General features: G+C 39.5%; 3 protein-coding genes across 7 annotated transcripts; 2 read left to right on the forward strand and 1 right to left on the reverse strand.

Moving 5' to 3' along the window:
* The first annotated feature begins 2,200 nt into the window (after positions 1-2,200).
* RGPD4 (RANBP2 like and GRIP domain containing 4) lies at positions 2,201-36,800 on the forward strand. Of its 4 annotated transcripts, XM_062487933.1 has the most exons (29): positions 2,224-2,335; positions 4,841-4,908; positions 5,421-5,532; positions 6,410-6,562; positions 7,402-7,632; positions 8,067-8,212; positions 9,631-9,823; positions 10,511-10,601; positions 11,471-11,680; positions 12,217-12,395; positions 12,483-12,658; positions 12,969-13,092; positions 13,424-13,585; positions 13,901-14,038; positions 14,126-14,272; positions 14,672-14,854; positions 14,934-15,017; positions 15,521-15,656; positions 15,829-15,926; positions 16,443-20,790; positions 27,739-27,906; positions 29,202-29,294; positions 30,129-30,322; positions 30,715-30,943; positions 31,422-31,520; positions 31,689-31,831; positions 33,372-33,645; positions 33,746-34,080; positions 36,311-36,800. In XM_062487933.1, the coding sequence occupies exons 1-29, from the start codon at positions 2,261-2,263 to the stop codon at positions 36,614-36,616; spliced, it is 8,895 nt and encodes a 2,964-aa protein (XP_062343917.1). In that variant the 5' UTR covers positions 2,224-2,260; the 3' UTR covers positions 36,617-36,800. The 4 variants fall into 4 exon arrangements, 3 of the variants coding, with proteins under 3 accessions (XP_062343918.1, XP_062343917.1, XP_062343920.1); XM_062487934.1 differs by having other exon boundaries at positions 2,201-2,335; positions 12,217-12,658; XR_009932982.1 differs by lacking the exons at positions 29,202-29,294; positions 30,129-30,322; positions 30,715-30,943; ... (3 more) ...; positions 33,746-34,080; positions 36,311-36,800 and adding an exon at positions 24,365-24,564 and having other exon boundaries at positions 12,217-12,658; positions 27,739-27,760.
* A 5,556-nt stretch (positions 36,801-42,356) lies between these two features.
* CCDC138 (coiled-coil domain containing 138) lies at positions 42,357-71,016 on the forward strand. Its single transcript, XM_062515070.1, has 11 exons — positions 42,357-42,551; positions 43,542-43,700; positions 44,847-44,966; positions 46,341-46,418; positions 46,495-46,605; positions 48,776-48,940; positions 49,668-49,784; positions 50,811-51,003; positions 53,274-53,450; positions 68,618-68,756; positions 69,869-71,016. Exons 1-11 carry the CDS (start codon positions 42,357-42,359, stop codon positions 70,038-70,040), a joined length of 1,626 nt encoding a protein of 541 aa, XP_062371054.1. The 3' UTR covers positions 70,041-71,016.
* Positions 71,017-78,247: 7,231 nt separating this feature from the next.
* Positions 78,248-102,765, reverse strand: EDAR (ectodysplasin A receptor). Of its 2 annotated transcripts, none has more exons than XM_062515072.1 (11): positions 102,703-102,765; positions 101,490-101,612; positions 100,193-100,374; positions 95,281-95,366; positions 85,492-85,578; positions 84,243-84,371; positions 84,080-84,154; positions 83,704-83,776; positions 82,810-82,969; positions 79,922-79,982; positions 78,248-78,567 (listed from the first exon to the last, which is right to left on the reverse strand). In XM_062515072.1, the coding sequence occupies exons 1-11, from the start codon at positions 102,751-102,753 to the stop codon at positions 78,248-78,250; spliced, it is 1,347 nt and encodes a 448-aa protein (XP_062371056.1). In that variant the 5' UTR covers positions 102,754-102,765. The 2 variants fall into 2 exon arrangements, with proteins under 2 accessions (XP_062371056.1, XP_062371055.1); XM_062515071.1 differs by having other exon boundaries at positions 84,243-84,368; positions 102,703-102,753.
* Positions 102,766-141,364: the final 38,599 nt, after the last annotated feature.

Here is a 141,364-nt window from a genome sequence, read left to right on the forward strand (position 1 = left end):
CTGTAAGGTCTGTCAAGGAATCGGTGAGCCTGGAATTTGGGAATGGATGCCTCAGAAGCTTTGTCCCTTTCTGCTGCATGGATCAATTATGCATGGACAAGAGAGGTTCCTTTAGAAAGCCTGGTTAGGCTGACAGTAGGGAGCACTCCAGAAAGCCCAGGGGCTGTCGCTGTAGCTGGAAGAGCTGAGCCTAAAGCCTTTGTGCTGCTGGTAGTGGCATGTCCTGTGCTCAGTTCCAGTGGATAGGCAGCGAGCCGTGCTGAGCACAGTCAGGCTGCAGGGACAGCTCTCCAGTCAATGCTGTCCTGCCCACTGCTGTGACCACCAGGGACAGCATAGGGGCTGCCACTTCCACAGCAATGGGGGAGACAGTGACCAGTGCCAGAGTACTAGACCTGGTCTGTATGAAGGCAATTTCCCATGCCTCTCCATCAGCTGAAGTGCAGTAATACTCGCCAGTGAGTCAAGTAAACTCAGATGTTCTCCTCTGCAGAAGCACCAACACTGCTATTACCTAGCCTGGCAAGTGCAGATAGTAAATTGTTTGATAATCCCAGCTTCAGGCACACCATTAAAAAGTACAGAGAAAAAAAAAAGTTTGTTTTTTCTTTTGTGGAGTTAAATCCAATATCTAAATATATCATCAATGCAGAAGAAAGAATAAAAGAGAGGATTAATTCTTTCAGTCAGGTTCTTACATGGATGTTGCTAGTCTTAAAGAAAAAGTTGGCTGTTTCTTTATTTTTCCTGCAAAGAGGGTAAAGAGCTGTGGAGCTGTCAGTATATTTTAGGTCTGGCAAGAACCCTGTGACTGTCAATGGGTTGTTTGAGATTGAGAACTGGAGAAATTTTTAATTACACTTCTTCAGAGACATGGCCCAGTGGCCTCATTTTGACTAAAGCATCTGAACTGGCAGGAAACATGGCTAATTCCAGTGAGTAGAATCTGAGGCTTCCTGCTGGGAATTTCACCACAGGCCTCATCCTCGAGCCACCAAACCTGTAAAACTACAACTTGCAAATCTGTCCTGCCTTGAGGGTTGCTGGTCCATCTTTTAGTCCATGTTCCCAGCTGTGTTTCAGAGCTTAATTGTTTAATTATACTATCCACAGTGCCTGGAAAAAAGTTTCTCACCAGAGCTGCTACAATATTTGGAGGCTCATTTTCTAGAGCATTGGATCTCAGTAAGAAGAAGGCCCTTACACTTACAGATTAAATTCATAGTTGCTCTGAACCATGAAGTATAGAATCACAGAATATTACAGGTTGGAAGAGACCTTAAAGATCTAGTCCCAGCTTCTGCCATGGGGGACATTTCCCACTAGGGCAGATTGCTCAGAGCCCCATCCAACCTAGCCTTGAAAGCTGCCTGGGATGGGGTGCCCACAAGCTCTCTGGGCAACCTGTGCCAGTGCTTCACGACCATCACAGTGAAGAATTTCTTCCTCGCATCCAACCTCTTTTAATTGCACCCATCACTCCTTGTCCTATCACTACAGCTCCAGCCAGAGTGCCTCTCCTGCTTCCCTGTACGCCCCTCAGATACCTCAGGGAAGGTTGCTGTGAGGTCTCCATGGAACCTTCCCTTCTCCAGGCTGCACAGCCCCAACTTCCTCACCCTGTCTTCATAGGGGAGGTGCTCCCGTCCTCCTACCTCCTATCAGCTCTGTGCCTCTCCTCTGGACTTGCTCCAACAGTTCCACGTCCTCTTTATGGTGAGGGCGCCAGAACTGTTAATTAGCTTTAGGTAAAAATTAGTTCTCTAAATAAATAAATAAATACATATACCCATAGTATATTTTTAAGGTGATAAATATATTATCACCATATATATATATATTTATATACTACTGAGATAAGCTAAGTGTAGTTTTAGTTGAGAAAATCCTAAAACTTCGTTTCTGACAATATTCCACAACAGATTTCCCCCTCCCCCCCCCCGACTTGCCTCTCTCCTCGCGCCCCCCGCCCCCGCCCCGTGCGCATGCGTAGACCCTGGCCAGGCCCCGCCCCCGGGCCGTTGATACGGGGGCGACTGCCGAGCGCGCCGGGGCTGCGCGCGCCGCACGGCTGAGCGGGAACTTGCGTAACGCGCGGCGGGCGCGTCGCTCCGGAGCTTCCTTCCTTCCTTCCTCCTTTCCCCCGCCTTCCCTCCTCCTTCCCCTCCGCAGGCGCCGGGCCAAGACCGCCGGGCCGCCCGGGAAGGCGCGTTCCGCCGCGACAGAGGCCGGGCGCGGCCCCTGCCGCCGCGGCGGCGCCATGATGCGGCGGACGAAGCCTGAGGTGGAGCGCTACGTCGCCTCCTTGCAGGCCGCGGCTCCGTCCCCCAGAGAGGTGAGCGCGGCGCGGTCTCGCCTTGCTCGCCGGGCCCGGGGGCGGCTGCGGCCTCTCCGTGCGGCCGGTACGGGGCCCCTTCCACCGCGTGGGGCGGTGGCGGCCCTGCCGCGCGTCCTGAGGGACCGCCGCCCCCGCGCCGCGGGGAGGCCTCGCTGCCGCCGGGCTGGGGGCGGTTGCGCTCGCCGCCCCTGCGCTGCTGGGCTGGGGGGTGGCTGCTCTCTGCGGGCTCCCCGCGCCGATCCCGGCGCCTCGGTGTTGGGGCTTGGTCTGCTTGGCCTGTCCTCGTCCTTGGCGGTAAGAGGAAAAAGGGATCCCTTTCTAGAGGGGCGTTTTTCTGGATACAGTCAGACCACGCCTGGACCGCCCCTGTGTCACCTGCCCATGGTGACTGAGCCATGGCGGGGTGTTGGGCTAGATGATCTCCAGATCTTCCATTCCTGACTATTTTCGTATTCTGTGAGTTACGGTGTCTTTCGGGTAATTTCTGAGCGTGTGATTACTCAGGGTCTCTGAGTAATCGAGTAAATCAAGTGAGGTAGGGGAACCTGAGGAAGGGCCAAGGGGTTTCGCGTACTTGAGGTGCTTGCCCTGCCTGGGAGCAGTAGTTTACTAGAGCTGTGCACCTGTATTTTACAACCGGTAAGCCCTAGTGTAGTTTCAAAGAATCCCCCAGTTCTCCTGAGTACGGACTTCTTCAGTTTACTGAGAGTTTAGTTCCTGTGTTTCCCGAGTTTAGTTTCTCGGAAAGATTCACAAGCTTTATTTTTTTCAGAAGAATCTAAGCAAGGAACTAATCAAGCACTTTCGGTTTTCTTTTATGTCTTATGTCATTAGTATTCTTGCCTTTGTGGCAGTATTAGGCGAGGAGGAACTGGGGATAAGTAATCTTTCTGTTGTTTTTTAGTAACTGGCCAGAAGGATGAGGATCTCTAGATAACTTGCTACCGTTTTTCATTATATCTGGAAAAGGATCACAATGAACAGTCTGATGCAATTCATGGGAGCTATTTAATCCTGAAAGATCCTGTTCTAGTGCTCTTGAATTGTGTTTTTGGGTTTTTTTAAAGTTAGAATATTCAGCACTGTGTTGTATAGTGTGAATACATCCATGTTTACCATTATGCAGTAGGGCCTTTATGCAGGCCTTGTGTACATCATCAGTATTGGTATCTCTTTCCCAACAGCAGCGAAGTTGTTGTGTGGCTTAATTGATTTATGTGCTGTTCAGAGCAGCCAGTGTCGAGGGCATGACTCTCAGAATCACAGGTGTGCTTCAATTTTTCTTATATTGCTACTGAAGTCAACAACTAAATAAATCCTCTTCTGTTGTACTTAAGACCAGCTGGTGCATATTGATTTGATTTTTTTAATAAGTAATGCTTACAACTAACTGTATAAGCACAATACATGGTGGAAAATGTTACTGATTTTCCTGTTGCGTTGATTTAAGGATAAGGGTTGCTTATAAGGCTGCAAAGCATTTATTTTGAGGTTTCTTTTCATCCATGTTTAAAAGAAGAAGCCAAATGCAGCTCCACTCTGACATACTCCAGTGTTTTCCTTCCAAAGGCTTAAAAAACACAGTCTAGCTACTTGAGGTATCCTAGGAGGCCTGCTTTCATTTTTAACAGCTTCTTAAAATTTTGCATTAATAACAGTGGTGAGAGAGGGAGGGAGACTTTCAATTCAAGTGAATTCCAAATGTGGACATTTGTTTGGAATCATAGATGTAACTAACTTCAGTATTTCTTGGTTCAAAAGCAAAATTTTTTTTGAACTGGTATTGAGAAAAGCTTTGAATTTGTCTGATTTACTTCTACCTTTTTCCTTGTAACTTTGCCAGTTCTTTAACTCACTCCTTTTACTTTTCCTCCTGATCATGCTTCTGCCACCTTGGCTTCTTTATTACTTCCTTGTTCTACTTCCCAAAAAAATACCATTGGAGATGTTTCAGCTCTTGCTCATAGGGTGTGTGTGTTAAAGTTATTTTAGTCAGAAATAAACTACTGCATAAATGCATTTCTTACCCAAACTGAGAATAACTTAAGCAAAAGTTTTTCCTCAAGTATACTTAAACAGTAGTGTCTAATGACAGCACACTACAGTAGGGCTCAATGGCATATCTCCCTTGACTTGTAGAATATCTTTTTTCCTTGATGCGTAGCGAAGGAATAAACTGAATGTAGGTGACCCTATTCTTCCACTCTCTAGTGAGTGATGTATGAAATTTCATGGGTATAAAGGCTTGCTCTTTTCTTCACTTATAATTTTTAGCTTCCTAGTAGCCTTTTTATAGCAAAAACTTTTATTCTTTTAATTCTTAAACCTACATCTTTCAGAACCAAACCCTTATATATGATGAGTATACTTGAGCTGATAACAAATCATCAAATTCAGTCGCTTGAGTACTGGGCATTGCTGAAAAGAAAGGCCACTCGTTAGGGAATTACTTTTGAAGTACTGAATGTCTAAAGTGTGTTTGTCATGGTTTTTCTTCTTCAGAAATCGATGAAAGGATTCCTCTTTGCTAAGCTGTATTTTGAAATAAAAGAATATGAACTTGCTAAAAGGTAACATGCATTGATGGACATTTGTTTTTTTGTTCTCTAAAGTGTAAAAGAAAAGCTATGTTTATATGAAGTAGACCAGAGAAACCAAGATAAATATCATGCTGCTTTAAGCTAGCAGTCAGTGTGGACATTGAGTGGTATTTAGATCTTTGTAAAACAACGTAAAAGAAGATTATGTGGTACTGAAAAAATGTACCTGGCTGAATTGGCTTTTACCATTCTTACCATTTCTACAGACTCCTGGTTTTGTTTTTTTTAATCAACAGACATATTGGCTGGTGAGTAAGTAGCATTTATACAGGTATAAACCATGTTGCTGCTTACTTAAAGGTCCTAACAAAGTGACTGGAACAAAACATGTCTATGCTTCTGTGGTCTGGCCAAAGCATCTAGAACAAAATACGTCTGTGTGTCCTGTATGGCAGATAAAGTTGCCATTAGAGCTTGGGTGAGAGAGGGGGAGTGTTAGTGAAAAATACTGGTCAAGTAACTGACTTTTTTTCTCTTCATAGATATATATCTACATACCTCAATGTACAAGAGAGAGATCCCAAAGCACACAGATTTCTTGGACAAATTTATGAAGCTGAGGATAACATAGAAAAAGCTTTTGGGTGCTACAAGGTAAGTACTACATTCACCCCTAATATTCTACTTTATTCCTTTATAAATGGACTTCTAAAACCGTTCTGTGCTGAACATTCTCAAACCCATAGTAGAAAACACGCTCCTGGGAAAGCTCTGTCATCACATTTGACAATGGAAAGCAAATAAAGCACTGCGGAGGGGATTCTTCACTTGATATCACTTGATTCTGTAATATATTTTGAAGTTGCTTCTTCCTTTTTTCTTCTGGACTTGATCTTTATGCTACCTGCTGTTAAATTCTCCCCAAGTCAGGCATTGCCTCTTGTACTACTGTTGTAGAGTCCTGTAATGCAAACTGTGATGACAGGTGGAGTTTAGTTGCTACTAGAAGACTGTAGGCTTACTGTGTTTTTGTTTGGTTGGTTTTGAAGAGGGCAGGTGCAGAAGGGAGGGATAAATCTAATTTTGGTTAGGCAAGCATATAAATGTCAGACTTCCAGTTGGGTTGCCTTTGTTCTGGTTTTGGAGAGAAAGATGTGCTCAGAAGTCTGGCAAATGCAACTCTCTGTATGAAGTGCTATCACACTTCTTAAACTGTGTCTTAATTTTTTAAAAATTTTTTATGCCTGGCTAGACTAGAGGTTCTTGTAGTTCTGCTGTCCACGTGTAGCACTAGCTAGTGATAGATGCAGGGGAAATAGTGTTTGCTCTTTTCTGAATGTCAGCCGTTCTGTTTGGGTACTGTGAACTGGTGGTGGCACGTAGAAAAGCTTGGCTTATATATTCTGTATTTTTAGATTTAACTAATTTGAATAGCTGGGTATGTTTGTGTCCTGTTCTACATGGATCATAAGTTAAAGTTGCCTTTGTTTTTGGTTTTTTTTGACTCCTGTGTCTGCATGGGGAAAAACAGCGTTCTGTGGAGTTGAACCCAACACAGAAAGATCTCGTGTTGAAGATTGCAGAGTTACTATGCAATAATGACATTACTGATGGAAGAGCAAAATACTGGGTTGACAGAGCTGCTAAGCTCTTTCCTGGGAGCCCTGCTATTTACAGGTTGAAGGTAAGTTCAAAATTACCTCTGTTCAATGCCTCGAACAAACTTTCAGCACCTTTCTGGGAGTGCCTTTTGCATGTCACCTCAAGCAAAACTTCTTGGCTAAATTATTTGAGCATCTTTTAATATTAAAGCTATTGGATGTTACACTATTTCTAGTCTGACATTTTTGTCCAGTTTTAAGGGAAACTGCAGCTGCATGCTTTCATGCCCTTTCTACTGTTTCAAGTTTAATCCTCTTCCAAAACTCTATGAAATTGATATTTATCACAGTCAAGAAGTTAGACTAGACAGGTATCACTTGTTCTCTGTTGTGTCACTGGCAGGAAGGTAGCTGATCTGTGAACTCAAACTTTCTTTATACGTCTTTTTTTTTGTTTTGTTTTTAAATCTGTATTATGATCATTTCTGCAGAATGTGAGAAATGCTATAATTCTCAAATACCATATGAATACTTTGAGCCATGCAATGTCACTTTTACACAGGTAATTTTGTGTAGCTGGACAGCAGCCACATTGAAGTCTCAAGGTGTCTGGGTTTTTTTTAAAGCAGAGTAGTCTATAGCATGGTCTGCTGTCACTGAACCAAATGTTTTGAGAAGCATTTCTTACTCTTGGTAAGAGGCAAATTCTCCTGAGGATTTTTCTTCTGTGATAGTCATGTGTGTTTTTAAATATTTGAGTATTTTATCAAACTTCCTGTAATACCTGAAAGCTATTAAGAGTACTCTAGCTAGAGTGATGTAGTGTATGTAATGGAGGAAAGAATGTTGTCTAGTATTGTAGTTGATAAAAAGACTGATGTGGGAAATGAAATACTAACATGTTACTTTCATGTTTCAATAGGAGCAGTTACTGGATTGTAAAGGTGAAGATGGGTGGAATCAGCTCTTTGACTTGATTCAAGCAGAACTTTATGCAAGACCAGATGATGTCTACATAAACATCAGACTAGTTGCACTCTATCGTTCAAATAACAGATTAAAGGATGCCGTGCTCCATTGTCAGGAGGCAGAGAAGAGAATACCTTTGCAGTCAAGCTTGGAATGGTGTTCCTGTGTTGTAGAGACATTTGAGGTGTTTAATCGTGTTTTGATCCTGTGGTAGTCTTCCGTATCTTTTTACCTGGTCTATTTTCTCTTAGTGTCCTTATTCTGACAGCTATTGCTCAAGGGATTTAACTCCTTCAAATGCGAGTCTACTGAAACCAGTGGAATTACAAAATACTTCTTGTGGTTTTTTTTAAATTGCAATTTTCTCCCTAAAATTAGGCTTTATAGAACTATTGAGTTTCTAGCTTCAAAAGCTGAGTTAAACACAGCAGTTCCATTAGGGATAAAATTGCTCAAGCAAATAGTTCCCTGGAACTTTGCTGCTGAAGAATATGTTAAAGTCCTACCTGTGAAACTGGATTATGCAATAAATGCTGCTTGTGTGTTTTGGAGAAGTACTGCCCTTGTCTTCATGGGAGGATGACTGTTCCTTATCCTCTGATGAACTTTCTTCTTTAGGAATATCTGGAATCTTTACAAGACTTGGAGTCTGATAAAAATAACTGGAGAACTATCAAGAAAGATCATCTGCTGGCCTATTCCAGCTTTGTCAAACTGACACTTTCCTCTAGAGATGTTCAGGAATGCAGAGAGGCACTTGAAAGGTACTGTTTAAACTTTTTGGTAGTAAGCAAAGACCCTCTAAGAGTTGTTTGGGGTCACATAACATCCACCAAGCTTCTGTTTCACAACTAATCTTGTTTTTGGATAGGAGAGGAGATTCTCTGTGCTGACTGGCAAGAGTGGTTCTTACTGGATGTGAACCCCAAGCTGTCTTCTGACAGATGTCTGCATGGTCAGCACACATGGAGAAGACTCATTTATATCCTGGGTCTTTGTACCTCCTTTTCTTTCAATTGGAAAAGTTGTCTGTAGTCTACCAATTGACTAACCCAGATTTCCAAGTCAATTGGGGAAAAAAAAACGGCCCAGAAAATTCCAATTCAAATAAAGCAACAAAAAAAAAAAGACAAACTGAAAACCCACAACTACCTCTTTTGTGTATCAACTTTGTCCTAGTCACTCTGTTTTTAAATAACACAGCACGTTTGAGTAATTAGGAACTTTGTCTATACAGTGTAATTGGGAGGGAGGAAAGCCCCTGAAGCAAGAATAGCTTCCTTCAGAGAAAGCTGGTGGTGTTACAGCTGACTTAGAGGCTTACCATTTGTGGTGCACCTATAGTAGTACAAAATATTGTTTGTAGTCAAATAATTTGATTAAGATCTGTCTTTTTCTTGCCATCATCTTTCTTTGTTACTGATTTTTGCTAACTTAATCTTTGTTCCTCAGTAGTGTAATGGCTATTATATTGCATTTTGTAAAAATATTCTTAGTCTGTTACTCTTGAATGAGTATTTGAAGCAGTACAGACTGGATGAGCAATATTTAATACTCAAGTATGTTTTATTTTATTTCTCTCCTCTAACGTTGACCATGTTGGGTTTTCTGCTTCTGATTTATTAAGAGCTTTTTGAGATGCTCACATCTGAAGCACTTCCAGATCATGGCAGTACTAATGGCCGTTATAGTCTTGTTCAGTAGTTGAAAAATTGTTTTAACTGTTGTGTGGAAACCCTCTCATGAGTGGGGATTGTATAGTAATCTACAGGTACTAGAATTTCTGTAGTACCTTCTGTTTTTGGAGAGCTCATTAAACAGTATTTTGGACCTTTCTGATAATGAAAAGAAAGAGTCAGTAATACCTAGTGTATGTCTCTAACTCTGCAATAATGAACAGGTTTATTCATGTAGTTCAGGATAATAGTTTTAAAAGTAGCTATGCAAAAATGTGATTTAAAATACTAAGTATCTAGGTAATATTTATTTACTTCAATAAACTTGAGAGCTGTGGGAGTTTGAGGTGATTGTACTTTCTAGTAACTTGGGTTTAAGCAATAGAAACAGTACTTACCATTTACTCATGAAGTTACTTAATTCACAGTTAAGTAGCACAAACCAAAATCAGGTGCTATAGCTTTTACCAGGACTCTGTTTAGAATGAGCCTTCTCTGCATTGTAGTTTTGATCGTGCGCTTCAGTCGGTAAAACCATATGTGAATGTGGCTGATGAGTTGTCTCGTACATATGTGGAAATGAAAGGACAGCTGTACATGCATGCTGGAGCTTTGCTGCTGAAAATGGCCCAAGACAATGAGGCACAGTGGAGAGCTATGTGTGAACTAGCAGCATTGTGTTATCTCCTGAGTTTCCAGGTAAATGATTTTTCAGTCTAAGCCTTTAGTTGGTGCTTTTCTTGAAATTTTCTAGCTGTGCATGTGTTGAATTCCTGTATTCCTGAGAGGAACTAGTGTTTGTGTATCTAAAGGTGAACTGTCTTCACCTGCCAAACCCCCCTGCTTAACAATTCTTTAAAAGTTCCAAATGACACAAATAAGGTAAAAGTATACCTTCAACTGTTCCCCTTGCCAGAGTAACTGATTTTTAAGCGTTAGTGCATTTATTTCCTGCAGGTTATTTCCTTTTTCACAATACAATAAATAAACATGTTGAGTATTACTCCTATAGGGAGGGAAGGAGAGTGTTTGAATAGTTCCCATTTACTTGTTGGATAGACAATCAAATTTTAAAAAATCATGGTTCTTTGCCTTATAAGTTCTTTGCCTTGACTCTCCTTTCTACACCATTGCTTGCCTTGCAGGTATTGTTTGCTCTTTGTATACTCTTAATGTTACTTTTAATAGCTATACTTGCATGTCTGTGTGCTTTAGGTGGGTTCTCTGCTCTTTGCCCATCCCACACAGAACCACAACCCAGTATATGTACCTTCAGAATGAATCCCTATTTTCCTATAGGTTCCTAATGATAAAAAGAAGCTTGTTTTCTAAGATTGATTTCCGTGCCCTGTTCTTACTGTAACAATTTTCTCCTTACTTCACCAGGTTCCTAAACCAAAGTCAAAACTCATAAAGGGGGATCAAACTGGACAAGATATGCTAGAAGTGTTGGCCTGTGATCGAAAAAGCCAGTCTGGTAATAAAAAACAGCTGCATAGTTCCATTTTAGTGCTGCACATTTACTGTAAAGGCTGAGATTTGTTAAAGAGCACATATGTGTATCTTGTAACATTATCACTCAAATAAAATAGTAAAATATTATAGATTCTGACTGCATATGTAAGACAAAACAGTAATTTGGTTTTGACACCTAAAGTTATTTTCTCTTCTTAAGCATGCTGGTAGGATGTGTTCTTTTTGTTTTGATAGGGGTTGGATTTTTTCCTCCTTTTTTGACTGTCTAGCACGCTAAGATAGAACTTAGCTTTTATTGTCTGTTAAGTCTACTAGAAATGGCTTCTTCCTGCTGATGCTATTTTGCGGGTATTGTTAGCCCCAAGAGGGAAAGAAAATAATAGATTCTTTCCCTGATCTTTTCATCCCTTCACTTGTTCATCAGCTTTGTTCTTTTTGCTGCCAAGTATAGGCAGTGCTTTAATCTACAAAATTCTTGGAGGGCCTAGATGAAAACAGATGAACCTGTTAGACATCAGGTTTATTTACTTCAGAATGGATTACATTATGCAGACTTCTGCTTGTATTATAGCTATTTATTTTAAGGTCATTTACAATGCCCTTAGGATAGCCATGGTAGGAAGGCTTTGTTTTCCTAAAGAACTGGATTTACGAATTCTTTGGGATTGTTGTCACTGAAAGCTTGGAAAGCCTATGTGCTGAAACACTGACCTAATTACAGGGAGAACATACCTGAACAGTCTGTCGGTTTCATAAGGTGAAATCCTGGTTCCCGTCCAGCCTTCAGTAACAGAGAGCAGTCCAGCATAGCAAATGCTACTTTCCTTGTTTGCTGCTTTATTTATGTGAAGTGATATTTTTGTTTTCTAGGCCATATGCTGCTGAACTTAAGTCATGGCAAGCAAGACTTCTTTAAAGAGATTGTGGAGTCATTTGCAAACAAGAGTGGCTCATTTGCCTTGTTTGATAGTCTGTTTGAGAGTGGAGCTTCTAAGGAGAGGTCTTTTATCGGCACAGATGATATTGGAAATGTCTGTACACAAGCACCATTGCAGGTGGAACTCCACAAATATGATATTGGTAAGCAGTGTTACTTTCTGAAACTCAACACAGCTTTGTGTACCAGAAACCTCTTCTACAAATACCTGTTGGAAGTGTTACTGCTACACAAATACTTGTACTGCAACAAAAGACAATTACCTGGAATAGCTGTCCAAAGTTGCTTTAATGTCATAGGAAAGACGTACACTTTATTGCAGTGTAAGGAAGTGCTTCTTCAGCAATTCCTTAAGGATTTTTGGAAAAGTAAATAGGTTTGCTAAAGGTAGTTATCTATTGGACTGAATAAGGTGAGAATGGAAATGAGTCATCCCCTCAAAAGCTTAAGCAGCTTATGGCTTTGAGCACTTAGATGAACTTGGTATGTTCGGCTGTACTGAAGTTTGTAACCCTTCATAAGTGAAACCTGGAATCTTGATGCTCGTTGGTCAGTGAAGTATATTTGGCTGCTTTGACAGAGGGAAATGTGAAACCGACCTTTGATCAGATAATATTGAGGGCTTGCAGGAAGCTGACATTTGCATCCAATTTTTTTTTTTTTTTTTTTTTTTGCATAGGTGCCATTCGATTGCACAATGGCAGTCTCCAGCACCTCGTGTGGCTTGGTTTGCAGTGGAACTCTCTGTCAGTCTTACCTCCTGTGCGCAAATGGTTAAAACAGCTTTTTCACTTGCCCCAAGAAACATCAAGACTTGAGACAGATGCTCCTGAATCTATTTGCCTGTTGGACCTTGAAGTAAGTGAACGTTCAAGTTCTTTAAGGTACGATACAAAAAATCTAGTTTTTTTGGTAATTAATAACTTTATTTTTTTTAAAAAACAGGTATTCCTACTTGGAGTGGTATTCACTAGCAATTTACAGTTGCAAGAGAAGTTTAATTCTCACTACAGTGCACATCAGCCTCAGTTCTTACCGTTGCCAATATGCAAACAACTCTATACTGAAAAGCAAAGATCCTGGTGGGATGCTGTCCGTACTCTTCTTCAGAGAAAATCAATGTAAGGCTTTTTCAATTTGGAAATATTTGCTCAAGCCTTTAGGGCGCATCTGTTACAGCAGCTTGGATTGTACCCATAGCTTCTTGTAAAATTATCTTTTTTGACATTTTTCACATTGAAGCTTTGTTGTCGTAGGGACTTGATATGCTCAAAAGATTTCCATAAATGGAATTTTAATTTCCAACAGTGCATTTCTATACCTAGAGGCAAGTTAGGACTTAAGCTGGAGGCTGTATTTATCAAGTGAATGGTATGTGAACAGATGAAAACCAGCAAATACTAATCAAGGAATGTTTCTTCTGATATTCAGACCAGGAACAGCAGCAAAACTGAGGCTTATTGTACAGCATGGCATAAGTACTCTGCGAACACTGGAGAAGCATGGCCTTCAACCTGCCTTAATCATACACTGGGCAAAAAGCTTGCAGAAAACAGTAAGATGAGATTATTCTTAAATACATGGAAGCCGAAGTGTTTTTCTTTATTTTCTAAATTATGAACAGACTTGGGGGATGTGGGATCTGATGTATGAATGTATATTATTAAGAACAGCTGGTTATTTTATCAGGCAAATTTGTTGTTCTAGTTGCTTTATAAACTATTCTTGTCTTTAAACTGTAGCATTATTTTCTGCATTTACATAGCTACTCTTAGTGTCAGAGAAGGACTTAGGAACTCTTAAAGAAAATAGAAGGATATGGAGGAATAGCATTTTGACTTGAATTTGTTGATAGAACATATGTGTCTGTTCCCTTTTTTCACCAGGGAATTAACCTTAACTCCTTCTATGACCAGAAGGAATATATTGGACGAAGTGTCTACTACTGGAGGAAAGTTCTTCCTATGCTGGAAACTATCAAAAAGAAGAGGAGTATTTCTGAACCTACTGATCCTCTCTTCAAACACTTCCATAGTGTAGACATTCAGGTACAGATTGATTGAGCCAAGGCTGAAGAGAAGGGTCTGTGTCAGAAACCTACATAGCTGTTGGGATTTTTGTCTACATTGTACTAGTCTATGTTGCTACTACTGTGAAACTCTTAAATTAAAGGTGTGATTTGGTAATAGTGTTTTATAAAGGGAGAAATTCTCTCCTTATAACTTTGGTCTTGCCTTGTAAATGCTCTTTATGATTTGAAGGCACTGAACACCCTAAGTACCAACTTTCTTGAAAAAGGATTCCCCCCTGTATTATAGGAAAAAATGTTCCATTGTTAAGTATAAGTTTTCCTTTATTTGTAGGTCTTTCAGGTTGCAGCTTATGAAGAAGAGGCACAGATAGCATTTGCTATGTTGGATGCAGTTGATGGCAAAACTGACGATGCTTTATCAGCATTTGAAGCTATTGAGAATGTGGTGTCTTACTGGAATCTTGCCGTGGTAAGTTTGTAAGTTGCATTAACCCAGAAATGCTTCTCTACTCAGTTTCCTTCTGACTAATACTATTCACTCTGCATCCCACTCTAGATTTTTCAAAGAAAAGCAGAAGAGATTGAAAATGATGTCATGCTGCCAGAAGAACATGAGGAGCATAAAACTTATCTTCTTAAAGCCAAGTACTATCTAATGAAAATTATTGCAGAAAGCTCCTCAGATATGTCAGTTACTGAGAAAGTAAGTAATTTTTGCTTTAAAACTTGTTCCAAGGAACACACTAGCTTAGGTTACTGTTTGAAAAAATAAATCCTTTGCATTCAAGTTAGTTTTTTTTTAGATCAGACTTTGTATTAAGGCAAGTTAAATCCTGGGTAACTTCTGTAATCCACCAGATCATGTGGTATCCTGGCTACCCTGTGGACAATTAGGTTTTGCCACTCTTCTGGTTTGATAGTCTGAAAAAATCGTTTGTGCAAGTCGTTTTCTTATGTGAATCCTAACAAGAGCTTTGCTGAAAAACAAACAGTATTTATGTAATGAAAGACTTGTGAATTGCTCAGCCAGAACTCTGAATGTAGTTTGTCTTGCTCTGAGGGAGAATTGCAGTCATGACTCATGTTTGAAAAAACTTTGTAGTTGCCAGTGTCTCTTGAAACTGTGAGAGAAGTGTTAGATACAGTGATCCAGGAACTTGGTGAGAATGGTGAAGAGGGAAGTCTTTCCTTCAGAAACGGTCTGACACGAACTGTAGATTCAGCAATGAAACATTCCACTCCATCACCAAACAAGTTCTCTCTTTCACCGACTAAGACTTACAAGGTATGTTAGCCAGCTATTATTTCGGGAAATTATTTTGTAAGAAAAATTCAAGTACATCCATTGACTTTTCTTTTCGTAGTTTTCTCCGAAAACTCCCCCTCAGTGGGCAGAAGACCATAAATCTATACTTCAAATGATTTGCCAGCAAGTGGAAGCTTTAAAGGTAAAAATTGTCACCAAATTTGTTAAAGAACTGTTGGCCTTTTAGTTATGGTAAGGATCTAGTGATAAGAGCATGGGCTTAACTCACAGTTCCTAGAATTACTTTCTGTAAATAGTTACCTAAAATGAATACCTAGAGTAAGTCCTTTTGCTTAAAAGCTCCTCTTTGGGACTTGGACAGGAGTACTGAGGCAACCCATCTAAGGGACTCTATGTAGAAAGCATCCTGCTTTTATCAGCTTGGTTCTCATCCGCTTGGTTCTGGGTTTTTTTACTGTCTTGTTCTGGCTTCAGAACACACTGGAAATACTTGGTACTCCATGGGCATGTCTTGCATGATCTGGCAGGTACTTCTTGGTTTTTAATTTTTTTTAATTGCTCCCACCCCCTCAATTGAACATGTTCTTGAATAGCAAAATAGTGGGGATCATGCTTTATATTTTCTTGAACAAATATCCGTACAGTAGATAACTTATGCTCTTGCTTGGCGCCCTGTCTCGACAGAATGAAATGCAGGAAATGAAACTTAATAATTCCAACACAAATGCATCTCATCGGTGGCCTGCTGAAAACTATGGAACTGATGCAATGCCAGACAGTTACCAGAGAGGACAAAATCTTCATGAAGCCCCATTAACAGGCAAGTTGCTGCAGAATTTTTATCTAAATGCTTAGCTAAATCAAATAAGACTTTTGAAAATAATGCTGAAATGTTTTAATGATTCACAGTTAATAACTGATTGATGGGGAGAGTATGTAGAAAACAAGAAGAAAAGATAAGTGTTAATTGTTTTCCTGGTGTTCCTTTTTAGTTGCTACCACTGGCCCATCTGTGTTCTACAGCCAGTCACCTGCCTATAACTCTCAGTATCTTCTGGGAACTGCTGCAACCAATGTAACACCAGCAAAGGTGAGAATAAATTTATTTCTCTAAATTGCTTCCAATGATCTCCTGAAAATGACCGACTGGTTTTGATTCTGTACATAGCTAGATGTAATTGCAGTTCCTTATCCAAAGTTTGGTGAACTTAAACTGCCAGGGATAAAATGACCAATTTGTCTCCTTGCTTTGAGGAATATGGAGTTTGGAGGGAAAAGCTAGAAAAATGTATTTTCTATGTGTGTACACTTCTCCTACAGGTTTGTATGGTATCACTTAACTATTTCCCTCCTTAATTGTGTGGCAAAAGAAAATGGGGTTTTCAAAGCTTTTTTTGCATTAAAACCCCACTCAAACTCACCCCTTTTTCAGTGCTTGTTCTCTAATGTCCTTCAAGTTTTAAACTAAGGTGAAACTAGTTTAGGTTTAAACTTGAAAGCATGCCTTTCTTTTAAGACCACAGGTTACATGGGCTTCTGCTCAGTAGGATTTTGTCCTCTTTACTGTCATAGTAAGCAGAGCACTTGTTTTCTGCTTTTTCTTTAGCCTCCTGTCTATGGCATGAACCGACTTACGCCTCAGCCACATATATATTCCTATCAACCACCACCCATGCATACACCACCTCTGCAAAACACTTCTGGTTGTATGTTTTCCCAAGAAATGTATGGTCCACCTCTGCGTTTTGATTCTTCTAGTACTGCACTCATTTCTCCTCGTACAGCTGATGAGTATTACAACTACAGTGTTCCACAGGCAAGCACCAATCCAACACTGCCTAAACCAGGGTATTTCACAAACCGTTCAGCTACGCCGCCTACTTTAAAGCCTGCAGATCCAAAAGCAATGCCTAAATTTGGACAGCCGGGAACAGCAGAAGGATCAAAAACGGCTCTGCCAACACCAGCACAGCCAAGTCAGCCAACAACTTTTAAATTTAAACCTAATTTCAAGTCTAACGATGGGGACTTCACTTTTTCTTCTCCTCCTCAAGTTGCACCACAGCCCCTTAATGCACCTTTTAATAGTAGAGAAAGCCTCTTGGATCTTCTAACATCTGATAAACCTTTACAGGGTGATAGGTACATTGAACAAAAGCCAGTCAATGATCCCACAAACAGTTCAAGAAATATCTTCAGTTTTAGCAATAAACATATTCCAGGCATCTCTCTTCGAGAAAACACAGGACAAAACGCACACAAAAACCTGGGTTTTGAGAAGAATGATACGTTCAGTGTTCAAGAACCAAGCAAGCCTGTATTTATGGCTTCAAGTTCAGATTTGGCCAACAGAAGTCATGAAACAGAAGGAGGAAGCACCCATGGTGGAGATGAGGATGATGATGGTCCTCACTTTGATCCTGTGGTGCCACTTCCTGATAAGATTGAAGTAAAGACAGGTGAGGAAGATGAAGAAGAATTCTTCTGCAACCGAGCCAAACTCTTTCGTTTTGATGCAGAATCTAAAGAATGGAAAGAAAGGGGTATTGGAAATGTGAAAATACTGAAACATAAAGTATCTGGCAAATTTCGTCTCTTAATGAGACGGGATCAAGTGCTGAAAATCTGTGCAAATCACTACATAAATATTGATATGAAATTAACTCCAAATGCTGCATCAGATAAGTCATTTGTATGGCATGCTTTGGACTATGCAGATGAATTGCCAAAACCAGAACAGCTTGCAATTAGATTTAAAACACCTGAAGAAGCAATGCTTTTCAAAAAAAAGTTTGAGGAGGCACAGAATATTTTAAAATCCTTGGGATCAAATGCTTGCACATCTGTGTCTCAGAGCAGTGGGACTGCAAAAGAAACAGCAAATCAGGACATCAAGGAGCCCAGCAGAGCCACTTCTGGGACCATGAACTTGGGTTTTCAGTTTCCAAAAGAGGGAGCAAGCAGTGAACTGGACAGCAAAGGCACCTTTACAGGTACATCCACTGTACCTAGCACTACTGCTTCATTTGGAAAGGATCCTCAGCAATCCTCCGGTGGGTTTGGGCAGCATCTCTTGAAGAAGGATCAGTGGGAGTGTCAAGTATGTTTGGTTCCAAATGAAGCAACTGTAAAGAATTGTGTATCATGTCAAAGTCCAAATCCAAGTTTGTGGGAAACACATGGCACCCCATTAACAGGCTCTACAAGTTTGAAAACGAGTAGTAACACAGTGCAGGACAAGTTTGTATCTGCTTTTGCTAAGAAGGAAGGTCAGTGGGACTGCTCTGTATGCCTATGCCAAAATGAAGCAAAAGATGTCAACTGCTGTTCCTGTCAGAGTCCAAAACCTCAAAATCAACCAAATACATCCACACCTTCTGTTCAGGCATCTGATGCTCTGGGCTTTGATTCCATTGCTGATAAAAGTAAGCCACAGAAAAATGGGTTTGAAGGGCTTTTTGCTAAAAAGGAAGGTCAGTGGGACTGTAGTGTTTGTCTTGTGAGGAATGAAGGTTCTTCACTAGCCTGCATTGCCTGCGAAACACCAAATCCATCTGGTAAGCCGGCTGGTGATACTTTGCCAACACCTGCTTTTGGCTTGAAAAATAAATTACCTGAACTTGGTGGAGGACAGTTGGGAACGGGCTTCAAGTTTGGTCTTGAGCAAGGCAAGACACCACCGTTTACGTTTCAGATTTCTTCTGATACTGATAAGTCTGCAAAAGAAGGATTTAGCTTTTCAATGCAAATGCCTGCAGGTGGATTTAAATTTGGGATACAGGAGTCTAGTAAAACCACCGCTAAGAAAGATGAGCCATCCAAAGAGCATACAACTAGTTTCTTAAAAAGTATTGATGAAAAAGACAAAAAGGAATTGCCTTCAGACACTGGAACTGGATTCCAGTTTCAAGAAGCAGCAGACAAGGAGAAAACTGACTTTGTTTTTGGGCAAAATAGCAGCACTTCCACTTTTGCTGAGCTTGCGAAAAGTCCTCCTAAGGAAGGCTTTCAATTTGGGAAAAAGGACCCTAACTTCAAAGGCTTTTCAGGTGCAGGTGAAAAATTGTTTTCTTCACAAAATTCTAAAACAGATCAGAAAGCAAACACTTCTGCTGACCTTGGTGAGAAGGATGATGATGTGTATAAGACAGAGGACAGTGATGATATCCATTTTGAACCTATAGTTCAGATGCCTGAAAAAGTAGAACCATTTACAGGAGAAGAAGATGAGAAAGTGTTATACTCCCAGAGAGTAAAGCTGTTCAGGTTTGATCCAGAAACAAGCCAGTGGAAAGAACGTGGGGTGGGCAATCTGAAGATTCTTAAAAATGAAGTTAATGGCAAAGTAAGAATATTGATGCGGCGTGAGCAGGTACTGAAGGTGTGTGCGAATCACTGGATAACGACAACAATGAACTTGAAACAGCTGTCTGGCTCAGACAAAGCCTGGATGTGGATGGCCAATGACTTTTCTGATGGTGATGCAAAGTTGGAACACCTGGCAGCAAAATTCAAAACACCAGAGCAGGCTGAGGAGTTCAAACAGAAGTTTGAGGAATGCCAGAGGCTACTACTAGATATACCATTGCAGACACCCCATAAACTTGTTGATACAGGTAGGACAGCTCAGCTTATACAGAGAGCAGAAGAAATGAAGTGTGACTTAAAAGATCTCAAAACTTTTCTGACAGATGACAAAACTAAACTGTCAGAAGAGGAAAATGTGAGCTCTGTTTGTACCAGCAGTACTTCTGATTTGGTTATAAAGCCACATGCTGAAAGTACAGGCCCTACTCTGGAGTGGGATAACTATGACTTGCGTGAAGAAGCACTGGATGATAGTGTAAGTAGTTCTGTATACGCATCACCTCTTGCAAGTAGCCCTGTAAGGAAAAATCTGTTTAGGTTTGGAGAGTCTACCACTGGTTTTAGTTTTAGCTTTAAGTCTGCTTTGAGTCCATCCAAATCTCCTGCCAAACAGAATCAGAGTAGAACATCAGTGGGCACAGATGAAGATTCTGATGTTACTCAAGAAGAGGAAAGAGATGGACAGTACTTTGAACCTGTGGTACCTCTGCCCGATCTTGTGGAAGTGACCAGTGGTGAGGAAAATGAGCAAGTTGTCTTCAGTCACAGAGCCAAACTCTACAGATATGACAAAGATGCAAATCAGTGGAAAGAGAGAGGGATTGGGGATATCAAGATATTGCAGAACTATGACAACAAACAAGTTCGTATAGTAATGAGAAGGGACCAGGTACTAAAACTGTGTGCCAATCACAGGATAACACCAGATATGAATATTCAACAAATGAAAGGATCTGATAGAGCCTGGGTATGGACTGCATGTGACTTTGCAGATGGGGAAAGAAAAGTAGAACTTCTGGCTGTGCGATTCAAGCTGCAAGATGTTGCAGACTCATTTAAGCAAATCTTTGATGAAGCAAAGCATGCCCAGGAGAGGGAGACACTGATAACACCTCTTTCTTCTCGTGCCAATACACCAAAGGAATCTCCATGTGGTAAAAATGCTGTAGCTGTGCTAGAAGAAACAACCAGAGAAAGAACTGATGTCAGCCATGGTGATGATACTTCTGATGGAACTGTAGAGGCTGCAGAGGTGTCAAATACTTCTGAAACACCAACAAAAACAGTGGTTTCTCCTCCAAAGTTTGTATTTGGATCTGAATCTGTCAAGAGCATTTTCAGTAATGAAAAGTCAAAGACGTTCACATTTGGAAATACTTCAGCCACTGGTTCTCTCTTTGGCTTCAGTTTTAATCCCCCAAGAAGGAGTGAAGGCCATATTCCAGCATCCCAGAACACAGCAAAGAAAGAACTGGAAGTCTCTGAACCACCGAAAGTCTCAAATGCTACTCCGAAGCCGGTAGACAACTTGCCTGCTTCAACACAAGATGGACCCTCTAACTTCTCATTTAAAATTCTGGAAAAAGGTGAGTGTCAGTTTTGCTAGTAATTTATTCAAGTATGTAACTTAGTAAGTGGTCAGCTCTGTGCTACTCATTATTACTTATTCTGTTGAGAGTAGGTAGTTTCTTTCAGTTTTGATGTAGGTATTCACATGTTCTCCAGAGTTTCAACTAAAGAGAATTTTAAGTCATAATTATTGTCAAATAAAAATGACAATGTATGATGCAGGATGGAAATCTATTTACTGAGAACAGGGTTTTCAGGTAGAGAGCTTAAACTCTGAAGTGCTGCATCTGAATCTTGGATTTAAATGCTCAAACAGTTTGTGGATTTGCTTATGGGGCTTAAATAGGTAGTTGATGTTGTATGTACCTGGGCCTTTGCTCTAAGTGGCAAAGTGTGAGAACAGCAGATGTATGCTTCAGCTGAAATTTGCATTATCCCCATAGTTAAGTAGATGGGTATTGTGGAACTAGTCTGTACTTCTGTTTCACTCATTAAATACTGGCCTCTGCAATTTTGGTTGTGTAGCTTAACATCAGATGTTAGCCTTAGCCTGAAAAGAGATTGTGATGGCATACTCAATTGTATGGTTTCTGTCATAGTCTGAGGAAGATGCACGGGCAGAAGCTGTGGCTGTGACAGGGCCACTGTCATGTGCTGAAGTGTCTTTGTGAGAAGGATGGGATGTCTCAGAATTACGAACACATCCTGTCTATTAGCTAGAGAGCAGTGAAGTGGCATGGCAGAAGATGATAGCTGCAGTCCCTTCACATGGGTTGGATAAGTTTGTGTAGAATTAACAGATGAAATTTCCTGGTGTGAAATATGTCTATGGAGTAGTTGCAGAACATAGAGAAGTCTGTTCTATCTTTTTAAAGTTCCAGGTAAACACTTATATGCCAACAATTTATTTTTTAGGATTTAATTTTAGCCTCTTTAAATCTAATCCCATGGCCTTTTGGACAAGCACATCTTCCTTGCAACCTGATAGTAAAGGTATTTACATACTGCACTGAATGTGTGATAAAAACACTATCAGGCATGGACAATAACCCAGCTGTGTCAAAGCAGTTGGCTCAGTAATCCGTATAATTAACATGCATGCTGAAGGAGAGTACTTGAAATTGTGTGTCTGACTACTGTGTTTGTCCTGTTAAAGAATGTCGCTAGCCCTTAGTATGTTTACATGAGCCAGCACAATGGATTTGCCTTGTTTAAGCTTTTGGTTTCTGTTTGCCTTATTTTTTGAGGATATGTGCCGTGCACTTCTTCTGTCACAGTTTTCCTACATGTGCGCACTGGATCTCTTAAATTCCTTTTTTTTTCCTAGAGAAATTACATTATTTTCAGAGACTGTCTTTTGTGGTGCCTGACGTGGTTTTACTCTGTCAATGAAATTTGCCTGAAGATCTTGAGACAGCTTATCTATTGAGACAGCTGGAATGTTATTTAGCCTTTGTGGAAATGTTCTCTTCAGTTTCCTGATTATCAGTGTTAATTGCTGCACTTCTAAAAATACAGTGCACAGAAGTGAGAGCACCTTCATGTATAATCTGAAGTCCACTGGAGCTGGTTAGAAAACTTCTGGCAATTTGTAAACAGTTTGTTTGCATTCAGACCATGTAAAGAAAACTGCTACAGCTTATAGTTTGGTTCTGTTGCTACTAGTGCTGCTTACAAGTATGCTTGCTGTAAGCATGCTCAACTTACACAGTTTTAAAAGTATTTTAATTTTAAATAGCCAATTTGTAGTTTGCGTGAGACAGTCTTCCAATATTAGTGTCTTTAATTGTTCAGAAGTGTCAAAATGTCACTGTTCTTGACAAAAAAGCTGATTGTACTTGAACACTGAATTCCTGTATACATAACCTAAAGTCACTTGCTCTGTGTTTTCAAGCATCCCTGCGGATGGAGTTTATTAACAATTCAGTTCTATTTTCATAATACAGTGTCCATAATGTGGAGTGATTAATCACTCTGTGCTAATGCACACATGCAAGAACCTTTCCTACCACCAGTTGATGGTGGTTTTATATTGGGGGCATAGGGCAGGGGGGGTTGTATTTAAAGATACAAAATAAGCCTTTCTGGTACTTATGACTGTTCTTCACTTCTACTTTTCCAATAATTAGGTTATGATTATAGTGATTTGTTTACCATTAATATTTGTCTTCAGTGTAACTTTTTAGTCTTTGAGCTCTGACTTAATAGTGAAGGATTTTGAGAAGTCCTTTCTAAATTAATTTTTCAAGCCTATCCAATACAAATATAATACGAAGTTTTCTCATGGGGAACTTCTTTTGGGAATTGGCTTCTGAGTTGTACTGGAACAGCATTCAAAAGAAATTTAACCTCATAGTAGATCTGCACCTCCATTCATTTATGTTTTTCTCAGGTCCGGTCATAAACTTCTTATAAGTTCTTGTTCTGGTTTTGGCTGGGATGAAGTTAATTTTTTTTTTCAGTAGCTGGTACAGTGCTGGATTTTGGATTCAGTGTGAGAACAATGCTGATTACACTGATGTTTTGGTTGCTGCTAAGCAGTGCTTACTGTAAGTCAAGGCTGCACTTTTTGTTTGTTCATTTGTGTTTGGGTTTTTATTTTGTTTGTTTTGTTTTGGTTTTTTTTGGTCTCATGCTGTGCCGTTGAAGAGGTATACAAATAAAAGCTAGGAGGGAGCTTTGCTGGGACAGGTGTCTCAAAGTGGCCGAACGGATATTCCATACCATAGAATATCCTGCCCAGTTTATAAACTGTGGTAGAGTTACCTCTTTATAAATACATTCTGGAAGAGGGACCAATAGGAGTGTGGGAATGGAGTCGGGCATTGGTCAGTAGGTGATGAACAGCTATATTGTGCATCACTTACTTCCCCTAGTTTTATTTTTACCTTTTAATATTGTTATTTGTTATATGTCACTTCTGTTTCAATTACTAAAGTGTTAATCTCCACCTGCAAATTTTCCATGTGCTTCTCCTCCCTGTTCCACCAGCTTACAGCATGTGAGCCAGCAGTTCTGTGGTGGGTAATTGCTAGTGGGACTTAAACTTGTGAAGTACTGGTGTGGTTTGACTCATGTCAATTGCAGGCTATGGTACCTGTTACATGCATTAGGGTTTTAACTGGTGCTTTCCTCTTATATTCAAAAGCTCATTGATCAATGCATGAGAGGAAATAGCAGTATTGTGACTAGCCAGAGAGATTTAGGCCTACCTAAACGTCAGTTCAAACAAAACTGAAAATACATTACAGCATTGAACTGTTCTGCTTGATGTTGTCCTGAATTTTGTTTCTTCTGTGTACAAACAATGTTCTGTGTGGATTGTTCGCTCAGAGTAGAAAGTTCTATTATCATAAAACCAAGTCTTTTCAGAATACATTGTATGTATGCGTGGCTTTTTGTTTCATGGCTGCCTGTGAAGATATGTTTGAGGTGTTTGCAACAGTAATCTCTGTTGTTGAAGTATTTTATAATTTTGAGTAGATGTTTGGAACACTAGAATATTATTCCAGTGCTTGATAGATCAGTTCCATGGGGAAATTTACCTACTGGCTAATCTGAAGTGACATTAAATGTATTTCTCTTATTCAGCTATTTTGCCCAAAGGGTACTGCATGATAACTCGTTTAAAATGCTGTCAAACCTGATGAGCAATGAGGGTGATAAAACGCTGGAGCAGTGTATTTGTTGCTGCGGCTTCCAGTTAGATTTCTACTGCTCAAATTAAAGGAAGCACGTGCTTTTACTGTCTACCTGACTGATTTGAAATAAGTGTTTTGTTACATTTCAAGGTAGGTTTTTGAAAATTTTCTTATCCTAAGGAAAGCTGTTTTATTTGGTGTGGGACTAAATGCTCCACATTTAAATGTCACGTTCAAACTTAGTCCAATTAAGACACTTGCTTAACTAACTGGAAAAAATAAAACACATGGTAATATGCAGGATATCTGCATATCTTCTTAACACACTTTTAGATGTACTTCTAATCCTTAAATCAGCTAGGGTGAGTGAGTTTTTTGGCTAAGATTCTGGGGAGATGTATGAAAACATCTTTATCCTGTAGTCGTGATATGAACTTAGAAATTTGCTGCTCAAGAATTTTATCCTACACCTACTTTCTGCAGGCTTAGAGGATGCAGAGATCTAAGAATCTGAACAAAAATAATTCCTCTACAAGAATGTGTTGGTTATGGGTTTGAGTTACTTTGTAGCTCTAATGAATAAATGCCTGAAATTAGCAACTTGTAAGCAAAGGTGGGGCAAAGACTGCAGAGGTAATACATTGAAAAAAATATGCAAGTTTGAATCAGTACTTGGGATTTTGCTGTTATTTTATACTGCTCTTAATCTACTGGATGATTAAGTAAAAAGTAATGAGAACTGCTTTTAAAAAGCAGACTTTAGTGTGTTAGTTGTGTCAGAGGATCATAGGACATGTCTGTAAACATCTCTGTCCTTTTTTCTTCTTGCAGTAAGTTAAATTGTATTATCAGAAAAATCAGTGTCTTAACGGAGCTGGGTACTAGTTTGGTTTCTAGTTGGATATTTAGGTTTCCTCTGATTACAGTATGCCACAGATTTCCAAAAATTTTTTTTAATGAAAAGCACAGCAAGCTTTTGAGACCACCCTTCAGGTTCTAATGAACTTAAATCTGGAAGACAGATAATAGCTTGTTAGCAAATAGGCTGAGGTACTAAAGCAATCCTTTTGTTCTTAGAAACAGTTGTTGTGGCTATTGATCTGCTTATGGGGTAATTCTTAGAAAAGAGTTCACAAATTTATTTCTTACACCTTTATCCCCAAACTCCCCTTCTCAAAACACTTTAACCTAAACAAGCAGAACCCCAACCAAACCATACCTGATGTTTGCATTGCTGTATCCTCCCTCTTTGATTCCATTCTCTCATAATAAACTCACATATTTATTTCCAAAGCTGTCTTGCAGCCATGTGTTCTATCTGCAGCTTGCTCTAGGCTTTACTTTCAGCTTTAACCTTTGCACTTATCATGTGCTGTTCTCAATACTGGTGGAAGGAATAATTTAATGTTGAAGGCAGGAAGACAAAAAGCTAAATAATAAAACTCATGGTGGTATTTCCTTACTGCAAAAGGCATAAATAGGTGGAAAGCAATACTTTTGTTGTTGTTTGATAGTGGACCTAAGAATTTAGTTTTGTAACAAAGTTTCAGCAACAGCTGTTATGGTAAATTGAGATTACTTCTGGGATAGCTGAGCTTTCTTATTAGCTAATCTGAAGTTAGTTCTATTCAGTAGCTTGGACAAGTTGTTGTATACAGCTTCACTTCTTTGAGGCTTGAAGTTAGTTTGTTTGTGCTGGTTTTGTTGCTGTTCTGCTTTAATCAGCATTTAGAAGAGGACATGCACGGAAGTTTTCTCCTTGAGAACTTATGCTGTGAGTTGATGGGATCAGTTGGAGGCAGCTTTGGTTGTTAACAGCCTGGGAAACCAATTGGAGAATTTGGTCCGCCTCCGTAAATCACATTTTGGGGTGAGCAAACTCCGGGAAAGGTCCCTTTTTTCTTCTGGCAGGAGTGCAGGTGACAGGGCCCGGGCCTGGCAGGGGCAGGACCAGGCCCCCCTGCCTGGGAAGCAGGCATGTCCCAGCAGGAGGAGGGGCAGCTGTCGCACAGGGTGCTGCTGCTGAGCCCAGGGAGGCTGACTGAGACCCCAGCCATCCCCCTTGCCCTTTCCAGCATGTCCTGAGATCCTGGCACAGCTCCAGCATGGCCTGCCTGCAGCTTCTGCATCTTCCCTGTGAGATTTTAACCCTTCTAATGCTCAGATAAGACTTGCAGGCCTTCAATCTTCCTTTGAGTGAGAGGAAAAAAAAGCAGAGGATACACGGAAGTCGGTGAAGCAGGAGACAGATCCTAGATGGAAGGAAATTGAGGAGACGCTGTGAATTTTGGGCTGCAAATCCTTTTGTAAGCTGTAGGAATGAACTGGACTACACTAAAGACTCCTATAAACCATGAAGAAAGATGTGGGGGGTTGGAGTGTTCAACTTGTAAATTTTGAGCAAAAGCACCTGTGTTGAGGACCCTTTGCCCTGAGGGAAGAAGGGGATCTTTGTTCTTGGGGATGAAGCATAAGCAGAGAGAAGGAGATGAAGAAAACCTTTGCTTTTGAACAGTTTATTTTTAGAAGTTAATACCTCATGAATTTAACATGGTCCATAAGCACAGTGTCTAGGCAGGCTGTGAAGATGAGGCGTTTACACGATTGCTGATTCCTGGGCAGCTGTTACTTGTGCGAAGTGAAGCCATGAGAGAACTCTTTTTTTTTTTTTTTTTTCTTCTTGTAGAGAAGTCCCTATAGCCTAACAAGGGGGAGACTCCTCTCCCTAAAATGAACTGAAAAAGATTAAGTTAGTAACTGACTGAAGTGTTTCTGTATGTTCTTCTGAAGAAAGAGAAGAAGGGGTGGGAGAAGAGAGGAGGGAGGTCTGAAGGTTTTATTCAGAATTTATAATTTCTTTATATTGTTAATAAAGTTTTCTTTATACCCTTTAAGTTTTAGGCCTGCCTTGCTTTTGCTCCTAATCTTATCTCACAGCAGAAAATGAGTATATTAAAATCAGAAAATCTAAACCCCTGCATTAAATTGGTATTTCCACCCAGTTGTAAACTGAAACCAAGATATTTGTTTACCTCTGTTTGACAGCTCTGTCACTCTTCTCCCTAGCTGTCTCTTATTTGATGTGAGGACTTAATTAATCCTTCTAATAATATAAAGGTGCAGCCATGTTTTGTTTTAATGCTTGAATTCCAAAAGCAGTAGAGCAGCGTGTAAGTTTTGCTGTTCACATCCTGTAAATTTGATTTTTGTTTCTGGTCTATCGTAGGCCCTTGGAATTTAGTTCTGTAATAATGTGAGGTTAATGTTATTTTTCTGTTCTACAATTACTCAGTTTTAATGGTTTGTTTAATTTTTGTAAAAAAGCTGAGAAGACCACAGTGCCAGAGGATGATGTTCCATCTGATGAGGTTGAAATAGTTTACGAGTTAACACCTACCCCTGAACAGAGAGCCCTTGCTGACTTCCTCAAGCTCCCTTCAACATTCTTCTGTTACAAGAATAAGCCTGGATATGTGAGTGACGAGGATGATGGTAAGGAATGCAGAAATTTGTTTGTACCCTATTTTTGAGGGAGAGGTGTGTAATACACTGCACTGGTGCAGCCCCACCTTGAATGCTATGTGCAGTTTTGGGTGCCTCTGTGTAAGAAGAACATAAAACTGTTGGAGGGTGACCAAAGTGAACAGCCTTGAGTGCCAGACTCAGGAGGAGTGGCTGAGGTCACTTGGTTTGCTCAGCTGGGAGAAGACAAGGCTGAGGGATGACCTCATCACAGTCCAAAACTTCTACAAGGGCATCAGCAGAGGAGGTACTGATCTCTTCTCTGTGCTGTGCAACTATAGGACAAAAGGAAGTGGAATAAAGCTGTTGGGGAAGTTCATATTAGGAAAAGACTCTTCTCTGAGAGGGTGGTCAGGCCCTGGAACAGGCTCCCCAGGACAGTAGCTAGAGCAACATCTGGGTGATGCACTTAGTCATATGACCGGGTTTTAGATAGTCTTGCAAGGAGCAGGGAGCTACAGTTGGTCCCTTCCAATTTGAGGTACTCAATTAACACTGTTAGAACCATTAGGCACTGAAATATTTTTGTTTGGGCTAACGGCAAGTAATCCTGTCCATGCCCGTATGGCCAAACTTTTACACTCCAGTCTTCAAAACAGGATAGTATGGCAGAGGCCCAGGAATGACTAAAGGGTATTTGTTTGGTGTATTATGGGTGTTGACATCTTTACCAAAGGCGGTTGGTTAGGTAAGAGGTATTTAGCAAGAGACATACTTTAAATATTTTGAGACAAATGCAAAGCATTTTTAATAAAAAACAATCTCAGGTTCCCTAAATGCTATATTAATGAGTTATTTTTCTTCAAAAGCAAATTCCTAATACTGTTAGTGAAGCTATATCAAACCTTACTGCATATAACTAAGGCAGCAAATAGTTTAACTGCAAGTTCTGAAACATCGTATTCAACAGAAAATCGGAGAAGACAAGCCCCCTCCCACCTGAGGTTGCAAGTTTTTATGTAAAACATCTTCAGTCTTTTTTCCCAAACATGTTTAGTGGTAGTCAAAATCGCTCAGTAAGAAATGTGTTTACTGAGAACAAAACCTGTGCCGCATACCTGTAGCAATTGAGGCTGAGAAAAAGTGTTAACAGCACTCTGGAGCATGTGTAAGCAGACCTAGAAGTGAAATCTTACTTGTTGACTTGTGTAACTCTTACAAGCAGAAGTTACCTATGCTTTCTAGCCTTGTGAGTTAGAAGGACTCAGCAGGCTTTTCTGACCTAGAGTGAGCCTGAGAACTTACTCTTGTTTCCTGTGTTTAAGATGAAGACTATGAAACAGCAGTTAAGAAACTTAATGGAAGACTCTATCACAGTGATTCAGAAAAGAAAAAGAAAGGTCAAGGTCCTGTAAAAGGTATGTCTTAAGAAATTTTAATTGTTGTGCTTCATGTAACATGAACTTTGAATCTGAAGGTCATGTGGGCAGAGGTTAATTTATGTTTCCTGGGATGTTTTTTAGAAGCAGAAATGCTGGGTGCAGAAAATCTGCATCTCAGAGTTAAGCTTGGTATGTAAACTGTTAGCTAGCAGTAAAGGGGTACCTGAGGGAGAAATGTACATTCCAGGTGATTTCTAAACAAGAGCATTAAGGTCTCTTCCTATCTAGAGCTTCTTCTGAATATGAAAAATTCAGCATGGAATGATACTGCTCAAGAGATAGTTGTCTACATCTTTCAATACTTGCTACTTCTGCAGTTCCTCAGTTGAAGCTTGTGAATTAATGTTCAGTCTAAGAAAAAAAATCTATACTAAAAATGCAGGTGTAGATGACTTGCTTATGTGTGTGTTTCAGACTTCAGCGTTGCGTAACTTGAAGTCTGGGTAGGTACTTCTAGAAGTAAAGTTTAGGGTTTTTTTGAGGGTATGTGCTAGAAAGATTGAGCCATCTGAAATATGAGGAGATAAGGAAGTTAGTAGTGGCAGCTGCATGATGAAACTCTTCATCATTGCATGGAAATTCCCTGATTGCAGTGAAACCCACAGATGATGTATTTTCAATTCTAGTCAACCTAGGTTAGGTTACTTAGTCTTCACTTCTGCTATTTAAACAGTAATGTTGTCTGAGAAACTAATGAAGTGTCTTCAAGTTGATCTGGCTATTACAAGGTTAATTTGTAATGTTGAGGCTAAAAATTATTTCGGTTTTTAGCTGCCTTCACAGCTATTTTCCATTAATTCTTTACATCAGGCCTTACAGGAAAAAGTGAATTCAACAATGAAAGACAGTGTGCTGCTACTTGGGAAAAGAAATCAGCTCCTGAGGGGAAGGATGAAACAAAAGCTCTGCAGGTTCCTGTTACATCTGTTTGTGGTGTCAGTACTGATACTGAAGGCAACAGTCTAGAAGACGTAAAGTCAGAAGCTAAAATTCAAGAAAAGAAAGTAAGAGCTGGTTTTTTACTGAACTTGTTATTAAATTTGTACAATTACGTCATATGTGTGTGAGAGAGTACAGTTTTAGAATAAAACATCCAGTGGGGAAAATTTTTTGAGTTTTTTGGTTAGCTGTACCTCCAATATCTGCCAACGTAGATCTGATTTCAGGGAATAATGGTATTTTTTTGAAAATAGACTACTTCAAAGATATTTCAGTCTCTTGTCAAGTTAACATCCTTACGTGTTAATTATAATGAAAAATTTCAGAAAGCTGACAACTTTTCCTGTTATTGTTTATTTTTCTGTAAGGACTGTTCTTAGACTTCTGGGGAGGAGGTTTGAATCCTAAGGTCTTCTAACTTATTTATCTATTATGTTACTTTTCTGATTAATTGCAGGAGAATGAAGTTGCAAGCTCAAGTGACGTAGTCTGTACCAGTAAGGAAGAAACACCTGCTCCATTAAAAGATGAGGTGACAGTATGTGTCCAGTCAGGTACCAGCAATGAAGGATCACATTCCACCACAGAAACTGTGCAAGTATCACAGACCTTTTCAAGAGCTGAAGACAAACCTGTAGATTTGTCAGCTAAAAAGAGTGAATCGGATGGTTCAGAGTCAGCACAAGGTAAGGTCTGGGGTATGCTGAGGTTCTTTTATAGGAAACTGTGCTTTTCTGTGGATCAGTTTATCTAGTTTAGTTGCTGTCTTGGGAAGAAATAGTACCAGTACTGAATTAGACACATAGGTACCAGTCTGGCAAGAATGTGTATATATCAAGTTTTGAGTTCAATTTTGCTGCAACAAAACAATGATAATGTCTTATTTTGTAGTTTACATATGATGTACATTCATTAGTCTGCTGTTAAATACCACATGAGCTCTGTAGGTGTGCATCTAAGTAGTCTGCTGAAGCACTAACAGTCTTGGGCCCTTTTTTAAAACCATAATAGATGGTCATTATGACAAGTGTCATTCAAACTTTAAATTTATTGGGAGGAAAAAATGCTGCAGACAGTACTCCAGTTTGTTCTTGTGACTACATAAATGCATTTTCTTACGGAAAGTAGAGAAAAATCTTTTACTTTCCCCTTTTTCTTTCATAGAAAACAGAATCATCTCATTTGGTTTTGGCAATACTGCAGGCCTGTCATTTGCAGATTTGGCATCCAAAAGTTCTGAAGACTTTGCTTTTGGCTCAAAAGGTGAGTTCAGCTAGTCTGAGACAGACCTCAGTTGGACTTCTGCTTCATACAGTATGTCTTTTGTGCACAAAATTTCTGCTGATCATTAGAAACAACGATTTTTTACGAGTTTTTGTGAGGAAGGAAAAAAACTACAGAAAGTTTAAAATGTTGCTCTCTTAATTGCAGATAAAAACTTCAAATGGGCAAATACAGGAGCAACTGTGTTTGGAGATGCCACCCGTAAAGCAGATGAAGATGAAGGTGGTAGTGATGATGAGGTAGTACATAATGATGATATCCACTTTGAGCCAATTGTGTCCTTACCAGAGGTAAGATAACTTCTGGAATATAAAACATTAAGATAAGCACTTCTGCTAACACAGCAAGCTTAAAATATGTTTTGCTTAAATAACTGTGTTTTCTGTGGTGTTGTTTTCGTTCTTCAGGTTTTACACTATGTTGAAGCATCTGTTGCTTTAAATCCTAGTACAGCATAGCTCTGGGGAGGTGTCTGGTGCCCCAGTTAAAATCTTCAACAGTGATTGCTTTATAACTTGATTGAGAGTTGATTAGGATGCAGGTTTGTGCACATAGCTTGTGAAAGCAAAACCATTTATATAACACAGCTGAAAATCAGAAAGGAGAACTGAATAACTGCTAGTGCTTATACAACTCAGCTATGGCTTTGTGTCAGTGACTTGTAGATTCAGTTCTGTGAAAGCCATGCCAGCTAGGAATTTTTACTCTAAGCTAGGTGAGAGATTTCTAAATCACTAAGCAAAAAGATGTACAGTTAAGATCACCTGAAGGCTAAGGGAACTTTTTAGTTTGGAAATAAATGGTTTTCCAAGAAGTAGGAGGATCTTCAACTTTGCAGGTAGCCTTTTAACTTAGTGAGTGAGACTTCACACAATTATTCATGTCTTGATTTGCTTTTTAGTCCAGTTACCATTTCAGACTCAATATTGTTATAGTCATATTGCCTGTTCTTTCTGTAAATAATAAAATTCAACTACAGATGAGTGAAATTAGTGAGCAAGGCAGGTAGAGAACAAAGGAACAGTATATGATGAACAGCTTATCTGATCTATTTTGTAACATGCCTTCAACTTTGTTCTTTAAAATTTGGTGACCCTTTGCTCATCTGTGTGTCAGATTATGACTTCTATGATTCTTTTCTTCTCTGCTTCCCATTTTCAGTTTCACAAACAGTATTTTGTCACGTTTCTCCAGTTCTCTCAAGTGCTCCATATCTTTGCAGAAGTGCTGACTAAAGGAGATTAGAGGATAGTAAATGCATACATAAAGTGAGGTGGAGATATAGCTGTCAGGCTGAAGATTGTGTACTTTGTGTTTATTCTGTTCAAATGCAAATATCAAATTCTTTAACAGTGTGCTAAGGGACACTCCTGGAATTGTAACAGTACTTTGTATTCACTTCTCAGTGTGCACTTTATTCAGCCTGGAACTTGGGAAACTTGCCAGAACACTTTATCAAGTCTTAGGGTTTTGTTAAAAGAAAATAAAATTCACTCAAAGAAAATCCCACCAAAACCCAACCAACCAAACCACTCCCAAAGCAAAACCAACAGACACCTACCAGAACTACAGGGAGCATGGTGAAGGGGAATTGCAGTGCTGTAATCAGTCTCAAATTATGGAATTTGTTGGGCTCTTAAATTCTGAATATGCTTTACCCATTTTGGTGTGATCATGGGATGTTAGAGAAAAGAACACACTGAATAATTTTCCAGTGTGTAATATGTCAGTCTTCAGAAGTATATGTAATAACTATTTAATATCTCTGTAGGAAATCACAGGTACTTAGGTATTCAGTGTACTGTGCTGGGTTTTTTTTTTTTTTTTTAGGTGGAGGTAAAATCTGGAGAAGAAGACGAAGAAATTCTCTTCAAGGAGAGGGCAAAACTTTACAGATGGGACAGGGATGTTATTCAGTGGAAGGAGCGTGGTGTTGGAGAGATCAAAATACTCTTCCATACACAGAAGAAATACTATAGAGTCCTAATGAGAAGAGACCAAGTTCTTAAAGTCTGTGCAAACCATGTTATCACCAAAGAAATGAATTTAGTGCCCTCTGACACATCAAACAATGCTTTCATTTGGACAGCCACAGATTATGCTGGTGAGTTTTTTTCTAGGTGGTCTGTAATTTCTGTGTTCTCTTTTTCCCTGGAGGTTATTACAAGATGAAACTAAACAGACCTTCTTGGATTTATTTTCAGATGGTGAAGTAAAAGTAGAGCAATTTGCAGTCAGATTTAAAAGCCAGGAAATGGCCAATTCTTTCAAGAAGATGTTTGAAGAATGCCAGCGAAGCTTGTCAGAACTACAGAAGGGGCACTTGTCTCTGGCAGCAGGACTGTCAAAGGACACCAACCCTGTTGTCTATTTTGAAGTTTCTGCTGATGATGAACCTTTAGGACATATAACCATGGAGCTGTTTGCAAATATTGTACCTCGAACTGCTGAAAATTTCAGAGCCCTGTGCACAGGAGAGAAAGGATTTGGATTCAAGAACTCCCACTTCCACAGAGTTGTCACAGACTTTGTGTGTCAGGTAAGCATAAAAGGAAGACTCTTCACTGAGAGAATGAGATGCATCATGACTAACAATGGCACTTCAAAAAATGACTTATACAGAATAGCACGTTCTTGTTGGCAGTATGGATCCACTGTGCAGGATAGTTTCATCTGTCCTTTCCCTACAAGGAGATGAGAAATGGTGCAAGCAGCACATGCTACCCTAAGACACTTTTCACCTGTGCCTGCCAGTGGCCTCGTGCCTCAGTGTTTCCTAGTACTATTATGTCAGGGTGGAAGAAAAAAAATGGAGGGACATGGAGTCCTCTTAAAATAGACAAGGGGCCTGTTGCTGAACAGGAACATCTAAGAAAGTAGGTGTTCCCAGAACTACCTTTCATCCTTCTCTCTCTCCAGAGAAGAACTTCTGTATGCTCACCTGTTAAGAAGACTTAGTTTCCAGGCTTCTCTTGGACTTTAAAGTCCATTTTGTATTTCAGATAACTTTAAAACTGATAGTCCAAGTGTCATAGGTGTTAGGTTTCAATCTAAAACGAGTCTTCTAGATCCAGTTACGATGCTGTGGCCTGTTTGCTAAAACACCAAGTTTTGTGGTGGGAGCAGCAGCCTGCAGTACACCTTTACCCCAGGTAGACAGTGTTGGTTTTGAACCTCTGAATGCATTCAGTAGCACTGGCAAGTTCTTCATAAATGCTGAAGGCTTAGGAGATTGATCATAGTTTAGATAGACCTTTCTTAAAATTGTAATCAATACTTCATTGAATTTTAGTAACTTGAAACAGGCAAAATGAACCAACATCAGTATTATGCTACGCTAATGGTCTGCATGTCACTACATCCCCAAAGATGAGTAATGTAGATGACTTTGTACAAGGCCAGAGGTATACAGTAATATAGGAAAATAATAGGCAAAAATAATAGCAAATACATCAGCCTGTTGGAGTGAGTCCAGAGGAGAGCCAAGATTTAAGAAGGTTGGAGCACTGGTCCTATGAAGAAAGGCTAAGAGAACTGAATTTGTTCAACCTGGAAAAGAGAAACTTAGGGGTGACATAATGGGTGTAATTCCAGAGCCTGAAGGAAGCCTCCAAGAAAGATGGAGGGAAACATTTTACAGGAGCATGTAGTCACAGAACATGGGGGGAATGGCTTCTAGGTAAAAGAGTAGGTTTAGACTAGATATTAGGAGAAAGTTGTTTGCTGTGAGGGTGGTGACATGCTGGAACAAGTTGCCCAAAGAAGTTGTAGAAGCCCTAACCCTGTCAGTGGTCTAGGCCAGGCTGGATGGAGCTCTGAGAAGCCTGGTCCTAGTTCTATGTGTCCCTGTCCATGGCAGAGGAGTTGGAACTAGATGATCTTAAAGGTCCTTTCCAACATAAACCATTCTGTGATAGTATGTGAGTGGCTTGTCACCAGAATAAAATAATAGCCTGTCTTTTGATTAGTTCTACAGGTCTGAAGTATGCACTTCTTGGCTCTTGTGTTAAACCTTTGTGCCTTTCTGATAAACTCATTTACAATTTAAGCTTATTTCAGGGTATTCCACACTCTTTAAAGGCACAGACTTTATTTTAAAACAGTTAACTGCACCATGTGTGCCTTGACAAAGTGAGCTTTTATCACACTGAGTGATATTTTAAGTTTGCTCTGTTTTGCCTGAACTTTCTTGAGGTAAAATGAACTCTATAATGAGAACTAAGGCTGTAGAGATAAGTTTACACTATCACCTTTATACTCATTGTCAAGAACCAGAAGTTTGCTACCTTCCAGGAAGATAAGACACACCATGCACTCAACCAGTTATGTGGCAAAGCTGTATGGAATTACTGGTCACTGCTATGTTAACATTTTCAGATTAATTCTGTGCCTGCAGGGAATAAGCCCTTAATGAGAATGCAGGTCCAGGCAGGTTCCAGGGCCAAGCTATGCAGGCAGTAGGAATGGCAGTTCTAGAGGAATGTCACCATGGGGAGCAGGAAGAGAAAACGCTGTATTCAAACTATACAAGGGATAAACCTTCTACTGCTGCTTCCCTTACCATGAACAAATCTGCTGAAACTGGGAAACTCTACATCTAAGCAGATATTAATACTTGTGAAAAGGAAAAATTAGTTCTTCCAAAACAAAGTCTTTACTGTTGAAAGGAAATACAATTTTGGCGTTACGTTTTGGGACTTGTCAGTTAATGCTGTGTCTGTTTTTCTTTTTTTCTTTTTTTTTTTTTTTGGTTTGTTTGTTTGTTTTAGGGAGGAGATATAACTAACCATGATGGTACAGGTGGACGGTCAATTTATGGAACAGCATTTGAAGATGAGAACTTCATAGTGAAACACACTGGTCCTGGACTGTTGTCAATGGCAAATAAGGGCAGGGATACAAATAATTCTCAGTTCTTCATAACACTTAAAAAAGCAGAACACTTGGACTTCAAACATGTGGTATTTGGGTTTGTGAAAGATGGAATGGATGTTGTGAAAAAGATCGAATCCTTTGGTTCTCCTAAAGGGCTAGTAAATGGAAGAATTGTCATTACAGACTGTGGGCAAATATAGAATTATATGAGTATACAAATGTTTTAGCAGTATAAATCAGTACTTAGATGTTATTGACTAATTATTTCAACTTCTTAAAATGGACACTTCTGATGTATAAATGTAAAATTACAGGTTATAGTTGAATTTTTTTATGTGTTAATTGATTTTTTTGCATGGTAAATAAAGTTCAGGCACTGGCATATTTCAGGTGTATTTGTGTTATCCTGACATATTTGTATTAAGTGTCAAATTTTAAAAATTAAATCCTAGTCTTGTTAAAATAAATGTCTTCTCTTCACTTTGGTTTGTTTAAAAGAAAATAACCTGCATAACTTGGTTCTTGCTCTCCTGAAGGTCTTTTGAATGTGCAGACCGTAGATGCAAATTGCTGGACAGTACATTGCAGGTGTTGGAAAGTTAACAGGTATTCCAGGTTGAGCCAGGTGGATGTTGGTTTGTTCTGTCTGCATAGTTTTTTGAATGGTTGATCAATGTTTTGCTAGAGCAATATGCCAACTTTTGCTTTTTGTACTTCAGCTATTTCTAAAAAACTTGGCTTAATGAGAAACATCTACTTTACATTGGGCTTTTACCTGACATACTTTAAGTGTAACCCTCTGACTCAGTGTTTATTAGCTGCAGCCAACTTCTCTGACCTTGCTGCAGGCTCTAGCCTTGTGTATTCTAGCATGCTTGTACCTTTTACAACATTGCCTCTCAAGAGTGAGTATGCATGGGTAAACGCGGGGTTTGCTTACAGTGATACTCTACAGCGCTGTACTGGCAACATGCATTTAGTTTAGCTTTATCTGGGGGGTTATTTATTTATTTTAAAGGATGGCAGTCTTCAGGGGTCCTCAGGGCCCTTACCGCTCTCTGCAGCCACTCAAAGGAGCCAGGAGTTAGGGCTGGTTCAGCCTCTTCTCCCAGGCAACCCGAGGACGTAGACTTAGACTGTGCGAAGGAGGCCCGGTTTAGGTAGGGGACAACAGGAGGAATTTCTTCCCGGAAAGGCTGATAGGGCAGTGGCACGGGTTGGAATCGCCGTCGGTGGAGGTGTTTAAGGAGGTGGCGCTGGGTGTTCCAGTTGCCACGGTATTCAGTGGACGCCGTCAGGCCGCGCTCTGCCGGGGGTGCAGAGGAGCGGTGGTGGTTGTTTTTGTTGATGATGTTGATGTGCGCCCGCCCCGCCAGGCCCGGAGCGGCAGCTCCCCCTGCCCAGCCGTGCCCGCCCGGGCCGGCGCTGCCCGCGGCCCCGAGTGCGCCTGCGCGGCCCGTGGCGGTTGGTTCGAGCGTGGCGGTGCCGCCATGGCGGGCCCGGGGCCCGGCCTCGGCCGCGGCCCCTCCGCCCAGGGGCTGCGGCCGTGCTGCCCGCGGGGACCGGCGGGGGTGAGACGGGGCAGGGGCGGGCGGCCTGCGGGGAGGCGGAGGCGCAGAAAAGCCATTTCTTCCTCGGAGCGTCCCTGAAGTGTTTGGAGGAGACGGAGGGTGGGGGGCCCGTCCGCTCCCTCGGGGCTCATTGTGAGCGCCGTGCAATTGCGCACCCGGGCCGTGGGAGACGAAACAGACTTTAAACAGACTCGAGGAGGTTACGTGCTGTTGCTGCTCCTGTCCCTGACCCCGCGTTCCGATTGCCTTAGAGTTTAAGTGCTGAAGAGTCATCCTTGTCTGAGCAGGAAAGTTCCCTGGAAATTGCAATTGCAGATTCTGTGCGGTACTAAGACACAGTTTAGCATGTAGTTTTTGCCTAAGACCTGCTGCCTGCCAGTTGAGTGAGAAAATATGTGAATTCTCTTAGGAGCCTGTTAAGCTTGTATGAAGTACATATAATAGGGTAACTCATTTTCCTTGTCTTTTTTTTTTTTTTGCCACAGTAATTAACAGCCTTACTTAAAATGCATTAGGCGTGTTTGTAATTTTTTTTTTGCTAAAGCTTAGTGATGAGCTCTGTACCAGTCAGAGAACAGGAAATTGTTCCGTATCTAGTCAGTCAGGAATCAACCCTATGGTTCATTAGAGACTGCTACAGTGACCAGACAATTAATTAGGATGGGTATAATTCCTTTGCCAAGGTATGGCAGTGTTATTTTACACCAGAGAAGGTCGGGTTCTTTGCACTCAGATGAATCAAGGAGTTGTATTGTGGTTCCTCTCTTTCTCAAAGAGAGTCAAAATCTCTTTTGACTAGTGCTGACAGGTCAAAACTGATCTGCCTAAAAAATCAGCATCAAAGACCTTTCCCCCATGCTGCTATTTTAAAAGTCTTTGATACTTAGTAGGAGGAGTACTGGCTGGCCAAGCACCATATTTTGCTTGAATTTTTTGTCTTTCAGTGAAACAAATTTTTGTGGTTGTTTTCGTGCGTCTGTATTCACTTGGTCAAATCCTTCCTGTGTGTCCGGGGGATAACAGGCATTAAGTGCTCAGACTCATGCTGTAGGGGAAGTCATATGGTGGAAAAATATACGTGAGCAACCAAAGATTGGAAGAGATTGGAAGTGGGTTTGAGTTAGGTGCATTGTTGGGTTGGGAGACTGAGTTAGTCCTGGGAGTCATCAAATTAACTCAAAGCCCAACCTTTCTTTTCTTAGGAAAAGGAGCTTGCCGTGTTAGAATCAGGAACTATCCTAAATGTGATGTGAAGATTTGGAGGTTTTTAGCGACTAAAATCAGGCTGCATGTGCCCTTAGTTCCTGCAGAATGATTTGCAACTTGAATAGCATTTGATGGTGTTCTAGATTCTGTGGGGAATTTTTCTTGGGGGAATGTTCTGCTTTGAATTATAGAACTGTACTTAAAAGTAATTTTAAAAACTTACCTTTAAAAGACTGTTACTGAGACTTTAATGCTTGCAAGGAAGAAAATGTTACATGTGTTTGTGTGCTTTGTTATTTCATTAAGAAGTGGTTATTCAAGGGCAGGAAAATACAGCAGTTGATCATTTGATTTAGAGCATAGCAGAGAGATGCAGTGAAACAAGTAAGATCGTGAGAGCTGCCTTGAGTCTGGTATTTTGTTAATGTGCATTTAATTGATTTTGCTTGTAGCCTAAAATTTCTGTCAATCACTTTTTTTAGTACATACTTAAAAATTAGTAAGAAAAAATAGAGCAGGAAACTTTGGCATAAAAAGTCTAGGTGTGAAAGTAGATGGCACTGTTTCCATGATTATCTAATTCTACTTTTATGCCTTTATTTTATGCTACCATCTTCATAGTGCTTTATAGTTTCTCAAATATTCTAGCGCATAACACTACAAGTATATTGTTATTAGACTCTAGAGAATATATCTGCATCTTCATATTATTATGAGGATCATTTGTATTTATGTATTTAAACAAAACCCCACCCCCCTTTTCAAAGCCGGTAGTTTGTAGTAAGAATTCTGTCACGAGGTGTGACAGTTGAACTGTTAAACCTGTAAGTTGTAACATAGTTTTTCCATGAAAATTCTGACTAGAATGCAGTGGTTTTGTGCTTTCTTGTAGGATTGCCTCTCAGGAGCATTGCATACCAAATGTAAAAGCAGAAGCTCCCTGGTTTACAAAGGTAATATAAAGCAATGGTGCTTTGATATCTTTTACAGGGAAAACATATACTAAAGATGTTCCTAAATTTATTTAGTTTTGTACTTTCTCATTTTAAATAGATAGGTAATCTTGTTCAGGGTGTTGTGGTATCTGGGAGTCAGCCTGGGAATGTTAACAAGGAAAGAGTGCAAACAATGTTTTGGAGCAATGGTTCACAGCCTGTTTAAGTCCTGCTTGAATTAGTTGGTAGCAGTCCACTTCACAGTGCATGTATTTAGCTTTAATTTAAAGATACATAAATATAATACTTAGAATACTTTTGGTGTCTTTCAGAAAAGGGTGCATGGGGACAGCAGGCTAAATTAATGTATTTGTCAGACTTCAGTTGCACAAAAATTTCTATGGGCAGACAAGCTCTAAAATTCCAGAAAGACAAATCTGATGTGTAAGCTAAATAATTCTTCCTATGGCTTAAGCTGTTATAATTAACTTCATAATTCATCAGGCTGCATAAGTGGTGGTTTTGGTTCTTAAACCTACATGGCTACCTGGCAAGTACTTCTGATGAGTCCGTATTGATTTCTTAATGTCACCTTCTCAAATGCGAAATAAAATTGTTGCGATTTTATGTATTTCAGGTGACACAGCTCACTGAAAAATTAAACTATTTCTTTATCAAATTGTTCTATAGAGTCGGAATTTACAGAAACTGGAAGAGAGAAGAGCATCAAATCTAATGATTCCCAAAAAAGTTTGAAAAACTGGGATTGGTAGGAGGTGTTTTTATTTCTCCTTTTTTTGTTTTTCTCTCATAAAACTGCAAATAAAACAGATGTATTTGAACTGTGCAGAACTTGTTTTACATTTCTTGTTTTCTTAAGTAAAGGATTGTTTGTAGTTAATTTATGCAATAATGTGGATTCTGATTTTGATGAGGAATATTGTTTCACTTTTTAATCTAATCTATGTATGTTGGAATTGCTAAGGGGATACAGGAACAACATAATCTTAACTAGGTGATAAAAAAATTAACTAGGAAAAAAGCAAATAGCCCAGACTGATAAATTTATGTTTATTATTTAGAGATAATTCAATTCCAAATGCCAAGACATTTCTTTTAAGGGGTATTTTACACCAAACAGGAAAAATATAATTTAAAAAGGGGAAGGTTGTATTTTTAGTTCTCCAGGAATGTGGTGGTTTGTGGTGGGAGAAGAGAGTTAGTTTTACATATGCTTACAGAATGAAAAGTCTAGTTATTGTAACAACTTTTAAGTCAGCAACATGTGATTTCTGTGGTTGAGGTTTGTGAGTAATAAAACCTTTCACCCAAATGATTTAACTCTGCTATTTGTTATCAGTAAAATTTCGAAGTCTTACATTAAGCAATGTTTGCCTCTTTATGCAGACTTCTTTGAGTCTCTGTTGTGTATGATGTTAGAAAGGAATTGAACAATTTTAAGGTAGTGCTTTTTTGTACTTTTAGTTTTGATGATGAGCAAGATTATTTTTGTGCTTCAAGTGGTGTAGAAGTAGAAGAAAACAGCATTATTTGCTCTGAAACTGATGCAATTCAAAATACAGCTATATACCTGGGAACAGGTAATAAAGATTTAATTTTATACGTTCTTACAACTCTGTGAAGTATAACATAGAACTTTAAAAAATTCCTAGTAAATGCATTTCTGTTTGGTTCAGAAATACACTAGTCACCTGAAATGTTATTTCACTGTGGGGATTTTACCTTTCACATGGGTACTTGCTTTAGAATTATTTTAGGGGGTTCAGACATACTTGAAGCAATACTAATGTTATTTTCTCATGTGGCATCCAGTAGATTCTTAAGTCTTGTCCTGTTTACTTAGATGTCACCCTAAGGTCTAATCAGCAGCAAATCACTTGCCTGAAGCCCTTACAAAAATAATAGGAGATTTTGCTGACATGTTTAAATCTGTGCATAGATTTCATACAGATATCTCTGGGAATTCTGTATTGCAGTGGAGGGCACAGTTTTACTTATGAAACTTGATTCTTGATCAATTTGAATAAATCATGGAACAAGAACTTTGATTAAATCTCTGTAATTCTTTAGATTACTTTCACATTTTGATACATCTCACTTTATTCTTGTAACTCTGAATTCCTAGAGCACATTTTTGCTGGTTTTGTACAATTGTATCAATATTTAGCTAGGACTAATTATTTTTTAATGTAAAACACATTTTTTCCATGTCCACAGGCCTCACTTTACCATCTCATTTGGCTGCAAATAATCAAGAAAATAGGGACCAAATTATCAACCATGGTTTGTTAAAGAAAATTGTTCATGGAACTGGTGCTCAAGCATGCAATAGGCAAGGTTTAATACCACCTCACATTAGTCAAATTTATGATGAATTATTTGTCATACATCAGAAGCTGCAGGTAGGAATTAGAATAAAATGAAATTTTTTGTTGAATAATGCTATGAAGACTCTCACTTTTGAAAAATAAATCTGAAATTACTTCTGTAGTAAAACTTGTATATTAAAACTTATTTTTTACTGTTACTTTATACTGATCACAGTTAATTATATACCAAATTTGTATCTTCATCTGTGTCTTCCCCTAGGTTAATTCAGTGATTCAGTAATGATGCTTTGACTTAAATTTTGGGTAGACTGGGTAGATGGGTAGGTGGGCAGATTCAGCTTGAGACAGTTGGAACACAGTGTGTCTACATCCAAGACTGTCTTATGACACACTGTTTGTGTAGAGGGAATCCCTCACAACCATTGCTTCTCTTGAGAGCATCTGTTCTTCTGACTCTAGGCAATCCAAAGCACTTGCCTTGATGGCCTCCTCCAAAATCCCTCTATTCATCCCACCAGTTCATCTCCAGCAGGTTTAGGCTACTAATAGAAGAACCTCCTATATGGATTTACTCTCTAATTGTTCCTAAGCTTCTTTTGGATTCCCTGTTTAATTGTCTTTTACGACATAAGAGATAAAAATAATTTTGTATCTCTTTTTTCTTCACCACTTTTTCAGCTATGTATCTCACTAGTTGAAGAAACAATATGATTAATCTAGTGGTCATCATAGACAGTCACATCAGTTTCTGTCTGTCTTACAGTTAATACCATTATCCAAATACTTTGGAAGCAAAAGCCAAAGTTTAATTTTCTAGAGCAACAATGTAGAGTTGAATTTTGGGAGGCTGAGCCATTCCAATGCATATGTAGGTCTTTTGGGTTAATGTGGGAAGAAACTGAATGGAGGTGGTGGTCCGGATACTTTGTATTAGTAAGCTCTTTTGTAACTGTAATTTCACAAAGAGCTAAACCTGTCTCTGGGACAAAATTTTAAATTAAGCATAATTTGGGAAAACTTCACTTGGATTTTTAAAGTAGTTTAACTTTTGTCTTGATGCAGAGAGAAAGTTCAGCACAGAAGGAGTATGCTCTGCAACTGCAGAAACGAGAGTGTTGTCTAACAGAACAAGAGGCATTATTTTTTCAACACGAAGGAGCTTTGGCTAAAATAAGAGGTGTTGAGGAAGAAGTTCACACAAAAATTGCAGCTATAAAAGAGGTGAAATAATGTATTTAATGATAGGTATTGCTCTGTATGCCCTTTAACTCATTTGTAGTTATCTTAAGCCACCACGTTTGTTGGGAATTCTGCTTATTTCTTGAAATCCCCAAAGGAAAGATGTAAATAAAAAGTACTGAACAATGTTGCTAGAGTTTCTGTATGACTTCTGTTTCAGAATGGTGCGTTTACTTGTCTGATGTGTAGTACATTTTACAGTGACAAGTTAGAAAAAGGCAGGTTTTTTTGTAAAATAGTGAAAGCTATGTGACTAATATTAGAGAAGAAAATGTGGTCTATATGTTTTTGTGTGTAAGTTAAATGAGTATCTATGCATTAGCTGTAGTTGCAGTGGATTTCCTTTGGAATGCTTTAAGACACGTTGAGATCTTGTGACATAACACCTATTGCAGAGAGTACTCGCAAACAAAGGCTCAATGTTTGGAGGAAGACCAACCTAACTTTGGGGGTTTGGGAAGAAAGAGTAGTGTGAAGAAGGGTGAATTTATGGAAGGGGAGAAATGGAAGCTAGAATATTTTCTGTAAAACAAAACCTTCCTGTTTTACCAAATCTGAGATTGTTAAATCTAAGGTCCAGAGAAGATGAAATACAAAACAAATTTCAGGGGTAAGAGGTGAATAGCAGTGGATATGAAAGTTGTGTTTAATAATTCATATGCTTGTGTTGTCAAGCAGAGCCCCAGTCTCTGCAAGGCATGGGATTAGTTTCTCACTCTGCATGATTCAGAGTAAGCAAAGCCAGAAACATGAGTTGAAACCTCAAAACATAGTCACAACATTTTGTAAATATTTGTAAGAGTAAGCTGTAAGTAAAAGCTTTGTCATTGATTTTAGTTCACAAAGGTGTATCCCACATCTCAATTGTTTGAGAAATATACATATATAGTATATAGTTGGTCTGGGTAGAATAGGCAGCAATAGGAGCTATAGGCTGTGCATGTTACTATCAGTTTCTGTGTAGATCCTTAATAGGCAGTACAGATCTTGTTTTTCTCACTGTTGACCATGCAAATTTGGACATGAACTTCATATTAGAGTTTGTCTGACTCTCTTAACGCTTAACTGGAACTTGTTGTTTCTAGAATAGTCTCTTTTAAAACGTTCTTAAATTTGATATTTCTGCAGCAACATGAGGGAGAAGTTAAGCAACTGACAGAAGCCTTGAGAGAAATAACTAAAGAAAATAGGAGGCTGAAATCATCATTTGACAGCTTGAAGGAAGTGAATGACTCTTTAAGAAAACAGGTAAAATTATTTCCTGTTTTAAATAATTCTGCAAGTTACAGTCAACTATTTTAAATATTTGAGCAGCCTGAGTTTGCAAAATTGCTCATCTTTTGTTTCTCTAAGACAAGAATTGTATGGAAGTACTTTTCTCACCTGTTTCTAGTACTTGAAATTTACCCTTTCTCACCTTTTACAATATAAAAGAAGTAGGATTTATTCCACTGATACACTAGCAACAGCTAATTGTTAGAAAGGGATAATCCATTGAGAGTGGATGGAGAGAAAGTATTTTATGGCAGAATGGAATCCACCCTGCGCAGATTTGCTGTGCCAAATTGCTATGCTGACTCTGTTAAATAAAAAGTTGTTCTACTTTTCTAACTTCATGTTTGATCAGTATTTTCAGTTATTGTTGCAAATTTTAATGAAGGCAGTATTTTCTCGGTTTGTAAACTAGAATGGTATGTTTCATAGTAATGTACAGAGAGTAGGGATTTGTCTGACTTGACTGTTAAATCTATCTAAAATGGTGATATACAAGTTATCTAAATTATTTCAGCATTGTTTATTCATTGAACTAATTAATGTTCTGATAATCTGAATACAGATTCAGAATCTATAGCAGATCCTTATTCTTTCCCTTAGGAAGGTCAGACATAACTCCTAGAATGTTGATGGTTCTGATGCAGCCCATTTGTCTTATTTCCTCTCACTAGGAAATCTTTGAATTTCTGTGCAAACTGAGGGTCTCTGTGATGATCATGCTGTTTACTGTTGTATGGATAGAGCATGGGGTTTTTTATTGTTTAAATGGAGATTGCAGTTTTCCTGATCTCACTGAGCAAACTGGTTTTTTTTTTTAGCATGGTCAGTAACTACCTTCCCCATTAACAAGACTGTGATAACATTTTTAAATTTTTATGTCATTTCTTCATGAAAAGTAATCAAATGTGAAATGCCTGTATATCTGGCGTGTCACTGTAGTGCTTATTCTTCCCCTGCACTCTGAAAGGTTGAGCTGAAGGTCAACAAGGAGATACTTCTGCTGTCTTATTTATCCTGGAGCAGGTTGGCCACAGAGGTGACAAGAGTGTCACACCTTGGAACTGTTCAAAAACTGTCTGGACATAGCAGCCAGTTCTTCCTGGCTCAAAGCTGGGGGTTGGACCATATGTCTTCCAGAGTTGCTCTCAAATCTCAGCCAGTCTATGATCCCGTAAGTTGTTGAGGGAGGTGGATGATCATTTTGTTTCTATCACTTTTCATGCTAATAAGAAAAAACTTGAACTTAAATAATTTAGCTGTTCAACAACATTAAGCTACTTCAGTGTAATAATTAAGTCAAGGTGTGAGTTTTGAATTTACAGATAGTTAACTATTTTCTTTTTGCAGTTATGTGATGTAACCGAGTTGAACAAGAAGTTGGAAGATCAAGCACGAAGAGTACAAGCTCGTTTGGAGAATCTACAAGTAAGGTTTTCTCTTAAATGTACCTGTTTTTATAGGTAACCAGTGAAATATAATTCACTGTTTTATTTTGTTGTAGAGGAAGTATGAATTTTCAGTGGTACGGAAATCTAATGTTTTATGTCAAGTGATGAAAGAAAGCAAACCTGTGAAACAGGAAAAAGTGATGGCAACATCAAAAACTGCTACGGTAAGAATTAAGCAGAAGTCTTGAATCTTTCCATTCAAAAGACATTAGGCAGTGTAACATTCTATGTACATCTGCTAGAAATTGCAAAATGTAACTTCTAATTTTATGAGTTACACTAAGATGAGAAACAGATTATATTGGGGAAAACCCACACTTAACAAAGAATTAAGTTTGTTGCTAAAAATGTCTTGGATTTCATATTGCTTGTGTGTATGTATATGTGTATATTGTTATTAATATGTAAAGTTTTCCTCCTCATATAACGTTGTCCTTCATCTGCCACTTAAAATTATAACCTGTGTCCACTGTCACAGGTTTCTTTTGCTGTGTCAGAACAAGTCTTAGGCTCATTCTGGTTATTGCTGCAGTACACCACTATCCTTATGAATAACACCAGGTGAAAAGTAGTCTTTTAGAAGTATCCAATAAAGAACCTTAATCTTCTAAACCAAAAGTGGTATACTACTATTATTTTTTTGAGAAATAATCTTTAGTGAAAGACAGATTAAATGCAGTGTTCATTCACAGTTCCAAAACAATCACCTTATTTCCTTTAAAAAACCTTCTTATATCACTTAAGGAAATTCTTTCTGTCTCCATGTAGTTCCATTTATGGTATTACTCTGCCAACATCTCCCAGCTGGTTATGCTTTTTTTTTTTTTATTTTTTGGCTAGAGGTAAACTGTGAGGTGAGAAAGATATTCATACCACCCTATCTAACTGGTCTACAATGAATGCATTAAAACTGTCCTGTCTATATATAGCCAACAAATTCTCTTTATATGGGTTTTAGCATATTTTGATTGCACGTGAAATCCAAATAGTATCAGTAGGTACAGTTCTGAGGGAGGAGAAGAGTTATCTGAAGGTACATAGAAGAAAACTTTTGAGGCCTTTAGGGAACTGTTTATGCATCCTGTTTTCAGGTATCTCTGGATTTCTTTTGTAGAATATTTCATTGTGGTGTAGTAGAGCCCAGATGAAAGTTTCATGAAGTCTTTGTTCTTGTTTTAAACAATACTAGTTAGCTAGTTAAATTCATCAACAGTGGATTACATAAAATGAAACAAAGTAGGTCTAGTGCATTGAAATAAGAATTTCCCCATATGAAAGACATTAAAGACTTGTTTTTTCCTGTAATTCATTTGTCTAAAATTATAAAGTGTAATGATTCTGTATGTGAATTTTTTTCCAAGTTGTTTTACTACCATTTGACCAAATACAAAATAAATTATGGGTAGATGTTTTTCACACCCAGAATCCATCACAGTAGTGTTTGTTTAGCACTGGGGAGTGAGTTGTGAGTGATAGAGAAAGAAACACTGCAGGATTCCTTCTGGATCTTTGTAAGAAAGGCCTGACAACAAATGGCTTGATTAAATGGCTATTTTAATAAGACAGACTAAGAGGAGGAATATAGAGAGTGAGTAAGTGTTGTGTCCCTTTAGATGCTGGCACTGTTGTGTTTGTGCAGCATCAAAATGGAGCCTGGACTTTTCCCAATGAATGCTGAACAGAGCCTGTCCATTGAGAGAAGCCCCTCCTTTTCAGCTACTAAACATATTATGTAATGTTCTTGCAAGAAAACAACTCTGTTCATAAAGGACATTCTTGAGGGGAGAACTTGTTGCCCTTTAAGACAAGGCCGAGGCCAGGCAGGATCAGCAGTACCAAGAGGGAACTGCCTGACTTTATCCTGCAGGATAAACTGTGCACTTGGTTGGTTTGTGCAGCACAGGACACATTACACCTGCTCAAGGTAACTGTGGTGTGGATCTCTGACTCCTTGGTGTTCGCTGGTCTCCCAGTCAAGACTGCCTCCTTCCAAGCTTTGATCCCTTTCCCAGAAATGTTGTAAGTTACAATTACATTAATGTTATACAGGCTTCTGTTATAATGTTATATAGGCTTCTCAAACCTCAGGTACAAAGCCCAGCAGAGCACACATGGTCTCTGCAAGATCACTGTCTCCTTGAATTCATTTTCCACAGGCTCACGTTACAGTACCTCACCTCTCTGATTTTACCAGTCACAAAATTCTTGTCCTTTCTATTGTGCATAATATTTCATAGCTAATGTGCTCTCATGTTTTTTAGTCTGTTACTGTTTTAGCTTAGGAAAAACATTAAATTGAAAGCTGAAATATCTGATATTGTGAATATATTGCAGCTGCCATTGAATTCACAAGTCTATGAGCTCTTAACTTATCTTATGGATTGGATCTCTGACCAGCATCTTAGCAAAATAAAAACACAAGAAGAGAGAGAGGACAGTCATAAACCTATGGTTACCCAGAGCTCAAAGAACTCCTGTACTCAGGAAAAGTGTATGAAGGTAAAGGGGTTTGGGTTGTTTGTTTGTGTTAATGTTTTCAGATTTCAGTGTGTTTTTAATGTGTTTTCAGTGTGTTTTCTGAGAGTTAGTGAGCCAATATTCATTCCAGCAGTGACATATAGTAAATAATTTGTCCTTTGTAAAACGTACAGATAATTTGTAATAAAAAGTATGGTGTTCTGTCTCAAACTAAGAGTTTCAGCATTTTATTTCAAGTGACTTCTGTGAGGTGATAGCTTGCCTTGTGTTTTATGTATGATACATTGTTTTAAGGACATCAACAGGTCAAATTTAAAGTAGTTTTATGCCTATTTATATACTAAAATATCAATTTATCAATAAAATTAATTTATCAGTAAAAAGTGATGTTACGCTGTATTTCAACACCTCTATTTTTTTCTAACGATACCAAGATTTAGACATCGGTGAGGTGTTCAGAAAAATCACGTTGTTGTATTCATTCATTATATAAAAGATTTGTAACTGCTGTGTTTGGATTTACTGAGATTGAGTTCACATACATCTCCACTCCCACATGTAAACCTACATAAAATTTAAAACCTGTGTATGTATATAAATCTGTTAGCTGTACTGGATCTGCCCAGAGAATATTTGCATATGTAATCTGATAAACTCCAAAAGAAAGTTAAGAGTTTGTTTGTTTTTCACTTACCTTGTAGAATAATTCATATACTGCATGTAATTCTGTTTTTGTTTATTTTTGCAGGTTTTGCCTATAGCTGCTGAGCAGCTCCAGTGGATGCCATATGTGAATTCTAAACTGCATGTGCCTGTGATTAAATTCATTTACTGGTCTATAAGACAGTTAGACACTGATATGCAGGTAAGACAAGTAGTCCTCATGCAGTATGTTTTTTAAAAAAATCACAGAAAATATTAATGGATTTTCCATATTAAATGCATATGAAAAATGGATGTTTTCAGGTAGCATATAGAAAAGAAACTGCTGTCTTTGTAAAACATAAATATATAGTATTCACCACAGACAGGTGGAAAATGAAAAATGAATTCTTTTTCAAGTTAATGCATTGTATATCTAAATGTAGTCTTCTTATGTATGTGATCTCTCTTGTGATGTCTAAGCACATCTGAAGCTATATTTTTGCATATCCATTAACAAACCTTGCACTAAAGAAGGCAGTTATTTTATGGTGTATTTTATGAATGAGATATGTTGAAAGTGATGGAAGTGAGTGGCAAAGCACTGAAGATATTTCAGTTTTGTTGTCCTTTGCTTGGTGTCTAACCACAAGGAATACCTTTCTTTTCTTGACTAGGCTGCCATAAAAAAATATTTAGCAATATAATAAAGAATGACAGCACTATGCTGGGTCTACAAAGTAAAACTAGTTTATGTTCATTTACTAAATCAAATCCTAGAAACTTTGTAAATATCCTGAGTTTAAATTCAATGCAATAGGAAGATGTTTGGTTTAGTACTACTAAGTAACTATATTTTAAACAAGCATATTGTGAATTTTGGTTCTGTGAAAATATTTCTGTAGAGTTTGTGATGAAAATCTAATAGATGTTACCTGTACAGTATTCTTAAGCTTCATATTTACACCTTGATTCTGTAAATGGTTTTGAAGGATATAACTTCAGGCAGACTTAAAAAATTCAGTGAAACAGCTTTTTCTGGAACCAGAGGTAAAGTCAGAGTATTCAGGACCCTCACTAATTAGTCCCTTGCTGAAGTGTGTGTTAATAAGGCACCATGTTAATATTGTTCAACTGCTTTTGGAACACAAAGCAGTGTCTCCTATACTGATTATTTAATATTTAATTGCATGGAGAACACATGTATGTCAGATTTTAACATTTGCACTATGTGCACTGTTTGAAGCAGCATGCAACAATGAGATCAACCATGAGGAGACTTGGTGAAGACATTTTCAAAGGCGTAGTGACTAAGGGAAATGCACACGGTTCTTCTGAACAGTCTACAGAGAGTAAATCAAAGTCAGTGGCTTTCTTTAAGAGTTTCTGTATGCCTCTGAGGTTTCTGTCAACTTTGATTGTGCTTAAAACAGTGAGACAAGGTAAGTCAAGATTTTTTTTAACATTAATTTATCTATTTCAGTCATGTGCCTGGACAAAAAGCATGTTAATTATACTGTAGAGTCTCTTATACTTTTTTAGTGAAAAGTGATTTTACTTGGGTATTATGAAGCAAAATAGACAAGTGTGAATCTTGCTATTATTCATTTTATGTTAGTATTTATGTGTTTTTTTAATGCAATGACTTGTCAGAAAAGTCAGCATTTCTGAAGAGGGAGGAGAAGATAAAGGTTTCAAAGACTGTGAGATTACAAGAATCATATTGTGTCTGGACAGTGTGAGAAAAGATGTGGAAAGTACAATTCAATAAGATAACCCTTATCTCACCTGATTTGTTTGTTAACTGCTACTTTCAGTAATCAAGTCTTCTCTTTCTTCAAGAGAAACAGAGAACAAGGTGTTGCAGATCCTTTTTTATGGAAGTGAGGCAGAAAAGTAATTCTGTATCATTAAAAGCAGGTGTAATATGTGATTGCTGCTTACCTGCAGCAACTTAGCAATACTGTGTGTCTGCATAACTGGGATTTTCTGCAAGAATAAATTTTACAAGGACAGCGTAAGAAGGAACATCTCTGTAACCCTTTTTCCAACACTTTGTGGTACTAACCACTTATTTTTCACTTTTCAAAGACATTTAAAAAGCATGGATTATTATGAGAGCAAGTAATTTTCAGTGGGGTTACAACTGAGCAATCTAACCTCAGAGATGGTCCTGCTTTTGACAGGAAGGTCGGACTAGATTCCAACCTAAATTATTCCATTGTCGCTACCATTTTTTCTCAAAGGGTTTGTATTGTAAAATTCTTTACAAGTAACATGTTTCTTTTGTCAATTACGTGAAGAGGTTGATACAGGTTACAGTGATGTTAATTTTCAAAGTACTCCTGAAATACCATGCCAAAATGTCAAAATCAGATGCCTGCTTAGCCATCTGACTTTTTTTTTAGTCTCTTCCATGAAATATGTTAAATTTTGGGGCATTTCTTAGACAGCAGAGATCCATGTCACAAAATTGCTATGATCTGTGGCAACCCTGATTGACATGAAACAGGAATGTCAAAGATTTTAAATGCATAAATAATGAATAGAGTTTTTATTCAGGGAAGTTGTGCTTCTGGGTTAGATGTTTGAACAATTAGTATGTCTTTATGCTTAATGATCTGTGCAGTATTTATGGTAAACACGGGATTAATACATAGTAAAAGACCATTCTGACATCATTCATGAACTATCACAGAGTTCAGTTGTTGGAAGAAACTATTTCAGTCAACATATTTTGGTGAAGCATGATAAGCAGTCTCAAATTGAGACTCACATTCTTGGAATGTTTGATATAAGCAATGCAAGAACAATTGAAATAAAAAACTAGTCATTGCAGATACTGATGTAGATAAGGCTAAGTAGATAGGCTAAGTAGATGAGCCCTCTTGATTAGAATGAATCAGTTTAGCTTCTCGTGGTTGCTTTTTACTGCTGAGTTCTGTAACACAGAAAATATGATCTGTTGTTAAACATATGTCACATATCACCGTGTATGAATTTTGATCACTCTGACCACGTGGTACTAATAATCTGGTGATAAAGTAGAGATTTGGTTTGAACATAATTCTCATTCCTTCAAAATGTCAGTTTCCAGCAGATGGCACCCTAGTTAAACTTATGCGGTAGGATAAATTGTTTCCTTCCACTTAATTTTCTGTGCTCCAGATGATCAATGCAATTCCAAGATACTGAGGAAGATTTGATGGCAGGAAGTTAAGAAAATAGATTGATTCACTTAATCTACATCCTTTGTATAATTTCTCACAATGGATGAGAATATAAAATGTTTATACTGAAACTACAGCTTTTTATAGAAGGAATGGGACCAGTTGCTCTCATGAAAATAATTGCTCTCACTCAGACAAATCAGACACTGACTCCCTTAATAGAGGTTTCCCAGATGTTGAAACCAACATTGTCTCAAACTGTGAATTTGTTTTTTCTTTCCTCTTTAACAAAATATTTGTAGGACTTTACATTTGTAAGTATATTTTCTTAAACATATGAATTGTAGGTAGTCTTTTTCTCCACTCACAATAAATTAATGAATAAAAATAGGCAGATGTTGTCTTTAAATAAACAGTAAATTTTGTATTTTCATCTAGTTAACTTTTAAGTGTGTATCTGCCATGGTGACTGTCAGTTTTTCTGGTGGCTTAATGAAACAATGATTATAGATGTTTTGTTGCCTGTATTCTGATATTTTCAGTGGATTACCTGGCTCAGGCATTTGAGTCCCTTCGTGTAGACTTGAAGACAGAGGAAGGGAAGGCCTTATTTTTGGAATACCAATGTGTGCCTGTCATATTAAGTCACCTAAAAGTATCCAGTGCAAGTCTGCTTTCCAGTGCTCTTGATGGATTACTTCAGATGACCATGGAATCTGGTAAATTTGGGTAATTACAAAAAAAAAAATCATGATGAAAACAGGTGAGGAAAGTATAAAACCAGTGTAAAAGCAGTATATAAATGCAGTGTAAAAACTGTTTAAATAGTCTGATTTACTATTAGCAATTCTTTGTATCATGTACTTTCAGTAAAGACATAAAATGTGTTTTCAAATTGTCTGCCTTTTTCTGAGTCATCTTGTGCTTCTTTTCCATCTCAGCCGCTATGTTTTGTATTTAGTCCTGGTTACTTTCGTATTTCTTGCTGTGAGTTTTTGTTGCTATTTTTTGTTTGGATTTTCAGTTTATTCTACTGTATTACCTTGCTGATCTTGTTCTTTGAAGTCAGGCTGTGCCAGGGAAGCTAAATCATGAAAACCTGCCAGAAGGTGGAGATGATAAATAGGTTCTATTTTAATTCTTCTCCTAGTTTGAATGACCAGCTTATCCCCAGTCATTTTTCAGTTTCTAGTGTTTGAAAATGGTATTTCTAGACAAAATGGTTATGTTTTGCTGAATTTTACTGTGCCAAGATGATTGTTTTGCTGAATTTTACTGTGCTTTGGGCCTAGAAAAGCACTAGTAATCTGATTTGTCACAGTATTTTTCCAGGTAATGCAGGTAAGGATCAATTGATAACCACCTGGATGAGCATGAAGGTAGTAACACATTCCAATGCCATGTTGAATAAACCTTGTGAGTGTTTTGGGTATTTTTTTAAGATAAAATCATTTGCTGCCTTTAAGAACAGAAATGTGTATTGTTTTGGAACTATTTTGTTATTATGCATTGAACTAGTTAAATAGAAAGCATGTTTGACTTGGGATGGTAGAGCATTGATAAAAAACACTTTAGTAGCAATCTAAATTCATAAATATCTGACTAAAATTCTATTCTTCGTTGCAGTCTTTTTCTGACCAGGTAATAAATGCAGTCTTGCACTATTCTTCCTAATAGTCATAACTGTGATTGGGAAAGAATTAACTGAATGCACGAAGGTAACAGTCTAAGCAAGATGGACAGTGTTTGGTATTTATCTGGGTAATGTACATCTTCTGTTACCTAGCAGTAGTCAGTCATTCTGATACACTGGGTGCCTGCAGTTTGAAGAATAATGAAGATAAATTGTGAGACTCAAATTTTGCTTTTTTGCTTCTCAGAGAAGTTTTATCTGTATGAAATCAGGGAAGGAAGAGTACTGTTTAATTGACGTTTGATTGACAATTATTTCTTGACAACTGGAAATTACTAAAGTCTTATTTAGAGCCTTACTCTTTGGTAGAATAAATTGCCAATACACAAATTAGGCATGTTCTGTTCTTTTCCAATACATAGTGTTTTGCAAGAAATTTTTAACAATGAGAAACAGTGTTGCTGATGGGAAATGGTGTTTTCAATCCTTTGTAAGTTTCCAATTAAAAAGTCATGAAAAAACAAACTGTGGAAGGTGGCAGTGACTATTCAGAAGAGAACTGTGTTAGACAGGATCTCATACTCAGTTTTAAAGCTGTATTCATGTGCAGCCCTAAATACAAAGACATAAGTAGTGGCTGTGCACTAAAATATGGAGTCAAATTACCCAGGAAGAGAGCATCCAATCAACAGGAAGCAAATCTAGACTTCTGTTTTTTTATGTACTTCATACCATCCTAGGCATTCCCTCAATTCATTGCAGTAATTTTCTGGCTCTGCACAGGAGTGTTAATGTTCTTGCTCAAAAATAATACCTTTAGAAATGAGTGTTAGAAATTAAATTGTAAAAATGGCCAATAGAATTTTTTCCAGCATATAGTTTTCTATATTTTTAAGTTGTTTTTTTTATTAGGTATTTTTACAGATTTTAATCTCAGTTGTACAGGCTGAAAAATGTGAATCAGATATTAAATAACTTCTGTGTTGCAGTACTACTCCCTGTAACTGCATGTATCTTTTTTTTATATACTAAGCAATGAATGTTCATGTTTCTATGCAGTCCAGGCTTATCTGAGGTCCTTAGGTAGGTTCTCACCCCTCTAAGAAATTTTCTCATGTTCCAGAAATGAAGCCTAGGTTTCCCTTATATATTAAGAATAGTTACTTAAGCTGCATATGAAGAATCACAGAATGTGCTGAGTCGGAAGGGACCCATCAGGATTATCAAGTCCAGTGCCTGGCCCTGTGCTGGACACCCCAAGAGTCACACCCTGTGCTCATGAGCATTGTGCACATGTTTCTTGAATTCAGACAGGCTTGGTGCTGTGACCACTTTGCTGAGGAGCCTGTTCAGTGTTCAACCACCCTTTCCAAGGATATCCAACCTAAAGCTCCCCTGCCTCAGCTTTGTGCCATTTCCTCGATTGGTCATGAGAGTGAGGAGATCAGTGTCTGCCCCTCCTCTTCCCTGTATGAAAATATTGAAGACTGCAGTGAGGTCTCCCCTCAGTCTTCTCCAGGCTGAACAGACCAAGTGACCTCAGCCCCTCCTCATAAGGCTTCTTCTTCAGACTCTTCACCATCCTCATGGCTTTGCTTTGACCACTCTCTCATGCCTTAATGTCTTTTTTATATCATGGCACCCAGAACTGTCCCCAGCACTCGAGATGACTGTCCTAGCTCAGAGCAGAGCAGGACAATCCCCTCCCTTGCCCTTCTGGTGGTGCCGTGCCTGATGTCCCCAGGACAGGGTTGGTTCTCCTGGCTGCCAGGGCACCGCTGACTCATGTTCAGTTTTCTGCTGATCAGGACACCCAGGTCCCTTTCCTCAGCGCTGCTCTCCAGCCTCTCATTTCTCAGTCTGTCTGTACATGCAGGGTTGCCCCATCTTAAGTGCAGAATCTAGCACTTGACAGTGTTAAACTTCATATGGTTAGTGATTGCCCAGCTCTCTGACGTCTTGAGGTCTCTCTGAAGGCACCTACTAGTTTAAGACAGATATTTCTCTTGATGGAAACTAGAATGAGAGTCTGTAGTATTGCTTAAGCAGATTTGGGATTGGTATGGATGTTCTTAGATTTTGGATCAGTATCATTGCTTTTGGCTTTATTGTATGTCTAGTACAGTGGGTTCAGAATCCAGGTTACCATTGCAAGTTCACACAACATTGACAGTTTCAGCAAGTGCTTCACTTACTGAAGACATGATGCCAAATGCAACAGCTGAGGCATTAGTATCATCTTTTTTCTATCTATGTACAAGACTTTAACGGCAAATTTAAATTAATAAGTCTCACTGCCGTTAAGATCCACAGCAGTGAGACTTTCATGCTGTCCATCTCTCTTCGGGAGTTTAGCATCAGTAATCTCTGAGTCCTGACACCAACATGTTGATGGGAAATGATAGAGGACTGAAAGGTGGCATTCCTCAGTACTTTATTCCTCTGTCTACATCTCCTCTGTACAAAGGTACATAACATTAGTGTACCTGTCCAGCAAGGCTACTTGTGGAATTCTGTGAAGAAATGATTAAGACTCTTGGTACCCCTGGGAAGCTAATTTGTATGTGTTTCTTGAAACTTAGTTGCATCAAGTTTAGCTGCACTGCTGTCTCAGGCATGTGTGAGTCTCCTTGCAATTGTATAATTCTGAAAAAAATAATCCCACTCTTTTGTCCCAGTATAATGGGATGGCCCAGGATGAACCCCAGGTGCCCACCAAACCACTCCCCTCTTCAGCAGAACAGGGGAAAGAAAGTAAGATTGAAGAAATTAGTTGTGGGTCAAGATAAAGACTGTTTATTAAAGCAAAAGCAAAGTCCACACATGGAACCAAAGGATACCAAAAGATCCTGTCAGTAAGTAGTGTCTGGCCACTTCCTGGGAGGTGGGGCTTCAGCATGCATAGAGTTTGCTCCAGAAGGCATGTCACAAATGAGTGCCCCCTTCCCATCTCACACTGCTTTTCTCCTCCTCTTTTCTCTTGGCTTGTATTGCTGAGCAAATACCATGTGGTACGAGAGTCACTTTGGGCCTGCTGTTGTGCCTGTGTTCCCTCTGAGGATCTTGCCCAACCCCGGCCTGCTGGTGAGGGGGAATTCTAGAGACTTAGTGTTGACACTGTGCTGGCATTGCTTAGCAGTAGCCAAGGACTGGTGTGTTACCAGCACCTTTCTACCTATCAATACAAAGCACAGTACTTTGAGGGCTGCTGTGAAGAAAATTAACTCTATTAACTCAGCCAGACCCAGTACGCCCAATAATTAACATATTTGGAATTGTAACTGTAATTTGTAATTGTAAAGTGTGCCTGATATACAGAATATATAGATGTATGTGGTATAAATATATATATATAAATACATATATACACACACATATATTTATGCCAATCTTGTTTGCCTCACCTCTTTGACAAAAATCATAAGGCCTAAGGAGGAGGTAAAAATGTTCTACTGATCGTTGTTCTTGTCATGTACAAACTCATTCATAGTTGGACCAAAGGCTGACTTTTAAATGTCAGGGGTGAAAAAAGTTGAGGTTAGTATGATCCTCAGGGCTCGAGAGTGAGAGGAACTGCTAAAGATGTTATGCAGTAATTTCAGACAGTTTACTTTGTGTCAAAAGAACTTCAGTTTCAGTTTACTTTTATGCTCTCATAGTGCTGGGACTTTTTCCATATCCCAGTACTTTTGTGGATTCTGTTCATTTCTTTTACTGTTAGTAGATTTGAGGAACAAAATTTTACAGCTGTGTGGGTCCTTATCTAACCACTTGCATTCTGTTAGCAAATTGCTTAGTTTAACCTATGCTAGAAACTTAATAAGCAATTGAAACAAAATTGTAAGTAATTCTCAGGATAAACTTTATAATTCTAAATAATTTATGCAGTATTTAATGTTGTTTATATGATTAAGTCTTTTTTTTTTTTTTTTCAGATGAGTTCAGTGGCCTAAGTTGCAGTCCAGTTGGTTTAGTCAGCTCTCTTCAGGGGAAGTAATAGGTTGCTTTAAATTCCACAGCTGTAAGAGTTAACAGCTTGTTGTGAACCTGACAGTAGAAAATCAACTCCACAAAGATATTTTATCTCTTTTCTCTTATTACATTCTGCTACTATTTTTTGCTTAAAAGTACACGTAATAGTGTATAAATTGGTACAGCTGTATTTTTACTGTAGCTTTCTCATTGGTTCCTGTCTTGTTCCATGGTCGGATAGGAGGACTGTCGGTTCAGTTATATCCTTTCCAATTTCTTTTTTGCACTCTGTACCCACTACCAGTATTTCAATCCATATTTGTTTTCTGGAGGATGCCCATCTTTCCCTTACTGCAAAGATTGACAGATAAAAGCAGAGTCAAGGGAACAAGTCCTGCAGTGTTATTTTAGTCATGGTGCTCTTTTCCTTGAATCTGAGGCTTCAGATGAGTGCTATAGCATTCAACTTGATCCTTCTTTTGGTCTTTGAATCTAGTGAGTGATCTATAAAGGCATATTTCTTGCTTCTCATTGAGGAAAAGGGTAAGACATGTATTCATGCTCATTTAATAGGGAAGAAAGATTTCAGTACCACAGCTTTTGAAGGCTTCCTTACTTCAGTTAAGGAAAGCAGGCTTCCAGGCCATGGTGTTTGGTTTTTAGTTCCATCTCTAAGCTATGACCCTTCTGAATACAGATCTAAAACCAAAACCTTCTCTGATAGAATTGTCATAGAAAGTAGGTTTAGTATCTCGTTAAAATGCTGAATGGCTTGTGATAGATTTCTACAAATGCGGAGTGTTCTGACTGCCTTTGAAATTTTGAGAGCAAAACATTAACTGCTACATGCTGATATTTCAGTTTAGTTAAATGGTATACAATGTATTTATTGCTTAACAAAGCTCTTACCATTTCCCATGAAAATTACTATTAAAAATTAATGTTTGATAATTAAAGTAGTAGTTACTTCTAATCATCCAGATTGTTATAGTATGAAGCAGTAGCTTCCAGAGTATCTTCATACCCCAAAGCTCCTTCCCTAAGACTACAGATTTCTTTTCTTGGCAGATCTTGTTTCTAGGACAGCAGTTGCAGCACACTCTTTAAGAGAATTCCTGGATACCAGACTTGAAACATTCTCTGGAAACAATCTAGTAATAAGTAGCATGACCTCGTCAAGAAAATTTGTTCTGTGGGTATTGAAGAACATCACATCATTGTAGTTGAATACTTGTCATATGCAATCTGGTTCAATAGTGTTCTTTCTGTCTTCTCACATGCTTTACTGTTTCTTTTAACTTGTGAATCAGTTAAAAGGGTTTTAAATGATGTAGTGAGTTTATATTCACCTATCAAAAATAACCATTGTTAACTGCTGTCTGGTTCATGCCTGATTTGAAATCTGTTGGCAGAGAGCTCCCTGCCTCAGTTTCACCTTTTGCACTTTAAAGACATCTTATATCTTAAACTCCTCCTGTAGTGATATCTGACTGCTGTCAGGTAGATTAGTAGGTTCCCCTTTCTCAACCTTAAGTTCATTCAATGAAATCAAAACTTATCTGCTCACTGGACATTACAAAACACTGGCATTTGCTTTAAATAAAACTTAAATGTACTTTGTCTTCAAGCTTATTTCTGCTTTGCAGAGAGTATGTTTTTATATTAGTGTGTACTTATTCTCAAATCAAAATGAGAGCACATTTAAAAAAAAATCTGAGTGATGCTCTCGAGTTTACTGTAAGTTGTGGCACTCTCTGGTAGAGCTTTAGTGTGATTTCTTAACCATATTGACATAACTGAAGAACTTTAACTGCAAAAACGAGCTGTATTTATACATTCACTGAACCTTACTTTTAATTTTAACTTTTTTTTTTTTGGAAGAAAATATTATGGTCGTGGATAACCAAGTCTGTGTTCAGATGCACTCGTCTCATAGGGAAGTTAATGAAGCCAGTGAAGATAAAAGGATTTTCTCCATAGTAAGAAGCTGTGCTTATTTACATGTAAACTGAAGTCTTCTTACATTGACTATCTATAGGACACTTCTCTTTTCCTTTTTGCTGGAATGCTTTCTTAACTGATGCTAGGAATTCTACAACGTGCACTGTTCTGTGGGTACTTCTAAAAAGTCAATAGCCAGAATTTGCCAAAAAACCTCAAACCTGCCATTTAATGTTTCCTCTTGAGTCTTAGCATTTTGAGACTTTGCATACTACAAGTAGTGAAGGCATGGAGTATAAAATGCCAGTATGCTTAAACAGGTTAAAATTCAACATTTTCCAGAATAGTATCTTGACTGGTAACCTTGCAGGATTGCAGCTTTATAAGTGAATTTATTCTGCACTACTGAAAGGATAAAAATGTCAAGTTTGTGAATACTGTATTAAGGTCGGATTTTCCTCACCTGTGTGAAAAGCAGATATGAAATTGTCTTGAGGACTCGTGTTTTGGAGCTATAGTGATAGAAATGATTTACCACTTATGTGGCATGAATGCTGAAATACAAACCATTTTAAAGGAAATCTTTCCTCTATTATCCTATCTTACCTTTGTAATTTTTATTCGTTCGTCTGAAAACAGTGGATAATTGTTGGATTAGTAAAAGCTTCAGTTTAATACTTTAACCACAGAAAAGGATCTCTGTTAAATGCAGTCTAGGTAATGCTAGGACCCACCTATATGTGCTGAAATCAAGCAAGTACACCAAGACTTGCACACACTTTTGTTAATCAATTTAGAATTTAGTTTGAATACTTTGATTCTGATTACATTAATTTAGTATGAAGTATCCTTCTCTAATAACAAATAACATCTGTGTCGTTATTTTCTCCCTCTTCTAATAACAGTCATGTAATGCTTAGCCATTCTGATAATTGGACCCCTGTCTCATCCACTCCAAAGGAATAAATAGAAGGAACCACTAAATATAAAGTTATGTAGAGCCAAGTAGCCATTTTGGAAGTAAAGCTTCACTGTTCATTTAGGGTAATAATGTGGTTCTTAAGCAGCATATAATTTTGAAGGTAGATGTGAATGCTAACTTTTAAAAAGTATTTGATGTTAAAAAGAGTTGTTTATATCAGTATTTGGATATACACATCCCCTTTCCAGTCAATTTAAGTTATGAAATCTTTAAAACATTAAAGTTTTTTCAAGTAAGATCTTGTTTGCTCTTATTTAATAAATTTGCATGTTTTTAATTTAAAAATTGAAGTTTTAGTTTTCCATAAAATAATCTGAGTAGTAAAAATATTTTTATACTCATTTTGTATCTGACTATCAGAACTAGTGTATTTTTTAGCCAGCTTTTTTCTGAGCAATGCCAAAATTGAAATAATTCCATAAAGAAAGACTTGCCTTGGAAGTGGAAAATAAAAATTGTTGTTTGAGTAACATCTATGCATTGTCACAGCTCAGACTTTATATACCTGCTTACTTGTAGTCTAATGTTACAGAGCTACAGGTGATGATGCCAAGTGATGCTTGTTTATGTTAAGGTTTTCTTAGAGTTTGTCATTGTGTTTGGAGCAAAGCCCCTTCAGGTGTGTGCTGAGAGAGTTGTGATTCTTTCTGTGATTCTGGTATTTCATTGGGCCTTTTCTGGCTTCTTGAACAAGTAATCCATAGTAGTGTACAACTTCAATTTAAAATGCTACCTGGGTTATTTGTAAAATGTTTTTTTCTCTCTGTCAGGCCTCATTAGAATCAGTCTTTAATGGTAAGACCATGTTGATTGCTCATTTACAAACTGAGTTCAGTCAGCACAGCAAAAGCTTTCATCCTCTGATGATCAAATCTCTCCTTTGATCTACTGATAATCAGTGATTTTCCAGGAAAAATGTAGGTTGATTTTTAGTATATCAACTTTATGCTTCTGCTATTCTAGCAAATAAGTTAATTCTGATTTCCATGTATTTTATACCTGCTGCATTCTAAGTAGGCAGTTCCATCATGGAACTTCATTAGACTATTCCTACCTTTATGCCATTGTCATTGATTAGTACCCCAGATAAGCACAATTGCAAGAACTGGTGTTTAAAACTGAAGTTCATTTTAGTGAATTCCTTACACAACACACCTTCCAGCCATTTTACTAACCCCCATTTTCTGCAATATAATATTACGTGTTACTTTCTTAAATGGTATTGAAGTCTAGATTAGTTATAACTGCTGTGGCATATATTTACCAAACAGAAATATCTGACTATTCTGTCTCAACAACTGTAGTTCCTATACACATACTTGCAGATAAAACTATAGTACGTTTTATTTTCTTTTTTATTTCTCTCCTTTAGTTCCTGAAAATACCTTTAGATTTTTACTGCAGGGCACATATGTTCAGTTTTCCATTTTTTGGTCTAAATCCAACAAATACATTTCATTGACTGTTCTCTCTTTGCAAAGTGCTGCTTCCTCACTTTTTTTTTTTTTTCTGCCAGTTTGGGGATTTATTTGGTTTTTTACACACCAATGCAGTCTTCCACACTTTGAGCAGCCATGTTTTTTCAGGAGCATGCTGTGGGAAACAGTGTCAAAGGTTTTACTGAAGTCCAGGTAAACAATATCCACAGTCATCCAATATCCTCATCCACCAAGCAGGTTACTTTGCTGTAGATGGAGATCAGGTTGGTCAAGCAGGACCTGCCTTTCATAAACCCATGTTTGTACTGTTTGATCCCTGCCCATGTGGTGACACTCAGAATGACCTGCTCCATGACCTTCCCTGGCACTAAGGTTGGGCTGATAGGCCTCTAGCTCCCTGAATTGTCCTTCTGGCCCTTCTTGTAGATGAGTGCCACATTTGCCAGCCTCCGGGTACTTCCCCATTAACCAGAACTGCAGGGAAATGATGGAATGTGGCTTGATGAGCATTTCCCACTGGTTTCCTTGATACTCTTTGGTGGATCCCATCTGGTCCAGTAAGTTTGTTTGTTTGTCTAAGTGGCGTATCAGGTCGCTTATCATTTCCCCTTGGATTATGGGAGCTTTGTTCTGCTCTCTGTCCCTGTGTTCCAGCTCAGGAGGCTGGGTACCTGGAAAATAACTGGTCCAAATAAAGACTGAGGCAGTGAAGGCATTAGATAGTCTTCCTCATCCTTTGTCACTATGTTTCCACCTCGCATCCAGTAAAGGATAGTCATAATCCTTAGCCCTCCTTTTGTTGTTAGTGTATTCATAGGAACATTTTGGTCTATTACACCAATAGCCAGACTAAGTTCTACTTGGGCTTTGGCCTTTGGATTTTCTCTCTCCATAACTTCACAACACCCTTGCAGTCCTCCTGAGTTGCCTGCTGCTTCTTCCAAAGGCCATAAACTTTTTTGCCCCTTGTGTTCTAACCAAACCTCTTTGTTCATCCAGGCCAGTCAGCTTCCCCACCAGCTTGTCTTTTGGCATATGGGGACAGCCTGCTCCTGGGCCTTAAGATTTCTTTCTGAAGAATATCCAGGCTTCCTGGACTCCTTTGCCCCTCAGGAATGACTCCCAAGGGACTCCCTCCACCAGTCTCCTAAACAGGCTAAAGTCTGCCCGTCTGGAAGTCCTAGTTTGTAGTCCTGCAGGCTTCATTCCTTACTTCTCCAAGAATAAAAAGCTCTTACCGTTTTGTGATCTCTGTGTGCAAGACAGCCTCTAGCCATCACATCACCCTAAGTCCTTCTCTGTTCACAAACAGCAGAACCCATGGGGAGACTTCCCTGACTGGCTCCCTCACCAGCTGTGTCAGGTAGTTCTCTTCCACATGCTCCAGAAACTTCCTGGACTGTTTTCTCTCTACTGTGTTGTATTTCCAGCAGGCATCAGGTAAGTTGAATTCCCCTTTTAGAACAATTAGGAATTATGAGACATCTCCCTGACTTTCATGGACTAGTTCATCTGCCTTTTCAATCTGGTTGGGTGGCCTATAACAGACTCCCATCAGGATGTCTGCCTTGGCCTTTCCCGTGATTCTTAGCCCCAAACACTTAACCCCTGTCATTACCTTCATCAAGCTCTAGACAGTCAAAAACCACCATAAAAATGCAGGGCTATCACAATTTTTTTCTGGATGTAATCTCCAGTTGCAATATGAGAATGAAATTGGTTTCCTATACATCCTGTCCCATGTCTGTTTGAATGTCTTGCACATCCTAGGAAACTGAAGAGCAGTTCAGATCTTACTGAGGTCAGCACATTGTGGTGACCAGCTGAAATTGCCACATGAGCTCTGTTAACTCAGTGTCACCTGTGCAGGCACCTACACTGTGCTTGGTTCACTGACACTGAACAGTCCTGGCTACTGATTACAGGAGAAAATGTTAAATTCAGCAAATGATTCAAATCTTGTAGGTGACTCTTAGAGGCAGTTGGCTATAAGCAAGTGATGTTGCTGTTGCCTTTGAAGTATTTCTGCTGTGGTGCACAGTTAACTTTAGTGTTTGATGAATTCTCCACACTAGTGGACACTACTGCATAATTCACTTGCATTGCTGAGATGTGTTCTCCTTTCTCCGGGCTCATTCTCTCTCAGAAAATGAGGCAAAACTGTAATCATTAATTTGTTAAAACGTTAACTTAGAGTTGTCATTTTGTATCCTGAAGTAACATAGTTTTATGAATGAAAAATAATCATCTGGGTAACTATAGCTGGTGAGACTATGCTGTGTGTGAGGGTAAATTTCATATGAATTCTGTCAACAGTGATAAGTTCCTTATTGTTTGTTACAGTCTACCAATCAAGCTAAATTAATGCAAGTATAGCATGCTCCAATTTTTTAAGTATACCACTGGAGGCTTTTGCAGATTATTTTAAATTGTGACAAAGTCCTATCAGAATAAATTCTAATTGTTTTTTTTCTAAAATAGTTAAATAAAGCAGAATCTAGGCCACCAAAATATTTAAAAAATGTGAAGCTTATCTTATATTAATCAGCTAGAGATGCATTTGAAATGTATATCTGTTTTGTTCATTTTCTGATCACTCAGAATATAATCTTTAAAAGCTTATCTGACTTGAATATGTAAACAGTGTACAAAAAGTCCATTTAAACATGTGCTTTTTGCAGTTGGGTTTCACATGATTAACTTTGCAAACTTTTAGACATTATTTACCACCTTTTCTGTTTTACAGGAAAAATCATCTGTCTTAAAAGTAATGTTGTCTTTTATGTTTATTTATAAACTTCAAAGTCACAACATTCTTACAGCATGTATGTGTGGGTGTGCATTGCTTTATTAAAGTATTATTTTTAAGGAACCAGTAAGAGCAGGGCAGCAAATAAATATTCAGGTCAGCTAAATGTGGTATTTGTTTACTCTGCAGAAAAGTAATTAAAAGCTTTTTATGGCTATTTAAGGGTATTTATAGGAATAAATTGTAGGATTGCGCTGTTCATACAAGCAGTCTTTGTTGCCTTCAGATCTTTCATGAATCAGAGGTCAGATGAGCCAGAAGTCATGCTAAATGAGTTTTTTAAAGCTATTTGTTGTCTTAACAGACAATAGAAAGAAAAGCCTTTCTCAGTTTGCTTCTTGAAGGTCAATGTTCTCATACATTTATTTTTTCTTTTCTTCCCTTCCTGATAAGCATCTTTGCTAAGTAAGAGATGTTTCAAGTTGTTGTTGTTAAAACACATTTCATCAGTGGCCCAGTGCAGGTGGTAGGACCGACCATTTCTGTTTCTTGGCAATAGGCAGTCATTTGTGGGAACACCAGCAAGTGTTGGAAAAATTTCTATAAATTTGTAGCTCTATAGAATTACCTTATATAAAGCTATTACTTATATAATACTACATACATAAAGTTATAGACTACATAAGGCCTTGATTGTCACCCTTGATTTTCATTGCTTTAGAGAAGGTTATCTCTTCCTGCTGTTGTACAGAAATTTTACTTCAAACACTCTTCAGTGATAAAAATACTTGGTCAAGAAGCACTTTTAGGATGGTAGTTTGTGTTCATTGGGTTTTGCTTATGTGCTCTTTCTGTTCATAGTTTTGTCACCACTTCTCATGGATTTTAACAGGTTAAACTCACTAGGGCATTACAGCATCATACCAGAAGTGAGATTTTAGTTAATTATTTTTCCAGGTTTAAGATTCTGCTGTATGTACTTAATAACCTCAGAGTTCTGTCACAGAGAGCAGTGGCTCAATAAAGAGCACCAAGTCTTGAGTGTATGTCAGTCACGTATCACTAAATGTAGCACATGTGGTGAACTCCTCTAAGGATTTTCTGTTTGCTGTAATTGACAGATAGCCCTGAGGATTTTTTATATGACAGTTTTGGAAAAAAATAATACCTCCTGCAGAGAAAGTACAGAAATACTGAAAAAATATTACAAGTGGTATGCCTTGAAGACCATAAGCTGAAATAAAATGAGAAATAGTGTATTTGCTTATATTTTTTTTCACTGATTACTGCTTTATTTCTACTTTGCTTTCATTCTGGTTTTACATTTATTACTGTTACCATTAAGAGACAGTAAATTGTAACTGGAAGTAGTACTAAAATTGAGAGGACAATGTGCATAAAACCATAGGTGTATTGAACATGGTAGAAAGAATGCAAGAAACACAGAAGTAGATGTAAGCAAAAGCAGTTAATTTATAGTGATTTATTGTCTTGGTAATGCATATCTCTGAATAATTGTTGTTTTGCATTGCTTTGGGTGAAGAACAGAGGATACTTTTCAGCTGTGCAAACCATGAAACATCTGCCTGCCTTTTCCAAACTTTATAGAACATCAGTTGTTATTGCTGCAAGGTTGGCCTCTTGCTACCAAACTCTGTTATTATCCTGCATCTGTATGATTTCCATCCACACATTCCGTTATGTATGTTGTGGATCCCACCTGTTGAATCCAGCATTTTAAATCAGTTTGCCAAAGCACCTCTTCCAAAAAGAGAGGAAAGATTATGTGTAGCCATAGTTTTTCTGATCTGTGGTAAGGCATTTGCTGTTTCTCAGTCTCTTCATTTGAGGGTATGAACCAGCAATGGCCTACAAGTCTCATGAATTTCCTGTACATCAAGGAGGTGGCACTTGGTCATTTGTTGGAATAGGAATAACTGGGTCCTTGCTGAATATTCAGAAAAAATGCCCAGCTCAGGAAATTAGTTATCTAGGCCCTCGAGCTGACTTCAGATGACAAGTTGATTTATCTTTAAAGCCCTATTTCAGACAGCTTTCTGTAGCATTTCTTCAGATTTTTTATCAGTAAACCTTCTGAAATAAATTAAAACCTTGAATTCACTCCAAGGCTACTTGTTACATGTAATAAGTTGTATGTCCTTGCTTGAGGAAAGGGAAAATTTTTACCAAAACATACATCCAGTCCTCTTTGTACTGATAAAAATATCTTGATATGCTATTTATAAATTACAGTATTCAGGATATGATTTTTTCTTAATGTCTTGTTTGTTGGTGATGCTGTTATTTGCATATTGCAGTTTCTTATTAAGTGGAACACATTAAATATTTTAACATTATGTGATTATTTTCCTTATGTGTATATTCTGATAATGCAAAGACCCTGTGGTATATGAAAGTCTGTTATTTTAAGAAAAAACAAATTTTTCTTTCTTTTCTTTATATTTTTGCTATAAATTAATCTGTAATATCAGAACCAAGAATGAGATAACCAGGGAACAGATTTAACCTTATTTTGAAGTTACTAGATTTTGGGGAAACAGGGTAGAGGGAAATGTTTTTCAGTGTGACATAAAAACTCATCCACTATTTTAAGGGAGAGGTTTAATTGTTGTACAGATCTTACTTTTGCCTCTTAATTATTGTGTTTCCTCTCTTGAAACTGAGTACAGGGACAGTATAATGATAATGAAAGACTCTCAGGTCTCACACAGTCTCTTATATTTACTATCCCGGTCCATGTGATTTGCAGCCGCTTAAAATATTTCTTTCTGAGTCTTTTTGCTCTGTTCAATGTTCCCCTTCCATGGTCTAAAGGAAAGATCCATCATAAATGAGCATTGCATAAACATTTTCAATGTAAGAATTTTTATTTGAGTTTAAAATGGTTCTGTTTCTTGTTTTCCTTTGTTCCCAAGAGAATAGACAGTTTTAATCCAGGGACCAGTAGTGTCAGAATTCTTAGGACCCCACATTTTTTCAGTTTTTGTTTTACCTGACTTTTGCAACACATGTTCAAAAGAACTGAAATATTTGGTTGTTCTAATCATTGCGCAACACGAAGCATTTAAGGTCTTCTAAAGATATCAATAGCAGTTATTTTTTCTGCCTTGAACTCTGTAATACAATTTTGAAATTATTTCCTTTTCCAGGTTCCTTACAGCCTTTCCTGGAAGCCTGCAGTAATGAATCCTTCTTCCGGACTTGCTCTGTATTGCTTCAAAGTTCTAAGCTAGATATTGCAGTTCTGGAAAAGCTCAGTGTTATACTGCAAAAGCTCTCCAGAATAAAGTAATCCTTTATTACCATTATTCTGTTACCTATTATTAGGTTAATGAACTTGGAGACCGTTATTTGTTTTTTTCCAAAAACTCTTCTATGTTTTCCTGTTTATTCCCTCCACCATATACAATGCTCAGCTTTTAATGTTAGCAGTTAAATTTGATAATAGCTGTTAAATAGCTGTTTCTGTCGTTGAGATTTAAGACAAGCCTCTCAATTAGCACATAAATCTAGTTCAATTTGCAGAGTACAAACTAGAAAAAAGCCTCACAGTGCAGACTTAAAGAGGAATTATTCCTTATGTCTGCAGATGACAAAAATGCCTAGAATTCTTAGAAGAGAATCCTAGACTTTCTGCTTTACTCAGATGCTTAGTAGTAAGCTCCTTTGAAAATTTAGTCTTGTCTTTGACTTGCATTCAAGCTTCATCAGTTTTCATTTCCTTCAAAAAATTAAGATTTTGAGCCAATTAAGCCCTTTTGGGAATGTTCATTTAAAACAGCATTCCCACTGCTTACTGATTATTGTTTCATTGTAATAAAGGTCATCATATCAATAGTAATGAGCTATTGAGCTTCAGTGGGACATTGCTCAGTGGGGTTGTTTCATTTGTGTAAGTGGATGTCTAAACGGAGTAATTTTTTACATTGGACTTAAAGCTGTTGACAAAACTGAGGTTTTCATTTCTTGTAAGGAATAAAATTGAACTCTATGAAAGAAGTTTTCCTATAAAACAGTCTAATAGAATTTATAAATGGCATTTACTAGTAAATTCCTAGTAAAAAAAAGTAAAATAGGTTTATAAATCCTAATTTTTTAAAATTTTTCTCTGAAATCTTACTTCACATGAGTGAAAAGCCTTTCCTTGAGCTGTCATTATACTATGTGAACATATCACTTACTCAAGAAAAATGATGGTTTTTTGTTAATTTTTGCCAATTTTTTTTCTCACCATGCATTGATAACCTTATGCTTAGAAACATATGTAAAGAATTACATGAAATACTCAAAATAATGCACATTTACTTCATTAAAAGTACTTTTTTCTGTAGCATCTTTAGTGCTTATGGGAAACTTCTCAATTTTCAATTGAAAATTATTTTATTCAAAATCTTTTGCAGAAGCAATAAGAAGATGTTTAAATTGTTTGGTCTTCATCAGATGTTCCAAGAACTGCGTAGAACTATTGATCCAGATCACACCTTCCTCTGTATAAACCTCAACTCAATTCTGCTGAATTTGGAATTCTTGAGGAGTAGCTCTCTTTCCCCCAGTCTAAGCGCAAGTGACTAGCACTAGCTTTCAATCTAATTATTGTTCTGTCTAATTTATACCAACTGCCTGTGTTACTTGAAATTTGGAGTTGGTTTTCTTACTGATTTGTATAAATGCATTAAGCAGCACCTCAGTACTGTGTAATTCACTGTGTATCGTGTGGATTCTCACATTTTACTCATTCATAAAAAGGAAAATGAAAAACTTTGTAATATGCTAGATGGCTTTCTTCAATATTTTCTAGAGAAGTGAAATAATGTTGCTGTTAGGAATGATTTGTGCAATGTAAGCAGCTGAATCCTTAGAGTAAGCAGATCAGAAATAGCAGTCTTTCCTTACAGGTATGAATTTTAGTTACTTTTGACTCTTCAGAGAGTTTTATAAATTCTTTAATTTATTTTATGATTGATAAGTAGCAGACAGGTATCTTCTGATAATCCTGCAAACCACATTGTAATTTAACATAAGGAGATGTATTGAATGTATTGGTTTCAGAATTTCTTAGTTTGATCTTTTCCTGTATTTATGTAACATTTAGTATTTTATCCTGCCTTGTGCAGTGCAGCTTTGGATGGTAATATCTTTGCAAATGTAAATGAAAGCATTTCTTAAAATATCTGGCAATAGTAATCTGTAACATAAAATTACTGTATTTTACTGCTTCTGCTGTATTTTATCAATTTGCAATGCCATCTTCACAGTACCCACGTTTGTTTTCTGAATATGAATATGAAACCAATTCTAGGTAATTTTTAAATAACACTAATCACTGCTAAATGCATTTTCTGACAATCAATTACATTTTGAAAGTGTTGAAGTGTTTCATCATCAGTGGTTTTGGGTTTCTGTCAAATTTACAAACAGTGCAAAAACTTGCATATATCTTTAGCTGGAGACAAAATCCTATTATTAGGGAAGAATATTCCCAGTCTTCATGTGCTTGTCCATCTACTACCATTTAAAAATACTACAAAATCAATAAATGGAAAAACCTGTAGACAGTTCCTAGCTTTCTTATCTCCACAGAAATGTTGATTGTGCTCTTAGTTTTCAGCCTTCATTGCTGTAGTTTGTTAATCTACTAATCTTCCTTGGGATCCCAATTTAACATAAAGTGATCATCCAGTAATGGCAAAGGTAATGCATTTAAAAGAGCCCATAGAGTATGGTGTAGCTTTTAATACTGGTCCCTTGTGGTTTACATACAGTATTGCTCTGGAAAGTTGAATCACAGCTAATTTCAAGTTTTCATGATCTAAATGTTAGGTTTCTGTAAAAATGCAAAATAAAAGGGGTTTTCATTCTGTTAAATATCGATGCATTATATTGATGACCTAAGGATTAGACTAATCATTTTGATCTTATGCAGATTTTTCAAGGCCAGGTTAGATGGGGCATTGAGACACCTGGTCTAGTAAGAGGCACCCCTACCTTGAACATCTGCCTTTTGAGCCAGCCCACCCCAGCCCTTGTCATGGCCTTGCTCAAACATCCCCATCCTGTTATCATTCCCCTGAGTGACCTTGGCAGTCTCTGTGGGGAAGGGGAATAGAGGAAGCCAGTTGCATTCCCCGCTGTCATTTGTGCATTTGTTTTGGCTTTTGGAAATGATAGATTCCTGTCAAGTTTACCACACTTTGGGCATCTCTTTACATTGTCTTTCTCTAACAGACAATCTAGAATTTTCTGGGTTTTTTTCTGCTTTTGTGGCATTTAGATACTATGAGTATCTAAATTTCTTCTACTTTACCTTTCTTCCAGAAAACTGTCTACAAGAAGAGCCATTTGAAAGAGTTAACTGGCTCTAGCTATTTCCTGCAGCTCCCTATTCCCTAAGGAAACATGGTGTATGTGATCGCAGTTTTCTGGTTTCCTGCAGAGGAATATGATATTTTAAATATGCCAAACACCTCTGTGTTCAGAGGTGTGCTCTGATGTTAACTCTGTATTCTCCATCCAGAGAATATAATTTTTCAACCATTTTTTGTGAGAGAATTTGAGGGGGAGGGAGAGATGGGATGACCACTTGCCATTAAAAGAAAGGCAGGAGCTCTCACTTTTTGTGAGCTGATCAGTCAGAACACAGAGCTTCAAACTGCCTACAGTCTGCCTTGTCTTATTTGTGTGTAGGTCTCCAGAACTACCATCACTGGCATGAGATAAAGAAAATTTCTTGTAGTCACAGCCTACTACTTTAAGGAAAGATAAAGAATTAACATACAATTTTGACTTGTTGGGGTTTTTTAACAGCTGTGAGAGTCCCCTTGTTGAGGAAGTCAACAAGAATATTGCATCTCTTCATGTTGAGACAGTTTTCATACCAGAACAGACTACCAGATATGAAGAAAAATATTTATCATTTTTTTCTTACAAGCCTGAATACTGTAGAATTGTAATCACCCTTGCTGTTTACCAAAGGTATCCTAGTGATAAATTTTTCAGACCTCATCCACAATGCCTAGACTTAACAAATCTGTAAGACAGATTGTTCCCTGAGCACAGGATAGTTGTATTTGCAGAGTTTGGCACAGCTAAATAAAGTAGGGTGGCATTACCTAACCTGCAGAATTGTGCTCTGTTTCTTCATATTTGTGACTTTCAGCAGCTGAAATCCCACTTCCAGACATTTTATCTTCCCATTCTCCTGAGTATGACTGGCTTGCATCTCCTTCTAATGTTATATAACTGAATTTGAGATATATATATATATATATATAATAGGGACATATTTCTTGTAGCAGATAAATTCACTTGGAAGATGAAGGTATGCTGAAGGCAACATATTTTGAAGAACTTCTATTCATGGTCAGCATCGATGTCTAAAATATATGATTTAACTTACCAGACCAGATTTAAAAGGAGCTGTAAGTAGAGCTCATAATTCAGAGCTGTTACCCTGGATCCTTAATTATATACTGAATTTTTCAGCTAAAACTTTTATGGCTTTGGAGATTGATGATCAGATAAAAAGCATTTATCTTCAGGATAATGTATTTAAATGTAGTACAGAAAGTTGGAAATTTTGCTCTGTGAAGGAATTTGGTAATCTTCCACTTTCAAAATGGTTAAAGGGACTACAGTGGCAGAGCAGTGACCCCTTGTGTTCCTCTGAATGATGTAATGCTCACATGTTTTTAAAACTCACAGAAATTATTGCAAAAGTAACGGAGCTGTGCAGCATTGAGATCCTCCTGCCTTTTACACACCCCTGAAAAACACTGTGATGGGCAAAGGCACCTTTATGTGTTATACTGACTCTCTTGTAGTGGGTTGTGCCAAAACCACTGCTATTCATCTTGTCTTTTGGGCTGATGAAACCCTTGAATGCCATCTTCTGACCATGGTTAGGAGTATCCTTGTTTATTAGACTTCTGTTTTTTAACTTAAGTTTGAAAGCAGGTCTGTCTATGACTATGTTATTGCTACTAGAAGAGATAGCTTTGAACAAAATTACTTTTACTTGCTTGTAGGGTTTTTTTTTTTTTGAGTGATCCCAAGTTGAAATTTAACAAGATGTTCTGATCTGTAAAGTCACCCAGAGAGAATTAACTGAGGTAGAGATCTGAGAAGCCATATATATTTTTTTCCCCCAGAAACCAATTCTCTTTGTGCCCATTACTCAACATATTTGACTGGACCCAAAGAATATTTCCCTGAATATAACACATCTCTCTGATCACTGCAGCTTAGTGGTAAGTAACTGCTCTGATAGGTGTACCCAATCTACTGCAAATCCAGTGGCCAGAATACTGCTAACAACAGTTGAAGTCAGCACAAAAACCATTCCTACTAATAAGATTACTTTAAGATCATCTTCAGGTCCATAAAATGGCATCCTTAGTACAGTTAATTATGGAGAAAAATAAGTAAAAGTAATCTATCCAGTCTCAGGGGGAAAGAAAGTATCATACGGTAGAGTTTCAAACAGGACCATAATATCCCACCCACACATCAGCTTTTTGGAAAAGTAATAGGCTTTTGAAGAAGCTTGGAGATAACTGCTGTTGCTAGACTGGGTTTTTTTTCGCTTCAGAAGAAGCAATATTCTAGTGTGTGGCTTCAAGATTTATTTATATAAGAAATGCAATTAAACATAATTTCTCAGTTCATGATCCTTTGAAACCACAAAGTAGCAGTTGGATATCTGCTTGATTTGTCCTCCTCACTGAAGTGTGAGGATGTTTTTTCACAGCAGTCTTGTGCACTAAGGCTGATTTTCAACATTTCAGAAGCAGATGCTGAGCTCTGTTTCCTCCCTGATTCTGTTGTCTTTTTACTAATCATTCTTCAGCACTATCTCCTCCTGATTTTTTGTTTACTTTTATGTTGTAGATTAAATTGGAAAATAATTCCTGAATTACCTTGCTATACTAACTTGAATCCTAATACAAGCTTGTTTCTACAGCAGCCTCAATTATAAAAAAAATTCTTTATTAAAGCAGATGTACAACAGAGATGCCTGTGCATGCCCTGTGTAACAGCTTATCACTGATGCCTTCTGCAGCAGTACATACAAAGGTTTTTACCATTCTACCCTAAGTATTCAGACAGTCCAGTTTCACAGGGCAGTGGCAAAAAGGAATCAACATTTGTCCTTGAAGATTAGCTGATAGTGAGAAATTAATGCCTGAGGTAACAGGTGCTATGCATTATAAATCACATCACAATAAATAATCAAAATAGCTTATTTGGGTGTGGGGGTAGAATATATGTGCAATATTATGCGTCTAAAACTAGATATAGCCTGAGACAGTCCATCCTTGCCCTGTTTATATTAATATATTCAGTGAAATGTGCACTAGGAAGCCTTTCCCATACATAATGAGGACATCGGCTCAATTTCCTTTTCATTATCAAGACAAGTATAGAGCCTGCTTGCAGAAGAGTGACTTCTGCATACAGGAATCATTGTTGTGCCTCTGGGTCATGGTTTTCACCTGCAACAGTAAGAATTTTTCTCTTAATTACACCTTCCTTAAAGCAGGACTGCTGAACTGTCTGAAGCTTAGAGTTTGACAGGGAGAAATGGAACTGGCATGCCTTTTCAGCTCATTCTCCAACCCATGCTGCTGGGCATTGCTGTGCATTATTCTTTGTTCATGAATAATGTGAATATTATGAATTATCCCAAATTATGGAGTACAAAGGCATTCAGCTGTTGTTGCTTTATACTGCAAAGCTGGCACCTACCCTTTTCAGCCCATCTTATTTATGCCATCTCTCTTATTTATGCCATCAGTCCAGGACTATCAATTACTGAGCACTGTAGAGGACAGTCCCTGACTGCAATCTGAAATCAAAGAAGGTCTGCAAAACCCAGCAAGTTTCTGTAAGGAAAAAATTGGGACAGTATTGGTCAGGTTAGGAAGCTGGGATTAGGTGAGGAAAGTCTTACTAAGTAGTTAGTAGTTCTGTCTGGGGAAAATCCAACTTGGTGCTCTGTTTTTTTTTGTTGTTGTTGTTTTTTTGGTTTTTTGGGGTTTTTTTTGTTTTTTTTTTTAACAGAAGCTAGCAGTTCTTCTGGTGGTTCCACCTGTGCAGCCTAAGACTGCATGAACACAATTATACTGTCAAGAAGTGAAAGCTTCCAGTTAGGATTTCTGGCAATGTTGTGAAGTACTGCTAATTTAGAAATGCAGAGTGAAGACATGCTAATAAGAGTACTGTTACTGTGACATTACTCACCAGTCTCTCAGTCTGCAGAGTTCTCAGTAAACAGATAAAAACTTACAGATTCTCTGAGGAATTGCAAGGGGCTTGGCATTTCCACATTACATTCAAGGTGAAATCCTGAATACAAATTCTCTTGACAAAATGTTTTATGCTTCAAGTTTCCTAAGTGATGCAGAGAAGTGATATCCTACAGGAATGCAAAGATTGTACCATATGTTACCAAGGCAGTCCCATACCACAGGAATGTGCCTACCAGCCCTTGGCTAACCTATTTATTTGCAGGTTTATAAGGCAATGTGCTATTTAATCAAAGAAATGGCTAATACAACTGTGTTTGTCCTGTTTCTTTTATTAGTATATTTTATGTTCATATTTTACAATATAATAAGTTATATATACAGTATTAAACAAAGTTATTAGAAAGTAAGCTTTGGCAAGACCTACAGGATTATTTTTTCAATCCCGTACATCTCTTGTACAACAATAAAAATACTGTGTACTAAATAAAATAATGATAAATAGTCTGTGTTTGCATTGGCGCCATCGGTTTCAAAACCCTAACTTTTCATGGTCCAATAAACATAAAAAAAAGAAGATTCCTGTATCTTCTTTATCTTCTTTTTAACAAATAAGTGATGTGCAGTTTTAAATGGCGCATAAAACATAGGAGGCAGTCCACTGAATAACACTGTAGTTACACACTGGCACAAGAAAAATTGAATCTTGATGGTTTTTTTTTCTTTCTTTATTTCTTTCTTTCCCTTTTGTATTCTAGTAGCAATAGTAAAAAAACCTGCACATTCCTGGTCTTGAAAATCATGTTGAAGATTGCTGAGCTAGCAGATATAGAAAGCAGATCTAGAAATCTTATTGAAGCCTCTAGAAATCTGTATGAATTTGTCATGTGTTTCAAGACAACAAGAATTTCACATCTAAATTCAATATCAGTCAGCTAGTTAAATTTCAAATAAGGCTAGCTTGCTGCATTGTTGAAAGAAGAACTAAAGTCTCATCAAATTTGGCATATGCAGATTAATGAAGAATGTGTTATGATGTCAAAGAAAGGGTGGAAAAAGAATAGTGAGAGGGATAAGGGTTTATGGTGCAGTATGTACTTCCCATGATACACAAATTAAGTGTTGGAATGATACTAAATATAGATTTTTAAGGGTGATGCTAAATGTTTTGCACAATTATGATCCTATCATATATAAGATCTAGTTACTAAGTGATGGAGTGGTGGTTGTGAAATTCTGGGTAATAGTAAGTATTTTTAATAGCATTTTGTTCAGTTGTGTGTTTTGGAATTTAAGAAGTACTGCTTTGTAATTGACACATCTCTTAATTTAGTGGTTGCACTTGGTGAAATCCATCATCACTGTTTTAGGCAAATGGGTTTGGTAATAGACACTGACCTGTGGTCTGAATGAGTTTTAGATAAATTTTAACTGCAAAAATCAGACATTAATTTAAAGAGAACCCAATCAGATCAATTTTTATACTTCACAAACTCACAATAATGCATTACCTTCCAGATGAGTTTAATGTCAGATTCTGTGCTCATGGTCTGGGCTTACGGCATTAAAAAACCTTTTTCCTCCTCATTTCAAGTGTCTCTAAAGAAATCTTCTCTTTTAGCTCTTTATATCACATGTGCACCACTGTTCCCTGGAATTACTCTGGTTAGAATATAATTTGATATATAGATGTCACTATTGGGAAAATATTTTTTTAATGGTAGTGGACTATCTGGTTTTGGTTTTGCTTTTTTCTTAACAGTAAAGAAAAGAAGATTTTGCTCTCAGCTTGCAAGGAGTAACTGGCCACTTTTACTGCCCACTTGCTAACCAGCTTGTCCTCAGCAAGTCAGCAGTTTGAATTTATAATTTCTGAAGTGTCAGTATGGACAAAGAATGCATTTACTTGCATTATGTAGATTGCTTTGAAGCACTTTCAGTCTGTAAATTATGTTGATTCTTTTCCCATGTAGCATAGTTATGTGCATATACACCTATGCACATACTTCTAGATTCAACAAACCCATAATAAGTGTAGAAAATGAAACTGGTTGGAGCAGATGTACGTGCCTAATGTGTATTAATTGACACTATAGCTGTGGTACTGCTTCTGACTCTAGTTGTTGAACCATTGAATGCAGCCCTAAGAGACACGAATATTTTCCAAGCTATTCAATGCTTTTCCTGAAGGCCAGGCAGGAAGGGTATCAGAAGGGTTATTTACCCTTCTACTCATGCACAGACTGCAAAATGGATGTTTGTGTCTCTGCTTATAATCGGTAACTTTTTAACGTGATCATTTTGCTTAATGACATGTTCCATGTCAAGCTTCTTGGGAAATTTCTGCTCTTGTTTTGGTACATGTGTTGGTACATGTGTTACTTCACTTTCAGAAATCAAAGAGAAGAGCTTCCCATTGGTTATTGTGAACAGTTATGTAGAAGAAGCATCAATGGTCTTTAGTCTAAAGTCTTTGATGCAGTGCTTACTGGAATCACACTTCTGATGTGGAAGTGCAGGCCCCAGGCAGGCATGTCAGGATGTCCCTGCTGGTTCAGGAGCTGGCATTGCTTGTGCCCACTCCAGAATGTCTGCACACAAGGATTCAACAGCATCCAGTCGCTCGATTTGCACCAGTTTGGTGAGCAGTTCTGGGATGCTGTAGCCTGCCGTGCTGATGCGGTCAAACAGCTGCATGCCATCTGTCATCCCTCCAATCTCATCCCTCTTGAGCCCAAAGCTCTCGGCCAGGTGACGCCACGTTTTCACTATGGCTTTCTCTGTGTTGTAGGTCGAGCTGAGCATTCGGCTGGTCTTCTCCAGGCAGTCAAATGGCAGCTCTGTAGGGCTCAGACCTGCAAAGGGACAGGTGGATTGTCAGATGGCTCTGGGTACAACTCTTGACATTTATTGAAGTACAACAGATTACACTGTTAGCAATGAATGCAGCTAAAATCTTTATGTGATAGTTCATGATACATGTCTAGGTCCAAAGTTACTACTGCATATTACCAAATTAATTCTTCATAATCACAGTAGGACATCATAATTAGGGTAAAAAGTTGCCTGGAAAAGAAGTAATAGATGGATTGTGTGAATTCCCATGGCTCTGCCCTTTCCTTGAAAAATTTACTAGCTGTTAGAAAAAGTATATTGCAACTGTGTCCCTAGTGAGCAGCCCCGTTAATACACCTCTGCACGTCAGGCTCCAGAGACAGCTTTGACCCTTCCCTGAGACTGTCACCAGCAGCTGCTGAAACATATCTGTAATTGAAAGTTGCCCTTGCAGGAAAGTGAGAAGTGAGGTGAGGCAATGATGCCAGATGCAAGCATAAAAGTCCCGGCAAGGGCCTAACTTCCATTACTATCGTGAATCTCTAGGGAGGATTTAACATTCATCCTATGGGGAAAAGTCTATTTTCTCCTGGACATATTTTCTATGTATTCATGTTCAGTAAACAGAGGCAAGAACCAGCTACAGCATTTTTCCCAAACCAGACTTTTGCTTCTGTAGTTTTCCTGCTTCTTACTCATAAGCAATATTTTGATGGGAGAGAGAACTCTCTGAATTACAGAATACTCATGCATATGCACACGAAGTGTGTGTGGTGGGAAGCAACTGCAGTCACATCTCCTGTTCTGCAGGGAATTTAGTTCATGTTTCCTGCTAAAACAGTTCAGGTAGTCAAGTGTTAAAGAGAGTCAAGATACAGCCTGGAAATTCCACATTTTGTTGTGAGATGTGGGACAGAATTTAGAGAAGCAGAGAAGATTGAGACTTGTATCTTACCCTCAAACCTGACCCTCTCCAAATCACACTTTCATATTTGGAACTATTTTTTATCTGTTATCTAAAGAAATAAGACCAACAGGTTTCCTCTAGATGGGGAATGCAAAACTGCTTTTCTGCATCTTGGTCTGGTTTTGTGTCCCAAAACAGCCCACAACAACTCTTCCTACTTTCCACAGGAAGGAAGCCCATGCACGTGCCAGAGAGGATCTGTGGCTCACTCCAGCCCAAGCCCAGCCTGGACACCTCTGTAGTCAGGGCATCACAGGGTTCCTGGCCAGTGAATACAATCTGCCTACAGAGTGTCTTCTCTGGTTTGGGACTATTTTCCATAGATAGCCAGAGGCCTTTCCTACTTTATAGCAAATGCTTGTGATCTAATTTCATGCTTTTAACATAGGTGCAAATTGTACACTCACCTTCTGCAACGTCACATACGTTAGCATACACGTCGAGTATCTTTTTCCTTCGACTTTGAATCTAAATGAGAAGAGTTTTATTTCATTAATTTTTTCAGTTACAAGATTAAACAATTAGCAGGCAGGAGTGGAAAGTCTGTGGGACATCTCCATTGCATGGGGTTATCACATAATGTCCTCAAGGGTCCCTTTCGAAGACTCAAAGAAAAATGACACAACTACTATTCCATGAAGCATAAACATATTTCTGATTTCACTTGCCACTGCTAGAGAGCTTTCATTACAATTTCTAGGCTTTTTTTGAGAGCAAATACTTTTCTGCTCCAAGTATTTGTTTATTTTATTTCTCTTTCAGACTGAGGCCAGCTCCTGAGAATGAGGAGAAATCCAGTACCATATATGCAACAATTAATGTAGGGATGTCTAGGTAAACCAGGTCAGGACTGGATACAGGGAATTAAATTCAGACTGAAATTGCCTTTTTCCAATAATCTAAGAGGATTGTGGAGGAGGGGTTCTTCCTTTCTGTTTCTTGATGTGGACCTGCTTAGTGCATTACTAATTAACTGAAATATTTTGCAGATAGATTAAAAAAAAGTCGACGAATTTTGGAGAGGAAACATCTGAGGTCGAGAGGGATGTAGTCATTTTTGACAAGAAAGAAACAAGACTGAAAACCTGACATCTTTCAAGCTAAAAATGGACAGTTTTATATAGTTTCATTTAGCAAAATATTCTCAAGTTTTTGCTTTGGATTCAATGTGGAGTGAAAACAAATGTCAAAACGTCATGAGCTCTCAGGGCCTGAAATTTTCTTCCCCGTGCCAGCTTTCATTAGAACTGAGCTTTCTGAAAAGCTGTCTTTTTGATAGGACTCCAGCATTATCTCCACAGATTTGTCACTTCTCAATGCAAACGAGACTTGAATAAAAGTCTGCTTTCATTACTTTACTTTGTGGAAAGATTTTCCTCATTTTATGTGGGCTGTAGAGGGCAAGGCACATCAATGACATGGATTAATGGACTTGCAGCTGGAGAGCACCAAGTGGCTGCTCCTCCTGAAGCGAGTGCGTCGTACTGCAGGTCAACGCAATGCAGACGTAGAGTGATGTTCACATCCTCCTCCTGCAATTTATGTGTGCTTACTCAGTCATGTTGCTACTGTAGGCTTGGATTATCTGTTTTAGAGCCCTGAAAACAGGACATTTTCTTTTAATGGGGTTTATTAAAACTCCTATGAAAACTACTGGAAGCTTATTTTCATTCTCCCTCTACTTTTAGGGTAAAGAAGCAGGTTAAGTAATTCCATGAAGAATTATGCTGGATGCTCTTTTTACCAGAGCCAGAAGATGGGGGATTTTTAAACCTTAAGCTGAAAGCAAACAGGAAATGTTTAGCCTGATGATCTTCTGTGTGGCAGCTCATTGCAAATGGGTTTTGTTATAGCTAGGAAGAAGAAGACTTGGTTAATAGCAAGCCTCTAATTTTCTTTATCCTTGTACAAATACTCTGAATACTCTTTCCTGTGCTAGTAATGCTACCTAATTCCCAAACTGAAGAAAATTACTGATTTTCTAACTTCTGGCAACTGGCTTGTTTGTGACATCCTAGGTATGGAGTGGAGAATCTTGATGCAATCTGCACATTCATTGAAAAGATTGTCTCCAGCTTTGTCAGCAGTCTTTAATCCATGAGGATGTGTGCTAGAACAGGTCTGGAAGAAATAGTTCCTGCTTTAGTTGCATTTATGAGCTATCTATCCAAAAGAATCTGGAGAATGTATCTATGATATATGATCTTTCAAAGGTAACCTGCTTCTTATGAAATACTCTGATTTCATGACTACCCAAGGTGTATCATCCTATTTCAAGCCAGTGTTTACAGAAGTACCATAAAGTTGGCTATTTAGAGACACCTCAAAAACCTGAACTTTAAAATGTGAGCACTGGAATAGTAAATTATTTTCAGAGGGTCATAAATGTCTACAACTACAAAACCATTTAACTTGTGTTGAGATTTTGTGTGTCTGATCTTGGCTGAAAAGTGATGTGTTTTAGAAATGTTGAGCTGATCCTCCCAACAATTTAAAACACACAAACCTGAAAAGATGCATTCTCAAATCTATTTTTTCTTAAACAATATCTGATGTTTGATATTAATGATGTGATTTTGACCTAGCTGTAGTAATTTTAAAATTAATTTGAAATACTAAAAAAAAAATCTGAGCAGACACCTTTTTCTTAAGGATGTTAACACAAACTAAAAGGCTCTGTGGGTAAGGTGTGGCCTTAACTGTGCCTTAAAATACTCAAAGTGAGATAAAAAGCCCTGAGCAGTACAGACTCAGCAGGAATAAGCAAAGGCCTTCCACAGCAAAACATCAGATTACAGTGTCCTTCAAAGCACAGGAGTGACCTTCAAACCATGTGTGTGTTTTTCAAAATTCCACGTGGAAATCGAGCACGACACTGGATGTTGTTGAGAGGTTTGTACCATGGAAATACCAGTGCAGCTGGGTCAAGGTACTCAGATGTTCTGCTATTAGCCAAATCCAGCCCACTTCATTATTTTACTGTCTTAGCATTAGCTGTGACAGAGGACTGCTTTTATATGGGGGTTTTCTTTCTTGAAACTATAAAATATCATACTCAAAAAAAGCAAATTAATTAGTCTTGTAGAGTATTAGATTTTTATCCCATAACACTATACATATGCATATATGTCATTATGCAAAGGAGATTCTATAACAAATATGTCTGGAGAAATTCTTGTAAATCAATCTGATCTACCCTACAATGCAATTTTGGGGGTTGATAGTTATATATATTTTTTTCCTTTATAAAAAGTAGTAAAATGTTCTCGATTTTAAAATCTCAATGTAGCCTTACCCCAGTTGATTTATTGCTTGTAGAAGATTTATCTCTGGCCAGATGCACTAAAGATAACAAGCATCTCTCTGGAGTCCCTTGCTTGTCAACTGCAGCTTCTTCATCACTGTCCATACTCCGGCTTAAAAGTCGTTCATTCTCAGAAGATGCATCATTTTCACTGTAAAATTGAGGATATGGTTATTTTAATGAAGCCTTTCATGGGTTGACCCCAGTCATCTTATTTTGTCTGTCTGGGAGTAGTGAAATAAAAGTGTTTTCCATTTTTTAAAATACTTTTCCTCTGAAATCCTGTGGATGTAAGGGCCTTCACCAGCCCAGTGTGTATGTGCAGTGCCCAGCAAGTCACACAGTCACAAGTAGCTTGCAGTAATCCTTTTATAGAGGGATTTTCCAACTGAGGACAGTGTTTAGCCCACCTCAATCATGTTACTCAGACAGGTCTTGCTGCTGGGCAGAGACAAGATGAGGAAAACCACCACACTATGCCATCCAGATGATGCTAGGGACACAGGGTTTCCTTAAGTCCAGTAGCAGCTATTTTTACTCTTCCTGCCTAGAAGGGAGGGGGAACCTCAGTAAAGCCATGTAAGTGAAAGCTGCACTCAGATCCCTGAAATTAACCTCTCAAATGAGGAAATGGAGTCCCAAGAGTTGATGAACTGGTCACAGAAGGAATGGGGAGGACACAGGAGTCTCTTCATGATGTCTGTTACCATCTCTTAGAAACAAGAGGAAGAAATGCCCACTAAGGCATCTGGTCTTTGCCCAGCTGCAACAACTTGCCAGCATATCGCTCAAATTTTTTCATGTGTTCCACTGTATCAGGATGAATTATGACCATGTGCCTCCCCCATTTCACTGAAACTGGCAGTATAGTTATCTTTTACCCACCTTTTGACAGCCTTAGCTGGAGTTGCTGTAAGTTTTTCAAACTCTTCTTTCTCAGAGAATATCACAACATTGTCTGTAGAACAGCAATTAGAGAAGTTTAAATTGGCAATAAGTTTCCAAACCAGTGCTTTGTGTCAGGAGCTAGTTCTTCTGGCAGCCTTACTGACAAAATAAATCTCTCTGCTATATTTTTAATTGCTATCAGAGGATTATGTGACATTCTGGAAGTACAAAAAAACTAGTATAGACAATTCTTTAGTAAACTGATGAGGGTTTTATATACTCCAAAGGAGGAACTGTAATTAAGATAAAAGTATTAAGAATATTTAAGCCCAGTGTTGCTTGATAGAAAGAGCAAAACTAAAACAACTTGTACCTTGCACTTCTTTCTTCTCTTCTTGTGTGTTAGCCTGAGCTTCGACATTTTTTACTGAGTGGCTCTTGCAACAGGCTAGAATATACAAATATAACACAAATTATTCTCAGAAGCTTTCTAAAAATAGCATTTGCGACCAAAATTTTACCTGCTGAACAGTTACCTTGAGCAGATGGCTTTGTTTTTACAATGTAAAACATGATGATGAGGACAATGGCAATGGCCATTATGAAGATAGTAGACATAGCAATTATAAGAGCTGTAGCCAGATGTCCTTGTCCTGAAAGATCTGCTGAAATAAAAAAAATAAATGAAGCAGCAACTCTTAGGATCAGAGAATAGTTAACAGTTTGCAGTCTGCTCTACACATAGTTTGTGTGATCCTTTATTTGATCTCCGTCTTGCTTACTTGTTAAGCATTCAAAAACTTAGATCTCAAAGGCTAGTTAATTAAAAATTTCTCAAAATTTTGATATTTATGCATAAAAAAGTTAGTAATATTCATTAAAATATTTGATGGTATGATCCATCAGATACAAAGATGTAGGAAATTGTATTTTAATATGGGAAGTTGTACATAACCAAAAGTAGAAGCTTTTGTAGCACTGCATTCTGAGAATCAGCATTGACAAGATGAAACCCAGTAAATACACAAAGTGAATAAGAGCTAAAATGACTGTTGATAACTGTGGCTGCCTCAAAAGCTCTAAGTTAAAAGAAGGACACAATGCACACATAGAATAACAGATGTTTTTCTAACAAATACTTAAAAAGCAGCATGGATTGAAGTGAATTTAAAATAAGCTATGTGAAAAGATATTCAGAAAGAAAACTTAGATGCAAAAGGCTAGAATTGAAAAGGCATGAAAGGCTGCAGAAAATTATAGATATGTTAAAAGACGTGAAAGCCTTAATTTCTCTGAAAATGTGATCCTAAGAGTCATGTTTTCAGACAATACCAAGAACAGCATTGTCAGTACCTCATTAACTGCACCTTTCCCGTTTTGCCTTCTTAGGTTCAAAAATTTTAAAAGCCTAATAATTGTGCTGGAAAACTGTTTATGTTAGCTCAAGAAGAGACTCACCATATTTGTGCATGAAGTTATTTTCCCCATTCTAAGCTAAGCTTTGCTGAGGCAGAGTGCTATTTCCATAAAGCTACAAATAATGAGCTAAATTTATAGCTGGCATCACTGGGTACAGCACAAGTCCTTTTTACGTTCTGCTGACAAATGGCAGTGATCATTAACTGAGAAACAAAAATGAATTCTGAATTATTTCTAATAGCAGTTTTAGAAATCTGGAAATAGTGACAATGAAAATAGCAGCAGATATTTTCAGTGTGGTTGCTCTTTGTTGATGCCCTTTTCAAAACAAAAGCTACTAAATTAACCCTGTGAGTGCATTCTTACCTTTGTGAGCATGCTGGTAAGGTGAGAAAGTGCTTGTGCCAGAGGTGCTTGGGAAAATGGCTGAAATGCCAGAGTTAGTGCCTGCACCTGCAATATAGAAAAAAAAAATGCTACAAAATTCCATGGTTACTTTGTCCAGTCAAAGGAATAGGTTGCCTCAAGGAAAGAGAGGTTTTACTTGGCTTGGTTGCATTTCCGTTTATTAACAAAGGACCCAAGAACTCTTTGAAATGTCCCTAATCCCGAAATGTTTTACTGGTACACTGAAAGTTGGGTGGCAGACCATGTGTTTGCACACTGTCCAGAGGGAGCGAAAGTCAAACTCCTGAACAGATATGAACTCAGAAGAAAAAGTCAACTATTGCACATAGATTCCCATGTTATGGATCTGTCCTGGATAGCAGAAAGTTTTCCAGGGTCCAGCTGATTGCTCGAACAGTTTACAACCCACTCCAGTATTTGCAACTGCAGACTGAGACTCAGCAGGTAGATTCATCAAACAAGGGCCTCTCACAAGCAACCTTCACTAGCAGCATCACTCTGAAGCTGTGGTGGTATGCAAACCCTCATGACTCCACAGGAAAACCTGGGGAAGGTGACAAATAATGGTGCCAAATGCATTTCTGTTCCGTGGAGCTGTACTGTCATAAAAGGGAATTTTAGAATTTCCTGTAATGTAACTGGGCAGTATGTTTCTTATGATTTCTTGTGAGTCCAAATCTATATTCTGGGGGGAGTGAAAATTCACTGAAGCAGTAAATGAAGAAGTTACAGGAAAACTTAATCCTGTCAGAGGGTGAGGCTGACCAATAGGGGTCTCCAGGTCTAAATTCTACACTCAGAGTTAAAGTTAGTCTTTCAGCTGGTGACATGCACCAAGCTTTCAAAGCATTAAACCAAGTCATAAAATATTTTGACAATAGCACACAATAGTGCATATTGTTTGGAATAAAGCTGTTTTTGGAAATGCTTTTATATAGGAGGGTGTTTGCATGGTATTCCAAAACAGAACAAAATCTTTAGGGATGAGAGTAAACATTATCTTCCTTCTTGAATGAACTTTAATGCCATTGGTAAACATGTAATGTGAACAGCTACTATCAACAGACACTGAAAATCATTTTCTGTCTTGGAGGCAGTATGAAATTCCTTCTGCTTTGTATTAGTTATCTGTGGAAAAAGTCCAGTAATAATTAAATTCAGCAGACCTAAAGGCAAAAATCTATCCGAGTCATCTGGTAAGGTATGCACAGCACATGGCTCCACAGGCTGGTTTGGCAACTGGAGCAGATGAGAGCTCACTGTGCCTTTCTTTTGACCAAGTAAATATTCAAAGAAATCACCAGGTAAACTTGACAAGAAATCAAGTGGTCTGGAATGGTCTGAGAAATGTTCTGTGGATAAGAACAAAGCAATATGCACATTCTTCAAATGAAATGTCTTCTTAAAAAGAAAAAAAAGTACTATCTAAAATAAAACATGTCTGCATGTTGTGAATGAGAAATGTACACCTAAAGAGGCTGCAAAGTATGAGTTAGAGATGTCTTCAAAATAAATTTTCTTTAACAATCATAAAACTTCTCTCAAACATCATTTGTTGGAAGGAAATGGATTAACTCATTATAACTGGAATTTTTTCAAACTGAATAAGGGTTCTCATAAGGTTTTAAATATACTAATTTATTAATTCAGATGCATTTAATATTTTGCAAATGAAGGCTAGATTGCCTAAGTCTTGCCTCTGGTCCTTTCTCTGTGGCAGATGTCCTTCTAAGAAGAATTAGTTAGGAGCTCCAGAAACTGCAATGCAGTAAGACTATCTAGGCATCAGTAAATGAAGCTGTCATCTGCTTGTAGTGGACATTAAAGACAGGTAATTTGTAAAATTTTCAGCAATTCTTCACAAAACTGAAGTGAATCATCCTTGGTCATGATCTCTGTGTTTACTCATTGTGGCTGGACAACAGAGGAAGTTTAGCAAATGGCCAGTGCCGTAGCCTGATACTTTCCTTCATGTTCATGCACAGCCACCAGGCTTACGCCTCTTCTTGCAGCCCCCCTGGCAAATGCAATTACAGCCAATTGGAATTCTGCACGGCCCTTGCAAGCTGCAACAAGTCAACAACAGCTTCTCTGACACTGCCTCTCGGTGAACATAGGCAAGCTGTACTGCTTTGTCTGCCTGGAGTTTAGCTAATAAGCTTCAGCTCATCTCTGCAAGTGAGTTTTAGCAAACTTGCCTCTCTTTTCCTTCACTTGAAGCATGAAGTGATTGAAGAATTTCTGCCTAATAACCTTTCAGTCTCTTGGTATTGTTAACTTCGTGTTTTTCACCCATCTGTGAAAGGAAGTAGAGCCTTTCAAAGTGGTAAGTCAGGCAGCAGCAGTGGCACAGGAAGGGTAAGGAGGAAGGTCACCACTCCTCCTTCAGCATCATGGCCACACTTCACCCAGCTCCACCCCACGCCAGGGCAGGGTGTGGTGCCCACACCATGCACACACGTGGACAGCACACCCCCTCTCCTGTGCACAGCTGGGGGAGCCTCCAGCCCCACACCCTAGGTGCAGAATGTCCCTTGCATGGGAACGGAGCCACCTCGTTTGTTCTGTAGTGCTGGCATGGCAGAATCAAGGCTGGCGCTAGAATGTGGTGGCCTTTCACACATGCCTGGGTGGGAGTTAGTCCTTACACATATTTTAAGTCTTCTGTCAAATTTAATAATTTAGCATATCCATTATGAGCCAAGATTTTTCTTTAGATGTGGCTTGGAAGAAGGTGCCAAGTCATGCACCTGCACTACAAGAGGAACCAAACTGCCACCTTCTGTGGAATTTCAGTTTATACCCCTTTTGTATGAGCAAGAAGAAAAAACTCATAGCTGCTGCTTTTTCCCAGTCAGCCCCACACCATGACTGCAATGTCAGTCGTTCCTGTGCACATCCAGTTTTGCATCCCAATCACATTATTAATTCTGCTTCCAAGATAGATGACACATAATCTATAAAGACTTAGATACAGCTCATGCAGAGACATCTTAAGGTGTTACAGCACACCATATGGAAACAACTCTGTTTTTTAAATAAAGACTGATGGCTGTACTATAGCTGTGCAAAAGAGTGGTTGGTTTATGTTCCTAGACACCTGTATGTAATACTGTAGGAATGTGATAAAGAAATTAGGAAAAACGTTTATCACTGGTGGTTGGTCAACTTTTGCATTATAAATGTTTTTATTAAAAAAAAATGATTTAGTCGTAACTTTCTTGGAGTCTAAATAAAGTTTCAATTTTAAAAATGCTCCATACTTCTTGTTTAAAAGAACTATTGAATATGTATTCACTTTTGAATGTTTGGCAATTTTAACTCAAAAGATAGTTTTAACTTAAATTACCATGCAGCTGCCTTTTGTTCTTTCAGGAAACAAATGCTGGGCAATAAAATACTTTGTTGTTGTTGTTTCAATGAACCTTTCTGCTTTATGTGACTATTCCAGTTGTTCCTGTACCTTGTGACAGAACTTACAATAAGAAGTGACAAACAAAACTACCAGATTTGTGAGAGGAGGAGGGCACAGGGAAAGGAGGTTTTTACCACCATGCCCCTTGCAAGTGTTTGTGAGTGAATAAAATCTGGTGCAGTAGGAGACCACATGTGCCCCTGACTTATGTTGCTGTGGGTATCCTCTTACTGGTCCATTTAAAGGACTGCTGCTCACAACTAGCAACAGATTTTTGGGTTTTTTTGAGTCTACTTAATAATATGTCATAAAAGTCCCCAAAGTGTGTACACAGCAGACTATCAGAGTGATCATAAAATAAGACACATTTAAAAATACTGGTGTCTATATATGTATCTATTTCTTGCTCTTGAGTGCAGCTTGCTTTTTCCTGATGCATCCCACCTCTCCCAGGCTTAGTCCAGTATGAACAGCACAGTAAGTGCCATCACTGAGACTCTTTTATGGGCTGAAGCAGGATAAAGCACACATGAAATAATGAACTATCAGCATGAAATATAAGCTGAAAAATAAATTATACTGAGTTGAAATTCAATAAAAGTAGACAGTTTATGGCTGACAAAATTAAAACTGGATTTTAACTAAAACTAGTCATAAATAAAGACCTAGATATGTAGAAAGCAGGGGTCAGAACTTCTAAATAATGTACATGTGTATTCAGGTACTTACATGAAAGGTTTGATTTCAAACTTAGGGAAACAACACTTCAAATGGAATGCCTGTGCACTTGGAATATCATGGAAGCTAAAGCAGCTGTCAAAGCCCACCTTCTTTCTGAGGTGCCTAGATATGACTTCAGTAACCAAACATAAACCAAGCCTGAAAATATTGCAAATCACTGATAACAGAACATATCCTAGGCAATGGAAGATTGCCTGAGTGATCTTTATTTTGCAGAATACTATAAGTTGCTCTGATATTTTCTGGAGTCACAGGTAGATACTTCAGTTAATGTAGATAGCTATTACACCAGGAAGAGCTTGAAGTAAATTAATTCCTGGGAATTAAACTTCTGAAAATGATGATAGGAAAGTTCCCCCTGACTTGTTTTCAGTCTGGTCAATCTCTCTGTAAGCAACCACATCACATAAAAGGAAATGGTTTTTTGCTGTTGCGCTTTCTATAATGTCTATAACTATTTTATTTCTCTCTCTATTGTGCCAGGGTGGGGAAGTGATTATGATTATAGGCCACATGGCCTTAGTCTGACAATTTATTTGCATCTGTTGAAGTTTTGTTTAGGACTCATTGGAAGCCATAATCATTGCATAGTACTGGAAAGCCATAGACAAAACACTCCATTAACTAAGCCTCTGTCCAGGAATTCAGTGTTATCACCCCTTTCTCTGTGCTACATGGAAGGGATAATTGCTATTTAAACTTTGCTATCATGACTTTTAGAGCATCATAAGGAAGAGAACAGACCTGCCTGGAGCTGGTCTCCCATTTCCCCAGTGTCCTGATGGCCAGCCTGCTGGAATGGGTGGTACAAGGCTGAAGCTCTGCAGGTTTTTCAGCTCCTGAGTCCAGTCAGAGCAATCCTGCAGAGACCTGCAGTGTCTCTCATGGACAGGTGATGCTCACTGTGGGAGCTGCAGCTCCAGCACCAGTGAAATCAAAAGTCATTGGAGTGGTTTCATTGGGAAGAATTGTGCCAGGACCACATAACCTCCTGAGGGATACCTAAGCTCAGCTTTCCCAGCAGCTGAAAACAGCAAAGCACACATTTTTTTCTCAGACCCCTCCCCTTGAAGGCTGATGGCTGAAGCTGGCCAATTTTATCCTAAGGTTAGGTTCCTTTCCTAATATGGACAAATCCCTAGGGGAGGACAATCAGGCCATACCACCAGTGAATAATAAAGTGCGGCCTTCAACATTTCTCCCAGTGCACATGTGAAGAGGAAATGGGTGTTCAGAGATCAAACAACTCAAAAAAAAAAAAGAAAAGAAGTTTGTTAGTTCCAGATAACAAGCCTGTCCATTTGCAGGCATAATTTGAAACAGAAGGAAAAAAGGACCTGATGTTGATTATATTACAAAAGGATAAAACTGGCAAGGAATGGAAATTAGTGATATTACAAAGAATGGAAAGTTAAAATAAAAAGCTCTGAAATAATTATTTTAACTAATACAGTGGTTTTGGCATTAAGCTTGTTTGCATTAAGCCCTTCAGTTAAGGAGGCTGAGCTCTGAGTCTTCAGTACACGGGTTTGGATGTGCCCTGGTGATTACAGCTTGTCACACAAAACCATCAATGGTTAGTCAACTGTTCCATCTCATCTGTTTATTCGTTTTGAAATTCTAATATTGCAATAATAAAAATGACCTTTTCTTCTTCTAGATGTCGTTTGCTCTTCGGTACTTAAAAGATAGCCTGACTACATATAGTTTCCTTTATTGATATTTTTCTTTTTTTTTAATTTTCCCACATTATCATTGGTAGGTGTGAGACCTAAAAAACTTACACAGATTAGTTATTGCATTTGTTTTCATATATAAATCCAGCAAAAAAGGTGAAATAAAATGACATGAAGTATTTTATGCACATACACACTTATGATTATATACAGTAGATTAAAAAGAAAAACCCTCAATCAGTTGTTGGAGTTCTCTAGACCAATAATCTGTGAGTGGAAAAGGATTTGCATATTTGATGTAATTGTGTAAATTCAACTTCAAAGTAAATTTTCCTAAAGTTATTGTAGCAGGGTTTGATTTTGTTTTTCTCCAACAAATTTGAATTGGAATGGCAAATATCAAACTTTGTAGAGAAAGAGAGAGTTAATATACATAAACTGAGAGTTTCAGATGCTAAAAAACAAAATCTCTTCCAGCAGTGACTGTACCTCTCTGCCAGAGAAACTCCATATATGGCTACATCTTCTGTCTTTTGCATATATTTTTATACGGGATAAAAGAAAAAGAAAACAACAAAAACACCCGACATAGTCAGAGGCCTGAAGTGACTTCAGTTCCAGAGGTGTTGATGGAAAATCCAGCACCATTAACTGTGGGAAGCCACATCTTAGAGTGGTTTGATGTTCATTATCTAAATGGTTTGATTTACATGGAAAACCTGCCTCTCCTCTCTTCTGCAGTGCTGATATTTATCACAGGGGTACCAGATCCCCATTTAGTGCCAGCAAGGGGCATTGATGGCTCATGATCTGCCTCAAGCACTGATGTTGTTCTCACATCTTTGGTGTTTCACATTGTGCTCCTCTGTGCTCAACACAGAAGCTCCTGGAGGAAGCTGCATGTTGAGAGGTCAGAAATCTTACATAGCTATTTCACAGAGCACAAGATGGTGAAAACTATAGTTTTTATGGTGATGTTCCCCTTTTTCACAGTAAGAAAAAGCTTTCCTGCTACAGAACACACGTTGTTATGCTCATGTATGCATAGCCCTTTCCCCCTGTGTGTCCTCTGCCCACAAGTTGCCACTGAAGCCTGTAGTTCCTCCCAGGCTGCAGAACTGTTGCTCCCATCCTTCAAAACAGTGATATTTTCAACACCATAAACTGGTGACATTTTTGCCTCAATTAAACCTCTGGCCTTTATGAATCATCTCCCCTTCCTCCCCCTCTTTTCCATGCTATTTTGTGCTATTTATGTCTCACGTCCTTTGAGAGGGAAAAAAATCCAACAAGGTGACACAGGCCCATCAAGAAATTTCTTTCTCACATCCAGTCCTTTTTACACTAGTATTTCCAGATGCTGGGGCACAGGGTGTTCATCTTGTGTCCTTGGCCATTTCAAGTTTTATTGACTGCATATGAGCTGAAAGATATTTGCTTACCCTTTGATCAAACCCAAATATTTTCCTGCCAGATGAAATGTGTCATCAGACAAATTCCCTGAGCAAGTTTCCATGCAGGGGCACATACCTCTGGACTTGGGCATCTGTAACACATAGTCCAGGCACTTTCCCAGCAAGGAATGTTTACAGCTAAGGAGAGGACCACTGTTCTCCCATCCTGTCTCAGCCCTAATGAAGGCCTGAAGCAGGATTCATCTGCACTCTTTTCTGTATAGAGGTGTAAACTCAGAGCTTGTCACCCCGAGCTTCCTATTTTAAAGTAATTTGCCATTCTTGTTCCCTTGTGACCCACTGGGCCACCTTTCTCCAGTGGTGTGCTGTATGCAGGAGAGTTTGAAGAAAAGGAGCTCTGGGGAAGAGGCAACACTGTAGTGTGGGGTTTAGACTCCTGACTGCTGTTCATTGCTATTCTGAAGTCTCAACAAAGGAAGAGAAGACTCCTGGGGCCACCTGGAGTTTTCATACTGGGTTCTCCATCCTGACAGCCAGTTAATAAGCAGAGGTTATTCTACACAAAGGAACCATTCCTACCAAAATGCTGGTATTATCCTTCATGTGACAGAAATCTCATCCCCTTATTAAGGTTTTGTGCTTGGAGTGCTTATATGAACTAGGAATTTGCACACCTCAAAAAATTCCACAGCTGTGCAACACTGACATGTCTCCCCTTCTTTGCTCTGACTGGTATAATCTGATGACAGTGATATGTGTGACAAAGATCATCTGCTAACACCAGATTTTACACTACCTTCCACAGCAACAGAGAGCATTTCAAGGGGTTCCTGCAGCAAGGCTGATTTTCCAACTGGAGTACAAATTAATACCTATGAATTGGGGCACTGTCATTCCAAATGAGGTCCTGAGATTTAGATATCATAAACCAAATTACCTCAGCTAATTGGATTGAGGGACTTGGATTTTGAGACACTTTATTACTTTTTGAACACTTGTAATCAAATGGTTGGCTTCATGGACTTAATTAAAATGGAAATATTTAGTCCTTCAAGGACTAATATTTTCTTTTTTTGTTAGTACCCAATCAATTTGTTGGCTTATGCACCTGCCTAAATTCCACACAAAGATAATACATATTTATTCTTGTGTTTATCAAGATAAAAATTGCATGTAGTTGATCAGTTGTGCTGATCATACTTTCCTTATAGAAACACATTACCTGTTGTATCTGCCAGACATCCTACAAAAGACAAAGATTTGTTTTCTTTTAGGTGAGTAGTAACCATAAGATCTGGTAGTTTCTTCCCAAATCAGTAAGTTATACCATGTCTTATACCACTAATGACCTGTTTCAGTATGTGTTTGAGACAGACCATCAGAGCTGAGAAAGGGATTAATTTCCACCTATGGGTTAGCAGCATGCATGTCCTATCCTCCTTTAAAGACTCCCAGAGCACCAGTGATACACAGTCCTGTAGATCTGAACAAAGCAATTGCTATTTATGTACATAAATAAATGCTCTGGGACTTTCAATCCCTGCTTTCAAATCAAGCAGACAAAATACTGAAATTCCTTTTCATGACAAAGATTTCTAAAAGAGAACATAGACAGGATTTTGGTTTTAGAGGCATCAGGTTTTGCTGGAGAACTGCTATTTTTTTCTGTTTATTTGAGTTTTTGTTGTTGTTTTGTTTTGAAGTTTTTTTGTCTTGATCTTCTCCCAGTTCTCTGAGGGGGTGTCAAAGTAACTTGGTCATTCAGAGAGAGCCTCAGTTTTCCTTTTCTTTTTCTCACTTTCTTTTCCCCCTAAAGGAGGCAGCAGTTTTCGGGGGGTTTCCCCTGCAGGACAGTGCTGGTGTGAGCTGTCCCTCCTCCCCATGGCATGAGGATGGATAAGCCATTGCACCAACACTGTACAAAATGAACGGGTACCTCTAGGGCGTCACACACACATCCATACATGATTTCTTCAGTTAAGAAGAATTTTCTCAATGTAATCTACAGAACTAATTCTCTTATCAGTGCTGACCACCAGACGTCAATGTCAACCCTTGAATCACTTTGCAGCAAAAGGATATGAAAAGGTGTTATGCCCTTTTACTCCTACAAATTACAAATCTACAAATTGTCCCAGGTTTTCTTCACAGGTGAACTGAAACTCAGTTAAAAAAAATACACAGACATGGGATTTCCTGGACCTACTGGTTAAGTAACCCAAAGAAGTTATAAGTTATGCAGACATGGGATATCTTAACAGATGAAAACTGGAGAAAATATGAGCAATAGTAGATCCAAAAATCAAAGATTCTTATTTTTCCTCAAATGATAAACATTCCTTTTGTTGGCAAGGCTAGTTGGAAGCAGAAATTTCTTAACTGGAGCTGGGTTTAATGTTTGAACATAATTATCATCACTGTAAGATTTCACATTGAGCTTCCAGATGATTTTAATGATGACATTTTGCAGTGAAATGCATAGAAACATCAGAACACTTACATTCCTTAGTGTTGGGTGGTGCCAGCAAGCATGAGTAACAAACCATCCCATAGATGTTCCGAGGTCTGTTTTCCAGCATGTAGTAACTGCAGTGAGGGGCAAGAAGAGGCAAAACAGTGCAAATTAATATGATATGACTGAACATGGTTCAGCAGCAACCAATTATATGGAGACAAAAACCATTTAAAAAAACTTTTATAAGAAATTTGAGGCAATTTTTTTTTAATTGCCTGAATAGAGACTGTGTTTCTCTTCTTCCTTTCCTCTTAAAATACAATTAATCAAACATCTATACATGACAAGAAGTGGTAACATTGCCTAAAACAACATTAGTCTCCCTGCTGAGTTCAAGCTGCAGTTTGCAGCATGCCCTGAAACAGGATTTTTCAAAGTAAGAGAATACGTTTTTTTGAAGCAGCGATCTTTCAAGCAAGACCACCAGTTGGATATGGTTGGCTAATTTTACTCACAAACACCCTAAGAATTATTTCTATAATCTTAGAAGCAAATCTGAGCCAGATCAAAATAAAAAATACAGGAAAAAAAACACCCTCACAGGGCAAGGCAGATTAGGTTTTACAGGTTTGTTTTGTTTTTTTTTTTTTTAATTATTTCCTTGTTGTATTGTTCATAAGTTAGTCCTTGATAGTGGAATTACAGTGTGAAGGAAAGGTTTCCATAATTTGAATTTCTGGGCTGCTAATAAATTAGTGTTGAAATAAGGTAGTTGGCTACTCAGGAGTTGGATCCACATGCACCCTAATGAGTAATTCCATCAGAATCATACATGTGTTGATGTAACATCATAGTGTTGATGTTACGGATATGTCTTTACAAATCACTTGTAAATCACTACATATTTTAATGAAGAGATTAATAAATTCATAATCTGTTCTGTGCAGACAGGAACTCAACACTGCAAACATTGATGCAACTGGGGATCTGTTTTCTGCTCTTATATACCTGCCTATGCATGTGAAGTATGGGTTTTTCCTGGAAAATATATGCATTGTTAGGAAACCACTGCTGAAACCATCCATCAAAATCAGTTGGTGTATTAATGAATGACAAATAAGAGAGCTAGGTCCAGGAAATGGAATGCACAGAGATGCAAAGGGGTGACAGGGACTGGAGGAAACTCAGAGAACAGGGGAGCTATACGCTTTTCCTAATTTCTTTCTTACTGGTTTTAAAAGATTCACCCTCACTTCTTCCTTCAAATATCTCCCATGCCCCATGTGCCACTCTACCATTCTGTAAGGAGCAAAACTTCATCCTTTCTATCTTATGGGTGCCTATGTAATTTTAGTCTATAAAGCAGTGAATAAATACACAGGAAGAGACTGCCAAACCACAAAACAAAATAGTGGAAGCTCAAAGATATATATAATCTATGAAGAAAAATACAGGACAGTTACGATCCACAGTCTAATGGCTGTGCTGGTTTAGGAAAGAAACAATCCTTCTGACACTTAATGAAATCAAGCTGGTGGAATAATTCTTGGTTTTCACCACAATGCAGAATGGTGGAGGACACGTAAAAAAAACTGAAGAGGATGCTCATGGCAGGCAACTATTCACTCACATGAGTGGGAAACTCTGCAGTTGCAAGCATTAGTGACTTACCCACACGAAGTACTGGCAACAGATTTGTGTTTCTGGTTACTTTCCAATGCACCAGGTAGTAAAGGTAATGTTGGAAATACGTGATAGTTTTATATCACCAGCTATGGAGAAGTGACCCTCTAAAGACAAAATGAATTTTCATGGTATTACTCTTCCACTTTGATATTTATTCTTTCTTTCCTTGGCACCTGCCAGACTCAGGTTTGGAGGGGCTACAGGCAGAAATCCAAGACTAGAGGCTAGAGTGAGAAATGGACTCGCTTTCCTGCTTAACACCACAGTGGCTTATCATAGGCTAACCTTGGTGGTGTCATTCCAGGCTCAGGGACGTAGACCTGGGTTTAGGTCTGCCCTTTCAATGGAATAGGGAGCCTGGACTGGGGCAGGAGGTGGAGAGGGGTGGGTGCTGTTCTCAGCAGGGAACAGTCTGCAGAGAGACAGCAAGGATGAGTATCCTTGGCAGAGGCGTCTGCTGCCTGATCCAGAACAGCAAGGCTAAGACTTAGTTTCATTAGAAATTCACTGGCTAAAGCTTTTCATGCAAAAAACCAGAAGAGCATTCGCTCCTTCTCTTAAAGCCTCTCAGAGAACCGATCCTGTATTTGCTGTAGCCATGGACAAACACATGACATGGGGAAGTGTCAGTAGCAGAGGCATTTTCAACTGCATTCAAAAAGAAAATTATCCCATTGAAGTTCTGGCTTGTGAGAGGTCCGGAGACTTACCCCAAACTGAAAATAGGTGCTGAGACAGCATAAGGGGTATGTATTATTTATACTTGACCTGTTCTTACTCCTTATGGCCACTACTGAATGAAGACAGATGACCAGGCTAGAGGGACCCTTGCTCTGACCTGCCACTGCTGCTTGTAGTTGGCTGTGAGCTCAGTCACACTCCAGGAACACCTAATGGATCACCCCATGGAGAGAAATAGTCTAGTCACACCTAATTTCCACATTCTTAACCTGTCCTATTTGACATGATGGAAGAGCTTCTGGGCAGGGAGCAGAGGACAAAACCTGCAGTGTCCCAGGAGGCTCAGTCCAGGTACCTCTAGAGTTCACTGGCACCTGGACTTCAGTTTTGAGAATCACAGCTTTGGAACTAAGCCTTCAAAATCTTCCCTGTCTTTCACACTTCTTGTGAGCCTGACAGTATAATTTTTGTTTTATATGAGAGGGAACACAAAGAAGCAGTGGATGACCCCTCCTCCTCTACCAGAGGTCTCATTCTTCCCTAAAATTGGTCATCAGTAATAGTGGAAAAAACATAAAATAAAAGGAAAAACATATAATTATCCAGTACTTATTTTAAGATAAAGTACAGAGGGTGGGTCATGTAACCACTGGAAAAGGTTGCCAGTTCAGTGGTATTTTGTCTGAAAAATTTAATACAGAATGTGCCATATGCTCATCTTTTCCTCAGGCTTCTTTACTGAGCTGGTGAAAAATAGCAAAGGGATGAGATGTCCTTAAGTGCAATGTGGGCTGTTACTTTGGGCAGGTCTGCAGTGTGTTATGGATGCAGTCCTCTGAAAATGGAAACCTTGCTTTTAACCCTCACATCCACTCAGGAGCTCTCTGAGGCTTACTGCCCAGGCAAGGGAGCACACTGTCAGCTGCCACTCAACCTGGTACCTGGCTATCCTTGTGGCACAGGGGACAATAAGGACAATCAGCTACTCACCAGCTCTCTGCTCTGACACACACTGCATTTCCCCCACCAGCACAAAGGAGCAAACTCTGAGGACTCTAAGTAGCATGAGAAGTCAGGGCAGCTTCAGAGCTTGTTTTAGTTTAGTTTATCTTGAGAATTCCATCTATTCAAGCTTGAGCTGAAAGGGTGTTTCTCCTTAACTGCTGGCTTTGCCAAACAATCCCAGGACCTGAGCGTTGCAGGAGGAGCAGCACACAGCCAGATTCTGGCAGACCAGTTTCTGCTACAGGCTACACCTGTGCAAACACGAGGTTTTGAGATTTCTCCCCAAGCACCAGCTGTGCAAGCTGATTATTTTCAGCCAGCACCCTGCTCCCACCTGGGTGACCTCATTAGTCCTGACAAAAATTGCAAAACAGCAACTGTGACCACTATTTAAGTTTCTTGCTCTTTATGATGTATGAGGGGGAGTCAAGAGGGAACTTTTTTCAAGTCACACCATCAGCCTGTTTGGTGGGCAGCTAGACAAGTCCTTAATTTTATTTGTAAACTGTGAATATTTCACACAGATTTACTGATAAAATAAACTTGGAAGCTTGCAGGGCCTCTTTAAGAGGGCTTAGGGAGTGTGAGTTACATAGCATCTGCAAACTGCACGAAAGCCAAATGTCAGTAGGGATTACTCTCTAAACCAAAGAGAAATAGTGGCAGAAACCAAAAAGGTATGTAAGGTGAGGTTGTATTTTAGAGTATTTACTCACCCTACAAAAAAAGAGTGCAAATATATGCTTGGATTTGCAGACTTTCAGATGCAATACTGTCAAGGATATACATATCCAATGTAGCAATTTCTTTCTCACCATTATTATCAGAATTATACCGAGTGTAAGAGACCATTACAAAGATGGACTTAATCAACAGCACCTGTTTCAAGCCCCTTCAGCCAGCACTGAAACTTGTTTTGACTCTGAACAGCACTACAAACGTTACATTAACAGCTCTGTTGACTCCGTTCTGTTGTGTAGAAAACACCCAAGAGACTAAAATGCCTTGGTAAATCTCACTGAACAGCTATGTTAGCTAATACTGTCAACTGCTGACAAATGTGCCAGCTGCTCACATCTGGAGAGGAGATATTTTATGCCCCTAAAGATATTGTAGTGCCAGCACAGACCCTACAGGGTATTTAAGGTGCTGTCATGCAATTCATATGTAGGGGGCAGGACTTAGAAGGTGACCCTCTGAAGCTACAGCTGGAGGTCAAGCTGGATTTCTTTGACCATTTAAAATGGCACTGCAAACCTGTGCTAGTTCCCTTTCCACTTCTAATAAGAGAAAATTTTACTAGGTGTTCCAAACAGATATTTCTTCAGTGAGATTTCAGTAAGACTAAAACCATCTTCTTTAGGGTCCCTTCCAGGCCTAACTATTTTATGAATCTATGTTTATTAAACTCACCAATGCTTTTGAAAAATTTAAGTGTATTGTTTCAGCAGAGATGAAAAAGCATAATTTGCCAGTATTGTACCTACAGTCAGCTTTGAGATGGAGAGGCTGTCAGAGATTTTGACATTAGAAAAGTACTTCCCAGTGCCTTGGGTAGAGCAAAGGACCATGGATAAGTCCTTACCCTGGGAGACAGGGACCACACTCTGCATCATTCTCCTGATCCCCAGGTGTCATGACTGTGGCTCGAAAAAAACCCTCACAGTCCTTGTGCCGTCGGCATATCTGGTAACCTCCTTTGGAAAACTTCTCTGAAGGGCAGGGGATGCAGCCGTAGTCCTCATCTTTGGTGCCGTATCCACATGTCTGCAACAACACACAGTCACTCAAAAGCAGTCTTGTTCTGCACACCAACTTCTAGCAAAAGAGAATGTTCACAGCCTGCCTGCCCCATTGGCTTTGCAGCACAAAGAGAGAGGAGTGTGTCCTTTGGCCTGTTAGTGTCTGTCCTAAGAAGACCATGCAGGGATATATGGATGCAGCACACTGTGCTGAAGAGGGAGAAGGGGAACTGGAGCATCATACAGCTTGTAACGGGCCCCCCATACTACTTCTATCGTAGTCCAGCAAATTGTGGAAGTGAATTTCATCTGCTGCTTGGATAGAAAGTGAGCTAAAAATGGAAGAATGGAGAGAACTACAGGAGAAACAGCTGCAGCAGGGCTACAGCAGTTTCAGGCTAAGAGACCCCAGAGGGAACAGCCCAAAAAGCAATGTTTGGATGAGATTTTGTAACCTCTGAACTCACATGTCCCAGCTGAACATTACGTTTAGATTAAATAAAACTAAACCAAACTGGTTATTACTCAAACATACTTGTTTGGGAATACCCATTGTACGAAATGCTTGCAATAGGATGTTTATCCCATTAAAACCAAACAGGATTTCAGTATTTTTTTTTTTAATAAGCAACAATTATCTGCTGTAAATCAAATTGTTATTTAGGAACCATAATTTAAAATATTGCAGAAACATCCAAGTTCCTCTAATGCCAAAAGATCTTAGCGGGAGAGCAAAACTAACTTTTTAGATTTTGTGTGTGTTTAATTTTGTGTGTCAGTGTGAGGGGCCAGCAAGCAGACCAGACTGACCTGTTTGTCACTCTGTGTTGGAATGTCAGCATCAGATTCTAAATAACTACTGAGATGAGAACAGACTGGGAGAGACTGTGTATGGAACTTCTACGTTTTAATTTTTACAGTATCCCTCTTAAGAGGCTGCTCCTGGGATGTGGATTGCTGGCGTGCATACAGGATGCCTCGCTCCCACGGCACACTTGAAGGTGTGAGTGCTCCTGCTTAGGCATCCATAGCCTACCCCATTTGCTTTCCTACCCACTTCTTCCACATAACAAAAAATCTGGGTTTTTTGCATTTGTTGCTTGATATGTTCCCCCCAGCAGCAGCAGAAGCTGAAATTACCATGTAAGGTTCTTCACCCGGCTCGCACTTGGGGCAGTCATGGCACATGCCTGTGGTCTGGTTGTAGTACTCATTCTCACCGCAGTTGGAGTATTCGGCACTGGCAGAGTACACCAGGGAGACCTGTCACCAGAGAGCATTCCAGAGCACTGTCACTTCCACTGCCATCGTCCTCCATGCCTCACCCCCTCCCCTTGCACAGCTGCTGTGGCCCAACAGGCAGCAGGGCCAGCACTGCAATGTGGAACACCCCAAAAGCTCAAAAGCAGAAGTGGTATCGCAGTATCACAGAATCACTAAGTTGGAAGAGACCTCCAAGATCATCAAGTCCAAGCCACACCCTAACACCTCAGGTAAACCGTGCCACATCCAGTCTTTTTTGTAAATACAACCAGGGATGGTGACTCTGCCACCTCCCCAGGCAAAGCATTCCAATACTTTATTATTCTTCCTGTAAAAAACTTTTTCCTAATATCCAGCCTATCTCTACCCCTGGCTCAGCTTGAGACTGTATCCTCTGGTTCTGTCAGTTGCTGCCTGGAAAAAGAGACCAACCCCACCTGACTACAAACACCTTTCAGGAATTTGTAGAGAGTGATAAGGTCACCCCTGAGTCTCCTTTTCTCCAGGCTCCCTCAGCCATTCCTCTAGAACACCAGGTGACAGCATTTAAATGGAAGCTGATGCAGGTTTCAGCAACCTGGTACTTCCAAGAGTTTCTCAGAGACTGACATTCGTGCTTGTTGGCACTGCCACTCCATAAAACACTGGAGGCCACAGTTCCTGACCTGTTAACTCGCATGCTCTCCCACACAGGCAAATACCCGAGTTCACACCCTCATCACTCCCAGCTCTAATGAGCCTTCATAAATGTGACTGCAAGGGACAGCTACAGCAACCAGAGATAATGCACTGCCTCGGGCCTCAACCACAATAGGGCTGTGCTTCATGTGACACCCAGGCTAATGTGCTCTTCCAGCACCTTCTGTCTCTGCTCCATCCTGGGTCCTTCTCCTTCCCCCTCCCCCCTAGCAGGCACGGTTTAAACAGCACATTCTCAGGTGTTCAATGGAATGAAAATGATCAAATGATCACTGCACTGAGGTTCAGTCCCTAGGTCATGTATGCCACAATTCACAGGTGGTTATGAATAACCCAAGCAGAACCCTGTTATCTGCACACTAGAGAGACATGTTCACACACAAATACCTACCATCAGGAAAGGGAACATGTGAGTCCATTTACGTTCACCCAGGTGAGCCATGCTTTCTTGATATTTCACCTGAAAAGATAGAATTGGTGATTGTTTATGAACATGAGTAAATATTTGTGTGTGTTGCCAAAATAAGAACAGAAGGGCTCGTAAGCAGAACAAAGGTTACATGGGAGCATTGCCCAGGGTTCTAAACAAAGAGAGGGGGAGATGTGCACGTGCAGTCGTGCACACACACAGACACCACACACCCCTACTGCACCTCTCCTTCCTCTCTTTGAGAAGATAGTGGCAGGAGGGAATATCCAGTCTTGCCATATTTGCAAAAAATCTGTAAAAGGTGAGGAACCAAGTCTGAATTCTGGCACCTCTTGGCTTGCTGAGAAACTCTCCCATGGAGGAATGGAGGGAGGTTTAACCACTAAATGAGAGAGGGCTGGGGATCAGTAGACTGGTTGGTGTCCACACCAATTAGTGCTTGACCACATTACATCAGGTTTGTCTGGGAAAGATCAGCATGGAACAGCCAAAGCAGAGCCAGGGAGTGAGCCAGTGGCAATCAGTGTGGGCAGTCAGAACATCAGGGCTGCACTTTCCTTGCTGGCTCCTGTGGATGCACTGAGAAAGCCCCAGAGATGCTTTCCCTTCTTTAAGAAGCATCAGCTGCTTTTTGTTCTTGATAAGCAAACTGCATATTTAGTAAGTTAAACCCAAAGAAGGAACCAAACCTTATATCCGAAAAGCTATTAAAATAGTTGGGAAAAAGAAAGGCTGAAATCAATGTTACATGTGCTAATTTATTTAGCTTCTTAAAACGATTAATTTTGAATAAAACAAATGTTCCATATTCAAGTACTGCATTTCTTTCTAAGGTGAAACAAGAGACAGGAAAAGGAAGCACAAATGAGGTGCTTTTTTTAGCTTGATACAACCTATTTAATTATACTGTTAAAGCACATAATATGCCCTGGGGGTTTTAAAGCTTCAAATTGCAAGTGTTTGAGATACAGTTGCCACATTTTGGTCCTAGCAGATGTAAACTACTCTTTCAATTTTCCATGCCTCAGACGCTGGGAGACTTTTAGCCTCCCAGAAGAATACAATTACTGCTTTGTGCCACGTTGGAACATACAACTTACATGAGAGCAGTGCTCTAGTATTTGAGATAGCTGCTAACATTTACATTTTTAAACACTAAGTAGATTAAGGAAAGATTATATCACTCCAGCATCAAGCTATGAACTTGCTTTATATGTTCCTTCCAGCAACTGGGCTAGCTGAGACAGGTAACTGGGTGGGTGGGTGGACAGCCTGAATTATGAGTATATTCGTTTGTGCAGGAAATTGCACTTTGAAACCTAGAAACAAAAGAGAATCGGAGATAAATTGTCCTAAATCTGCAGGTAAGAGATGGAAAATAGTAATTCCATTGTATGAGGTGTCAAACATGAAGTTGGATGAAGGCTTTGTCTGTGGCAGTGCAGTTGCCTGGAAAAATTCCAAGGATATTGTCTTAATGCATATGTATGTTAAACTGTACCCTAATTATAAAAGAGTTTGTTAGACCTTAGACATTAAATTATCACATTTATTATAAATCTGGTCTGAGGCTGCTCAGAACCAAAAATTTCACCAGTAAATCTTGAATCTGTTAACTTTACAGTAAGAATATATCTTACAGCAAAACCATGCTTCAGTTGCTTTCAAGCCACCCAGATGTTTGCTGTTTGAGGTACTTGTATGCAATCATAGCCAGATTTGAAAAATGGAAACGAAGAAGTATAGACCACTAATGTTCAATACAATCTTCATTTGGCATTTGTTTACATAAAGTGTTGAAACTGTCAAGTTATACATGCATAAATAAAATATTTTTCTCTCTCTTAATATAAATATGCATGTGGGGTATGTTTTGTATGTAAACATACTTTTCCCCTGCATTACTTCATTTTATGCAGCAGTATGTCAAGCATATGGGAAATACTTCTTTTAACTGGAAAAAGCCATTTAAAAGTGCTAGATTAGAACTGCAGGAGAGACTTTTCCCACAAATTGCAATATCAAAAAAGTTAATTTTTGGTATTCATCCTCCTATTCAATTACACTGCCATAAATTGGCTGTGTTATTTCTGTTGGTTTCGGGTTTTTTTTTTTGGTTGGATTTTTTTCCTCCTTTGGTGCTCAAACTCAAACCACTTATTTTATAGCACAGGAGTGAACATGGGAGTGGGGGGAGGGAGATGAAGGAAGTTTCTGGCAGTAGGGCCACTCCTCAGCTGGGGAGATACCTGAAGGTATCTACCAAGATATGCCAGGCTGCTCTTGGGCTTGCTGTCAGTTTTCAGGCATCGTAAATTATATCTGCACCATGCTATCTGTCACTCATTAATCCCATCCACACAACAAGGGATCTTGTAGAGCCAAGATTGTTTTGTTTCCAGCTGACACCTATGAAGACACGTTCAATCAGCCAGCTTCTGCCAAGAAGCAGGAAAAAGAGTGATCAGACAATATGGCCCCTAACCATCAGAAGAAGTTAGTTTTTAATGAATCATTCTCCTTCAGCTGAAGCAAATGACTTTCTTCTGTGGGATGGCATGAAGCAGTGAGCAGGAAGGAGCTGGAGGTGTATTTTTTTTGCTGGGACTCCAGTATCTCTCCTAAGGAATTCGGGATCTCCGGCTGCTTGTCTGCCAAGCCCTCCAGAGATCCTGATTTGTGTTTTTGTTTGGGACGTGTGGGTGTCTCCAGAGAAGAGGTGTAAAACACAGACTTTGTCTATGTGTCTTTGTGGATCAGGTGTGCAACACACAGCAAGTCTCGTCATGACTAGCGGGGGTTGCTAATTACAGCTATATTTGTCTTTTGGGCATATTCCTTAATGGCTGGTAAGAATATACACGTAAGATGACAGGAAGAGGAAGACTATTTTCCCAGTGGCAACCACAGCAAGAAATGCTAGAGACTCCCTGTCTCAGCTACTTTCCTGTAGATGCAAGGCAGAGAGTTGGGGAACAGAAAAAAGAGTTGACTGGGGCCCTATTACTCAAGTGTTTCTTCTCTCGGACCAAAAATCCTTCCATACAGTCCTTGTGGTTTCCTACCAAGAACTAATACATACAAATAAATAATTAAATAAGTAAACCATCAGGTAGGAAATGCTTAGTTCATGCTGTCAAAAACAAGAAAAACATCATTCATTGTCATTAGCCTTCAAATTTGATAATTTACTTAGATTATTAGGCAAATCTCATGATTTATTTACAGCATCCATGATTATAATCAGAGCAAATATATGAAATGTGCAAACAATGAGTTTATCACAGCAGGTGGACTAAACTAAAGCTCACAGCTTTCAATAGATGACATTACATGTTCTTCTAATTTTCTGGCTTAAGTAAGTAATACAGTGGAAAAATAATTTCCTATAACACACTTTATTAGTTTTTAGAATGAAGTTAAAAAAAGAGGAAAATGAACACATGGAATGAAGCACAGAAATGTTTCTTATGTAGACAGATGAGGGTTTTTTCATATCTATGTAATTCTTTAATTTCAACATTGACATAGATATACTTCAGCGACAGAAAACAACCTTGTGAGAGGGAAAGGCACAACCTCTGCCTCAAGCAACTTTGCCAGTTCTGATATGCCTATACACATTTATTTTCTGGGGTTTCCTAAGCAGCAGTTTGGTTATCAGGTCTGTGGCTAGGAATGTAATCCCTAAGTAGCTGGTGAATTAGTATCAATCATCAGTCCACATCCAAGACGCCAAGACCCCGGCTAACAACAGCAGAACACAAGACAAAGGCCTCCATATAAATAAAGGTGGGCACATTTCATGTCCTTCACAGGGCCACCAGCAAACCCAGCACTTGCCCTGAGTTCCCAGGGTTTATGGGAGTAACCTCACAAACCACCTTTTGCACAGATTATCAGGTTTTTTTGCATGAGCTCAGTAGATAATCTCTGTATGCTCCTGATGGTGCTAAATCCTTCTTAACTGAGATAAGCATATAATCCTCACTGCAGGGCCTCACAGGCTTCAGAGTTCAGCAGCAGAGTTCAGTCTGGCTCCAGACTTCTGAAAAAAGATGCAGTCTGAGATTTGCTTTCAGGAGGGAAGCCCATCACTGAACGACAATGATGGCACTGTATGCTCAGGGACAAAATAAAGTCAGTGAATTAAAAGTAAATGGAAACACAGAGATGACGGAATAAAAATATTTTACACTGTTGTGCAAAAGAAATTGTATGAGACATTGAATATTGTCCTACATTTGTAGGACAACACCAACTCTATTGTTTCCCACTGTTTCTTTATCCTTTTGACCTTGTAAATACCTTAAGAATTTCTTCAGAGAGGTATAAAAAGTGCTAAAATTATAAAACTCTATTCTCCCTTTTTACCTAAAACATCAAAAGGCAGTGTAGTCCAAGCTACACATAAAACTTTAATTGGCCTGTGATATGGCAACCCTGTCAGAAAAGTAATGGATTGATTTGGCACAGAAACAAGACTAGTGGGAACAATATTGACAAGAGGAGACAAAAGATTCTTTCATTTGTTAATGGGTGCTCTGTGTATTGAGGACCTGGAAAAATCAAACTTAATGAAAAGCCATCTATCTCCTACAGACTTGCTTATTTGGAAACTAAGCCTGGCAGTTGATTTTGAACCTGTTTTTTCACCTTACATAAAGACACATATCAGCTCTCAGGTAGGCGGCCCATCAACTTTACGAAAAGGTCTCTGGGGGAAAAAGAGGCTGCCACGCTGGAACAAAGCAAAAACAGGAAAGAAGGAAAGGCTTTTCTAACACATTTTGCACAACTGACACACATTTCTGCAGAAAGGGGGCATTAACAAGGTCTGAGAGGACCCTGGGGTTTCCCATAGTGAACACACTGTTGGCTGGCACGGCCCTGATTCAGCCTTTCCCCTGGGCTGACACTGGTTTTACCTGCCAGCAGCATCCCTCCAAAACCTAACCTTGCTGGTCTGAGACTGCTGGAGGACCACTGTGGTCTCTATTCCTGCTCCAAAGTCCTCTCAGGGCATGTGGCTCACAGGCAACTCCTCTCCATGCTGCCTCAAGCCACTTGAGGGGGAGAGAGTGGAGTGAGCAGAGGATGGATTTTTTGGGCAGGAAAATGGTTATTAATTAATCTTGCAACCTGCCACCACAACACATCCACATCAGTGGTGCTCATGCTAGACAGACTGGTGTTTTGGTGAGGAAGTGGTACTGTAGGGAAAAGGCACTCATGACCTCCTGCCATGAAGGCTACTGCAATTGGTGCTGCTTTATACAAACAAGAAAATATTAAGGCAAAAATATAAGCAGAGATTTGTGTCTCTCCCAAAAGGCTGCCCTGATCATAGGAGAAGTTATATAAGCTCTTTTGTTTTCTTACTGGTGTTTCACTATAAATAAATGTTAAAAAAATTTAAAAATCTGTGATGTGTCCTGCTGCTTCCATGTAGACTTTCTGATTCTTTTCAGCTCCTCCTAATGTCTGCCAGAAAGTGCTGCAATGGTCATATTGTTCCTTCTGGTTTCCTTGCTTAGGTATCTGTTTTTGGAGGGCTTGGGCTTTTATTCTGAGAAGCACTGGCAAAGGTGGTGGTGCTGGGGGCACATTAGGGCTGCACCCCATCCTCCTCAGCAGATCTTCTGCACCACCCAGGTGAGCTCACCCTGCTGCCAGCTCACAGCTGCCAGAGGGCATCTGAGTTTTCCATGGAAATAGTGGGAAGATGAATCTTACATCACCATGAAAAATTGCAAGTGAACATGATAGACTTCCTAGCCTAATATTTCTAAGATGAGAATTAATGAGCAGCAACAGTCATTCACTGTCTGATGGATTGTCTTAGTGCCACAACTGCTCAGTGCTTTCTCTGTCACCATTTCCTAAGAAGTTTCCCCATCTACTTGTACCCAAGGGACAGGAAACTGGGGGTTTTTTTGAATTTTGCTTCCAGAGACAAGGTAAAAATGCTGTTAAGGAAACAATTTAGATTCAGAAGATCTCCTGAGACAAGTATTGCTTTCCATTTGGAGCAGAAAATTAAAAGCTTTTAGGAAAATGCAAACTACCAAAGCATGATGGTGTTTTTAAACACCTTTTCATTTTTGCTGTGTTTTGCTCTTCTAGATGACAAGTAACATAACAAGAACAGCCTGAATCTTGTTTCTCATTATTAGGACCAATAAGGATTTGAGTTCACATTTTGCTTCCATTTCTCAGGGTCTGTTCCTGGGAGCTGCTTATTACCTTCAAAGATTATAATAATTGGGAAGCAGATGATGTTTAGCACAGTGTAGACACTGTCATTCTTTAAATACAATAATGGTTGAAATTTAGAAATAGGAAGGAACTAAGGTGAAATCCTGCAGTGACCATTGACAGAATTTATTGAAATTGTAAATAGAACAAAAGTCCCATGGTGACCATTCAACAAATAATGCCTGCTCTTAGCTCTACAGTACATTTGCATTTCATAACTAAAAGCCAAATATTGTTAGAGAGGTCAACACAGCTCTGTTTTTTCCATGGTTTACATGAAAACATCTGAATTTCTGCATCTGACAGGCACAGAGAATAGTGGCTGGGGTGCAGTGGGAGGGAGGTGCAGCAGAGCATGGTGGTGCCTCTGGAGGTACTGCAGAGCAGGTCCCTGCATGGGGCAGGATGTTATCAGGAGGGTCCTGGCCACGAGTTCTCCTTCCTTTTACAAGTGCATTAAACAATGGTGCAGCAGTTCCACTGTTTGGCAGAGGTAATGGAGGCAGTATTAAATTGTGGCCATGTATACTTCGGTACTTGATGTTAGAGTCCCAGAGAAGCCTCTTGTTTGTCAACGGGCCCCTGTCTTACAGACAAAGGGATATGCACACTGCCAACAAACATTAAGTTTTTTATTATTCTACTTTTTACGTAACTGTGTTTGAAGGGGACTTATTATTTTTGTAAACTAAAGGCTGGCTGCATTTAAACTCAAAACTACATCCCAAGCTGCCTGGACCACCATTGTTGGGAAGAGCAGGGAGAGGGAGCAGAGGGAGGGGAAGCTCTCCGCTGGGAACGGGGGCCACACAGAGAGCAGGCGCCGTGCCGGGTGCCCAAGGGGAGAGGCTGCTGCAGGGCATGGCACAGCCCTGGAGCACCCTCCAGGGTCCCGGGCAGGGGGCTGGGGCATGGTCCGTGGCAGCAGCTCCCACGTGCCCCATCCACCCACCCATCTCATGGGCATGGCTCCCTCTGGGCTTCAGTGGCACAGAGGCCAAAACGCAGCTCCCACTCCCAGTGCTGGGCAGAGGAACACGCCTAAGCAACCAAATCCCCCCTTTCTGTGGGCACTGGCGAGCTACAGCCTGCTGAGGCTGCTGTTTATGCCAACCACCACGTGTAGAGGCAAGAGAAGGAACAACCACCACCTTGGCTAAGAAGAGCTGAAGTTCCAACCCATCACACGGACATGCCTACAGGAATCGCGTGTTTACAGGCATGAGTGTGTACACAAACACATCTGTTTACACACACATGCCTTTAGAGAGGCTGACTGTCCTTCACATCTCTGCTCAAGCCAGGATGTCCCAAAACTCCAGGAATGTCCTAGTGCAGTGGAATCTCTAAGGTCAACATGTTTGGAAGTGTTGCAATTACAAAGTATGCTGCCTCCGTTCCTAGAGAAAGAGGGAGAAATGGGTTTCTTGGTTGGAATACTTTCTCTTTCGAGTTGATAATCATAAAATCTCTTCATAATTTCTCTGAGGCCCTCATTTCTTTTTTAATGAAGGTGTTTACATTACTAATTAAGGAGCGCATTAAGCCTAGTGGTACCTTATCTGATAAACCCATTAGTAGGCTATGCCAAGCTTAGCCTTTCAAGGTAGCAAGCTAGCCTTAAAAACTGGTTATCCTCTGGGCTGAAATATGCAAACCAAGAGCTCACAATTAACTTGGGTTAATTACAAAATACCAGAAATGTAATAATATATTTAAAAATACAACACAGGTGCTAATGACTTTTTTTTGTTTGTTTTATCCTCCCCTTCTCCTTTTTTCTCCTCTCTGCAGGAGCTTACAGCCTGTCACTTTGTTCCCAGGTAACAACCCCCATACTCCACAGGTGCTAACCACCTTTTTTGTCTCACTGGAGGGATTTATTAGCATAACAAGATTGATGCAAGAATTCTTGCTTCTGCCTTGCAGTTAGCATTGATTTTACTGGTGCTTTCTGGACCTGGATGAACAAACTAGGCTTGACATGTTTACTTCCTCTAGGTTTGTCAGTTGGTCTAATAAAAGACATCACCTATCTCTCCATGCCTATTCTCTTAACACCACCATTGCACGACTCAGGAAAATTTTGAGTCACCACCTCCTTGCCACACAAGGTGTCAGCTTGTGGAAGTAACAATTTCACCTCCTTTCTATGAAGCAGCAGCAGCCTTGTGGCTGCACTTTGCTTGTTTGGGTACAAGTATTGCTTTCCAGCATGGCACACTCAGCCACTTGTCATTGCAACTTGCAGCCCAATACACTCACTGAAATAAGACTGGCTTTGAGACACCAGGCAGGAGTTTTCGATTCAGTGATTTTGATGTAACCTGTAGGACCTGTCTCATGTTCTTTATACATATGAGTGTGAAATGTTTTATCAAAGTCCAAGGATTCCATGGTAGCCTTGTTATTAGGAATTAAAGCTTCCTGTCAAGGGGACCTTAGGAGCCAAGTACTACCTACCAAGGACATACTGCACAATGAATTTGTGCAATGTCTCTACTGTGATTTTACAGGAGAGAGAATAGCACCCATCTTGAAAGAAGGAGCCAGTGGTGTCCAGGGGCTGCTCACGGCAGGTAGCTGAGAAAGCCTCCTGTCAGGATGGCTGCCTTAGGGCAGGTGTGGGTCTGCCTTCCATGGGTCCCACTGGTGCCTCAGCCTTGATTCCTCTGGCCTGGGAACTGAGGTAACTGGAAACCATTCCACATGCTGCAGGCCACCCTGCAGTGTATGAAGGCCAAGCTTTGCCACCTGCTGACCTGACAGCAAGCACTCCAGAAAGCACACATGAAGTGGTGACTTCAGGCTGGCAAACTAATGACCTGGAAGGTAAGCCTATGTGGTGTTCAGAAAATATATATGCATAAAGGAAGCCATATTCCTGCTGCTAGTGCTGTGCCAGGTGATGCTTTTCCCCTGTGCACTACCAGGCGTCCATGACTCCCTTCCCTGGTCACCTGCGGACAGTTACTGGCAGCCCCTGGCTTGGGCACTGCTAACTCTAGCCTACATGTTCTTTTCAAATATACTGTATCTCAAACCAGCTTTATATTTCTTCTTCTCCCCACTCCATTAACTGGTCATTTAGCTGATTCAAATACCTTTTACTGTTCTACAACCCAACTGAGCTGCTGAGAAGAAAAGATATTTTTATCACTCATAGGCACATCTACTGCCTCATCCCATTCCAGTGGGACAGGCACAAGAAAACATGGAGATGTGGTTTCAGAAACACTACCCTGTCCTGACACAGAGGTGATGTGAAGGAAATATGGCAGAGCACTGTGGAAAAAAATGAAGAGGGTGACTTCAGAGAATAATTGATGCAACAGTGAGTGTCATAGTCTTATGGTCTTGATTTTTATCATCTGGATGTTTAGTTCCATGTTTAAAAATTTATAGTCATGTAAAGCTGCTTTTTGATAAGAGTCTTTGGACATGCCGTGAGTCTGACTGTAATTGTGAACCTAACCTCAGGTTTTATAATATTCTGTGTTGCTGTAGGAAAAACAAAATGATGTTAGGAAAGGGACCTCTGTGGAGCAATGACAGTCCTAAGGTGTATGAAAGGTAAGGAGCCAGTGGGATTTAAATTTAAATTTAAATTTAAAGTTATCTCCAGAAACATCCAGTATGGTCAAATAAATATAATCTTTTTTTGTTACCTACCAGAAAGTGACGTGTTTTTCTACCAGATGATGAGGGATGTTGTAGTGAATAAATACAGGTCCTGACAGCTATTTTAATAGTTATGTGTAATATCTCATTGACCTTAAGACATTTTAGACTTGTCTATTCTCTAAAAATGAGAGCTTCCTAGAGCTCCTCTTAGAATTTTGGGAATGTGAAGCATCACCCACAAACAGCTGAAGGCCTTCTGCTCCCTGTAATTGCAGCGCTCGCTGAGAAATGAGATATGCAGGGACAGCACTAATTGCACTACAAATTTAAAATTGGATGTGAACCATCCTTCCCATAAAACACATTTAAATAGATTTAATACTGCTCCACCAATGGTTAATTTAATGTTTTGACTTACCATATGTCCTGTTATTGGTCCCTTTACACACTTCACTAGTGAAGGTTGACAAAGCTCAATCTCCTGAATAGGATTCCAGCTCCACTGGGGGGCACTGCATATATTAATAATGCACTCACCTGGGTCTGAGAAAGCAAGATTTCCAGAGAAATGTTTAGCTACCATGAGACATTCTGCTCAATTGAACAAATATGCACAGATATCTCTCCTATATGTACTGTTAGATTACTGACTTGCTAGCTAAACAAGCAATGCTAACCTGAGGATGAAACCAAGTCTGAGTACAGAGATAGTTTAAACTATTTATTGGCACCAGGATCAACAGATTCTAAATTAGCTACAAAGCTGCAGGGAATCCTGAAATGTGAAATCAGTTTGGTGTGGGATTTTTTTTTTTTAATTCTTAGCCCCTCAGGAGATTTGAGATGGTTTGATGTTCATCTGGAGACTTGTCAAAATTCCATAGAAACCTAATAGCCTGCCAACATGGGTGGTTGCTGCTTGGAGGCATTTTGACATGGCAGAAGTCCTGCCTGCATGCTGAAAACCTGCATCCGTCAAAGGCTGCCTGGAACAGCATGAAAACAGGACTTGTGTGGTGTCAGAACACCGTGTGCAGGATTGCAGGGGTAGTGTATGCACATCCCAGCTCTCCCAGGGCCGCCAAACTGTGGGAGGAATCCATCTGGCCCCATAATTATTCTGAGCTCTGCCTAGGAGTTGAACCCCACAGGGCACTGCCACACCTCTGTACTGGGGTTTGGTGGGACGGTGCTCCGTGCTCTCTGGTTAGAAGAGAAATGAAGACCGGAGGGCAGCTGGGCAGAAGCAGAAACCAGGGCAAAAGTCTAGGCATGGAGTGCTGTTGTCCAGACCAGGAGCCTGCACTGGAGAGAGGGCACCAGGGGTGGAAACAGGAATGGGAAATGTGACACAACTGGAAGGCAGCAGAGCCAAGCACAGGCTGCGGTGTCCCTTTGGTGGGATCCTGCCTGCTGGCTGCTCCATAGCCAGCTGCCTGGTGGAGTCTGAGTTTCTTGACTCTGGAAAATGGAATGGGGCCTCCAGGTCTGGAGGCAATCAGAGTGCAGCATAGGGCCTCCAGGCTTGGAAGCAAGCACAGCCTGATGGAATGGACTGGTTTGCTGAGGCTTCACAAAGCAGAACTGGAGCCATCCTGTGCTGGGCAGTGGGAGGGGAAGAGGGTGAGCCTTAAACCAGCCTTGTGATGAGGTTCAAGCTCTTACTTGCAGGCATGGGAAAAGACAGCTTGACAAAAAGCTGGGATGTCTGCCCCATGGCAGCACAGGAGATCTGCCCACATTTCCCCAGCAGAGCTCTGCCGTGCTGTGCCAAGTGCCTAGGGATGGTGACAAGAATTAGAGCCATGAATTAGTCAATAGGATAAAACATAGTTACACACTAACCTGAAGGAAGACATGTAGGTATTCTGGCCTGAGCCCAGGGGCTGGAAATTGAGGGATACATATACACAGAGCAGCTACCATAGGTGAAACACAGGAATTACATGGCAGGAGAGAAGGCACTTGGACAGGTCCTGCCTTCCTGAGCAAAGCCTTCACCCTGAGCAGTGCATGTGGAGAAACCAGTTAGCTCAGAGGAGCCTGAGCTGGCAGGGGACTGCCCAGGACATGTCCCTGGGAGAGACATGAACTTTCTGTAACTCAATCACCCTCTCACTGAGGCCTTAACATGCTCTCCCTTAACTGGGGTACTCGTAATGGTTTTACAGTTGCACAGCTGAGTCCCCCCCTCACTACAAAAAGCACATTGAGGTGCTGAAGTGTGCCCAAAGAAGGGCAAGGAAGCTGGTAAAGGATCTGGAGGACAGGTCTGAGGAGGAACAGCTGAGGGAGTTGAGGGTGTTTAGCCTGGAGGAGGCTCAGAAGGGACCTTATCACTCTACAGCCACCTGAAAGGAGACTGCAGCCATTTGGAGGTCTATCTCTTCTCCCAAGTGATAAGCAGTAGAAGAAGATATGGTCTCAAGTTGCAGTCAGGGAAGTTTAGATTGTATATTATGAAAAATTTATTCACTGAAAAGGTGGTCAAACATTGGAACAGGCTGTCCAGGGAAGACACCATCCCTTGAAGTGTTAAAAAAACATATGGATATAGCAGCTGGGGGACATGGTTTAGTGGTGGATTTGGCAGTGCTGGGTTAATGGTTGGGCTCAATGTCCTTGGAGGTATTTTCCAACCTTGAGGATTCTGATACCTGCACCAGGACTATACCTGTGTTGGATGACTTGCACTAATCCCTGTCACTGTTCTTGTTTCCCTTTGGGTATTTTTGAACAGGTTTCAGAGCAGACTGGGGCAGAAGTGTTAGAGCTATTTAGGATCCCTCTAGGCTAGGAAGAGGCAGAACTTGCTGGAAGCTTGTGCTTACTCATCAGTCCCTGGATTTTGGAGCTTGTGGAGGAGGTTCTCACTGGGCTTTGTGAGTTTTGTTTTACTGTGTTTTGTTTTGCTTTGCTTTACCTATTTTTTTTGTTTTTGTTTTGTTTTGTTTTTTCAAGGCTGGACATGTCACAAAGGGCTTTGTCTGAGAGCCTTTCAGCCAAGAACACAGATTTACATCACCACAGCCTGGTGGATTGCATTTGGACTTCACAGGGAAGAGAGGAGGGGCTGAGGAGGCACTCAGAGAAATGGTCTGACTAGGTCTCACACAGCTGATAAGCTGGAGTATGGATATGGCAGGATGAGGGGTGAAGTCAGATATGCTGGGCTCTGGGTGGGAGAGATGGGCTATTGGGAAACAGAGCAGTAGGTGCCTGGCAGAGGAGGAATGCTACATGTCTGGCTGGAGGTACATCATTCCACTCAGCTTGTGGATAGTACAGCAGTGCAAGACAGAAAGCAGAGTTGGCTAAAACTAGCTAAGATAATTTTAAGAAGATTAAAAATAATTTTGGCAATTAATGGATAATTCCTATTTATTAGGATTATAAGAAAGAAGAAGAATAGCTTACAGCTGAAATTTAAGTGCTTTTTTTACTGTCCTGGCACTTGAGAGTTCACTGTAATTGAAGCAATGAGAGGCTGAAGGGTCTCCTTGGATTACAATTGCCTGCAATTCAGATGATACTGCAAACACTTCTTGAGTTCTCAAGAATCTTTATTGGAAAACCTGGACCATAGATGCTTACTGGTCTGGATATTGCATCTCCATCTTAAGGCCTTCATGCCTTCCTGCAGTTTATTACTAAACATGGAAGAAATTAATTCTCCCTATATTTCATTTCTATCACATCTGACAGCTTTGTAATTTGTGTCTGTGTGTGTGACTTTTGTAGCCAAGTATTTTAAAATAAAAATTCCTTCTGCAAGGCCAGAGTGGATGTTTTTCCTATACTTAATCTCCCGCCTTTTCCAGCAATTTTGATGAAGGAACATTAATAGAATAAAGTCTACACTGAAACAAATATCAGAACTTCATTAAATTAACCTAATTAAAACAAGATTCTTGCCTCTTGTCAGCTGTACTTTCTTTGAAAGTCTATGTACCTCCAAGACACATCCAAGAAGACCAGACCATAAAGCCATCAGATTCTACAGAGAATTACACAGACCTTTGATAGTTCATTGTATCAGTGCATCCTGTCAGAAGAAGAAAAAAGGTGTTTCTGTGATAAGTGCTTATTTTATATTTAACAGTTATCAAATAATTCAGTGGTCAAAAGAACACCAGGATGAGATGCGACCTCAAGAAGTTATCTTCTGATTCACACTCAGAGAAGTTACCCTTCTGACTCATACTAGGAGAATCATTCTCTGCCACACCAACCAACTTTTATCTAAATGCATCTTGGGAACCTCCATTGACAGAGATTTCAGTTTTCCCTCCTCTCTTTATTCCACTGTTTTGCCATTTCTGCTGTTAGGCAGCTTCTCTGCGTGTCTCACTGTATCTCTCTTCATTCACTTGGAGCTGCTGCCTTTTTTCTTATCCACAATAGATATGAATGATTATTTCCTTCTGCTCTGCAATAGTCTCATAGGGTATCTGTGACCTCCGCTTGGTCATACTTTATGTAAAATAGTTCTGATTCATCCAGCCTTGCACCATTACCCACGATTTCTAGAGCACTGTCTGGTTGTGCTTCTATCTGGATTTTCTCCACCGTGACCTCATCTTTCTTGAAATGAATGTCTAAAGCTGAACAGAGTATTTTATGAAAGCCTTGGCCACCCTGGATAGAGCATTGCATTAAAGAGTTTATAAGTTCATTTTCACACATTCTCCCACTGAGGTTGTGAGAGAATAAAGGTCCTGAAGTCAGCTGGAGATCTGCTGGAGAGTAAAATATCATCTATTAAGCTGCTACATGTTTGAAGCTTGTAAGATTTTGACTTGCTCTTCCCCTTTCTTCCCCATAAGCTATTTGGCGTTACTACCAAGATGAGAAAAAAATATCTTACATTTGTAAGACATATATCAGTTTTGCAGTGTTACTATTTATACCCCAGCAAATACATTCCAGTTGTGTCTAACAACTGTCCTGGGTTTTTCATTCTACTGAATTTTCTGTTCTGCCAGTGATGCCATAGCAACACATTCCCATTCTTCATGCTCCTTGCTTTGCCAGGCTGGTAAAGGGGATGTTGAGGCTGCTATGGTAAGAGTGTTTTCATCTGGAGAACAAAAGCAATCTGCACCCTCAGAAAGCTGTCATCGTCTCTCCTGCAGACTGCTGAGCCATGCCAGCTCACATCTTTTCACTGTGATGCTGGATGAAAGCAGTGACTCCAGCAACATGAGCTGCTATTTTGAGTTGGATGCTCAAGTTGCTGAAAAAGATTTTTCTGGCAGAACATCTTTGCAATATTTCCACTACAAAAATCTGCTTTCATCCTCAAATTCTAGTGTCTCTTTTTTGAGGACTGAATGTTTTACAGGCAACACACACGCATGGTCAGGAGAAAATACAGTTGTGAGGGCTGGCAAGAGCAGTTCTGCTTTAAACAGAGCTGGGAAATTGCTCCCCTTTGTCCATTAACTTCTCTGAGTGTCTCCTATGTCACTTGTTGGCCAACTCTGAGCTCAAACTACTGGAGGATGCCTTAACAGATAACACCTATTTTAACAGAACAACACAAAACTATCGATGTCTGTGAATATTCATTGCAGATATTTAATACTCTTTAAACAACTATGTTAAAATTTGGTAAACTCCTTAAGGGAACTGAGAGAAATGGGGTCACTAATTGCATTTAACTGCCATCCTGAAAGCAAAACAGTGATACATAATGAGTAGAGCCCAGGAAATGTTATAGTGAATCTTATATCTTGTCTTTTTGGAGTCCACTGGCAATGGCTTTAGTGTTGGCTGTATTTTCTTCTGGGTGGAAGACTGGAGGATGGCTTTCACATGGAGACACTGGGCTTCTTGGAAGCTTTATTATGAAGCAGTGACTGCTCCTCCAAAGCCAGCACCTCTGTAGTTTGAAGATCAACAACTTAGAAGAAATATGTGAAACTTTGATTGCATACAAACCCAGAGATTTTCCCATCATTAACAATATGTTACTAAAACAATATTTGGACAACCAGAGAGGGAAATTTCCATGCAGGGGGTGAAGTTTGAAAGGACTGTATCTTACAGATTGCAGTAAAATCAAGCCCCAAGAACAAAAGAGAGATGATGAAAATATATGTTTGTAGCTTTCTGCTTTTTTCTTTTCAGTCTCCTAAAAGGATAGTGCATTGAAAATATACTGGAGTGCCATGCAGGTCTATTATTGCTTGCCTGACTTTGCACCCAGAGTCACACCAGCACTTGCTGGAGTCAAGTATCTGCTTTCAAAGAGTCAAACAGGTCAAAAGTCTGCTTACACTATAACATGAGCAAGTCAGTGCTAACTGAATGTTTTTGGAGAAGTACAGGAAGGGGGAAGACCATGTCTTATCTGCCAGCTCTTCTCAATTCTAGCTGTTGGGCTGGGACCATATTGTTTTGAGTTTATGTTGGATAAAAAGTTTGTATGTACATGAAAGTCGGCTGGAGGAATGGTGGAAGCCATTCTCTTTATCTGGATCAGCTCACACACAACTAGGTCATGCTGGTGATACCTCCTGCAGTACCTTCTGGAGCACCTTGAGGTGCTGCCTAGAGTCAGTTGGTGTAGTAACTTCCCCTCCAAAAAAGGACAGATTTTCAGAGCTACCTCAAAAAAATCAACTTGATATATTTTAATTAGTTACATTGTATGTTAAAAGCATGTGTGTGTTGTCTCTGCTGGGCAAGGTGGAAAAGACCTTATGAACAACAAAGTGAAGCCTATACATCTGATCTGTGATCTATGATGGGACAGGCACTTAGAGCAGTGGGGAGTGGAGAAGAGTAGCAAAGATAGGGCACATGTGGACAACCAGCAAGATAACCAGCCCAAAAAGGACTAATGCTGGGTGCTCCTGGGCTCCATGTGGGCTTGAGAGGAGCTGGTGCTGCTGCCTGCACAGAGCTTGGTGTCCATGCACCAGGAGCAGACAGGAGGCAAGGCAGGACATGCAGTGAACCCACTGTCTTGGAGCTGAGAATGGTAAATCAAATAGCTTTGAAGAGCCAGAAGCAGAAATATATTGTTTACTCCTTAAAACCTAAAATGCCATACAGTTTGGAAACAGAATGGATAAAACTTTGTAGAATAAGAAATTCTGAGGTTTTTTTTCTCTCATAAACAGCTTTCCTCCCTGACAGCTGGTAGGACAGCCAGACTTTAACATTCTCTAGCCATTCATTTTGTCTTCCGTAGATCTGGAACAGATGTTGGTAGTAATCTCATCTTAAATTAAAGTTAATTTTAATAACCATGCTTCTAGGATTCAGAACTCAGCTCCTTTTTTAGTAGTAAGGTATCTTGACCACCCTGAAATCATGTCTGCTGGATTACCATGTCTCCTCATGTCCTTCCACCTTCACTACACTGTAGATTGCAAGTCACAGTAATATTAGCAAATTTCTTATACCTAGAAGCATTGTTTTGCGGCCCTATAGGAAACTAATAGTGATTGCTGCAGCGTTCTTGCAAACAGGGCTGTGGTTTCTGGAGTCTAAAGGCATATATCATAAAGTATTTTCTGGTGTTGGTGAAATCACCTTGCCCAAATTTTTGGGAAGTGGTGTTTCTAAGCTAAAAATTGCAGCAAGGTGGTTATTCCTTACTGGTCACAAATAGAATTGAAACTAATTCTGCTCTTCCTCCAGGTTAAAATATCTGCAGGTATCAATATGTAAATAACCCAGACAGTTCTGGATCACACAGGTGACTGTGGCATTCAGTGGATATAAATAACAAGGAACTATTACCTCTTGGAGAAGCTGTTTTGGTAAATTCAAGTCTAAGCATGAAGCAAGAGAAACATAAATTTTAGACCTTTCCTGTCAAACATGCTGTCTTCGTCCCACTTGAAAAAGAGCAGTTGTTTCCCTTAGAGCAGCATGAAAGCCTTGGGGAAAATTAAAACGGTGAGAGATTCAGTATGGAAAATATACAGTGCAGAAGACTAGAAAATCTCAGTCTGGGCATGAAGAATAACTCTTGTCACGAGCTGGCAGGAATTTTTTCCCTCATTTTCACAAAATTGAACTGGGGGGTTTGATCAGTGTGCCTGCTAGGCGAGCCATCTACTGGCTATCCAATGCAGTGCCAACAGCTGACCACCTCCATCAGCTCCAAGTGTTATTAGGTTGGAAATCTAATGCAGGAGGATTTGTGCCTATGTGAAGCAAGATGTTGTCAATTAGTCTGTTGCTGGAAAGTATAATTCGAAGAATTTTTGGAAAAAAAGAAATGCCAAGTTTCTAGTTAAACTTGTTGAATATCTCTGGCAAATTTGAGTAAGAAACTTTCTCTGGAGTGACTATAAAAATAGCTGTTCAAGCCAAGTAAACAATGTATTCAATGTGACAACTTTTGTCATTGTGTCAACTCTGATCTTCACAGATTATGATGAATGCACAAGCGAGAACTAAAATAACACTAAAGACTTGTAAGCATGGGGGGATTCCAGGAGAGGGCCTGAACTACCTGGTAATATGAACTAAACCCAGGGAGTTCAAGCACATTAAACCTCCAAGGCTTCTTCTGAAGGTGGCTGCTAGAGCATTCTCAGTCTGCTTACTTAATTAATTTAACATCCAGCATGAAGAAACCTGGAACAGCCTAAGGCTCACATCACCATGGAGCTGTGGAAGCACTGAGGGCCAAACATGGAATTGTTCTCCCATGCTTCACGTAGTTGTTGCTGATTTCCTGTGCTTAAGTCCTGCATGTTGGCAGCACTTCTAGCTGCAGCTTTATCTGAGATGTATCTGTATGAAAGTCCCTGACTGTGCTGCAGCTGGAAAAGGAAAGTCTCCTCTCAGGGAAACACAAGGTCTTCCCATATATATATATGTATATGTATATGTGTATGTGTATGTGTATGTGTATGTGTATGTGTATGTGTATGTATGAGAAACAGCTCTACAGTGTGAGAAAGGACTAATTCCACCTTTCCAATCTGTAGGAGATCCAGGCAGACCCCTGATGCATATTCTTTAGGTGGCTCTAACACAGCATGCCACTGTGTAGTGCTGCTCTTGTTCTTGACCTCACATTACTGAAGGTTATCCCACAGGGAAGGGAGGCCATCCTGGGAGTGAACTGCAGTAATGGAGGCTGGAGCATGACCTGTACAGGTAAGTAGACTAGCAGAATTTGTTTGTTGTGTTGCCTAGTAGGGGCTTGCTTTAAAGGGAGGGGCTAAAGCACAGAAGGATAATTCCCATGACTGACTGCTGTAGATCGGTTTGGAAGCGGCAAATATGGGAAACATTTTCTCTCTTATGTAAACATGTTTTTTTTCTCTAAAGCCTTGGACCTGTCTTAAGAGGGTGAGCTCATGTGCAGCTGAGTAGGCTTTAGTTATCTTTCTATGGATCAGTCTGACAAGTTGCCACAGACACTTCAGATAACTTAGAAAACCTGTAACCATTACTACACCCTGCCTTGTGTACCTCCATGGTTCACTGGAGCCCTTAAAGCTGGATACAAGTCAAAGCAGCTTCCAGTCTACTTTAATATATTTTGGGACTAAGCCAGGAGAGGCAAAGCCCAAGGCATACCTCAGGCTCTGTGCTGAGGCCCTTGCTGCCACATGGATGTATTTCTTCTGCTATGCAAGCTACATGGTGTGCATGCAGTAGCTCCTGGTCACACTTTTCATGGTGCTTTTTCTGCCCTAAGTAAAACAGACATAGTCAGCCCAGCCTTGAGTTCTAGGTAGGCTTTTTCTTCCTGTCCTTTAGAGATTTTTCTCTTGTAGTAGGGATTTAAAACCTGTCATCTCCGGCACTGTTTACTGGAAGGCACAGAGGGACAGAGCTGTGTCTCTGTGAACAGTCCCATGCTCCCTGTGTGATGGCACTCACTTCCATCTGGTGAGGTAGGGCGTATACTGACTCCAGACCTCTGAGGGATAGACGCCACTGTCCCTAGACTACGAGGGGCTGAGACACTTGAGAGGACGTGGGCTGTCTGAACAATCCCATTTCAAAAGTACAGCCTGGCAGCTGAGGATGAACAAGACTGCTTCCTCCCTGAGGTGAAGCATCAGGCACAGCTGTGCAGGTGAAAGTCTGAAGTCTGCAGTGAAGTTCTCAGCAATGCTGGCGGCAGCTGGATTTGAGCCATGAGACACAGAGCACATTCTGTATGGCAGTTGACAGAGTTAATAAAGACAGATAAAACTGGTGGGTGTTCAATGCACTCAAAGGAAGTAGTCTTATAATTTCCCTACCAAAAATATACTACTATAAGCACTCAGACACCTACCCTAACATAAACCTGTATTTTGCAGTTTGATCAGAAACCTGAAAAGTATATTGAAAAATAGCCAAATCTGAGCTCAGAGAGTGAAATACAGCACTATATATTCCAAGTAATGGAATAATCACATGTACATGAACAATTAAGTAACAGTTCAGTTACAGAATGTATGAGAAGGGCTGTACTTTGCTGTACCAAAGGGTTTATTTGTAGTCTGTTGCTTGCATTGGAATGACATGTTACAAAAAGATGAAGGGAGCCTGTCAAAGCCCATTTGAAAAGTCACTTCTTCCAAACTGTCTGCTTTCATCCTCTTTGCATTATCAGCTGAACTGCTGGCACCAGGTATTCAAGGAATTTCAGAGGGAAGGAGGAGAGCACAGTATTTCCTTGTCACCGTGGCAGATTTCACAGAGCATTTGGATGGTACAGCTAGCCTCCTGTCATGCAAATTGACATCTTGGGAAAGCAACAGGCTTTAAAAACAATACTCAGCTTACTCTAGGACTGGGATATTCAGTGATGACTAGTGCCTCTTTTACACATGAATCACTCACTTTCATCCTTTAAATGTGTTCAAAGAGCTGGAGGTGGGGATACTTCTGCTACAGACTACCTGGGTTTGTAATTAAAGTGCCCAGCTCTACTCTTATTTGTTCCCATATACCTGCATTTCAGGGAACAGGTTTTCTCTGCTAGAGATCGAGCTACTCCCCAGGCTGCTGTACATCTCAGACACAATTAATCATGCTTGCAAAGGCTATTGTATATGTGGCCTGTGGTTAGTGGGCATGGCCTTAGATTAGTTCCTGGGCTTTACCAAAGGGGCAGGTTTGGCACTGGTGACTGGAGACAAGACAAAGAGAAACACCAGCTGCTGTGCCAAGTGATGTGGGCACCCTTCCTTCAGAGGACTGGCACCCAGCCAGCAGCCTAGCATGGTCTTTGAAGTATCAAGCTGCTGACAGTGCTGTTTAAGATCAGAAAATAGGCATCGTATTTAAACCATGTTTGGTGCTTGGGAATGTTATCAAGCTCAAGTTTTGGGAAAGCAGGCCCACCGAGGACCACCCCACTCCCTGCAGAGTGGCCAAGCAACCAAAGCCTCGCTGCTCTTTCTAGATGAAATCTCTGAGCTTCCTCTATGAGACACAGTCCAGAGCCCATTTTTGTTAAACCTAAAACATTACCCCTCCAGTCACATGCTCCAAACCCACACGGTCTAAATGGAAATGGAAAGCATTTCTGAGCATAACATAGTGCTGTGTTTTCTACCATGTGTTCAAAAGGCAATGGCATGCTGCTGTGAAAAGCCACTACATACAATTTATATATCCTTTCATAAAATCCTCCATGTATTTTGGGATTGAAGTTATATGAATAAGACTGAAAAATATGGTCCTATCTATTATCTTCCTTATTTTTAATGACTTCTCACCATCCCCCTGGCATGCTGTTTCTCAGTAGTACAGCACAAAGTGTTGGACACATATAAACTTTGGGCTTCTGCACTTCAATGACATCCTGAATGAACTCAAAGGACCCTCGAAACAGTGCCCTGACTTTGAATTTATCCCAGGCAGACATGCACAGTCCTCAGTTCTAGTAGCTTTTTCACTCTTTCACTGCCTCTTCCCAAGACACAGCTGGCAAACTGCTCCTAACTCTGTCAAACTCTGCCCATTTTTATTTTTAAGTCATAAATATGTGCCCTAGAAAAGACCACTTCCATGACAGCTCAAAGCTTTCAAACTGCATCTGTCTTTCTGCCACTTTGCCCAAGGAAGTGACACTTTAGAGATGGCAATATGGTTTCTCACTACTTGGAAATCACAGCTAATTTTTCCCAATATTTTCCTCATAACATTTATCTTTTGTGGAGAGGATAATTATGGACAACTTGTGGGAATATTTTTTAGGCAATTATTAGGATGCATGCAAAGAGTTGTACTGCAGTATCTCCCCTTAGAGTGGTGAGGTGCAAATAACAATATTTCAAGGCTCCCAATATGAATGAGGTATTCTTATGACTGATTTGCTTCAAGAACTTGTTCTATATGTAGAGGGAACAACATTAATTTCTCTTTGCTTTTTTTGAGTACTGCATAGCAAAGGGCTTCTTTTTTGTTCATTTACTCTACAGGATCAGGTTTCCTGATGATTCCAAAGAAAGTACCTAATGTTACAGGACCAAGCCTGCCACCCTGTACCTGCTCAGGCCCTTTACTCTGTGCTGTGCAAAGATTCAAACCAGAGACTTTCCCACATATCATTGACATTACAAGGAGGAAGCAAAAGGTGTAACTCTATCTGAGTCTTTGATAAGAGGATTAATTTAAAACTGTACACTTGCTCATTTAACTTTTTTTTTTTTTTAAGGAAACATAAACCAACACTGTAATTGTACTTTGGCCTGTGGGAATAATATCCCAGAAATAACGTCTCTACTGAAAGTCTAGCAGCTTAAGATCTCTGTGGGACTGCTTCTTTCACTGCAACACCTACAATTAGCCATCCATTATGGCATAGAGCAGTGATCCTGAGGAAGCCCATATTTTCCCCCAAGCACCCTACTCAGACATGCCGGAGAGCAGCTAGGGAATGCTCTGAGTTCACCCTCCTTCTCAAGGCAGGCAGCTCAGGGAGACCCTCCCTGGTGGCCATTTCCCAGGCTCTTCAGCAGGGACACCCTGTGGGCACCTCAGTGTGATTTGAGCTGCTCTCCTGCCTTCTTTTTGCTTTGGGGTGAGCAAAGATAGCAGTTTTCTGGTTAGGAAGGATGGGAAGCCACTAAGCCAAGCACTCCTTTCCTCAGCCTTTGGACCAAACCTGGCTGCTTTGGAGATGGAGATGGCTCAGTGGTGCTGCTACTGGTCTATTAGCCTGTCCCTCCAGGCAGCAAATGCTTTCCTGGCATGACTAGAGGGCATCAGGGCGTGATTCCAGGGCATTTTACTGGCCAGATTGAGGACCGAATTCAGACTGGGTGAAACAGTGCATACGAAGAAGACCTGGCTGATGGTGTTTCCCTATGGCTTTGGAAAAGATTTTTGCTCCCCTTAAAATAAATAAGCAATTTTATCAGGTAAAATACTATAAACATGTAAACTGTTTCACTTAGTAAATGCTACATTTGAATTGCTTTGTATTTTCCAAAGCCGTTTCCCAGTACCACTGTCTTAGATTTTCTGAATTAGAATTTAATTTATAAATTGTTTAAGTTACTTAGAAACAGTGTTGGCAGGGTTTGAGTGCCTGTATGTGAAGAAAGGGCTGGCTGAAAAACTCCTTTCTATGTGTAATCTTTACTAACATTGATGCAAACCCTTCTGCAAAAGTGGCCCAGAGAACGCTGGTGGTGGACACAGGGCTGAGGAGACCAGTCCTCATCTCGAGACATTTAAGGCCCTGAACCCAAGGTACAGACAGTCCCCAAATGTGCCAAACTTCACCCCTCACAGAGCTTCCTCTGATTCCATCCTAAGCTTATATTTAGAAAAGACATTGAATTCCTGGTGTGAAAGCTCCCCACTGACTTCTGATGGTGATTGCCACGATGGGTTCTCCAAGGCTCAGCAGCACTGGGAGCAGTTTCATGGCAGCTCTTGTGTTATTACCTTCTAGCATTGTGTGCAAGGTAAAGCAAACAATGTTTTTTACAAGCACTTCATTACTGGTTCAATGGTTCAATGTTATCACACACTCAAATTTGCTTTTCATGGGTTCAGTGTAATGGGCACAAAAATGTTTTCTCTAAAGTACCAAAAATCTGGGATCAAGAGCATGAAGGAATGCAAGCCAAGTAGTTCTCTGCTAGATTTGATTACTCCTCATAAGCAATACTGTACATTGATCCTCACCAGCTTACTACCACTGTGAGAAACAAATCCATGATCTGCCTCAGATGTAGATACACTTTAACTTCACTTTGTCATGTGTCTTTAATAAAGAAATGGATCCAGAGAGAAGTGAGGTTTGACTTAAAGAAGAGGTCCAGTTTTTCTAAAATTCCAGATGATCTTCTTTCACATGATAACACTAAGTTGAAGGTCTGAACAAAGTGTTAGTGTAAATCTCTAGACACTGCAATAGGTCAGGCTTTAAGAAAAGCAGTTTATGTTACCAGATAGGTGCCATTTCCTTATCTAGCAATTTTATATGCTGAAATATACCTCATACTACTCATTCAATAATGTCAAGGCCTGGTCTTCTTCCAGGCGTCTTTGAAACATGAGGGTAATTTTCAGAAGGCATAGGAAATTTAAAATTTTTACAAACACAGTGATCTTTCCTTTTGGACATTCAATGCGACTGCTTCTCAAATTCAAGAAACCCCTACTTTGATCTATTGTAGCCAATTTTTTATCTTATGTTCTGTGATTTTCATAGAAGTTTGTTAGGCGCTAATAATCAGTTCATATTTGTGATAAAATATTTCCTATATAATTTTGAAACCCTACTAGGGTGTTGCAAAGTGGTGATATTGACATTCAAGGTAGGAATTCACTAAATGCAGCAGCAAATGTTAAAGTTGTATTTACATTGGATAATTACAGTGGATTTATCCAATAAAAAAGCTTGGATAGCTGAGAACAGCCATGAAAGCAAAGAAGAAGAAATGTATGATATTCTTGGGGAAAAGAAAGTTTTCTAAAGACCAGGCAGTGGATCAGGAGTTTTCTGAATCTGTTGACTAAGCAATTCTTCTCATGGTTGACCTCAACAAGGGCTCAACACAGCTACTCACATATGGGGGTGTGGTGGCACCTGAGATGTCCTGTGTACTCTGCCTGACACCAGTGTGCCACTTCAAAAGGCAGTGAGTACCTCAAGGTCCTATATCAGACCTGCCAGGCTCACATGGACATCTTACAAAGCACAGCTTAAAAGGCAGTAGCCACACATAGGCAGGCAAATAAATACAGCTCTTCAGAGGATCTTTTACTCATTTAAAATCACAGGCAGAAAAAACCCAACACTAAAAGATCTCATCTTTGAGACCACATAAAAGAAAGATGCAGAGTGATTTTCTGGTTTCAGGTTATGATGGTAGTCAGGGAAAGAAAACAGATACAAATTTCCAGTGGCTGGTGCCCACACAATTATTTATTTCTACTTGAACCGAAGGTGAAAATACTATTTTTCTGACTTATTTCATACTCTCACAGGTCGCCAGAAAAAAGAATCGTGTCATGCAAAAAAGTGCCATACAGAGTCAAAGCAGCTGTGTTTTTACCTATAAACTGAACATACACAGGTAGGAGCTATATGGTATAATAAGTAAAAGCCATCAAAGGCACTGTTTCTCTGACTTTAAAGCAGGCCTGCATTTTGAGGGCATGATCAAAAATCTGGGGCCTCACATCACACAGTAGGTCTGTTGGATCAAAGGGGACAGGCTGAAGAAGGAAAGAAAAATCCCCAAACACCTCATTTTCCTGAACAAATGGAGCCTGTTAAGTGTGAGTACAGTGTAGCTTCCCAGAACTCTCCAGCTTCTCCTGAGAACATCCTTATCAAAACTTTTCATGATGATGGCTGTGATTAGTGTGCAAGTGGCACAAGGCAGAAAGAAGCTAAAGCACAGAAATGCCTTGGCACAGACAACCTCAGCTGTGCACTGACCAGCACTGCATTTGGGGTTCTCTGATTGAAATCTTCAGGGAGTTCCATGTTCAATCACTTTGTTTTGAACAAAAACTACAGCTTGTTCACGCTGTTTCTCACTCCCTTATTAATTGTTAGAAATTAACACCCTTGACACACTCTTAAACCACACTGTTTGGCAACTATTTTACAGTGTAGGCAAACATTTGAGCTTAGTGCTAAATATGCGGGTGCTGTACATACACAAATAAAGACTGTCTCTTTCTCAGAGATCTTACAGTCTGAAAGATAAGAGATGAAAGAGTGCTTGGAAAGATGAGCAACCAAGGGGACTGGGGGAGTGGTTCACCTCAGTTAAAATGTAAAAACCTGGATATCATTCAAAGAACATACAGATTTTAGTCCTCTAAGTGTGCATTTTTTAATGTATAACAGTTTTGTAATTAAAAAAAAAAACATTTTCTTGTGCCTGGTTTTGCTAGGACTGAGGTAGCATGTTGCTGCTACATCTCCTGACACCCCCAAGCCACCCTGCTAGTCATCCTCTGCACAAAGCCCAGTGCTCTCATTCAAACCACTGGCCCTGCTTGGGCTTTGCCCTTGAAAGGGGTTAGATTTGGAGACCAGATATCTCTTGTATATGACGGATAAATTTACATTTAAATGCAAGAAATTTTTGGCCTTTTTTGCTTGCACATAATTAGGAAAGTTATGAGTCACAAAGCAAACAGAAATAAATGTGATGCAATCAGCATGTGCAGTTCCATTATTCAATTCTGCGAACATTTCTTCAACCAAACCTTATCTATCTTCAAACATCAAGCATGGGTTAAACACCAGGACCCCCAGACACAAGGATTCTGAACTGCTCTCTCCTAGGGAAGGAGTAGCTGAGGTGTAGGCTGCTGGGGCACAGCAGCAGGGTGCTCAGCACTGCCCCAAACTCTTGCTCATAGTTGCCTCCAGGTTTCTAGACATGCAGATTTTTGTTACTGGAGGTGGAAGGACTTGTCATCAGGCAGCACTTTCCATGGTGCAGCCGTGGTGCCGGAGTTATCCATGGGTTGCAACTTCTTCATGTATCACCTTTCATGTGACACTTGCATCCACAATGAAAGGACAAAGATTAATTCTTCTTTCATTCTTAATGTGGTTTAGTACACATCAGATGGTGCGCCTCTTGGTTTTTGGGATCACACCAGGATAGCTTGTTCCTCAAACAATGTTTGAGATCAAACTTAACTGCAGATCACAGAGATGACAGAGATGATTTTGCTTTAGCAGTGTCAGAAGAGTTCAGATAGTAATAGGAATGATGTAGCTGCAGGTTTTTTTTTTGTTGTTGTTGTTTGTTTGTTTTAATCTAGCAAAGTGCTAGCAAAATGCCACATGCATATGAAACAGTCAATCCCTGGCATAAAGGATGTGGTGTGTCTGTTGTAAAGGCAAAGGTTGACGTTGCCTTGTGAATCCAAGTGACACACTTGGAGCCATCCACGTTTTGATTTCAAGCCAGTGAAACCAGATTTTCCTTTTGCTAGAGTTGCTGAAAAGTTGGTGGAGAGGGAGGCAGCTAATGCCAATGTAGAACTATGAATGTTTCTTGTCATGTCTTCAAGTGATGCATTCCATAATTCTTAATTTAATCATCTAAAGATAAATAAGCTACCACTTATTAAAAACTAATTATGTTTTAAGCAGAAGAGCTAAAAGATAATCTGTGTTACAGAATTCCTAGTGGCAAAACATCCAGGATTTTTTACATGTAAAATCATGAAACTGCTATGATGCTTTTGAAGTTTTAACACACTCATGCATTTGCTTGAAAACTACTATGCAAGCAGTAAACACTCTTGTTTGGGTCTGATTCTTCAAGGTGAAATACAAGTAGCTCTTAACTTCATGGGCTCAGTTCTCACAAGTCTGACTTGATGGCTGATAATATTTTTTGAACTATGTGTTTGACAATCAATGCAATAATAATAAAAAAAGATCTGTGGTCTTAGTATTGATAAGTCTCCTCACCAAAAATTACATTTCCAGCTAGAATACTGAAGAGGCTTAACAAAGACACTTTGAAGGGAAAAATCCCCAAGACAATGCCTTTTTCTTTTGCTTCTCTAATTGCTGCAGATGTTGTGCAGTTGCACCTATGAAAAGTTAAATATTACGTCTCTGTAACATTTTTGATCTTCATTAATTATAGCTCAGAAAACCTTACAAAAAGCAGCCTGGCTCTTTAATACAAATAAGATTAATTGCATGGGTGTTCAGAAAATGAGCCACCAGTAGTTAAACAAAAAATGTTTGTCTTTAAGCAGCCCTTGAATGATTTTTTTTAAAAACTGTTACAGGAAGTGAAGAGGCTGCCAAATTACCATGCCCGTGAGCCCCATTCTCATTATCAGCCTAAACGAACGCACACACCCCGCCACTTTCATCCTCTTCCAGGTCCAAGAAAAAGAAAAAGGAGGCAAAAAAACCCAACCAGCCTTCCACTCAAAGAGGTGTCTCTGAAGTCTGGAATGCACCCTGGCTGTTTGAAGACAAGATTTATACCTGACACCCTCCTTTAAGCTCATTGTTGAGACTCGCCTGCGCTCAAATCAACCGCAGACTGACTGCTGCAGGTACTTCATCTTACAACAGCCACATCATCTAAGATAAATGCACCAGGAATTGCTATCACTTTGAGGTGGAAAAAAAAAAAAAAGCGGGTATAGGGGGTGGAAATCAAACCTCTGATGCAGGTCGTGGGTGGAGGAAAGGACAGACGGGCATGCAGGAGTGGGTAAGGGTGTGAGCTGGGAAGAAGGCAGCGACAGCCGCCAGCCTGCGGCATGGGGCGCAAGGATGAAATGGGTCTGGCTGCCTGTGTGGGCACCTGTGCTTTGGCCCAGCCTCTCCTTGCCTTTGGCAGCCAGGCTCTGTGACCAGGCGTTGGGCAGGATCCTTAAGCCATCCCAGTGCCAGGGAAGTGGTAACCACTCGGGTGCTTGTGAAGGACTGAAAGGAACTTTTTGACTTGGTGGGAGACAATGAGAAGGACTGTGCCATCAATTCATGTCATTCCCATGTTTTCTGAGTCAAGCCAGATTTCTTCGTTTTAGGATCCTGTCCCTAAGTAAGCTGTGATTAGCTACTTTCATTCAGCTTCTTAAATTTCTCTGGAGGAAAAGCCTTGGTAGTAAGGACTTAATTTTAAACTGAATCTGTCTGATGGGAGGCAAAGCCACAGGGCACTGAGATAGATGAAACAAACAATAGGAGAGACAGAAGTATGCTCAGGACAGAGTCAGGATGGAGAGAAACACAGCTGAATGTCCTAGAGCTCAGGCTGCTGAAACTCTAGCATTAGCAGGAGTTGGGCTAATTATTGAAGGCTTTGAAGTGATGCAGTCAGAAAATGTCTGTCATAATGAGAGAATAAAACCTGGCAAATGGCAGAGATACTTATTGCCTATATCATACTGTTGCTCAAAGGCCCAATAAAAGTTGGCGTGTAAGGATGCAATTTGTGGTGTAGAACCAGCTAAGGAGCATTTTCCAGAGTGAAGAATTACCATGGCATTTGGAATAATATCCCATTAATCCAGGACATTCAAAAATTATTCTGAGGGGATATTCTGAAATTAAACTGATAGAGAAAATAAGAGAAAAAAATGACAGCATAGGTAGTTAATGTAAAACTTTAAGTTAGAGAAACCTGCCCTTCTGAAGCATTTCATAATGCCTATCTTGGATCCAGAGACAGAAAGCAATAAGGGGTTAGCAAAAATACTAAAGTCCGTAAGGACTGTTCTAGCATCACAGGTTTGACCTGCTATTGGGCAGGACCTATCAGCATGTTCTCGATTTAACCCAACAGAAAGATCTTTATTTCGTTTTTTGGTTCTCCTTTCTCAAGCAGTTAAGACTCAGGGCTTTACAGGCCTTCTTCCAAAATTTCTGGGCTGATAGGGATGTTTGAGATCTGGGGAAAAGGAGCTAGTTTAATCCATTTCAGTTATAGACCACTTTCTATATTTAGGATTTTAAATTATGTTTCATTAAGAATGCAAATTATGAGCATTTCTAGGACTCCAGGTACTTGCATGTCCCAGCTAGCACATAAGCCTCATGCCGTTACAAATCTGAATAAGGCAGGTTAAGTTTGCAGCAGAATTAAAATAGGGCAAAAGGGAGGGTGGGAAGAGAGCTCGAACCACACACTTAACATTTGCCAACTTGGGTGGGAGGAAAAACATTTACACTAGCACTGAACTGACACAACTGCATGTGAAGCTGCAGCATCAAACTCAGCTTGGCCACAGGTATACTGTTCCATTTTCTGCAAATGAAAAACTTACAATTCATAATTTTTCTAAGACTTTATTTTTTCTGTGGGTCATTTTGTTGTTTTGTTTTGTTTTCTCTTGGAGGATTTAGGGGATGATGTCTTCTACCTGGTGCCAGCAAAAGATTCTCAGAGAAATCAGTTTCATTGGCCCGTGACCAGTGTATTGAAAAATGGAGCATGGCTCCACTGCAGCAATCACAGGAAATGTTGCGGACACTTAGCCTGCAGCCTCCATAATTTGTGACACTAAGCTTCTGAGGAAATAGCATTCAGTATTTCATTCTGTCATTCTAGTTCTTGACAGCACTACAGAATGATGCTTGAACCTAAAGTCAAATGCAATAAACTGTTCACGGCTTTGCCAAAAACAAAACAAAAAAAAAAAAAACAAAAAACAAAAAAAAAACACCCCAAAAACAAAAAACCCAAAACAACAACAAGAACAACAAAACCAAAACAAAAACAAAACAAAACAAAACAAAACATGAGCAAGGCCAGTTCAGACTGCCATCACAGGAGTGGGAAACAGAAATACCTGCCTCTAAGCAGCTGCTTCACTGCTGCCTGCCTATTAAAAATAACAGATTTTCAAGAAGAAGTTACAGGCACTATCAGGGCCTTCTGGCCTAAAGACAGAATCACAAAACCCTTAGGTTGAAAAAGAACTTTAGGGTCATCAAATCCAACTATTAACCCAGCACTGCCAAGTCCACAACCACGTAGAATCATTGCGTTCTTCCTTTCCCAAAAGGATCTTCAGCATTTCCCAAAACAAGTAGCAAAGAACAGTGATAAAAGACCATCAGAAAATGAAAATATTAATACAGATGACAAACTTGTACATTAGCTGAGATTGTTCACATAATTATTTGTGATTAACTACTAGGCCAGTGTATAAATATATTTTGTATTTGTACACAATGTGCATATTTTGCTGGTGTTGAACAGCTCTTACTGCAGTAACATGCTAAACAGTTTCCAGGGAACTTCTGTATACTGGTAATCACTGGGACTTTCAAAATTCTTATGAGCCAATGAAAAATGTGAATACTTATTTATATGTTATGTGTACATATGTGTGCAGGGCTACATGGTAGATGCAAAGACACATTTTTGGCTCAAGATAGTTTTTCTGCAGCTTATGAAATTTTTATGTACTTTCTCCCTCCTTTGTGTTTCTGATCTAATAATTTTACTGTTCTGAAAATGGAACTTCAAAGTTTGGTGCTCATTATGTTATTCAAAAATGAGAACACCAGCAATGATTAGACAGCAAATATCCTGGATTCACCAGCAATTCCATCTCCACCCCCAGAGAGATGCAATCTTTCTCCCTGTCCTCCAAACATTTGCTGGTTTTGTCCCCATTTGGTCCTTTGCCTCTCACTAACTCAGTTTCTCCCTCACTGCACATCCTTTGTGGGGCCAATGACTCCTTCTTAATGCTGTGTGCCTCCTCTGGCTGCCATTCCCCACTCTGCTCTAGCTCGAGCAGCACCTCTGTGGAAAGCAGCAAATACCCCTTCTCCCTGCCAGCACCCTGTGCTGTTCCAACAGACACTGGTCAAGTCCCTGCTGCTTTTCATATACCTGGGAGACCAAACAGGATTTGAACATCCTTTCCTACAGCCCTCATGTTTGCTGCAACCCTGACCCTCTGTTCTACCTGCTCCCTTCATGCACCTGTTCTCCACAGCCATTCAACTCCCCCATAGAGAGAAGGTGGCTGGACAGAAATCCCAGAAACACACTCTAGCCTGCTTAAGGTCTATTGCCACCAGAGCAATGTGGCACCATGTGTCTGCAACCTCTGCCTCTAAAGGGGTGGTCAATGTCAAGATCATCTTGCAAATTGAAATACAGCAGCAGTCATGTTTATGACTTGAGAGGGCTGTGTGAAGAGCTCCTTCCTGCCTCCTGGCACACCTGTTTCTCTCCAACAGTTGAGGACAGCCTGCCTGGTTCAGAGACCCTTGGAGTACCCCAGGCCCTGGTCTGGGGCACCTCTTAGTTGATGGCTTAGTCTGACTAAATATGTTGCTCTGTGTTAGCAGTGGAAAAGTCATTTTTAGTCATATAGTCATAGAAAAGTCATAGTGGTAGCAACGTATTCTACAGCAAAACCCTGTAATAGAAAATTATTTATTTTAATTATTTATTTTATTTACTTAATGAAATAGTCGTTATTTCTGACTATTTGCTTGAAATAAATAAAGGGTTATAGAAACATAATTTCTATAAGATAAAACTATCAAGTGGATAACAGCAGCTGAGGAACTACATTTCTTTTACAGCTTGTCTGAAGTGTCACCTTGCAGGGACCCGAGGGCATGTTAAAGTGAAGAGCTTTAAACCAGAGAACAACGAAAGCTAATTCTACTCCAAAAAAGGCAAACAGGAAACTTGTTTAAAGGACAAAGCTTTCGGTGCATAGCAAGTGCTTGTGGTCACATGTGTGCTCAGGTTGATTTCAGAGTCTGCTTTATCAGCTCTCTTGGCTTCGTCTCCAAAAGACATCTACAAGAACTCATGTATGCACATAAGTGCCAAATGTGTACACAGCAACTCAGTCACTTCAACAGCAAGCAACAGTTAATTCAAACCATGCATTACAGAGGGCTCATCCTTTCATGATAAATGATGGTATTGATAGATGAGTTATTTTTACACTGAGCTTAATTATGTCAAATCTCAGTCCACAAGTGTGCAGCAGAAAGGGTAGCATTTTTCTTTGTTGCTTATAAGCCATGTTTGTTATCTTTCTTCTGCGCTATTCGCATGTAATTAAAAGTGACCCAAACCCACATAAATTATATGCTGATTAAAACCCTTTCATCTTTGTTGTCATGTCATGACATACTGGATATACAAATCTCCAAAAAAACAAAGGAGAAACCAAAAAAACCCTGCCATAAGACTCCTCCATCTCTTAGCACCTCATGGTGACATAAATTTAAAGCCTTGAGGAAACAATGTTTGAGTTTGCCTGTCTGCATGGAATCAATTCTACACTTTTGTTGCCCAGACCATTACATATATAAAGCTCCTCACCTGAAACCCTGATGTCCTGTTTATTTCTCACACATGTATTCTTCTTGTAGGAAGAATTCAAAGCATATACAGACAGAGATACAAAATGGTTCTCCCTAATTTATGTGCCAAATAAAGCAAACTTTTCCAAAAGGGAGTAACTTCAGTCTTTAAAACATAAAGATCAAATTGTGCTCCTCCTGCTCCCAAAGCTCCCAAAGCAGAAATACCTTTGTACTAACAGAAAGGTATATGAGCTCAGTCAGCAGTTTCTCAACCAAAACCAATTAGTTTACAATACAAATGTCAGTGTTCAGAAAATGCTGTAGTTACTGTAGAACATTTAAACTTCAAAGCCGCTCAACAGCCTGGAAATACAAACCTAAGATGACCACATTGATACCACCTATTACCCCTTCACTGAATTTGCCCTGCAACATCGTTTTCCTAAATCTCTGCTGTGTTCTCTGCTTGCACTCTGAATAATTGTTCTTTAACAGATTAAAATGTATTGCTATAACTTTAGTGAGGACTAAAGGCTTGGTTACAGGCTATGGTTAGCACATTTCAGAGGAGTATATGGTTTCCACAGATCAATTTATTGGTGCAGGTGTATGATACACTTCGAGTAAAATGGGACAACATCAAATACTCCCTCTGTTTAAATTGGAACAGGGAGCTGAATTTCCAACACCTGCATCTCAAGAGAGTGCCAAAGCCATAAGGTTATTGGATATTTGCAGGAGGGCTACTTTGTGGTGTTTTTTTTTTTTTTAAATGGGTGTATTTACCCAAATTTTAAGTGGATTCCAAAGAAAATGAGCTTTGTGTGGCCATGAAGCAATTTCCCACACACTTCCACAGCTTAATTGTGCACCCCCAGTCCCTTTCCCCTGCAGATCCCAGAGGTTTCATGGTAACTACAGTATGTGACAAGGGTGACTTGTGAACCAATGACAAATTCACGTGGCAGCAAGGTCTTTACAAATGTCCCAGTGGGAAGAGCTTCAGCTGGAGCTGGCTCTTGGCCACAAGACAGATACTGATCCATCAGAAATCATCCTTCATGCATGCTAGTGCTCCTGGAGCTATTTAACTCTTAGCCATCTTTGATTTTAACTAGCCTGGACTAATGTCTAGCATTTTTCCCAGGAAGGTTTCCTACTTCACTGGGGGCAGGCAGATTCATAAAAGGAGCAGTGCCATAATGGACTCAGTGCTCCACGGCAGACACAGAAGGTGGCAGCATCCTTGCTACAGTAGGATTCGGGGAAGAGACACCTCAAAACAGAAGTCTTCAAAATGCCTTAGCCAAGACCCTGGCAGGGCTTAGAAACCTGACAAGGCTTTGCTATACAGTCCTCCAGACTCCCCCCAAATTCCAGCTTATGGAATCCTTCCTACCACTGCTTCATATCTTTGCACTTAATACTCCCATCACCTACAGGGCAACACAATGCCAAACACCTCCACCTGCCAGGATCCTCCTTTATTGGAACACAGTCTTGGAAATCTTCCCTCTAAGTGGTTGGGGGCTGGCTGGCTGGGCTCCAGAGAGAGGGAGCTGATCAGAGCCCCTGGCCAGGCAGCCTGGCTACACAGGCTCTCTTTGGTTTGTCCATCTCTCTCCTCTTGCAGCTTTTCTGTTTTGCATGAGACATTTTTGTCTCTTTTTCACTCAGACACATGACTCCCAAACCTAGTGACTGGGGCACCACCTGGGTCAAGGTTTGGAAACTGGGCTCCAGTTCTTACTCTGAGCTAAAGTTAGATATATTATTACCCAGAGCCTACATCTACACACACTTTGACAAGTGTGTATGGACACCCTAGCCACCATGTGGCAGTATTATTTTTCTTTTGCTCTCCAAGTTGTCCCTTACGCCTAGGAAAATGTAACAGTTAAAAAACAAAAGGGATAGACAGACAGACAGACAGACACCTCTTTTAGAATGCGCAAGATCTGGGGCTGGGGACACTGTTGTGGAAAGTCTCCATAGGCCAGCTGAGCTCCCTGAGCACGCAGCAGTGTGACCGTTCTCAGCAGGAGGACTTGACGTGTGGCATGTGGGTCTGCTCATCTAGCACAGGCCAAGCCAGGTAAAGCATGGCCAGAAGCACACGTTCAGGCACGCAAGGAACTCACTGGATACAAATGTGGGTGTTGAGGTATGTAGGTACCTCTGCAGTGAAGAGGAGGCAAGCAACATTTCTTAGTATCTGAGTTTCAGACTTAGCATGTGAAGTGACTTGTCTGCTAGGCATCCAGGTTCCTCCTTGGGATTAAATCCTTGAAGTTGATCTAACAGAAAGTATCTGCTGCTCACCTCAGAGTGCTGCTGAATCAAAGACTCAGAGAGTGCCTGTTATTCTATGCACTTTTCACACACCCAGCACTAATTGCTCTTCTGTGATTAAGGAAAAGTGTTTCATCTATATATATATATAAAAAATAAAATTTAAAAAAAAGCGTGAAAACTCCAAATGAAAAAATACGGCAAAGTTAAGAAGAATTCTTTGTGGGTTTGCATCTGTTCTGCAAAAGTGGACATTCCTATCAAGCTAAGCAAAGGTCTATGAACATCTCTTGTTAAAGTAATCCATCTGGAAATAGCAATTGTAGGAAAAATACCACACAGAGCAGCTTCTGCATGTATTTCTGGGAAAGTTGAACTGTTAGTACTGTCTTTGCACTTGGCTTTGCAAGGGGCAAAGCAGATGTCCTTCACTCATTTTGATTAAACACATACAGTTTCAGCAGCTTGTGCAGCAATTGCACTTTTTCTTACAGTTTTAGTCCATCTGTGACATAGGCACAGGCAACAGCAGACAAAAGTACATCAACAATTTGTTAAAATAAATGACAAAAACACTCATGACATCAGAACTGAGGGAACATCTCAAGTCATCCCTCTCAAATCTTTATGCCAAATCGTTCCAAAAGGCACAAACAGAAAGTTTTGAAGAAACAAAACAAATCCAGACATCATGTTTTCAGAAGAAAAGGCATGCATACACAGAATTGTTTTTACTTTAGCTGCTAAATGGATGTATCATTCCACTGCTTTTGTCTTATTTTTGTCACATATATTTTAAGAAATATTTTTATGATGCTTCTTATGAGCATCACTAAAATTTTCCAGGGAATTCTCCAGGGCTTGCATAATTAGGAAGATCTTACTGAATTAATAAGCCAGAGCTCTTTGGTAAAGACATTAAAATCATGCCAAGGCTGTGCTGTGGGTGTTGAGCTCAACTACAGTGTTTTGTTGAAAGCAAGCACTCTCTCCCAAAGCAGCCAGTGGCTCTACCAGCCCTAAGCCCATCACTTCGCAGTCGTAGACTCTAGCAGTGATGCCATACAAAGCCTTTTGAGCCGCTACAAACCACAACAAGTTCAAAACCTGACTCATGTCTAGAACTTCGACTCACTCCCTGTTGCTGGCTTAGTCACTGCCAGGAGCCCTGCATGCATCTGCTAATCCTGCAGTATCCTCAGCACCGTTCCCTCCTGTGGGAAAGCCCTGGTTAGTCAGACTGGCAGCAAAGCAGAGTATTGTTAGATTTCTCTTACCATTGTGCTGCTTTGTTCTTCTTGCATTCTCATCTTAATGACAGTGCGAGCTGTTGGCCTTCCACACTTTCTTTGTGCCTATGTAAATTCAGTGTTTGATGCAGAAGAGGCGGAGACGATTTCTAAGTTAAGGGGCAGGTGTGAGTGAAAGGAGCAACCCAACAGCCAAACTATTTGAAAAAGAAACCTTTAATGTCTCGTCAGCTCAGCACAAAAAAAAAAAAAAAAAAAAAAAAAGAAACCTTCATAACTTGCCTGGAAAACTGGAAAAACAGGGTGTCTAGCTATAATTTAAGACATTAATAACAAGAAAATACTGCAGTTCCCTGACACATTTTGACTTTTGCACAGTGAAATGCTATCTTAAAAACTAGGTCTGATTACTAAAATGTGAAACACTGTCAGTGACAAAGAAATTACAGACAGGTTTAGCCCAGGCTAAATTTTTTTGACACCTGAAAAAATGGTTCCTTCCCCTTCTTAAATGGACATTCTGATGAGGATATTTGCAATGTAACTTTACAGGACTGACCATGGTCTTCAGAGGTATTTAGAGGCCACCACGAGCACCCCTGAAACTACAGCCCTGGGATGTGACAACCCAATTAACAAAGTAAGTTTCAGCAAAAAGTAATTTTTTACCTGCAAGCAATGAGTATACACTTTTTCAGTCTGGAAGACTCCTTTCCAGCACAGAAAACACAGCAAAGCAAGAACAAACACATCCTGTCATAGGGGAACAGAAGACAGTACCGGCCGTCTAAATCTCCACAATTCATTTTTATTTCCCTGGTCTAGAAAAGGCTTTCAGGCCTGGAGTTAAAGCTTAAGAGCACGAGTAGCTTACTTGCCTTTTGTGGGACAATGTGACCATTTGAAATTGAGTGTGTGCTTATAAGCTCCACCACTGTAAGTTATGATTTACAGAAAACAGGCATATAAAGTTTCCTCACCACAAGTATCTTTACAGTCATCATGGAAATCTCAACAAGAAACCAAAAGTCAAATTTCTTGTTGGATTTATTCCTTCTGCTGAAGTAATAATTTTTTTCTATGGCTGACTCATCTAGAAAATTTTTATGAAGTTAGTAGCAAATGCAAGCATCCTGCTCTTTGCACCTTCAAAGCTATCACATAAAGATAACAGTATTTTCTTTTAATCTTTTTTTTTCATTACTGAATATTACGTTTATAACAATCCTGCCTTGCTACAGATGGTTTCCTGTTGTTTCTGCCAAATGTGAAATAGCTATAAAACTTGAAAAGGTTCTGATGCTGTCACTGCATGAAAAATTACATCTACAAGGGAAAATTAAATACGAGCCTTAGACTTTAATTTCTTTAATCTTACTTAGTAAGTGAACTTTTTTACTCCCACCCCCAACTCAAAGCTTCCGATAACATGACCTGAAGGGAAAAACACAGCTATGTGTTTTAGTCAGGTATAAAGTCTTCATTAACAAAAACAAACAAAAAAAAAAAAAAAGAAAAAAAAAAAAAGAGGAAGGGGAAGTAGATAACTCTCATGTCCAGACCAACCAAACAGCCACCAACTCCAGCTGACAAGAGAGTGCCTTTGGCTCGGTTTCATAAAATACGTAAAGCCATTTCTGTTAGAAGACAGTGAAGTTCCTGTTTTCAGTGCTATAATAAGGAAATCTGTCACCTTAGCAGACAAATTTCTAGAAAATGGCTTGTGTAATCCCAAGGGGACAGAGCCTTTGCTCCTTGCTTGGGAAAACCTCAGTGAACTCAGTGTCAGCTTTACTTGAACACAAAAAGAGTATTAAGAAGCACTTTAAAGAAAAATTGGATTTTATACATATGATGAAGAAGACTCTTGATGCTCTGATGCTCTCTATAGGCACAGATTCAGTGTTAAATAGGACAAGGGCTAAGGAAAAGATATTTTACCAGCAAAGTAACTTACTAA

Source organism: Cinclus cinclus, chromosome 2 (genome assembly GCF_963662255.1).
Source record: "Cinclus cinclus chromosome 2, bCinCin1.1, whole genome shotgun sequence".
Taxonomy (NCBI): Eukaryota; Metazoa; Chordata; class Aves; order Passeriformes; family Cinclidae; genus Cinclus; species Cinclus cinclus.

Bases quoted from the DNA above. Each gene is read 5' to 3' on its own strand.
- RGPD4 (XM_062487934.1), top strand. From the start codon at position 2,261: ATGATGCGGCGGACGAAGCCTGAGGTGGAGCGCTACGTCGCCTCCTTG. The intron at 14,039-14,125 runs GTAAGTTTGTAA...ATCCCACTCTAG, and splicing joins CTTACTGGAATCTTGCCGTG to ATTTTTCAAAGAAAAGCAGA. The intron at 30,944-31,421 runs GTAAGGTCTGGG...TTTCTTTCATAG, and splicing joins TGGTTCAGAGTCAGCACAAG to AAAACAGAATCATCTCATTT.
- EDAR (XM_062515072.1), bottom strand. From the start codon at position 102,753: ATGGCTCACCTGGGTGAACGTAAATGGACTCACATGTTCCCTTTCCTG. The intron at 84,155-84,242 runs GTAACTGTTCAG...TGTATATTCTAG, and splicing joins AACAAAGCCATCTGCTCAAG to CCTGTTGCAAGAGCCACTCA. The intron at 79,983-82,809 runs GTAAGGCTACAT...CTTCTCATTTAG, and splicing joins CAAGCAATAAATCAACTGGG to ATTCAAAGTCGAAGGAAAAA.
- CCDC138 (XM_062515070.1), top strand. From the start codon at position 42,357: ATGTCCACAGGCCTCACTTTACCATCTCATTTGGCTGCAAATAATCAA. The intron at 42,552-43,541 runs GTAGGAATTAGA...GTCTTGATGCAG, and splicing joins TCATACATCAGAAGCTGCAG to AGAGAAAGTTCAGCACAGAA. The intron at 68,757-69,868 runs GTAATCCTTTAT...AATCTTTTGCAG, and splicing joins CAAAAGCTCTCCAGAATAAA to AAGCAATAAGAAGATGTTTA.